We start from the raw sequence: 144,179 nt of genomic DNA, 5'->3' as shown, positions 1-144,179 counted from the left end.
GTGTGAGCACAAGGCATGCAGCCAAATTTACACAAACCAGAACATTCACCTCCCCCCATCTCCCTGCGCGTGCATACACACATGCCCTTACCAGTATAAAATGAATACATTGGCCTCATAATTTATATCAGCATCCTTTTTGACCCTTTCTGGGTACACATCAACATTATCAAAAAGTTTTCATCTCCAACAGCCTTTAAAGGATGAGACAAGTATTTTGCTTTTCCTTTCAAACAAGTCCTAATTACCATAGTTGTTGTTCTTAGCACACAGAAATAAGAGATAAGAGATATGAATATGAGAGATCTGTTGTGACACCCCAGCAGCACAGAGTGTCTCCAGCAAATTACTTTGCTCATTGTCATCTCTCATTCAAGTACTCTCCAAGCAGGAGCTCCATCATTTTTTTTAAGACTATCTCTATAGTCTTCCTAGTTGGGAAACACCCTTGTTTTTCTCCTCAAGGTTCCCCAGTCAAGTTTTGCCCCCTTGTCCCACCCTGCAGTGTACTCCCAGTTCTGTTATCATATCATCGCATCTTCCAAACCACCTCATCCAATTCTGTAATTCAGGTGTAAGCATGGGTGACCTACCAACACGTCTCAATCTTACCTCAGTCTCTTTCGTTGCTCTCCCCTGGTGCCTTTCAATATGCAGCATGTTTGTTCAACGGGAGTCCTAGAAATGTACGCAATAGATCAGAGTGCGGTTCCAAGAAGAGTACGAGATGTCCCCATGTATGAAATAGGAGACTGGCTTTCACATGAGCTGACTTTGCTGTCTGACTGTGCTGGAAGTGCCGTTTTAATTAGTTCATTCTCAAGCTTTTTTCAGCCAGCATGCATCTATCTCGGGAGCTAAGGCAGCCCTCCCCACCTCCTTTTCAGCTTCTCCTTTAGCACTACCTAGAACAGCACCCATGCCAGGGCTCTTAGGACCAGCCATGTTCCTGGCAACCCCCTTACCCATGGCCACATCCATCCCTGTCTAGCATTAACACTTTCCAGGTTTCTCCCTTTCCAGATGATGTTCTTTTAAAGCAAAGCACTGTAAATATTTTTGAATTCTTTCATGAATATTTTGAAAGCTGTCTCTCCTAACCCAGGCAATTCTGAACTAATTTTGAGGCAAGGTTTTATAAAACCCTACATCAAATGCTTGAGTATTTATTATTTGTTATTTATTTTGCCAAATGTCTCAAATGCATCTATAGGCGACAGGCCAGTGCTCTGATGTATAAGCCAAATACCATAAAGCTGTCTCCATGCAATTTAGAGAACTCTTTGATTATGCATGCTTTGGCTACATTTTTTACTAAATAATGAACTGGGTAGTTAAATTGCTCTAAAAGGTTCAGTATTTGTTGGTTTTAAGTACCTCAAGAGTCAATCCAGTAATGTTTCATGCTTACTTCTCTAGGCTCAGTGATCTGTAAGTGATGGTTACTGATTTCTTTCTCTTTCTCCTGTCATCTGTCTCCCTCAAAGACTCTTCTTTGTCTTGATTTTCATAAAAACACACTTGTATAAAGCCAAGTGGAAGAGTTGAGAGCTTTAACAATTTTTTATCTTCTCAAAAGAACAGACTTCATGCCTTTCTGTATTCGTATTTGTGCATATGATGTATGTGTCTACATACATTTATGTGTACTTACGAATAGCAGAGCTATAGTTCTGACTAAGGCCTCTGGGTCTTACAACAAAACCAGTAAAACAAGAATTTATAATAACATGGATATCATCAATAATTCTGACAAATAATGCCCGATTTTGGTTTCTTCCACATTTTGACTGACTTTTGTTGAACTTTCTCTAGTCCTTTTATGTGAGTTTAGAGTTTACAAAGGAATATAGGAGAAATTATTTTAAATTAATTAAAAGACTAAATTTAAGGTAGTTTAATTAAAGCACATTAATCACTGCCTGTAAAATAGGTTAATATTGCTCTAAATTTTTTAGTTGGAATAACTTTCTGATGCACAAGGTCACCTTATTTCCCATAATATCTTATCAGCAGGGATGTGTTTTCATGTCACACAAATGGTAAGCAGCAGCAGGATTGTCCCCACATCAATAGCAGCTTCTCCATCAGCTGCAATAGCAGCCTGAGAAAGAGGACAGAATTGATCAGCAACTTGTGAGCAACTTGTCCCTGTGACTAGCTCTGTTCAGTGCAGTGCAGTTCTTGGTGAGTGGGATAAAATTTGAGGGAGGACTACAGTAAGGTAGCCTTGCAGGAGATGCAGGTGTATCACACCCATGGGGTCGGGCTAGGGCAGCTGCTGGGGCTGGAGCGAGTACACCTGATACCTCCTGCAAAAAACATCATTTGTCCAGGACAGGTAATCATCTCAAGCTAAAACTGGCACTGTATAGGTAGCTCCTGCCTAATCATTACTGCAGTAATGAATGGACTTTCTCGGCTTCTCTATCAGATTTTCCAGGATCCAGTAAAGATGTGACAGCCATCTCTCTTACATTTTGGACTTCAAGAAAAGCAATGAGTGGTTATTGTTCACTTCCCACAGCATCAAGGAAAAAAATATGTTATTTTTACACTTCGAGATGATAATCTTTAAGCCTCCTTCTGGTACCTGTGAGACCTTGGAGGTAACTGATGGGTTTTTGGTCAGGCTGGACTTGCTGTCCCAGTGTATGTCACAGAGTCATTCTTTGGTGGGTAGGATTTTCAGACAGCTTTGAGAGTGGGTGGCTACCAAGGAGTTTAATATTGGCAGATGGATAGTAGATTCAAAGATCACAAAGAGACATAGAAAGTACTTGAGTTTACAAAGGCAAAGAAAGCCCAGGAAGAGAAGCAGTATTGTTATTTGTCAGTATTGCTGGCCATGAAGGGTCAAGGTCTGGAAGGACTTAAGTCACTCTCTTGAAGACAGGCATACGTTTCCTCCATTATCTTGTTAGAATTTTCATCCAGTATTTTCTGTAGCTTGAACTCCATTTTATCACTCAGGCAGACATGCAGTTTTCTTTAAAACAGCTTTGCAACAAGTATTGTTCCATAGGCTCACAAGCAAAGTGTTCATTTGACTCCATTACACCTTGATGTAGTCTCACAATTACACAAGCTTGTTCTACATAACTCTTCCCAGAGGAGTTTATTGAGAAAGTGACATCTATCTCCTGCAATATCACGATAGAGCATACTCTGCAGCATTCCATTTTATGCCATTTTACGGCCATGTACTGGACATGCTCATAAACGGTGGTAGAGGGGATGAACACAGTAAAGTTCCTACTTCACATCCATACAAAATTTATACAACCCACAGAACAGAACAATGTCAGCTGTTTCCTTGGATATTTAACATTACTTACAAATAAAAAGATTACATTTAATAGATCAGGGGATAATTTAACAGAGGGATAATTACCGGCTTCTCCCAAGAATTGCCAGTCTAGCAGCCTCATGGGCTGTGCTGCTGTGCTGCTGCACTGGAAGTAGACCCTGGCTTTCAGGAAAGAGCCCACAGTGACCTCCCATGGGATGTACAGACATGGTCTTTATCAGAGACCAATTGAAGACCATTCACACCATCTTAGCTCTCGTGCTCATCTTCAGCAATATTTGTGCAACTGACTAAGAACACTGGGAGGAGCTTTCAGCCATACTGTCCTGGTTTTGGCAGGGATGGAGTTAATTTTCCTCTCAGTAGTCAGTGTGTTTTGTATTTGGGATGTGAAGAATGTTGATAAACACCCTGATGAGACCAAGGACACACTCTCCTAAGACAGCACCAAGGAACTTGGATGCCACCCTCCTCCTGGGAGCACATATCCAGCATTGCCCCAGTATGTCAGCATGTATCCCACAGTGCATCCATATTTCCCCTCAAAGTGTGATGCCAGTGTGTCTGTGTGCCCAGAGAGCTGCCCTGTCCTCTCACCCCACAAGCCAGCACACTGATGGGGCACAGACCTCCTGCCAGGCAGCCAAACACCACATCAGACTCTCACAGAAGAAATAGTACACAAACAGCCACAGTCAGGAAATATTTAGAATCATAGAATCAAGGAATCATAGAATTGTTAGGGTTGGAAGGGACCTTTAAAGGTCATCTAGTCCAACCCCCCTGCAAGAAGCAGGGACATCTCCAACCAGATCAGGTTGCTCAGAGCTTCATCCAACCTGGCCTTGAATGTTTCCAGGGATGGGGCATCCACCACCTCTCTGGGCAACCTGTTCCAGTGTTCCACTACCCTCATTGTAAAAAAAAAAAAAAAATTATTTATATCAAGTCTGAATCTGCCTCCCTCTATTTTAAAACCATTACTCCTCTCATTTGAATGCAAGACTGCTATTACCTACACAAACACCTTCTGCTTTTCTGATCCCATGTTATTTCATGGAAAATATTCCTTATTTGGTCTGTTGACTTATGTAGGTAAATAAGACTACCATTTGTGGTGAAACAAAGAGTTATCAACTTTTAACATTTGTTATGGATTCTTTCAAAAGGCTAACGTAACCTTTTCTTGGCCAGATCCATGTTTAGTAGTTGGCCATCTGCATAATTTTCTTGCCATTGCCATTGAGTTTGCAGTCTATGTGAGAGAACAAATATGTTTAATTTTGATGGTTTTCATTTTCTGTTCCAAGCAGTACTTCCCTCTGAGTTTAACCTTTTTTTTTTTCATGTTTTCTGCCACTCCTACTTAAATATGGATCTGTGGCCCGTGTCTTGCACTCTTCAGGATAGCTGTTTGATTTTCCTGGCAAAATCAAAAAACTGTAATTGTTTGGGTTTTTTTTTTTCCCTGGATTATTGATTCATGAGGATATGCCCCTTATTCTGCAGTTTCCAGCCAGAATTCTTTCATTATCTTTTAAATTTCCAGTAAGCCTCTCCTTATTCCTTTTTTATTTTTGCCCATCTGTTATAGATGCCATTGCTAGCCCACTGAGCTTTCATGGTCCTTTTTGAATCAATGTTAAATGGTCTTAAATACATTTCCTGTCTCTACTTTCTACAGCACCTTTTTTTTTTCCTGCTACATTGCTTTATCATTCCACTTTTTTTTTTTTTGCCCCTGTCCTCCTTGTTTCTGAGTTTCCTGCCATTTGCATCCTTTGCCTTTCCTAGTGGTTTTTGGTGGCCTTTCAAACCCTAACAATGTTTCTTCAAAAAAACAAAACACTTTCCAATTCTTTTGCATATGGGGCCCTGGTAAGGTTCTTCCTCTGTCAAGCCTGTCACACATGGTTTGTACCCATTGACATGAGAAGTTTTGACTAGCAGGATAGCTTCTCACTTACTGGAAGTGTTTGGCCACTGAGATATCTTGACAAGGTCACAGCCCATTATTATTTCCTATTCCCCCTTCCCTGGGACCTGACCCATCCTCTTTGCTGACTCTACTACAGTTAGGGATGGACAGGACCCAGGTTTCTACAAAGCAATAATTGATATGAACTTATTACTGCCATTCAGAGAAGTCCTACAGCTGTCCCAAGGTAACCCTTGACTGTCTGAGACCTGACTGATCAGTGCCATGCAATTTCTGCAGGCCACTAGTTCTCCTGAGTCCCCTACAGCCTCTGATTTGGTCTATAATTTTTAAATTTCTCTGTTGCATGTAGTAAAGTTAAAAGACTTAATAAATCTTCTGACAGCTCCTAAAAACACCAGCTTAGGCTCTGAACGTTGAGGTATTTCATTTACTCATAAGTTTTCTGGCTCCTTTTCCATGCTTTCTTCTACATCCTTGTTAAACTAAGTTCTTTTAAAATGCCTCAGCTAGAGAAATTCTTGCCTCTCCAGGCTCATACACAGTTTTACATTGGTTGGGATAATTGGCAAGAGTTTTAACACATTCCTTATTTATAACTGCTAACAGTTTGTTAGGACAAATACCTAAAGCCTTTTTAAAAATCATTGATCCTTTAAATTTTTTTTTTATAAAGAATAATATCCTGCCAACAGAAGAGCATATTTCAGGCTTAAGAAATATCTGCCCCCAGTATACTCTTCTCTTAGTAATGTTTTCACTATACCGTGGTGGTGTTTTGAAGAGCATTATCTACCATAACCAATACAGGACTGCAACTATTTCTGCCGGTGGGGCTCCTCCATTTTCTTGTTCATTGCTCTCCCAGTGACTTTTGCATACATGGGCCAGTTTGCTCTGGCAAATGGGTAAAATAAAAGACATGACCACTTTGCTCCTTTCACAGTTCTGGGCAAGGCAGGGAGCCTGTTGCCCCATACCCTAGTGCACGGTACAGGTTGGGGGTGAGGCAGGGACATTGCTCTGTGGGTGCTGGGGACACAAGGAGGAGTTGTGGTCAGGGACAGCGGGAAGAACTGGAAGCACTGCCAGGGGTGGGGGCATGGGCACGTAGGGGAGGATTTACCAGAGTTACAGGAGGACACCTCTGGGTTATAGGGGACTGCTGAAAATATAGCAGTGGACATCAGCGAGAGGAATAGGAACATAAGGGTAGCTGTTAATACTGCAGAAAGAGTATTAGAGAGTGTTAGACACAATATATAGGAAACCAGGCTTCATTATTTCTGCTCTTGCAGAACAACTTTTTAAACTAAACCAGAAAGGAACACAATAATGGGGTTAGCAAAAGTGAAATCAATAAAAACATGGGTGACTATGGCCTTGGAATCACCAGTTACATCAGAGAGTTATGACTTTCTCCAGAGTTTTTCCTTTATTTTTTTAAAGCTTTCCAAACCAGTCATGTCTTTTGAAAGCCTAATCAGTTCAGTCTTGGAGCTGCCTGGGGGGCAAAGCTCACATCTGAATACAAGGCTCATACTTTTCTCAAATTAGTGAGTATTTGGATTCAGTCAAGAATGAGATTGAGCCCATCTCTAGAAAATACATCAAACAGCCTGTGGAAAACAGCTCACACACCTCATATTTTTTAAATGCTCTATCATCTGAGACTATTAGGTTTGTTCCCTGTTACACTCTTACACCATATCACTGAGTAGCAGATGCACAGAAAACACCTAGCCATTAATGCTAGCTAAAGCACGAGCATACCATTTCAGTTGCGCTTCACATACTTATTGGAGTTTGAAAATCTTATTTATCATGATAGTATCAAAACAAGAAGCAATTTAGGCTCAGTAGGTGAGACTTACCCTATCTAGTATCAAGGAGAAATAACTAAGTGTAAGGCTGCTTCAGAAACCAGTACAGGAAGAAAAGACAGGTCTAGGGACAAAACTATCTTAGACCCTCGAGACCAAACACTCCTTGGAGCCACCTCTTCTCTCAGCAGGTAACAAAGGGAGCCTAAATTAAACTTAAACAACAGACCTTTAGAGATCTGAAGTTTGAAGAGATGAAGCCCTTTTGTTTTAATAAGATTTAAGAAACTATGAAAGGAGTTGGTAGCTCACCACAAAGGTGTAAGTGAAGGAAACGGTTGAGGAGAGTGAATATATATTTTAAACAACACAACAATTTGTTGACCTCAAAGCATACAGACGTCTGGCGAGTACATGCAGCCATTTTATCATGTCTCCGTACAGTCAGTTATATGAAAAAATTCACCATGAGTTGAAAGGCAAAACCAGCAAAGCTGTATGCATTCTCTGGGAATTACTGTTTTTCTCTTCCCTCGCCTCTTTCTCTTTTCCCTTTCCCTTTTCCTTTTCCTCTTTTTTACTTCTTTCCTTTTTTTTTCTTTTTTTCTTTTTCCTGTTTTTCTTTTTTTCTTTTTTTTTTTGTCTTTTACCAGAACTGAAAGGAGCAACAAATGCACATTCCTCTTAGCATTTCAATGTATTCTGTGGGGGATGAATAGCAAGCGTGTACATAACCACACACATATGTATGTATAAATTTACAAGCTACAATATCCAGACATCATGAGGCTCTGCTAATAATTTTCTCAACCTTGCCCAGACTGTAGCTACATTTATGATCTGAAGATTTATTGATTTCAGTTATTTTATCCCTCCCATAATAGGAAACTACCCTCTGGACCATTGACCTATTCTTGTTATAAATATACTTAAGCTTGCTCTCATCATAACACTATCCCAGGCATCTAAGGTGTTGTTAAGAGGTGGTGGTGTTATAAGGAAGGTAACCACAACACAGTTTTGAAGTAAATAATTTAACTTTTCCAAATGAATTTTCTTCTGCACCCATTAGCTATTGGCACAGTTTGTTCTGCCAAGTGCATGAGGGCCCTGGTCCATCACAAGAGCTTCTAGGCATTTTGGTAGCACAAACAATGCATAACAATAATTAAAGTTGCAATATATAGCAACAAGACAAACAGTACTAGCCTGAACTATGTGCAAACACGTGGTGTCACTCAGTGGCTCGCATTTGAGAGGCTTTGCTAAGGCTGCTGTCCCTAGGATCTCCAGTTTCCAATGGCTTCCACAAACAAGGAATTTGGAGCCCATCCTTTGCTATGGCTAAATTCCTCCATGGTCTGAGCCTCTGGAGGTGACCAGTGCTCTTACTCTTGGTTTGGTTAACTGCAGAGCCATGGAGAGCATGTATCAGTTCTTTCCATCTTTGAGCAGCAGCACCTAAAATACTTGCTGGTTTTTAGGTACAGATAGTACATGAAGATTACAAGTTATTCTGTATCCTGTACCACGCTAAGTCAAATAATGAAGCTTAAATACCATCCTGCTCACAGTCTTGAGGAGTGACAAGTAGGTGTCTGTGAGAAGCATGGCAACTGTGGGTGGTCAAGAATACTGAGGGTCCAGCAGTCACTTAGACAGTTGTCCACATACAACTCTGAAGTTCAGTTTTAGAGCATAGCCAATTATAAATACCAAGTAATTTTCTGACTAGCCTATGTAAGAGGTGACTTTGGAAGTCTGTTCTTTGCTGGATATGCTGAGAAGTTGACTGAACCCAATGTTATTGAAGGGAGAAATTTAGCCTTTAGGCCAGTTGCGTTTTAGTAACTGAAGCCAAAGGCCACAACTAGGACGGCCAGTGTGACCAGGTCAACACCAGACATGATTCACAATCCAGCATGGAGCTTTTGACACAGCTGCTGCTGCTCAAGCATCAGCACCATTCACCTACAGGCTACTCAAGATAAAGTAATGAGCTAGACACTGCCATTCTCATTATACACTGACGTTATGGCCACTATTTAAAGTATTTTCCTCTTCCCATAACCTGCACCCCAGTTTTACACAAGTTTTAAGCATCAGCTTTTCAGCCCTGTTATGAGAACACTCACTATTGATACATAATTAAGCAGTGAATATACATTTATTGTGCTAATGCCTTGTTGCTTTGTCTTTCCACATCTCTTTTGATTCCCCTTAGTGAGGAACCTGGCCCCACTCATACATGTTGTATTTGTAGTCTCATGCTAGTGCAACTGCTTCTTCGTTGCAATGGCACTGCATGTCAGCAATGCATTGTGACAGCAAACATGCCAACAATCTACACCAAGCAAGAATTTTTATTAAATTAGCAAACTTCTTTTCTCAGAAGAATAGCAAAGGAGTTTAATTTGCGTCTAACACTGCCTCTTCTGAACGTGCACATCCCACAGACACAAAGAACATGGTATTCCTCATTTCTCCTCCTTCCTAATATTTAGTCTATGTGAACAGGTATATGAGCTGGCTTGGTCAGGCTACATCAGCATAATAGATTACTATTTGTTGGCTGAGCCCGAGCAGTAATTTGTCACCCAGTACAAACTCATTGTGGCCAAGCCTATGCCGCTATCCTGTGGGTCTCTGGAGTAACAGCTCAAGATTAAACTTCTGTGCCATCAAATTCCAGACTAGAACAACATCCAGAAGTGCTGGGAATGGGAGGATTCCTGATTTTTCTTCTTAGTTTCCCCCCCACAATGTTCAAAGACACAAGAAATAAGGTATTCCTAGCAGTCACAGTTTGAACGTTTAAATACAGAAGAGTATAAGGACCGAAAGAAAATACCTGGATGGGTTGCAGGTAGTGTTCTAGAAGTGTATTGACCCAGATTCTAGTCTTGGCTGTCAATGTAAATGTGCAGTTGAGGGCTTAATTTGATTTCTGCTGTTTGTAGCAGTCTGACAGTTTGGAAGTGTAAATAACCTAACCCTTTGAATTTACTGCAATTTCTGCTATATTTTCATTATGTTCAGTGGTATTTATATATTTTCAGAAGTAACTTTAAATCTACCCAGCATCCTGCTGAGCACAAAGCATGGAAAGCCCACTCATCCGCCACCAACCAGACTCAAGCCCTGCTGAGGCACTGCATCACTGCTTCCAAGATGCTTATGAAAAAGTTCTGTAATCATTTAATTTATTTTAGGAGGTGTCAGAACAGCAAAGGTAAAACAAATATTATCCTTGGCAGGTACACAGAATAGGGCATTATCATCTCCCATGGATGGTAACATTCTTGTATTGATTCAATATATTTATAGTTTAAAAGTCTAATGAATAAGTCTAGGCTGAATTACCTAGTGTAGTGATATTTGCAGGAAAAGAAAAAAAAAAAAAAGCTTTGTTTCAGCAGAAGATAACATCAAGGAACTCAGAGGAGCATTAGAGCAGATTTTGTCATGTTCTTAACTGCAAAAAGCTGGGGTATAAATACAGTTATCCATACGTGGAACAAATGACTGCACTTCCTCCTTGTAAGGTTAGATATAATAATATTGTGGAATTATTTTAGCTTGAATAGTGGAAGATTTAGTCAAAAATGGAAGTTAAGAAAACAAATCACTTCGTTAGTTCTTGCCTTAAAAATTTGTCTATACTTGGTGGTACTATTGTTACTTCCAAATTGAGATCTTTGGAATTTCTGTAATGTTATTAGAACATATCTGAATCTTGAAAGATTGACATTTCAGAATTATTTCATCATCCTTTGGGTCTTGTTTGTATTACTTTGGGAAATAACTTTTGATTGAGCCAATTACAGTATGCTGAATGGTTAAATATATTAAGAGCAGTAACTGAAATCTAACATTCCACTGTTTGCACTCTTCCAAAAATACATGAGCCATTTTGACTTGAAAAGAGCAAAGAGGGTTTGAGAACACGCTTTAAAAGAATACTGTCCATTTACATCTGGCCTAAAACAAGCCTATACAAGATATAATCTGAAAATAAATGTTTCTGTGGGCCTAAAGGTTCCCCTCCTTCTTTCTAAGATATGCAAAGAAAAAAAAAAAAAGAAATATGAAAAAAATTTAGAATAACATATTGGTCCCTTGAATAAAACTTTTCACTAAGTATGTGAAAAAACCTCCATAATGCACTAAGCAGAAGAGAAAAAGCATCCATTAATGTCTGAAATGTGAATAGGGAATGGCTGGTGTCTCCCAATGGGTACACTGAGGAATGAAGATGCTGAGCTGCATGCAAGCTTAATGCAAGAACATTAAGAGCTGTGCCTTGGTATGGTGGCACCAGAGTGAGAGGGAATTGAGTTCTTGGTGGTCATAGCGTGTGTACCTGGACATGCTGTGTGGTGTCCCCCAAGTGCTGCCTGCTCAACTTCCCTGACCGCACTCCCCTAGCTATGTGTAGGCCTTTATTAAATGAAGGACGAGCCTTCCTGTCCTTTCCTCGACCCTCATTTTAATAGTCTTTTGGAAATCCTGCCCAAATTTAACCTCTTGGATGCAATACTGAAATACTTTGTTGCCTTGATAAAGGCAAAATCAACAGCGCCCATGTTTCTGAAGGTCCTCAGCAATATGTAGAATAGAGGAAAAACCATAAAGCTTTTTTTTTCTTCCTCTCTTTTTTACCCTTTCTCACTAGGACTCAGCAGAGTTGTACTTAATGGGTACAGAAAAATCAGCAGTCACCATGCTACGGTGAGCCTCCTAAGAGTGTCTGTGGAGCCTCTCATTATTCAAATCTCAGCTAGCTTTCTAAAAAAAGCAACGATTCCAGCTCTTGTGGTTGCAAGAAAAAGCCTGAAAACATTGATTCCTATTTTGGATGCATATGCAAGAGCTTCTTAGTTATTATCGCTTTCCAGCCCCATAATTTTTCTTAATCAAATGGTTTGGGGTATTTGATTGGAAGTTGGATGTTTTTTTAAACATTAGAGTTGGCAAAATTATTTTATATTTAAGCATATGTTCACAGCCTCCCTATAGATGAGACAAAGTATGTTGTTCATTCTAGAATCTCCTGAATTCAGCAATTAATTTGAAGTTCAATAGCAAATCAGGAAAGCATCGAAATATCATGCAATTTCCTTGTGTAAGGTACCAACTTATCAGCTTTTCTTGCAAGACTTCTCCCGTCCTGAGCCCATCTGATTGCATCTGAAAACAGTTACCGTTTAGCTAAAGAGCCTCAGGAAAACCAAGGGAAGCCGTACAGCTCGGATTTGGTTTGGCACATGTATCTGCTCTCACAGAGCATCTATTAAAGTTTGACTCTCACTGTAATAATGGACCACGAGTGGCTTTGGATTCAGATCTGAACTGCAGCTCAATGATACATGGCCTCTACATTATTTAATAAAAACCACTGAAAGGTAAAAGATAGAAAATAAATCATTAACATGTTTCTACTCCATTTTGTGCACGTTTCAAGCCAAGCTGTAGTTTTCACATGTGCTTTTGTTAACGCAGCAGTTTTCAGGCTGTTTTCCCTGCATTGGACCATCCTTTGCTACAATTCAATGCCACTAAAAACAGAATAGATGAATAAACAAGTTGTAATTCAAAACTAGGTCACTAGGTGGTATATAACTGGAGATGCAGGGACTTTAGGATAGGCAAATGGTGATTAGCACAATGTAATAATCTACGCAAGAGCTCCCTTTCATTAAAGATGTGTTAGAGCACACATCCATGGCCATCTGTTTCTATTTTGCCAGCCCACTTGATTGGCCATCACAACCATTCCCATGTGTGCCGAAGCATTGTTGAGCAGAACATCTGGCAAGAACCAACACTGGCCCTTAAAAAAACATGATAACAACAGAGGCATTAAAGCAAATATATGTACAATAATTTCATTGTTGAAACTTCTACCAAGGCAGGTCCGTTGTCCAACAAAGTGAACATTGAAAATGCTCTTTTCCTAACTTTTTACTTTACTGAGCATGCCAACACTTCAGTAGGAAGACTTGGTCCTGGCTTTTGACATTGCTCGGAAGGCAATCAAAAAAAATTAAAGCATTTACAAGGGAATGAAAAGCATTAAAGCTAGACTGAACTTTTGACTAATTTTCCTGTATTAAATAGAAAAGAACATATTCATGCCATATGTTGTCAGAACATAGAACAACTGCATTCTAGAAACAGAATTGAAAAATCAAAACATCTGAAACTTCGTCTTGGCAAAATAAAGAATAAGTGTTAAAGGAACCTGATGATCTTTTGGGAGTGAGAAAAGTTGCTCTCACTGAAAAGGGATGGAATCCCTCCAGATCTACACTGATGTAACTCCAAGCAGAATTTGACCAAAGTTTAGTCAGCAAGTAAATAAATTAATATACTTAAAGCTGCTTTTTACTGTAGATTTAAACTTAGCAAACAAGCCACTGTTTTTCCCATTTACATTTTTGAGGATAACTTTTAATGAATTACGAGGAACCTCAAGCTGAAAAAAAAAGCACACAACTTAGAAAAAGCAGGATGTTCTCAACGTCCTCAGAGCTCCTGTCTTTCCTGATTCCTGTGTCCCTGTATTTTCTTTAGCTTCTCATAGTTTAAGCCCTTCTAGACTAGCCAAGCATCTACAAGAAGACAGAATAAAAGATGGACAAGAGAGATCTGTCTGTCCTTAGAAACTGAGCTATGCTTAACATCCTTAAGCAAACACAGCTGACACACTTGCAGTTTGTCTGTTTATGCATTTCAGCATCCACTGCAGAAACCAAGCTCATGTACATTGACCTCATTTCTTACATCGCAGTGTGTAACAAAAAGCTAAAAAGCAAGATGTGTGTGTGCACAGTCCTGACATCTCAAAGCCCATGGCACAGGAGCAAAGTAAATAATGGAAAAAAAAAAAAAAAAAAAAAAAAAAGTGGGTTTTGATAAGACCACCACAGTAGCTTTCAACTAGTTACTTAAAAGTGTAAATCCTGAGACTGCAGAGGTAAGGACCTGCCTCTACATGCTGACCAGCTTCATTGAACCCATGTTTTACACAAAATTCCTGTTATACAGAACTCAAGGAGAAAGACATTTTCTGCTTTACATATTGCTAAGAAGAAGGAAATGCAAGGTTTCTACCCTCTTTCTTCAGGAGAGCACAAGAATAGCTTGCGTACTGTCTTTTCCTGCCCTCAGCACCCAAGGATGGTCCATTTAATTTGCTAATATCGTAGTTTAGGAGGACACTATCCACTGGCAGCCAACCGTGAGGAGGGCTTAGGGGAAGGAGAAAGGACAAGAACCAAGATTTTTTGCTTATTAACTCTCAGCGCTGGAAGATAGGGAACAGAGTTCCCTTGTATTTGCTGGCAGGGACCTTTACATTAATCACACACATACACTGCTGATGGTCCTCTCCTCTTCTAGCAAAATCCTTTCATTCCACACCAGACCGGTGGAGAGGTCAGACTTTTCACAGGTGCCAGGTTATGTTACTCCCTGTTCTCTGATAAGCTGGTTGAGATGGCTGGCTGATTTTTAGAGGATATGTCCAAGCTGTTTTGGGGATCCCTGCCAGATCTCCCCCAGTATAGACTGGCTCAGATCCTCACTGCCACAGTGCGGGGAGAGGACCTTGGCACAAGTCATCTGTATTTTGGCTGCTTCTTGGAGGAGATGGTTTGTTTTGTTCCACAATCGAGCCCCAGGGCAAGCTACCAGTTACACAGAGGCCCCAGAGTTAAAACAGAGTAGGAATAAAGCTGATGTAGCCATTGCACCCGCTTCAGACTACCCCAGCTGCTTGGACCTAGCCCCTGTTACTACTTTACAACCTCTGGCAGGAGGATTAGGCAGAGTTGTTTTTACTGGCAAGAACGAGATATGGTTGTAAGAAAACATTACTGACGCACAAGGAAGAATGAAGATGGACGGTTGCACTAAAAATACAGTGGTCACAACATAGCTGTTAATAACCTCAGTGAATGTGATCACATTTCCCCTACAACCGCCTCCACTGCCTGAGCATCCAAATCCCTCGTCTCCTCCCCTGGTGCTGGAGGTACAAGTTGCTGGGATCAACATCCTGAGATCATTTGCTGAGAACTGTGGTGCACATGTCTGCCCAGCTGATTACAGGTTGGATCCACCATTGGAGAAGCCAGGAATATTTGCTTCAGAAACATTAATTTGCTACTGGAGTAAATGGTTTGCCAAGGTATTTATTCCCGGATCAAACTCACACCAGTTGGAAGTGTTGGGCTCTTTGACCTTTGCTCTGACTGTGATGTCCCTCCAGCTCTCCAGCAAAGGCGCAAGCAGAGGTAAACAGATGCCCTCCTTCTCCCGCTTTGACTCCTCTGCGTGGCTGAGGTTCCCACATCATTTCTAGTATTGAGTTCCCACATCTTTTTTAGTGCTGAGTTTTGGATCAAGGCCCCTAGTCTTCCTGCAGCTGTAACAACAGCAGCAATTTAGTGGTAAATTCTGTCAGGAGGATTATGAAATTCATTGACAAATGTTCCTGTATAGTGTGTCAGATTTGAAGCATAACTGAATGGGAAAAATAGTCTTACTCCAAAAAGAGTTTTTAAAAAATGTGCAGTATGTTGCACAACTATTTGCTCTTTTTTTTTTTTTTTGCTGCCCAAGGAACCAGTTTTGGTTATAGTCACATTTCTTTTGCCACTGGTGTGTTGGACTGGGTCTGGTGGTGGCTCATGGATCTGTTTTCATGACATTGCCAAGGGAGTCCATAGGTGTGAGGTAGGAATTCTGGCACTGTTGTCTAATAGAAAGGGAAAAAAATGCATTCAAAAAGTAAATGTAGAAGGCCTAATAAGGGTTTGAGAGATGCAATGGCGGTAATTTCTTTTTTCTTCCCCCTAAGTAACTCCTGTTTATCATGGCCCTTAAGATGGCAAAGAGCCCTAGCCAATGATTGCACCTTTTCTCTTTTGTGATTAAGACTTTGGTGCTTGGCTGTATTTGTGACAAACAATGGTCGATTTAAAAAAAAAAAAAAAAGCAAAACCAAAAGAATTTATTTGCTAATAAGTGGAATCTGGCTGTGCCTGCCACTAAAGTGGGAAGAAGGGTTAGAGTGTGTTTATCTATAAGAAGTAAGAACAGTAGCTTTCCTGATATGCTGCCAGGGTAGAAGGACCTACAGAAACTCTCAAGTTCCACAGCACATTCAAGGAACTATTTATTTTTGTCTATCCATTTTTAGGATTTTTTTTAAAGTGCTTGGATTTGGCTTAACTCTGATCCCACTGACTTCAAAAAGAACAGGAATAATCCACTGCTGAGTTCTTCTGTAAACCTCACTCTTAATTGTCATGCAAGAAGGAAAAAAGTTGAAATGGAAGATCTCTAGGCTCCTAGTTTTTCATTTAGAAATTACTCAGATGCAATGGTGAGTCAGAGACATCATAGCAGCAGAGCCTGGTATCATGTACGCATTATAGATGCCAACTAATTCTCCGCCAGGGTAAACTGGGAATAGCTAAGATTTCTTATTTGGGAAAGAGAGATCAAGGACTCAGGAGCAAGTCATATTTCACAGAATGGAAATACACACTTCTGGGAGCAGGCTGCCTTTTTCTTACTGCAGGCAGCTAAATAAAAAGGCTGAAAAAGGAACAGGAGTGGCCAACCTATGACTCTTGAAGCACGTGCATCTCACAAGCCGCGCAGGAATTGTTTCCTAAGCTGGGACTGCTCCACATGAGGAGCAGCAGCAATGTTTTGGTGGATAACTGGCATGTTCAGGGACAGGAAGAAGGGGCACATCAGAGGCTACAGCAGCTGATGGTCACCAAGTCTGCCAGGATCCTTGTTGCTTCCTTCCCAGTGGAACGCTTGGACGCCTGTAGAGTATCTGCCATCTTGCAGTGTTCTTTCTCCCCTTGACTTTTTGAGGTATGTGGTCCATACACTGGGCTTTTTTACTAGGTAAAGAGCTTGATATACTTATAGTGGGGCATCAGGGAAGGTTGGCGACTCCCTTTGTGGGAGCAGTAGACAGAATAACACTCATTTGGCCAATCACTCACTGTACTGAAGGCAGTAGTTCCTGCCCTACTCACTGTCCACTGATACAGATGCCTTTTTGGGGGGCAATACTTATGGCAATATAGGATTCTCACACAGAGTAAATCTTTCATAACAGACTAGCAGATCTAACCCCAGCAGGTACATATTCTCCAATGCTTAGAAGAGAGGTCTCCTACAGTAGGGTACCTCATCTGGTCTTCAACTGCAAGACAGACAGAGAAGCTTGTGGAAGTGCTTGGAAGAAGCTAAGTATAGGTCTTCTCCTATTCCATCATACACGTTAGATAAATTGACCATAACATCCTGCCTCCCACCCCTAGTTGTTTACTTCTCAAACAAGTGGGATCCAGATGAATAAAGTTTGGAACAGGTATTTGGACCAATATGGAATGGCACAGTCAAGCATACTGTCCCACTCCTTGACACATTGATGTATAATTTACATTTATAATGATCTTGGGATGCTTTTACCAAACTATGTAGTTGCTGTCAGTAAACTTAACAAGTGAAAACTGTGAAAATTTAGAAAGAAAAGAATCAAAATGTCCTTCAGAAAGATACTTTTTTAAGGCTGTGTTGTTACCTTGCCTTTGTGAATTGTCATTGAAATCAATGGGGATTTTGGTGGGATGAAGAGGCACACACTACAAATTACGCAAGCTGATCCAATACATTAGAGAACAGAATTTGATCCTGTCCTCAGCATGCCAGCTGTACCTGGGGGCATTACTTGGGATGTCCCCTGGCTCAGCTGCTTCAAAGTGTTCTCCGCAGGTCCAGGGAGTCTTGCTGTTTGCTGGTGATATTGTTTCCACCTAGGAGGGGCATCAGAGATGGTGTGAGATTCCATTACAATTCACTTATCCATGAGTTGTTTGGACTGAATTCCTTTTACTGTACCCTTGCTGCTTCACTTAGGAAGCCCCTGAAAGAGAAATTAGAAGCACTGTGTCACCTCCTCCAGGAAGCATATTCCCACCCCATCTCAGTAGACTGCTGCTGACTCCTACCCCCATGTACAATGGGTGCTTTTTGTGAATGTTACCCAAGCTGTCTTTTGATAGCTACAGCACTGCTTTGTGTACTGTGAATGCTTAAGTAAATATATTAACCTCAGATCTGTAGCTTCACAAAGCCTCATTATAGCTTGTATGCTTCACTGAAACCTTAACCTGTAGTACTTAGCATCTGTGATTCAGGGTGTCAAAGTGTTAATCATCTGGCATGATCAAGATTAAACAAGTAGATTATTTTGATATTCTTCAGTAATATATTAAAAGTGAAACATGATCCGTTGGCCCGTGAGGTTCAAGTCTCAGCACATGCAATTATACAAGGAGCTCCCTGTAAAAGTGATCTGGGGAGCTGAAAAAAGCGAGTCCTTCCCAGATGTGGTCTTAGCAGTGGTCCCTAATACACGACATCAATGAGTTAAACTAAGGAAACTAGTGAAGGCCAACATCTAGGTTTTAAGTTTCAGATGAGGTTTTTGCTTATGCCCACCTCAGGAAATGAATATTGCATTCATAAATTGTTTTTCTTATCCAGGAGATGAACCTTAACATTTTCATTCAGCCCCAGAGTATTAGATTTCTTTAACACTTTGCCACATTAGAATATGTTTTCCATCTGACTCTGATGATGCAATATCTGAAGAAAGAGCTGGCTGAGTGGCATTCCATAACAAGCAATAAAAGTTTATGATGCACAGAGCATGATAATTGGCATGATATGAATTGAATGCTTCCTTATGGATAATATTTGATAAGATATAGCATGTGTAGCTATCATAACATTTCAATCAACCTACGATTGCTACTTTAAAGTGTATTTATTTTATTGTCTCCATAATGGATTTTACAGTGCCAAAAATTGGTCTGACTTCACTAGAAAGATGAAAAATCAGTGTGCTGTTTTCCCTGGTGCATTTATTTCCCACTGAAATCCTTCTCTCTTATTTTCTTCTCATCTTCTCGGTTTTTTTCAACCCACCTCCTTGCCATGAGCTGTTGACATATGATTTGTTGAAAGTCAAAGCTAGTGGACACCAGTGTTTTATTTTTTCCCCTCATCGTGGCATTATTTTTGCATAGCGGCTTTTACAAGGTTAATTAAACTATAATGGGGAAATCATTCGCGGACAATGTCCTTTCCCAGTTTCCAGATTTTATAAACCTCACACCTGTTTTTCTTAGGTTTTTGTCCTACATCAGCCTATAAATCCTCCTATATTTCCCAATGTAGTTTCTTATGAAATAAAACTTTTTTCCCTCCATTTGCTCAACTGTTTTCAATACTTGCAGTCAAGCCTGAAGTTGTCAATCAAGGAACAGCTTATCAGTCTGAGCTTTTCCTTTTCAAGCTTATACTCAGTGACTTTTGAGACCTGTCAACACCCAGTTGATTTTAGCCTTAACAATAAAGTCACACTCTATCTCCCACCTAGTAGCTTTAGATTAAATTCTGATGTCATATACGTCATATTTACATAGTTAAAACTCATAACAAAGCAACCCACAGGCAATAGGATGTAATAACCATGCAACAGAGCCATTTCCTGTCCCCTTTTTTCTCTCACACTATGTTTCGTGTAGTTTATTGGATGTGAATGTTTTGAAAATGAAAATCGTCTGGGAGAAAACTGCTAGCCAGGCGTGAGGTTTAGAAGAATTCAACTAAAAGAATATATAGAGTTGTAAATGCTTGGCCACCTCTGGTATTGTAAAATAGAAACTCTTTCAATATTCCTTTCATTTCCACAAGAAGAATAGATGGGAGGCCACAATTATGTGTTCCAACAGTCGATTTTTAATATCTTTAATTCTGCTCATATTAAAGGAAAACAATTAACTTGGAGTCAGAAAGCCTTAAACACCAAAAGTTTTACAGTTTTCATTTTAAAGCACAAAGGACCTACTTCAAATACAATACAACGGGAACTTTAACCACGGGCTATGTTTAAAAGACAAATCCACCATGGTACTTTAAACAATCAATTAAGGCAAGTTTAACAATTTTTTTTCAGCCTCACAAAATAGCCCCATTAAAAGTAAGAAAATAAAAACCGCTGTGTGCTTCTCTCTCTCCCCCCACCACACACACACACACAGAGTACTCTTTAACCATAGTCATATCAAGAGATTGTGTTTTATCTGAAAATAAAGAAAAAAGTAAGCCTTAACCAGCAAACTTTATGTAAAGCATTGCAGTACCTTCTGCAAACTAGCTTTTCAAACTGAGAACAACTGAAATGCTCCCATTGATTTGGGTGTTGCTAGGACTCTGAGTGAAAAGTAAAAGGTCACTTAAAACTATTTATTGAGGATGATTTTTTTTTCACTAGTATTAATTTATTTTTAAATTTGACCCTAATTCATAAATAAGAGAACACAAAGAGAGAAGGAAGCTTTTGCCGGAATGCCAAAGAGGAGCCTTCTGGTGGGCAGACCCTGTGACACTTCCCTTCTACCCTAGCCATGCCCTTCTCCATGATGTTCCAGCATGGAAATAAATGGTCCTTTAGTGCCAAAGGGGAGCACTCCAGGGGATCCTTCAATTGCTAAAAGCTTAAATGCACGTGTTTGTTTGCATTGAGTAGGGCTTGCACCACAGGTTGTGTGCAGTGGACTTGCCCACATGTATGGCCGGCATCCAGTTGCTGCAAAACTCGCCACTTCTGTTTTCCTTGCTGTATGGCTGCTACTATTGTTCCAGCAGCTTTCTTTGCTATGACGGCCTGACCAGCGAAGGTTAAATTAAACTGGCCTTGGGGCCAGACAGCTCTCTGTGGACTTGTGAGAACACTTTTATTTGTGCCGAGTTCTCCGATTCTTGCTCGGCAAATAATGATCTGTTTCAAAATGAACCATGTGCCAAAACACTGGCTTTCTAGTTTGTCCTGAGAGCACTTTAATCCTCAGCAATCAGCAGCCTAAATTCCTCAGGAGGGACAGTCTGTTACACAGCAGTTCCCATGGATAATGGACCCTGTGGGTGATCCTGGCTTAGACATCACATCTGAGCAACTGGTGCTCGGAACTGCAGAAAACGTGAATGCTGGGGGTATAAACAGGAGTGACACTTGTGAGACATCCTTTGGCTTGCTTGGAGGACTTCTGCTGAACTACTAAGTCTGGTCTTGGATGCGACACTTCAAAATCATGTGAAGGGAGGATCTCAAGAGAAAGACAATAAGAACAAGCAGAGATTGAGGAAACATGGAGAGAAAGGAAATTTTATACTGCTTAGCCTAGAAAAAAAAAGAAAACTGAGATGCAAAATGGCAATAGGCCTTGAATGCTTTAATGATAGCTGCCAAAGGGGAAGGACGTATTCTCACTCTCTTCACCTCCCTTGAGATGTGACAAGAAGCAACATGCTTAAATTGGAGCAGGGACGAATGAGGTCAAGCGTTAGGAAAATCTTCCAGCCATAAGGATCCTTCAGCAGTGGAAGGTGCTTCTGAGAGAGGTTGCACAATTTCTCACACTGGTGGCCTTTGTAAGAAGAAACACATCTGTCAGAAACAGTTTTGGCACAGCAGATCCTGTCTTGAGTCAAGGAGTTGGGTAATGACTTCCCACGGCTCCTCACACCCTTGTTATCTCTAAGTCTATACTCGGCCTTTGTCTCTCTTCCTGACTAACTCCATATCGACACCTGTCCCTCCTCCTAAGCCATCCTGCTCAACCCCGCAGCCCCTCCTAAAGTGAAGTTAATCGTCAGCAGGCAGTAGCGCTCACTGGAAATAGCTACCTCTATTCCCCCAGCTCCCGGAGGTGTTTCCTGACAGCAGCTTACAACTGCGGGGAACTGATGACCAACAGCAGTAGCAAAGAAGGAAAGTCAGCCAAGGTCAAGCTACTGGTCAGCAGCTCAACAGTCATCTTGGGCCTCCTGCGCCCCTAGACTTGTGAATCCAGTGGATCACGTTATGTCTGTCAGTCAGTTGGCCTTCAGTGCCAGGGTTTGTCTATCTCTACAGAAGGAAAAAATATATGGGTATAGTTAACATGTGTAACTCTAATGCATAACACATGTAGCCATGTATGTAGCCAGAAGGTGTTCATTGTGCTTGCTGGAGTGATGATTGCCTCAGCTTGCACCACACTTTTTGTGCCACTGCTGCATTTCCCCCACCAATTGCCTGTTTGACCACAGAGCATGAGTGCTTTTTTCTTCCCATGTAGTGAAACAACCAGTCTCGTGCCAACATGAAACCCACTGCAGACCTCCCTGTACCACAGGAGACTTCAGGATGTCACACAGCCAGTCTGACATTCAGAGTTGCTGAGCTCTTGCTGAGCTTTTGCACCGTGTGCTGAAGTCAGCAAGAACAACACATGTTCAGCAACTTTGTAAATCAAGCCAAGAGCCTTTGCTGGGTTTGGTCTGATGGCAGAAGGACCCTATTCTGTGTATATGATACAAAGCCCAAGGTATTGGGGTATCCTTGCTCCTCAGATGGATATGTCACATACAGTGAAATTGCACTCTAAGTCATCTGCCTGTTTCATGTTGTGGCAAGGATGTTCATATGAAGCCTTCAGAGGAAATATGAAGCCTACACAGTGGAAGACTTGAATGAATGGACATAGACTGCTTAGGCCTGCAGCAGTCAAATTTTTCAGAGATGAGGCAGCCTTTGTTTTTCTTTCTACAGATTGTATGTCCCTGTAGAAACACATGAGATGCTGCTCATTAGAGAAGCATGATGCCACTGAGCAGCATGTCTCTGGACTCCTCCTGGCCTGAGATTAGTGAAGGCAGGATGCAGGAGCTGGTGCCCCTCACAGACACCTCTTTTATGATATGTGATTCCCACCTTCAGGCCTTGCAGTCCTGCTGCACACCAGATACAACATGCTGAGTGCCAGCCTTGGCACTGGAGTGCAGGTTGTTGACCACCTGGTGTAAGTGACCTACAGGTTTCCACCTAGTTGCTTTAAGGACTCAGTGGGAGAGCTCTTCAGCTGAGCTGAAGTAGCACATGTATATAGGTGAGAAATAGCTTCTGCCCTTCCGTTTTTCAATCAATGCATAAGGAAGTGAATCCTGAAGAAAGAGCTAAGCAAGAGCCCATGTTTCTGTATTTCAGTCCAAAATGGCAATTGGTCCCTTCTCAGCTTTGCACACAGAATGATGCTGAGGTATGAGATCTCTGCTACCCTCACCACTCAGTGACCTGGATCTGCAAGGGCTTGTCTCCAGCAGCTGGGACACTGGCCACATCTCTGCAGCCCTGACTTTCAGCTCTCAAAGGCCTTTCGTACTGCCTTCTCTTCTTACTGGCAAAGCTTTGTCACAACTTTTCAGAGCAAGTTTATGTTTCTTCTTCACTTCCCTTACCTTTTAGTTTATTTCATCAGAACGTTTCTTCTTCTCATTTACCAAGATTTTAATCTGTTGAGGATAGAGGCACTTTCTTTTAATCTCTTGCTCATTTCTACAGTGGCTGAGACAACACTGCTCTGAACCACTCCTATTCTATAAATAGTAATTGTAGTGGTGATTATAAGAATAATAAACTCTTAAAGCTTTATATCTCAGGGGAACATGAATTGGAAGCCCCATGCTTGCAGGAAATTTTGGGAAAAGGAAGCTAGAGGTGACTTGCTTAGTAAACACAGCCATACATTTTCTTTTGCAAGTGTTGCATCATACATCAGCATTTCTGATTCCTTGGTGGATGAAGCATAGTGTGTATAATACGGAAAGAAGACATTGCACATGAGAAGTTTATGACGATTACAAAGGCAGAAGCCAGGGCTGTAGTGTGAGTTTCCTTCCACTAGTCTTCTACCAGACAGTCTAATAGGGAGGAAATACAGGGGTAACAAAGCAAGTAACAGAGAGGAGTAACTGAATTAGCAGGAGGAATGAAGCAGACTGACATTCAGCTTGTCCAGCTTGTCACTATTAGATGTGCAAGTGATAAAATAATCAGATGAACAAAATGGCCTCAGATACTGCAAACTGTTACACAAGTCAACTCTGTGTGTCACATTAATGAATATTTATGAAAATTAATATGAAACAATGGAAAAGTTCAGTCGTTAAAATATGACCTGCCAACTGCTTCTACCATTGTTTTCACTGCACCCCATGAAACAAAGAACATTTGGAGTCCAGGCCTCTGCTTCTTTTTCAGCTTGTCCCAAGCTTGTGATTTGTTGTTGCAATTTTGTCAAGATGCGAGAAAACAGTGGCTGGTTCCATCACCAGCATCTTCCAGCGGGCTCTACAAGGACTTTGCTACACAGCAACTGCCACACTGAAATGAACTGTCTCTTCTCAAACCCTGCATTGCATTTTCTTTTGTGGAGCTAAGGGCATTCTCCCATCCTTAGTTATGCAGGACAAATCCTGGGTTTTTTTTCCACTGGGAGCTGGACCCGCAGGGCTGGGTCAGACACTCGTGTTATGAAATGGCAGAACAGACAGTTGTAAGCCAAAATCAGGGCAAAAGCACTACCTCTTTCCTCAAGTCGATCAGACCTAAGGACTTCACTAGGTATCATCGGCAAATCATCATGGATCTAGAATTCACACACAAGCATATCTGAGATTAATATGTTTTTTTTCATTACACTTTGGCTAAAAGATATCTGTGGTCACAGTGAGGTAATGACTGGCAGACGCTGATTTTCCAGTGACCTCTAAGGATGCTTGCTCTTGATCTCAATTCAGCACTCCTGCTGGTATGTTTTCTTACCCTTTTTTAACTTACAATCTTGGACTGGCTCCCACATATCCAGGCTTAGTTCTCTCAAGCTACATGTAGCAAATGTTGTCCCCTTTCTGCAAGAGCCCTTTTCCTAAATTACTTTCTAGTCTTCAATGTGTTTTATTCCCTTTTTTGTTCACTTCCTTTCTCCCCTCCGTAAATTATCTTTCCCCGCTGAACTGACGGGTCTCAACTTTCCATTCAGCCTTCACTTCCACCTTGGGCTTTCTGCACTCGTTATGCTCTGCCACCCCTTGTCTTTGGCTCGGGGGCTCCTCTCGCCTGTTCAGGGCCATGGGAGGCAATCTCTGAGCAGTGCCGATTCCTCCACACCAGCTCTCTTTTTGTTTCAAACCCCACCCCTCCTCCTTTCCGGAGCAAAGGATGGAAAAACAAAGCAGCAAATCATTTTCTTGACTTGGGGGTTTATGCATGGATCCCTCTTTGGTCCTGGCACCTTCCATTCTCGTTTAATCTTATTCATACCTCCTTTTTATGCTATTTCAGAAGTGAAATAAAATATGTAGCATATAATGCATCTTTCCCTTGCTTCCTGCTTTCATCATCTTCCTTGCTCTCAAAATTTGAAGTGCTAGTGCTCTCTTTTAATGCCTGAATCTCATTTTTCTTGATTCCACTCTTGGCTTCAAAATTTTTGGGTGTGCTCTGTCCTCTTTGCCTATGTGATATATCTTATAGACACTGCTCACCCCTGCAAATTAAAACCATTAGTGTAAATACAGAACAAACAACTGAGATGAATGAATACCTGGGCAACCACGATCAAGAGAGAAAACTGATCATTTGAGAAAAATAATACCACACAATTTTAAGAATATTTGGGGGAAAAAAAAATGCTTTGCTTTTTACATAGCTTTTCCTTCCAAACACAGCTGCAAAGAAAGAGGGGTTTTTTTGTTTGTTTCCCTGGCTTAAATGGTAGGTTCATGTGGTAACTCGAAAAAAAAAGTTCATCTTGGCTTTAGATACATTCAGTTGTCCCCTACTGTTACATCCACAGATAAACTCAAACTGGTAATGCAAGCACAGCTCTGAACACAGGTGGAGTCTGAACATAAATCAGACTGTGCCCAACAGCCCCAACGCCATCACTCCCCCATCTTGAGGTCCCATTGGCATCCCCAACGCAGGCAATGCATGTAGTTTAAACAAAACCAGGAGGGTTGGAGCCAGCCCTGGATATTTCAAGTACCTTTTGTTATTGCCTTGTCCAAGCTCATTGTCTTTCATAATTGCCATCATATGTTACTATGTGCAATGTGACTGAAAGATAACTTTATATCTGTTTCACTGTTTGCTTATACTGCATCACAGTAGATACAGCAGGAATCTCTCACAGCTGTACAAAAGTTAAGACCAAAGTGTCCATAAACAAGCACAATCAGAAGCCTAGACTAATTCTCACTAGCAACAATTTTTTAGTTGTGTGTTTTGTGATGGAAAGTAGCTAAAATAAACTCTCTACTTCTACAGATACTAAATGCAGATAGTATTTTCCCTGCTGTAATTGTATGTCTTCCCTAAACTGTAATTTCATTTAAGCAAAAGTAGACCATATAACATTTAAAAATAACACTTCTTTATTTTTTTCCGAAAGGTAGAAATAATAGTCACTTAATATGGCAGAAAAAAAATAATACATTATTTAATTCTTTAAAAGTTTAACATGAAATTCAATTTATGTACATAATTTGTCTCAGATTGTTTCACAGTTTACTGCCAAGACTGCTTTCCTTTTTTTCACGTGTTTGTCCATTTTGTTTTTAACACTCCCTAATCCCAAAATTGCCATGAGGAAGATTTCACAATTCTGTATACTCAAGGAGATTTGACAATGGTACTTCACCAAAGACATTTCTGTTTGGAAGCTAAAATGAAACCATTCTGAAAGGATGGCAGGACTAAGTTATAAAATGAAAGACAGTGCTGCAAGTTAACAGCACCATTATAAATCAGGATTTTTCATTCTCTAAGTCACGTGATCACCATGGTGAATATTCATCAAACTGCACATTTTTCTGTTGATAGGGAGGATTGTCTACAAGCTCAGTAAATACATATCGAAAGACAGAAATGCAGTAATATCATGAAGATCCTGTACATAGCTAGAGGTTAAAAGTATCCTACATAGTTTCATAATTTCACACAGTATCACCCAGACAAAAGAAAATCATTGTCTGAAATCAAAGGACTTGAACTTAGACAGCATCACTTGGAGAAGAATAGTTCGTTCAGCTGAGGGATTGGGGACTTGGGATGCCATCAAAATGTTCATAATGCCTATGACCATGTGCATGGCTAATTATTGATAGAGTGCTCCATTAGACAGAGATTTTAATGAGTTAAACAATTCCAGGCAAGCATGTCTATGCAGATCTCCATCTGCCTTTCTTGGTCACCACCTTCTAGATTTCAGCAGAACTGTGTTTTCTTTCTGCATCAAACCACGAAAGGAGGCCAAATACAGTCAGGGAACCCATTAGAAACCTCAAACCTTGGTCCAACCTGCTAAATATTTGTTGAATTTGGAAAAAATGTGAGACAAATTTAGACTGAACTTGGGCTGATTTATTGTGTTTGGCAAAACATGGTTGTTTCGTATGATTATGACTCTCAAACTAGACAGAGCCAAGTGGTTTCATTTGAATGAAACTAAAGCTTAAATCAAAGCTGGAGAGACATTACTGGAACAAAAGTTGTTCGGGTTTTTTCCTTTTTTTTTTTTTACAGGAACAAAATTTATTTTGGTTTGGTTCTTTATTCATCTTGAGCCAAACTGCATAAAATATTTTATCTGCGCCGTTAGTCAGCCTGCACATATACAAGTGGAAAATCATGCTGATTTTCTGTACAAGTTTTTTCCTGATCATTATTTACCTATCTTCACCAGAATGTAAGAAGTTCTCACAGTTTGCTTGAGGTTGATTTCTTCACAAGAAATAGATTTTTCCAATTCGGAGAACTCTTTTTGCATAAAATATGCAAAGGCTTACAACCAAAAAGAGAGAGAAACTCTCATGGTTTTATTGGAGAGCTTAAAACAAATTACTATTCCACATGTTAAATTACAGGGAATAGGCAAGTGAAAGCAACAATAAAATAGCAACAGAAAGATGCAAAAAAAGAGGCTAATTTTGCTATTTTGGAATTCCCATGCATTGCAAAATTTATAGCACTTCCTTACATCATCATCATCATTGTTATTATCTGGAATCATGAAGTGGAGTGTTGTTTTCCAGACACCAGTTGTGGAGAGGTAAGTTGCAAACATGTTCTCACTGCTTCATTGATATTTTTACATAGGCTTAATTTTTACCTAATTAAATAATTAATTTGAAAATAAAATACATTCTTATCTTGAACCTAATGCAGATACATAGTCAACTCCTCACAAAACCAGATATTAAATAACAAAATTTAAAGAACTTGGGCAGGTAACACTACATTTTTTTTCCTCATATGTTTATACAAAATAATTTCCTTTCAGGTTTGAATTATAAAATTCACCAAAGCAAACACATTTTTTTTGCTTTGAATTGCAGATGTTTTCCTTGCCAGAAGAATGCATTTAATTTAATTTGCAATGCAGTTGATGCTGGAGTAAAGATAGCAGCTGCTGTACTGCAATTTGTCTTAAGATGGAATTAAAATATATTGAATATTTTCATCACTGGAGGGTAAAGGAGAACATATTGGTACCACTGTGGCCACGTCAAGCAGAATATGATGTAGTAACAAGGTCATTTAAATACATACTCTGGCAACTGAAGGTTGAATAAGGGTCTTTTGAGTGTCATTCAAGAAAATCCAAAGATTATGTTTAAAGCTGAGCAAAAGGCAAAAGGAGGGGACAGAGTACCTTAGCACAGGACACAAACAAAGGTGAGAAAATAAGGTTTAAAAATAAATAGGGTTTTTCTATAGATAAGACAACTATCTAGAAATGCAATAGGTAATGCTTAGGAAAGAGATGGTGAGAAATAGGTACCTTGGAGCTTCATCCTGGGACAGTTTATCCCTCTCACACCCCGTAACCAGAGTATGCCCTCGTGGGCTCAGATCCTCGCGTACAAGCTGGCTGTGCTGCCCAAGCCTTCCTGTGCTCCCCTCCAAGACAGACAGGGAGCACTGACAAGGCACACCACAGGGGCAGGGGCAATAGCAGCTGCTCAGTACAAGCAAATTAAAGACAACAGTATAGTAGTAGGGCTACCCAAAGGCCAACGTAAAGAAAAATCCTGTGAAATTTCAGTACGGCAGATGCGACAACTGTGTCTGCTCTGCAGGCAGCTGCTGGCTAACACCTAGCACAGCCAGGGTCTCCCCCTCACCCTCCCCGCTCCCTTGTGCAATGCCGTGCTGCTCAGCCTGGCCTTTTACAGGGTTGCCCCAAATTAAGTGTTTGCAGAATAACACCCCAGAAAAGTGAAGCGAGGCCATTTTATATTCCGCCACAAGCACGTCTAATATAATACCCACTCCCACTGAGGAGGGAGAAAAAGGCGAGCTGTAATTAAGCTGCCGAAGTACAGCGCTTTCATTCATTAAAAACGATTCTTTGATTTAGCGCACAACACAAAACACCCACAGACCACAGGAAATCTCTGGGCTAATTCTCCTGCCCTTTCACCTCTCACACATTCAAGCTTTCTGCTTTCTTCCTCCTGTCCATCTGCTTTAATCATTAGCAAAAGCCTTGTGCAACAGCTCTACCAAGTAAAGTCAGCTGTCATCAGAGCATATTTAAACTCTGACTGTTAGTTTCCACTAAATCAGCTCTATGCCCACAGGCCTCATTAAGCACGGAGAAGGGCAGTGCTGCAGGTCCCAAAAAGCTACAGGGAGAACCAGCCTTTCCCAGATGAAATTGTGGTCCACGCGGTCCTCAGACCAGGTTTATCCTTTCCTGAGTTTTCCAATAGCTTTGAAGTGGAAATGGGATCGGCGCAGAAAACAGTCGCTGCATGACCGATGCATGGAGGCTAGATCTGACGATGGCGGGTTTGCATTGTAGGCATTCGAGTGCCAAAATATACTATCATTAGGAGGGAAAAATAAGTACAGCTCTTGACCGTGGTCTAATACCGTAAGTTCAGAGAGGACTGGAGTACAAGACCTGGACAAGGTTTGATTTTGCTTAGGAAATGAGCTCCCCTTTCATAACATGCTTGCCTTCCCACAGAGCAATGGCTGAAGGAAGAGAATTAAGGCAACGGCAGGGGAAGCTCTTGATGTCCAAGCAGGAGAGGCTCATAGGCAAAGATGTTTGAAAAAGTCACAGTGCCTGCCCTTGAGAGCAGCAACAGTATTCATAATGAAGGCAATAAAGTGAAGATGTAGACCTGTGTTGTGAAAATGTTTATATGCTTGGATTACCTCTGCTGGAGAACTTATGAAATTCAGAGACGCAATTGAAACTACCAAGTTAGGCCAGAAAAACAATTGGCAAAGGGTAATAAGGAAAGCTGAAGGGATATCGGAACACTTTACTTTCCATTGTCTTAGAAGAAGCTTTGGGGTTTTGGCCTGTGCTCTTAAGTGTATATACTCTATCTGCTTTGTATTTATGCTATCCACTAGAGTGTTAAATCAACCATTAAATAGACCTAGAGGCAAACACATCAAAGGAATAAAGTCAAGTAAAAAAATTGAGGCATTGGTTCTGCATATCATTTTAAATGTATGGGTAAGTACACATCTTTGGACCAGATCCTCAACTGATGTGAATCTGTGCACTAGAATTAGAGAAAATACAAAGACAGACAACTAGGACACAGGACAATCACACATTGAATCACAGAATCATAGAATGGTTTGAGTAGGAAGGAAACTTTAAAAGCCATCTAGTCCAACTCCCCTGCAAGGAGCAGGGATATCTCCAACCAGATCATGTTGCTCAGAGCCCCGTCCAACCTGGCCTTGAATATTTCCAGGGATGGGCTATCAACCACCTCTCTGGGTAACTCATTCCAGTGTTTAACCACCCTCATCCTAAAAAATTTATTTCTCATACCTAGTCTGGATCTACCCTCTTTTAGTTTAAAACCATTACCCCTTGTCCTATTGCAACAGGCCCTACTAAAAAGTTTCTCCCTGTCTTTCTTATAAGCCCCCTTTAGGAACTGGAAGAGCGCTATAAGGTCTTCTCGGAGCCTTCTCTTCAGGCTGAACAGTCCCAACTCTCTCAGCCTGTCTTTATATGAGAGGTGCTCCAGACCTCTGACCATTTTCACGGCCCTCCTCTGGACTCGCTCCAACAGGTCCATGTCTTTTCTGTGCTGAGGGATCCAGAGCTGGATACACTGCTCCAAGTGGGGTCTCACCAGAGCAGAGTAGAGGCTCAGAATCACCTCCCTCGACCTGCTGGCCACACTTCTTCTGATGCATCCCAGGATGTGGTTGACATTCAGGGCTGCAAGCACGCATTGCCGGCTCATGTCCAGCTTTTCATCCACCAGTACCTCTAAGTCTTTCTCGACAGGGCTGCACTCAACCCTTTAATCTCCCAGCCTATATTGATACCAGGGGTTGCCCCAACCCAGGTGCAGGACCTTGCACTTGGTCTCAAGGTCCACATAAGCCCACTTCTCAAGCTCGTCCAGGTCCCTCTGAATGGCATCCCATCCCTTAGATGTGTTGACCACACTACTCAGCTTACACAGCACCTGCCATTCAAGAGAATATTTAGGCTGAACGTCCTCAGTTTTGAAAAGTGACAGCAGAAAAGTGACATTACAGAGTGATCAACAATATTGTAAGTGGCATGGCAAAGACAAATAAGAAATAATTATTTACTGTTTGGAGCTAGACACACTGTCTTTGGACCTACCCTTTGCCCTGTGCAACCGGTGAAATTTTCGGATGCTTAAAATGCCTGTACAGAAGTAGTTTTTAACACTGCATGCAGTTAAGTTATGGAAGCCAAAAAGAATCAGAGAGATTTATGGGAGGTAGGTCTATCTAAGGTTATTAATCATAGTGGGTGTCAGTGTAGGGTATCACTAAGCCACTGATTTCTGGAGTCTGGGAAGATGGGTGAAGCTCTACATGCCTTGCATTAGTATTCTCTCACTTCATGCCTGCTGCCAACCACTGTTAGAAACAAGATACTGGCTCTGAGTGATCTTCAGCTTTCCACAATGACAAGAACATGCTTATGTTCTCCAGAGAGCTTAACAACTCATAGAATCTCTTGCCAGCTATTGAATTCAAACATTAAAGTTACAGACTGAAACACTACAAAGCAAACAAATGAATAAGCAGTGAAAACTCATGTTCCCATCACAGAATTGCCAAATTATCACCTGGTATCTTGAATCGTGTTTTTAATCTCCAGCATACTTTACTTATTAGCTGGCGGAAGGGTGGCCAGTCTACAGAGGAAATTACCCTGAGCTTCAGAAAATGAGGTATGTTCCCCTTAGGGTTGCAATAGATTCAGGTTACCCTGACTGTATACTCTATAAATGGCTATATTTAATGAAATAAGTTTCAATGTTTCAACAAAGTTGAATCACTAGCATTAATATAAGCGTAATTAAAGTTATATCAGCACCTTTGTTCTGAAATTGTATCTCAGCAGGTGAGTTTCAAAAGTGTGTTTTGGACACAAGTTTCATCAAGTAAAAAAACCAAAAAACAAAACTGTGCTGAGGACGGTGCCAGAGAGGCAGCTCCAGAGGGTGCAGCTACACCCAGAGGTCCTGATTTCAGGCTCTAGGCTCCTGCTTTCCACCTCTCTCCGAAGGAGCCCAGAGCTTTTGGTGGTTAGAGAGCGAGGGAGTGCCTTGGACCAGCCTCCCAAGCAAGGCACCCTTCCACATGTCTGCTGAAATGAATCTGGCTGTTTTCCGCCTTCTTACACCTCTCTAAACGGCCACATTTTAAAATATACACATACACAGTGCACACAAGAACATTTCACATTTGGTTTTTGCAATGTAATGGTTTTGCTTGCTTTGTTATGGTTTCTTGCTCCAGATGTAGGAATGCTGAGACATATGGAAAAGAAAATCAGCTGCAGCAAGAACGAGCTACCAGTCGTTGTTGCAGGTTCCTCAGAAATAGGTGAATAAGATTAAAGACAACGCCAACTGACTGCCAGAATGATTCAGGGAACCATTAGCATTTCCTTCTTCCTTATCAACTCCCTCAGCCCAAAACAGTGTAATGCTGGGCCATGCTTGCTTGGTTCTTCAAAGGAAGCAATTCCAGAAAAAAAAATCCTATGATAGTCAGTACATAAAGATCCTGTTGTGGCTGTTGCAAGGTTATAGCAATGTGTTGGTTTTTTTAGTGAAGGGAGGGCTACAGTGGCAGCTTCTGCAAGAAGGTGCTAGAAGTTTCCCCTTTGTCCAGTGGACTTGGCTGGGCCTAGAGCAGACCCGCTGCTGACCAGGGTGGAGCCAATTGGTAGCAGAATGTTCCCTGATAACACCTCTGTGATAATGTATTTAAGAAGGGGAAAAATAATTTTAAAAAGAAAGTAGACATGTGAAGAAGCAGTAGCGAGGGCGGAGAGGGGGAGGCGTGAGCATTGTGGGCCTTCTTAAAAAGAAATTTAAGCCTCTTCACAGCCTGGTTTTTGTCTCTTCACCAAACACTTAGGGAGGTTAAACTGACCTCTTACATGCAGTCCAAACTTAGAGATGTTACACATGACAAACATCACAGAACAAAGTTTTAAAATCTCTCCACACTATGGGAAAACTTGGACACAGGATGAAAAGGCCAGTGAGGATCTGCTTACTCCTGGTTTACAACCTAGCACAGTGCCCTCCACTCCACCCCAGCCTTACTAAATGTCATCAGTTCTTCACTTCCATCTGCCTGGGAGCCTCCGCAGAGACAACATGGACACACCTGAACTAGCTTTAATCTCACCAGTCTGTGGACCTGTGGCTAGGAACCGGCACAGGCACAGTAACGGCTGCAGAGAGCTGCATGGGGTGCAGAAAACACCCACAGCTCTGACATCTGCCCTGCTCGGCTGCTGCCGTCCCTGACGTGAAGACGCGTGGGACAATGCCTCTTGCTGAGACAGCTGGCCAGAGCCTTTCCGTAGTGCAGCTCTGTTCCTCCTCCTCCTCCTCCTCCTCTTCCTCCCTGCGGTGGAAGCACCGACTTGCCCTGCTGAGAAGCTTGGAGCTGGCACAACCGTGCGCAAGAGGCCGTGGCGGTGCGAAGAGCAAGGTGGCTGCCTGCCCACGGGCTTAGCCAGCCTCTCAGTTGGGTTTCGCAGCCCTGGCCGCTGGCTTCCTCCCAGTACTTCAGCCACCTGATTTAAAACTTGTTTGAGTATTTCTGCACCGCACCGCACTTCCAGCTGCACTTGCCATGCCAACCACACCACAGGCAATCTTGGCTCCGGAGATAACACATTGCCTGCGTGGTCATGCACAGAAAACTCTGGTTTTCAAAAGTGTTGACTCAGTCCTTCAAGCAGGCATTAGGATCACTTACAGAAGCATACAGAATACTTTGTTTCGGCACTTAATGGTCTGTTTGTGTATTTACCAACTGGAGGGGGTTGTAGTGAGCAATTTTGCCAAGGCAGAAAGGTGTTCCAAGAAGAGCAGCAGCAGCTGTAAGCAGGCTCTGGGAATTAAATAAAGGCATTTTATAAAACTTCACAAATTGAGCCAATAAGTGTGCAATAAGTCAGTTTTGAAATTACTGTCTTATATCAAGTTTCTCTAATAAAAGTCAAATTTGTGCTTAGAAAAGCTTAAAGCCCATATGTAGGAAAACTTTATAAGTCTAATGGGAGCCATGATAGAGCAGCATGTTAGTAAATACATGTGTAAGCAGCACAGTACAAAGAGAAAAGTAGCAATATGTTAATTATCTCCCTCCTGTATTATTTTTGGTTGTCACTGTGGATGCAACTGCAGCGAAACACATGCACGCTCCTGACAGCTGCTCTGTTCCACAAGGAATAAAACTGCAGGAAGACTGGCAATGAGAAAGAGAGAAAATAGAGGCTTTTCTTCTATAAAAATTCATTACATGTCCATCCAGAGATAGAAATAACCTCAGTGACTGATTCAGAGGCAACTTTTTTAAAGGAGATATATAGCTTGGAAAAGAAAGCTGTCTGATGCTGGAGAACTAGTCTGTAGGGACAGGCTCCTTATGAACAGCCATAGGTTCTCACTTAGCTTGGAAGTGTTGCAAACAGCCGTGCCAGCACTGAGAAAGAGGTAGTCTCTTGTATCCCAAAGACCTGTACGGCCTCTGGCAGGCTCACCCAGTGAGCGTGGAGCCAGCCTGGGATCCAGTTCTGTACCAGACGAAAGGTGAGCAAGGCTGTTGCTGCTTTGCAGGTGTGAGACTTGGACGCTGTGGCAAAGACACGTCCCGCCACTGGAGAGGTTCCAGCCATGCCGTGCAGAGCACCACTGAATAATGGCAACTCAACCAGTGGCTAACTGCATTTGCCAAATGGGCAAAATTTCCGTTGCCCTAAATAAGAGTGGGCAAACTATTTTTGCTTGCATTTTTCCTTAGCCACAGTACAAAGCAACACCACTCTGTCCTGGCCAAATGAGGTAACCACTGCTCTATTGCTTGGGGTATAATAATAAAGGCTCCACTGAAATGAGCCAGGCAAGACCTTCAAGGACAGATATTGGTTGTCTCGTTTGAGCTTTTTGTGGAAAAAAAAAAAAAAAAAAAAAGAGCATCTAATAGAGCACCAAGATAAAGAACACTGTAGGCCTTTTTCCACTGGCATATCCTTACATATGAAAGGTGGAAAGACAGAGGACTGAGCAGCTTGACAAGGTGGTTTCACATGCTAAGTAAATCATGGGATAAAAAGAGGACATGCAGTCATCCCTGCACCCTACAAATTCTCACCAATCCACCACACCACAGAAGAACCTCACCTAGAAGACATTAACCTTAATAGGACAAATAGAAATGTTTATGTTTCCATAGTTATAAAAAACTACTTTGGCCAATCCACAAAAGTCTGGATAACTAAACCGGAGATGTTGCATAAAAAAGGTGACAAAGTACCTAAGTCCAAAAGGACATTTAAGGCTAGAAGTCTCAATGAGTCCAGAATTAATAACCTAAGTCCCACAGTAGGATAAGTCTTTAAGACAAACCTCTCTTTTCACCATTTCTTAGTTTATATAACTCCAGTTCAGTCTTCTGGATTTTGTGGTTTCCATTCTTAGGCACTTGACCCATGCACTGCACTGCATAAGCACCAGTCCTAATATCTTTATTAGACAATATCTAAAACTTAAGCATTACAATGCCTACTTCTTTTTAGTAAGCTATACTTGGGCTGAATGTAGTAGACAAGATCACTTGTGTTTTAATTTTTTTTTCAAATAATTTTGAGTTTTTAGACAAGGCCACTTCAAAGATTTCCTTTGCCTTTGAGAAAGAAAATGTAGCTTCTATAGCCTTTCCTTATCACCAGGTCTCCTCAAGACCTCCTGTTCTTCAGATTACTGCATGCTGTGCTTTTAGAAACAGACAAATTATATCCTCTTCCTGTGATATGGTGACTAAAACTGTATAAACAAGTGTTTCAGATAGCAGTGTGTAAACAACGCACCAGGTCATCCCAGTGTGCAAATAGAAGAGGAATGCAAAATTTCCTGGGCCACAGTGAGGATGTGAGCAAAGTAACTCCCCAGGAAAAAGCCAGAAAAATTGCTTTACCTGTTGTATTTCACATAACTTTGGTCATCACAAGAGCATGCAAGCACATAAATCTCTTTCCTTAGCGTGGTACCTGTTAGATATGGCTGATTGTCTGGACAAGACTCACGTATATCACAGTAGTTTGTTTTGCTTGAGCTTTTCCTTTTTTGCATTGCTTTTCGGGTACACAGAGAGGATGGGTGTGTTGGAGAGGACAGGTCATGGATGCCCACCCTGCCTGTCGGTCAGGTACAGACAGTCCTCCTTTCTCATATCAGGTTATTCCATGGATACGGATGGTCCCTGTTGCTGCCAGGGCCTTCAAAGGGAAGCCAGCAAGCGAGCCACAATCTTCCCTACCAGAGTGCATAGCCAGTCCTTTGGAAAATCTGAGCTTAGGTGCTGGCTTGTTTTGCAAACAAGCATCAACACCTTGAACTTGACTTATAAGTCACAGGGAAAACAGTTTTCTCACACAGCCTTAAGAGGGAAGAGCTGCTTAGAGAATCATGGTCCAGACTTTGGGCAACCTAATTCCACATAAATCTCTGTGCTTAGGGTTTCCTATGGCTGGCTCTAGACCTTCAGGCATGCCTAGGCAACAAAAAACACTAAAAAAGGAGTTTCAGAGGTAAGAGGACTGATTGAACCTAGGCCCGTAGGTTTTCAATCCTACAGGTGTTCCCCCCACCCCCCCCATTTTATTCTACAACATGACTAAGACAGGCAGGAAGCATCCTGGTTGAGAGCAAATTACATGACAACCTGCTGCAAGTAGCTTGAGCTAAAGTTGAGCTAAAACACCTGACTCCCAACAGGGCTTTCAATTCTAGCACTCTGAATCCAGTTGCTGGTCTCTTAATTTTGGCCGCAACACTGGCTGCAGCCTCCATTGAGTACAATAAGAGGAGCATTCAGAGATATTTTTGTCAGATGTTCTGAGAAGGGCTGAGGTAAATAAACAAAGTCTCAAAATCCAATAACTGAAATAGTAACTCTTGCCTGGACGTTCACTGCGTTTTACCTCTGACCTTGCAGATTTTTCACTCATCCTCTTGATTTTTATTGTGTATGCATGTATATTATGGAAAGGAAGAAGGTTCTGGAGCAAATAATACAGTTTGGTTTCGCATAATGCAAATCCATAAAGCTATAGTAGAATTTAAGTTGCACTCTGTTAGTACAATAAATATACAGTGTTTTCAAAAATATTTGTATTTTCCCATGGAAAGATTACAATCTATCCCTAGCTTTTGAAGCTCTTTTGCCTTTGAGATGATAAGGCTCCACAAATGTGTAACCAAGAGGTTTGGCCATTGTTTTTTCCTAGAATGTCACAACATGCTCTGCTCCTAAACTGCAAAATATCACTGTCTCCATATTTCATTATACTCTGGGGAATATGTAGTGAGATCTTTTATGGACTAGGACAGAGGGGCATTGGAACAGCATGTGCAGGAAGTCACAGTGCGACCACTGGGGATACGGTGAGATGCAAAAACCTCACATTTTTACTTACAGTGTTATCTGGGAAGCAATTTCCCAATAATGTAAGAAGATATATGGATAGTCTGACCTATTTTTTTGTAGAGACTCACTGCAGCTGAGTATTTCCTGTACTGACCTGGATCCAATATCATAGAACCTAATAAATCAGTTAATATTTCAGGTAACTAAAATATTAAAAGATGCCTTAAAGATTTAACATTTTTCCACACATCATACTCCAGCTTAACAAAAAAAAAGGTAATGTGAAACATGTAAAAATTCCTCTCCTTTATTAATTTTTCATTCTTTTTTTTTTCTTTTTACTTGAAAGCTATCCAACTAAGCAAGGGGAAGCCATGACCTTAGAAAGTGCTTTTCTCTTTACTAGAGTGTTCAGAGACAATGTGTGTGGCACATTTAAGTGATACATAATCTCCAGTTCTTCCCCTCACTCTCTAAGGAATAAAGACAGAATCTCTTGTTGTGGTAAGAACTATTCGCCAGAACACAGATTGCATCTATTCAGTGCATCTAATGCTGTTCAGTTATTAAACATCCGGTTTAGTTCTGTTCTGTCCCCAAATACAGGATTTTCTTCTGTGATTTGACTCAAGAATCCAAATCTTTGTTTGTGTCACATGGGCTCCATGGTGACCCCTCAGTTCTTCAATGTATGGAGACTCCATATAATCACCCCAGGAATAAATATACTTGGAATAGACCCAACTCCCTTCACTTTATTGGGCTTTGCTGACCATGATGTAACTGCACAGGCATCATGCTGCTTAGCCCAGGAGAATCTATCCATTAAAAATAAAAAAAAAAATTTAAAAAAAAAAGAAGAAGAAAAAGGAAGCCTTCTTATTGTTTTCCTAAAGCAAAAGGATCTTAGTTTCATAAAGCCAGGGCTTTGTGAATTAGAGAATCTGTTCTCTGTATTAATCAGAGAATCTGATGATCTTTGCCAGCCACTACATTTCTTGGAAGTTCAAGGAGCTGAAACAGTTAACTCAATATTATCTCTTAGAAAGAGCCTAGTAGCAGAAAAGGGTTGGCTGAAGGCATTTTCCTGTACTCAGGGTTTTAGTTAATTTTATACACAACAACTGGGATGACAGGCTATTATGGAAAAGGTCATAATTCATTCCAGTCCATTTGCAAGCCAGGAATTCTAGGATTTGTATAAGTCTTTTGTAAAATGGCCAATTTCATGTAGAGCATGCAAACACTCAGAATTGCAACTGTCAGGAGACAAAATTCACCAACATCCGAATGGAATTAAACTCAAAAACTTTTCAGTTACTCTCTTCTATACTAGATAAGCACAAAATGAAATTTTACAGAAAATGGTTGTGATACCAAAATAATATTTTGCCATTAATCCATAGGTATGAATTCAATCCAAAATCCATAAAACACAAGGCTTTGGTTTTTCATGAACCTCTGATCAGGCTTCTATGCTTTTCAAGTTCTCCTGCCTCTCCCAGCCCTGCAGAGAAACATGCAAACAAAAGTCCTTGGTGTAGTCATAGCTAACAGCCTAATTCCTGATTTTAGTTTTTTTGGGTTTTTTTTTCTATTTGCAAATATTCTATAAACAAACTGTAATTAGACTGCTTATTTCTTTAATATAAAGTAATTTTATTTTCAGGTTACAGCCTGGACACACAGTATTCACTGCAAGTATCAAGCAAAATCCATCTAAGATTTGAGCAAAGATTTCAAGTCATCACTGATAAAGTAGTAGACAAAAATTTAACTTTGTATTTCCATGCTGGAATTTAACTACATAATGTCACTACGTTTACATGTATACCTAATGCTAGAAGTAGTTAAGCTTGCAACTGCATCAAGGGACTTGTCACAGGAGGAACATCAAAATGCTCTTTGGCATTGTTTTTACTTTAGAATAAAGAATAAAAGGAGTTTTTATTTCATTTAGTCGGCTGATTCTCTTTTTTTTTTTTGCATAAATGTGCACCTGACAACAACAGCATCGTTTATGAAGACATTTTGCTTTTAACAAGTTGCTTATAGTCTGGGAAAGGTTTAAAAAAACCCGAATGCTAACTGTACATAGCAACATTTTATCGTGAATATTTCTCTTTTTCCTAATTAAAATAGGAGTCTTCATTCCAAAATATCCTTCCATTTTGTTGGGGTTTTTTTTTAAGTAAAAAAAGTCCACAGACCTATAGATGTCCCTGGTTTAGGATTTTAAGTGTACTATCCATGAAAATGTCTGTTTTAGGCTTAAGCTAACTTGATTTTTCCTCCCCCTGAACTGCAAACGAATCAGCCATCCTGGAAGAGCTCAACAGGAAAACAAAACAGTCACAAACTTCAATCTGAAATTAGACCAAATTTCAGTCTCCCTCAATGCCGTAAGCAGGGTGGGAGCTGCCCGTGGGCTGGTGGTGGTACCTTCCCGCGGGGAGGCAGCCCCCTCGGCCGGCTGGCGCATATGTCAGGGGACAGGAGCCCCTTCAGCCACTCGATATTAATCCACTGCTGCCTGTGAGTCAGAGCCCAAAGACTCCCCGAGGGCAGAATCACCATTTCATAGCAATCTTTCTCAGTACGTTCTAAATTTGGCCAAGTCAAGCAGCTGCAATCCTACATTAGTCATTTGGCAGGCAGGTTGATCCTACAATTTGTTGAGCACACATAGTAGTCCTTTAATGTACTCCATTAAACAAACCTTGACACATGTGAGCAGTCCTCAGATCCAGTGGGAATACTGCAGCAATTGAGAAGTTCTGGTTTCAAGAGTCTCATCCTGGCCAGTATGTGGGAATTTTGCCATTGAATTCCACTGGTGTGGGGGGAGGAACTCTGGGATCAGGTCGACTCTGTAACAACGTGGAGAAAAAAACACTTTTAAGTGTCATGTGTGGTTTAGCCTGCCATCCTTGTTCTGCTACAGAAAAGTTTTCTGCATGTAAAATCTTCATTTTCACTTTGTAATGTTACAGTCGTTGCAAGTGTCTGCTTGGATCTGCTATGAAAGTGGGGGTAAAACCGAAATGACTTGGGTTGAAGGTGTTGCATGTTTGCAAAGGCTTAACATGCCTTTTTCTCCTAACTCCACACAACACACATCCTCCTGGCTAATCCCATGAATCCAGGGAACAAAAAGCCACTTCACACAGTCTGGCTCATTTGGATAATGAAATATCCAGAGGAATTAGGTCTGTGGAAATGCTCTGATTTGCAGTTGTTTGAAGGCAGGACAAGTTAATAGTGTCAGTGATGAAGATAATCCAAGGAATTTCAGAGATAAACAGGGGCTGAAATATCCCTGGTTTAACGCACAGCTGATGTTACACCTTATTATTTTTTTTAAAAAAGCTTGCACTTAAAAAGACCATCAACAGCAATGGATATAGCAGACTTGAGCCTCCCCATATCCACTAGACAGTCCTGTTCTTACCCAGTTATCCTATAGTGTTCAACTTGCAGCTGCTTTTTTTTCAATGTATGCTGCTACACATCCGTGCTGACCGACCTCAATTTTGGTGCATGTGGCTTTTGCTGTTCCCAGAGCACGGATAGCTGGCTGGAGGCTCTACCGTGGCAGAGAAGAAAAGGTCACCACTGAAACAGCTTTCCAACTCCAGGCCCTGTCTGCAGGGGCAGATGCATCTTCTCACACACACTCTGCATCCCCCTCAAGTCAGGGGGCTCCAGGAGGAGCAGACAGGTCTACCGGTATGGAGAAACAAAGACAAGGTGCAGGTACATCCCTGATAGGAGAGATGAGTCAAAAGAAGAGGAAATAAAACTGCCCTGGAATAAGCCTTGCTCATTAAAAGGGTCTGGAAACTGGTTTGGGTGATTCTTTTCCTCTGACTTGTAAATGTCTCTTTGAAAAGAAGACGTATAAGCTATTTAGGAAAACTGTAATTTAAGGAAGTGGTTAAAAGAAAAGAACACGAAGGCAGAGCCAGCCAGTCACTCCAGGCAAAAGAGACTTACATTTATCAAAGTTGCTTTAATAGCAGAAAAAAAAAAAAGTAACTATGTTGGTCAAGTAATTTCTTCCTGCTGAAGACGGCAAAAATATTAATTGAACAACTTACTTGACAAAAAACTCTGGCTATTATTTAGTCAGCTGTAGTTAGAGCCTAATTTATGTTTCCCTCCTCACTGTTATGAGAGTATCCCTCAGGAGCTAACAGTGTGAGATAGTACAAAAATGCTTTTATTTTATTTTATTTTATTTCCTACACCCAAATGCTTGATAATTGTACAAGGTTTTCTCAACATGACAAGAAGAGGACATGCTGAGTGAGAATTTTAAGGCACAAAAAATTATTTAAGACACAAAAAATCTTGTTTCCCTCTTGTTTCCCAACCTGCTGGACACCAGCAAATAACTAAGTAGAAAAATGTCATTAAGAAAGAAGCATTTGCAACCCAGCCAGCACATTAACTGGCTTTAACGAGACAACAAAGTACCTAGAATCCAGTTGTCAACAGCGAATCTTCCAGGTCATCAAGGTGGGGGTACTTCCAAGTCATCAAACCAGTCAAGTATCCATATGGCAGGCTCTGAGACCCCCATCGCAAAGCATCCCTACAACCTCCTCTTTGCACATACACACAAGGCACACTCGTAGTTTTTTAAACGCTGGGAAAAGCAATCACAGTACAAAATGAAAAATGTGGCAAAGCAACAGGTGTTTGGGAACACTGGAGTATTTCCTCCCTTTATTCTTTTGCTTTTGCCTTCTGCTTTATCCTCCCTCTCCTCCCCTCCCATTGGCAGCCCTTTCTGTGCTCAACCCTGAGCTGTAATATCTCTCCTCCCACTCCACGCATCCCCACGCATCCCCATCCATCCCCATACATCCTGCAGCGACCAGCAGTGCCAGCAAATACTCAGAGGCTGGCCGTGGCCTGCCCGCCCAAAAGGAGAGGGAGTGACTCAAATATTCCCTCCAGGATTTCCCTTCAGCATTGCCATCAGGAAGCTTGCTGCTTACAAAGGCACTGTTGCTGGCCCAAGGAATCAAACACTAGCCCGAAGAGCAGGGGCTCTTGCCGTAGCCCAAACATAACATTGTAATCCCTTGCTGCCCTTCTTGGGTTACAAGACACTTTGAAGATCTCACCTTCTCCCATTACTTGTCTTTTACATAAAACGTCCACAGATGTGGGTCTGCTAGCATGTCAGAGGACTGCGGTTAATAATTTATAAACCAATACTTCCTACTGGGCATATTAAGGCTGGGGTGCGTGGCAGTGGGAGCGGGCTGCCTTGCTGCAGGAGCACCCTCTGCTGACTCCCACACCAGCTGGCAGCCCTGAGGCGGGATGATGGTCACCCTGGGGGGGGCCTGCTGCCGGCAAGCCCCTGGTTGCAGGGACCTCACGTCTCAGCTTCTCCAGGGTGGTGGGGACAGTTAAATCCCTTGCTCCGCAGCAAATGGCTAGGCCTGATGTCCCAGCAAAGCACATATGAAGGGGACTCCAGTGGAAATACTCTGATTCATAACTCTCAGGAACTCCATGCAATGCACCTCCAACTTGCAAAGTGTTGCTTTCAGAAAGCCCAGTGTTTTTCCTGTGTGTGTGCTCCAGCAATCATGCTGAAAAGGCTCCTCTTGAGCCAAAGCCACAAGGAAATGGTCTAGACAGCTACACCTAAAAACAGGTCGTTGTGTGTGATAGCGCTTGCTCCGTACTCCTATTTCACCCCAGGTCTGAATGGAGCACAGGAGAGGATATGGGCAGATATATTTGCCGTGTCAAAGATAACTCTTTGCAGGTGGGACTGATGCTCTGCACCGACAGTTGCAGCCTGAGAAGGAGGGTCCTCCCTAGGAGTGTGCACTGGGTGGATCTTCTTCAACTCCCTTACCATCTGTGACAGCTCTGGAGCTGGAAATGCCAGTAACAATGGTGAGAATAGGCGAACAGCATCTTCCTGCAGGGATGTGTGGACTAGATCATCATAAATAAACAATGCGGCATAGCTGGTAATGGCTGCTCAATAAAGAACCATTGTGTAGCTCAAGAGTGCTGGTGGCAAGTGCTTGTCCTTCCTACTCTTACCACATCTATCTCTATGAACAGTAAGTCTATTTACTATTTCACTTAAAAAAAAGTTAAAGTTTCTAAACCCTTCTTAAGTATTTGCTAATTGGTGAGCTAATGGTTCTTCACATCATCAGGAATCCTTGAGAGATTTTTAAATGATGATTAATTTCAGATTACCAACATGCAGTAAGTGGTATAAATGCTACTGAAAAGCTTTCCAGGGCACTGTGCAATTTCAGCTTGCTTTCAATTTTGCTTACATCTTAGGACATTTTTTTTACCGGAAACGTGATTACAAAACCAAAATGTTCATGGCTCTCTAGGCGTACCTTTACTGACCTGAGGAAGAGTTTGTCTGCTGAAAGTTTGTCTGCTTTTTCAGACGAGTGTAATAAAATATATTGCTTCCCCTTACCTCGTTGACTGATGAAAATATTGCAAATGTTATTTCCAGTGGTGCTTTATTATTCAGATTAGAAGGGCAGGTTTAAAAAATTAGAGTAGAGGCATGTCCTCATTTAGCTAGAAACCAAACTGACATACTCCTGCCTGAAACTTTTGGCTGCTTATCTCCAGTCTGTGGTACAAGATCCCATTTTTGCACCAGTGGGAAACACAAACAGCCATTGGAGGCTCTGCGCTGGACACCCTAATATCTGATGGGATGGAGGCCAAGACTTCAGTGTCCTCTCGCCGTGCACCAAAGGTCCCAGCTGGGCTATTCCTTCCTCTGCACTGCTGCTTCTGAGCCCCAGACTGCCCTTTCCCACTGTCCTCATGCCAAGGGCACTACTGGTTAATGTATAGCGGGAGGCGTCACCGGGCAGCCTGGACAAGTGGTGGAACACATGGAAGACGCTGTGTTGATACACAGAGGAGTGTCATGACTCCTTCACATGCACAGCACGGGTCCTCACCTGACTGCCTGTCTTCATGGGCTGTTGCATGTCCAGGAACACCTTTGGGGACTGCTGTTACCAAATTTCATTATGCCCTGCTTTCCTGGATTATCGCACGGCATAGAATTTTTCTTGCTCATCTGCTGTTAATGGGACAGAGATACAGGTAGAGGAGATTTTGTGGTAAAAGCTGAATTCTTTCCCATTCACTCACCCAGGGGGAGCCAACACCTTCACAGAGGGCAGACCTGAACCGTTGCAAGGACAGACAGTAAAGCAAGACCAAACATTATCAGAAATACTGTGCGTGTTATACTATCACGGAAAGGCAATTTATTGAGCCTTGTTTCTGTGTATCAAGACATTTTATATTTTTAAAGGAGGTGGTAACATACAGACAGCCTCCTTCTGCCAAAATGTACCTGGTAAGAGGTCTTGGGCTCTATTTAATTGGAAAAAGTTCTGATTAAACTGGCTTTTGGATTTTACTTCCAATGCTGTTAGAGTTAGTGCATCAATAACACATGTACCATTTCTCTTCCACAGTTATGTAACCATCTCAATTTCCTCTCAGTGACCTCTTTTTGGCACTTCTCCTTTTCATATCTATATTCTTCCCTTCCATTCAACAGCGAGCAGGAGTTTCCTTCAGAAAGTCATTAATGATGTGGACTAAAGCTTGGCTCTGCAAAGTACCAGCCTTAAGCTGGTGGCTGTAACATCACAAGGTGGACCATGTTCCTATGAAAAGGATGAGCCTTTAGGGTTTCCATGTGACAACAACAGAGAAAAGATCATCAGTAGCAATCATAGAATCATAGAATCATAGAATGGTTAGGGTTGGAAGGGACCTTCAAAGATCATCTAGTCCAACCCCCCTGCAAGAAGCAGGGACACAGTCCTGGGCATCTTGAACAGCACTCAGTTGCAGATGTTTGCACACAGTAACTTCCAGCCTGTTCTTTCACTTGGCTGCTTTTAACACAGCTTTGGTCCAAGACAATCCTTGAGTAACATCAGTGGGAGTCCTTTTCACTGGAAACCAGGTGTTTCTTCCTGAGTTCAGTTTTTCCTTCTAGGTGCCCTCTATTTCAGAGGCTCATCCTCTGCATTTTTACCAGCAACATTTTGCTTTTCTGTGTGTGCTTGATATTCGTGCTCATTGTGGATAGTCAGTCATCAAGTGTGGATAAAGGGCGGTTTTAACCATGTGCTGCTTCACTAGTCCTTGTTACAAAGCAGCATCTAACAAACTCCCTGGCTCGCTCAACCCAGCATCCACAGAGGATAAGGCGCATGCTGTCTGACAGAGCAACCCCCTTCCAATAGCAATAAGAGGATTTGTACTGAAGGTCTTTTATTTAGGAAGAGGAGCAAAATGTTAAGAAGTGCCAAGATTTTTCTTTTGTGTATAAATCCCCCTCACTTTTTATTTCTAGGGTCATGCACCGCTGAGGTATGTGGTAAGGAAATAGCATCTTGAACTTGCCTTATACTGAAAAATGAAACAGATCTTCAATATTCCATGGAGAAGAGGGGTGTGCATCGTTTCTTGAGAATAAGCCCTTTGTGTCTCTATTATTTTTACAATGCACTTTAATGACCTGAAAGCATATGTGTGCCTTCTTAAATCATCACATACAAACCTACATTTTGACTGTAAAATATATTAAGAATCTTATAGAGGAAGTTATGCCATGTGTGGGTTTTTTTCTCTATTTTCAAAGATAGGATGAGTTTTGCCCATATTACAAGGCCAAGCTCCAAAAATGAAAAAAAAAAAATAAAATAAGGTGGAAAGGCTTTTTTTTTTTTAAAAAAAAAAAAAGAATAAATCCTAGCCCTAGACACCAGTGTTAGAAAAGTCACCTCTACCAGATGGCTAATACAGACAAAGGAAAATAGCCAACTTGATTTCAAATGTGTGAGTGATTTTTAAAATGAATGATAGAAACTACTTCAGATTCATTATTTTAAGCAGGGAAACTCATGTGTTTAGCTTATGGGTCTGGTTTGAATAAAAGTTTGTCTTTCTTGAATAGAAATCATATGTGATTCCAGGCAGTGGCCTGGACCATTTGCTAATACTAATTGTTGCTGGTTGAAAGTAGGGTAGAAGATTGTTAAAGTCTTCCCTGGCAGTAACTTGATCTGTGGAAATGTACTTTACAGGAACTGTGATGAGGTTTACAGCTGGCAGAAGCTTGTGATAGGATGGCCACATGACTTTACATCTCCCTTTTAATAACAGAATAAAAGCTTGCATGACACAGTTCTGGTAGGTAGGGATGGCAGGGGTTGTATAAACTGAAACAGGGATATGTATTTTTATAAACATTTCACATTTTGAAAGATACTCGATGATGTGGCTATTTTGAAATAATATTATCACAATACGTTGAAGTAAATCTGACAAGTCAGAAAACCACCAACTGAGGCCAGATGGGCTGTTGAAGTTCTCACATGAAGCACCAGTGATGGAAAAAAAAAAAAGTGTCAGATTATAATCGCATCAGTTTGCCCTCACCCAGTCTCAGCAGAAACCTGGTCCACCGGTAAATACTTCACTTGCTGATAAGGAAGCTCTCTAACCTTCATTAAATAGATAAAATGTGATTATTCTGCATAATTTACATGTTAGCGCCAGTATCCTGGTAAATTCCAGAGTGAAACCTTATCTCCTGTTTCTGAAATGCCAGGGTTACACTATTTTCAATCTTTTGCCATAACCCATAGCGTAGCATTGCTATTCACACTCACATCCATGCTGGCTGCATTTTACTGCTGTGTGAAACACCTAGGGCATGATTCAGCTCCGCAAAAATAGGTCTCAGTGCCCTTCAAAATGCCCTGACACGTCTGAGACATCCTCGATGGGCTGGCAGATGTGATGCACAACCCACTGCACCCCATGTCCCTGCATCCCCTTCCCAAGTGGCAGCCAGCTGCCTCGGGGAGACACCCTGCGGCATCGCAAGCAGCGCCAGACACCAAAGGTTGAAGCATTGAATGGAGTCCTCTATGTCTGCAGTGTAAACCTGCTAAGCTTCCTCAGGATCAGGCTCTGTAGGGACCCATAACAAAGCTGTGGCTGGGGACCAGAAAGGAGCTGTGGTTTGGATGCCCAGGCGGGACACTGTGGCTCCTTCTCCACGGCGAGCATGCCAGAGTTGTAAGAAAAGCTCTTCCTCAGTCAAAGGGATGAATGGCATTTGGTCAGTGTTCATATCGATGAGAAGTCACTCACAAGCTCATCCAGAAGAATTTCAGCCTTCAGTTACAGTCAGAGAATCACACACTTGTTTTCATTGCACATCAACATGTTTTCTGAAGCTTTGTCATGCTCAGGAAGACAGAAAGTATTCTTTTCACTAATATTTGTATTGTTTCACATCTGGTTCATAATAATTCTCATGTTATTGTCAGTGGAATTGCTCTGACATTTCCTTTCATGATGTGCTTGATGGTTGCTCTGGAAAACAGTTTATTTACAGGTTCAAGAAGATGCCGTTGGGTGTATTTTCCATTTGGCAAACTACAAAAGTAACATTTACAGTTATAAACACCTGCACAGACTAACATATATGTTGTATAACTTTCTTCAGAGAGAGGTATACAGCATAAATATAATGTAAACAGCTTTCCACAAGTCAAAATGAATGCATACAAAAAAAAAAAAAAGAGACTCTTAGGGAAATAAAAAATAGAGAAGTACAACTTTTTTTAAAACTTTTTACTTCCATCCCTTCCCATACTTCACATTTTCTCCAGTGACTCTCTTTTGGACATAGTGATTATTTTGTTCTCATTTTATCTTTTATTGAAAAATTCAAAACCTTCACAATCACCGATTCTTCTTATTCATTACTTTATTTCCCTACCCATTTGTAGAGGCGCAGCTGGCTGTGAAAATGCTCTGAGTTGTGTCCTGTTCTGTGTGGTCCTATAAGAAATTTCAGTGTGCTCTTCTTTGGGGAAAGCTGAGCTCCTTAAATGAGTCACGTCCACGGCCAAGGCTGGCATTAAGTCCTTTCACCTTTTGCTGGTTCTCACCTGAGCATCCTCTGGCATATTTAGGCAGTACAATGTCCTTGTCCTAAACACAGCTAATCAGTTTTCAGACCCCTTACTCAGCTGGAGAGCAGATATATAAATTTTAGAATTAATATTCTTGACATTCTGGGCTAACTCTTGCTTTTCCTTGATGGTTTGTTTGGGAATTCTTGGCAACCGCTTGTGACAATGATGATAACCTTACAGGTATAACTTTAAAAGTAGATTCTTCTAATTTTCTTCAGAGTTGTCAGGTAGAAATAAAGGCAGTAGGGTGGGTTCTACAAGAAAATCAACATTTCCATTGTTCTGATGTGGTTTGAGCAGTATGTCACAGCATCAGGTACGTCTTTCATGGACAAGTACACAACACTACCCATGTAAATACTATGTTTGGATATGTAATGGCCACTTGCGTATAAAGACTGCGGCTTCCCCAGCTGTGGAGTTTCCAGAAGATTATAACAAACTCACAGCTGCCCACAGTAAAAATACCTGGGAGAAACTTCAGCACTTACACTTGTAAACCTGATACTACCAACTGAAACCTGCCTCTTGTCTGCATATCTCTCAAGAGGAACAGAGATAGCTGTGGGACAGACCTTCTGTTCCCTGATTCAAAGACCAATGCAACATCTCACTTATTTTCCTGGCCCTTACATTCCTGAGGAAAAGCACTTTTTTTTTCTCCTTGCCCACTGAGTCCTCTTTCAGTGGAGGACAGGAGGGAAACAGGCACAAAAGGTGCAACAAAACTCATTTCACTGCCTGTGGGTGAGTGGACCCTTACCCCGTAGTCCTCTCCTGCCTGTGCTCCTGCTCGCTTCTAGGAGGTGCAAAGCAGCTCCAATGGTGTGAAGAAACAAATCAAAGGACCAGCAATTCATAGCTGTCTGCTACAGACAAAGCTGCCGCATGGACCCCTGTGCAGGTTCTTGGAAAGGGCTGATTTAACTTAACAGGGTCTCCAAAACTGCCAAGATTACGCAGAAGACATCGGAGGCCAAGGAGGACAAGATAGACTGAAGCCACCTGAGATCCACACCTTCTAAGCCATGCCTCTGGGAGTTTCTGTAAGTGTCAACCTTTCACAGGCAGTGCAGGGCAAACGCTGAGCAAATGTTGGCCTGTGCCAGGAATATGCTTTAGAGAACAGTGTGGACAGAGGCTAAGAAAAGCTTTCACAAGAAGCATAGAAAACAGGAATTAAATTAAGGGAATCCCTTCCCCAGCTGTAATTCATGCATGTTTTAAATACTATTAACACAGACAAAAACAAATTCTCAGTTTCTATAACAGCAAAAGCAGTTGCTATTATAACAGGTTATGATTCAATGTTTCATTTTCTTTTATGTATTATAACTTACCTCCAGCCATCTTTTAGCTGGCTCTGTCACCAAGTCCTGACTCCCTGTTAAGCCTCAGTCTCTGGCACTCATAACTAAAGCAATGAGACCAAGTGCTTAAACTTATCCACCGAATGTGTTGGCTCTGAGAGCTTTTTCCAGAATTATGTCAACCCTCCACTTACCACTTATCTTCCTACCTCCTGCAAGCGCCCCTATTCACAGCACTTTGTACGTAGCCTGGGACTTTCAGAGACCATCATGCAACATATTAAAACCACTCTAATCTGCTGCTTCACACATAACCCGTCAATCACAGCTTATACTGATTCCAACCATCAGGCTCATAATGTTTGTAGCACATTGGCCAAAAACAAACAAAAAAAAAATCCATTTTCATTCTATCTTATCCATAACATGTGCAAATATTACCTCATCCATCCTTGAGCTGGCTCCAGAGATTAACCCAAAGCTGACATGATAGATGTCTAATTTAAAAAATAGTCTTTTTCCTGGCAGTTGATTTTATTGTCGGTTTTGTTTTAAACTTCAACTTTGGGTGTGACATTGCTACCAGAATTTCATATTTTTAAACACTATTTCACTTCCAAAGGCTGAAGCCAAATATGATGTCATGTGTGCTAGTAGCTTAGCATGTATGTGAAGTAGGAGCTTGAAGATTAAAAAGAACATTTTCCTTGCAAAAACAAGAGCAGGACACGTAGGAAAAAAAGATTTCTGTAGGAAAGCGACGTGACATTATTTAACCTTCTGATTAGGTAAAGCATTACATGAGTCTTTTTAACGGAGGGAACGTCACTGAAGCCATGTACTAGGCAGGAAGTGGCCGCTGATGCCTGTGGAAAGCCGTCTGCGTGAGGTTTGATGCAACACCCTTTGAAGTGGATGGAAAGAGTTTTACTGAGCTCAGCGGAGGTACTCCACGTTTGTACTAATGCAGTTCCGAGTACAATTTGACCCATGGGGATGAAGGGCACTGGCTAAATGAAAAAATAGCATGAATCCTTTGTTTATGTTACAGAAAAGCTCATATTTTATGCAATATTACTAAGAAATAAAATACCCTTTGCAGTGAAACAGTTTGTTCTTCCTAATCCAGTATTATTGTTACGCATGTGTTAAATCATAGGATACACATGGTTGTAAAAGCTGATTTATTAACTAACTAAAAATCAGAGGCATCCACCCAAGCGCCACCCAGCATCTGCTGGGACTAACGTCCCTCAAAAACGTTCCATATGTCAAAGGAGGGTATAGGCTCAGAAAAACACTAATCCCAGCTGGTCAAAAGGAGCAAAAGAAAAACAGGTTGTGCTTTATAGACTACAGTATTTTGTTTGTTTTCATTAAACACTCTTACTGATTTTAAACATCTGTATTTGTTAACTTGTTTAGTTCTTTCAAACTTAAGAGTACAAACAGTGCCATATGTGCTGACTGCTGGCATTTCTGTTCCCGATGCTAACATTTGCCTCCAGAGCCCAGCTTATCTCTGGCAACTCCGTAAACACGGCTCACAATGAAATGTGAAATATGTGAGGCACTTTGCTGCCTAGAGAAAGCAGAAGGGGCATGCGGAAACCTCTCTCTTAAAACCTGTGACACCCCCTGCGGGAATGTCGGCTCAGCCGGAGCAAAGCTGACATATGGGCAGACTGCTTGTGGCCAGCTCTGCTGTCTCTGGTCGTTAGCTCTCTCACCGTTTGCGTTTGCTGGCTGGAGTCCACGCAAGCAGGTAAGGGTGAGGAAGGGTGAACTCCAGTGAGTTGTACATCCTGCTGTTCCATTATCAGAGAGGCTGGTTTAAAATGAAATTAGTATCTTCCCGTGGTTGTGCGAAGCAAGTCTACTTCCCTCAAGTCACAACTGGTGAAGAAAAAGATTAAGAAGTGGTTTGGCTTCAATGTATTAGTACTTTCACAGAGACGAAATACAGTGCACTCCAGGGCTCTTTCATCTCGCAGAGGATGGTCTCACAAGTGGAAGGCTCAAGCCAAACACATTTAAGTGATGAATTAGATGGGTTTTTAACAAAAGGAGTAATCATTATTACTGACTGGAACCAGTTACTAGGGGAAGTAACGTCCTCATGGCTGCTTTCCTAGAAGGCAGGTCACAGTCAAACAAGTTACCGGTCCCAGTGCCACAATACTTCCGATGGACAGGAGATCAGACTACACAATATGTAGTCACCTTCACCCTGTATACTCCAGGAATCCATCAACCTGTGGATACATCACTTATACTCCCCAAAAGCATAGGGAAATGACAGTCACACTTCTTCTTCCACTATGGGATCAGCTGAGAAAAAAACCTCCTTCAATTCTGCTAATTTTTGTCAATTTGCATGCTCAGACAAAAAAAAACAGACTCATTGAAGCCATTTCCCATAGAGTGGCCTCATTTTGAATATTCACACCACATTTTCCAACCATTAATTTAATTTCAGACTGATCCCTTTTTCAGGATATTTTTACTTCAACTAATTTTCCTCGTATGATTGACTTGTCACGTCTAATTCCAATTTCTAATACACACCTCCTTGGTAAACCTATAATCTTGGAACCTGGACTGGAATTATCCAACCTAATGTTTGGCACCTATGTTTCCTGCAGAATAGTTAATAAAAAGGGGCACCTCGTAAGCAATGATTCTTAGCTTCTTTTTCTTAGTAGTTTGCCCCTTCACACTGAGACCGTAGATACTGACATTAAACATTTGTCTATATTTAGAATTACAGAAGCAGGTATCTCATTTTTTCCTCAACCCCTGTCCCCTTTGCATTCAAGACCTGTATTTCATACTCGCTCCTTTTTAAGGCTTTGCATCCAGCCTGTGCTCCATGTCACTGAGGTACAAGCCCGTGCTCACCTCTCTTGGTTCGTTCTCCATGAGCCAGGCAACCATTCACTCCTTGAGACAAGGGCGTACCTATACACAAGCGCATGTGCGTGCACATGTGTGTTCACGCACATGTGTGCACTTTTTGAAGATGTGCAGCATCTCTGCCTGCCTCTCTTCAGCAGATAACATGGGAAATACTGATACTCTATAAAGGCTGGGGGAGCGGAGACAGGGAGAGGGGGTGGAAGGTACATGTGTACATACATTTCTTCAAAGGAGAAGAGGAATGGTTAGTGGAACATATATATGTGTTTAAACGGGAAATGAGGCAAAGCAAAGGAATGGCAGAGCTTATTTGTCAAAGGCTACAGAAGGCAGAGGACACAGACATATTGAGTTTGTGGATACAGGAGAACTGGGGACAGCTTCTGCTCTTCATGTGCAAGTGTGTATACATGTTGGGGTGAGGGAGAACCATGCTGTGAATAGAGGAAAACTTCTTGTGATCCTGTCTGGACACATCCCATGTGAGCTGGATGAGGCGACTAACAGAAGATGAGGTTGGGCACAGTCTTCGTTCATTGAACACTTCCCGAAGGCAGGAATCCAGTGCTGGGATAGGTGCCTTAGAATCCTCCAGAAGTCTAGAAATAAATGTGAGCCACTCTACTCCTAGAGAATTTCTAAAGCCTCTCTCAACATCTCACTAACACAAGGGTGTGAAATTTTCTCTTCTGCCCTTGTCCACATCCCTAGAGGAGGCACCAGCAATATGAGCTGCTCAGAGAATGCATAGGTTTCTAAACACGCAGTTTAGACCTTTTTCTTGTTTCTCTTTTTTCTACAACATTCCTTTCACTCCACTTCATTCTTTAATATGTATCTTTTTTGGATTACTAATATTGGCATCCAGGATAGCTAACTCTTGTCACGTCGGTAAGAATGTGTATGTTAATCTGATTAGACTCAAAAAAGCATCTGAGGGGATTATCAAAACCTTCTAGGCAATGAAATATCTCAAGAAATCTGGCTTTACTCTCCTGGGTGTGGACTGTTGTATACATTTCTGAAATCAGGGGCAGGTGTCTGGGAATGCTACTGCAAAGAAAATACGCAGGGGGGTCTAATTCACATCACTTCACATCCTCTTCTGAATTTGCACCTCTTTCCAGGTCCAACTATTGGGTGTTTTTAATCGCTTATTACATTTTGAACTCCACACTGTGAAGATCAAATAAGCAGCCAGTCATCAATTAACTTTCCAAAGCAAATACTTCAAAATTCACAACACATATGCGTTGCAGGCATAAATGTTGGGCGGGTGGGGGTGTTGCTGTGTGTGTGCACATGTAGAAGGAATTGGGGGAATGGGCCGATCAGTTAATACACAGGTTTCTAAACATGTGGATTATACACTCTTCTTGTACCTCTTCTCCCCACAATATCTTTTTCACTCCAAATGCAGGCAGATACACATACACACACATGCTCACCTTTGATATAAAACTGGGCCTGACTCTTGCTGTGAATGTAATTTTCTTCTGCTCAATGGCTCTCTTATGCTCTTCTGTAAGGGGTCCGAGGGGGCCACCACCGGGTAAGGAGAATTTTGGCCCACCATGTTTTAAACCTCATCACACAATAGGGCCAGAAGCAGCAATAGCTTCTCATTGTAAATTGTGCCTGTTATTGTAATTTATCGGGATCAAACAGTTGCTGGCAGCCCTTTCCATAAGATCCGGTTGCAGTGTCTATATCAGCATCAAGCAAAATCAAACATGGCTTGCGAACAGAGGTTTAGCGATAAATAAATCACTCAGGGAGCTTTAGAGAAACAAGTCTTCACACACACCAATGTTATGGTACTTGTCTTTATTTCTCTTCCAGCTTTCTTTTCTTTTCTTTTCTTTTTTTTTTAAATTTGATTCACAGTGTTCGTATGACATGTGTTTTGCCTTATTCAGCCATTTGGAGTACAGGTGCATGACTGTGTTTTTGATGGAGTGTTGCTATTCTGGAGTGCTCCATCCAAAACACAATCCCACACATGTAATCCAAACTGCCAAAGATGAGTCGACCATCTTGCCGTTGCCATGATAATTAGACATTTTTTTTTTTTCATTCAAAGTTGCATAGTCTTTATTATTAGTTGCAGATGCCATGCTTAAACAATATTGTTGAATCTTAAAAGGCTTTCGCACTGGGCTATTTTATCCCTCAGTGTGGAGGAAATTAACAAAAAGCCCAGGCTTATCCAAACTTAAATTAAATCAAAACAAATATTATTACACTGCAGGAAAACACCGACACTTAAATATCCTTAGTATACATGTAAAAATCGTAGCTTAATATTCTATTAAGTAAATATAGCAGCTCGTCAGGGAAGGCTTGTTGTAATGAAGGGATTCATGGAACAGCAGCTTCCAGTCGTACTAATCCACGCAGGCCACACATCTGAGTGTCTTTTCTTTGAAAACGTTTCAGTTTCTTATCACATTAAGAAAATGACCACTTCCCAGAAGCCTGAAACAACAAAGAACCTCACTAGGTTTTAAATCCTTAAAGCTAGGTATTATTTTCCAGACAAATGCTTGGAAAAGGCAGTTTTCACAGGTCTCAGTATAACCTGTCTGAACCTTGGGACTGCTGGTGTTTATTTCTGGGACCTTAGGAGCTAATAAGTGATTAGTGGGGTAGATACGGAGAGAAAGAGAAGACACGGGAAAGCAGGTGTCATAGTCCTACGAGGCTAAGCTTTAAGGGCTATTTTAGTCCTTCGACAAGCCAATTTCTTGGTGGCATTTTTAGGTGGGTGGCAGACAGACACCAAATGTTCAGCTGCTGGAAATCTCTAAGTAATGACAGGTCACATCCCTACCTAAAACACTGTTTACAAAAAAAAAACAACAAACCAACTGTCCTGCCTGTTGGCATTTGGGAGTTTCAGAGCGGTGAGTTTTCCTTTCCATAGTATCTATCTGGCTGGCTTTTGTTTTCTGTACACAGAACATCAGTTTAGATTGTCTTTATTTCCAGGTATGAAAAAAATAAACCAAAAAGGAGGACATGTGCTGAGTCCAGAAAGGTTGCTTTGCCTGGTGCAGAATGAGGCCTCCTTGTCAAGCACCGTCAGCACAGGGCAACAAAGGTGGCGTGCTATAGATACGTTGTAGGTGAGGGGTCTGCACCTAGCCAAAATGGCCCCAGGTAGCAATGGGGATGTGGCAGTAGAGAAGGAGACCTCAGATATCTCGGACTTCCCCATCCCCTGGCTCTGTACTAACAGCATCTGTACAAACAGCATGGGACTGGGGCCTGCATCTCCACGAGCGAGGGTGAGGAGTGAGACAGCTACATTAAATGGACAAACACATGAACTTGCTTTGCACAGAGAACAGGCTTGTAACAGTCACCCTGTCCCCTGCACCGATACCCGTCAAAACGTCCCAGGGTTTTTGTTATTAAGTGTGAACACCTAGTTCTGTGGGGGTTATTCCTTCACTGGCCAAAGATAAAAAAGGGTACCCATATGCACCCATCTACCTTTTTTCCATTTATTGGGAAACAGAAACATGTTCACCTGGGCAGTCCATGGATCAGCTGGGGGAGCACAACTTGTACGGACAACGATTCCTGGCAAGGATCTGATTTTGCCCCCTTAGTTTTTAAGACCTATGCTCAATTCCCTGTGCAGGAATGTTAAGACTGAACTTCACAGCGCAGTTTCAAAGAAAATTAAAAATATGGAGCCGATTAACTTAGGATGAGATTATAATGAGAAAAAAAGCTTGAGGAAAAAGGTAATTTTGATAAATTTCACACTCCAGCTCTCCTGTCCAAACGTACACTGTAACTACCTTTAGCCTGCTGAAAATGCCACAGAAATACCACTAACAAGCCACTTGGTTCACAGGGATATTGTTTATAGCAGACATGAAGTCAGGAAAACTGTGGAATACATTATTGGTTAAAAAGTTAAACCAAACTGCTGGCAAATAAATTAATGGTCATTCCAAATTTTCTTTCTAAAAATGTAGGCTAGTATATAGCAAAGCAAGTGATCCATTAACAAAATAATGATCTTTCAAGCCAGAAGACAATCTCATCCAGTAAGTAACTGCTTAATGAAATTATTACCTCAGCAGCATAATTACAACAAGCCTTTTGCCAGAAGCTGCGGAGTCGAGCAGACCCTACCCATCAAGCTTGAACTCAGGTGCTTACAGCTCCACTGCTCTGTTTCGATGCAAAGAGCCATGCAAGAGTGCTGAACGCCCTCAGCCCAGCACGGGGGCTGAACCACTGGAGCAATGCAAACTGGTATCGGATTAGCATTAGTTATCATACATGCATGCACCTGCCGCTATGCCCCACGTCTATCCCAGGGAAGACAGACCTCGAGTAACCGGAGAAATGCTAGCAGTTACACGCAGGTGAAGAACAGGTTGGAGGCACTGTTCTCATATGCCTCTGTATGAGGAAGGAGCATCACATCACGTTCCTTGGCTGCAGCCATCACTGGTGCGGGGCACACTTAGCGGCGGACTTCAAACAGGTAACGCTCCTGGCCTCTAACAGAGACAAATCTCAACATTGTTGATACATAGCAACTTTGAAAACATTTTGACAGATTTTCCTGAGAGGGCGCACAAATCTTTCTACCTCTTCACTTCAGCAGAGACTCCAACCCAAAACAAGCATCCTGCACTGAAAGTAGGGAAGCATGATCCTTGGCCCAGTGGGTGTTCCAGGTTCCCACCACTCCAATAACAGGTCGTTTTTAAATCAACCCCCAAAAAGACTGAAGACCTCCCAGTTGCACTAAACACAATTTGATCCTTTTTCAGCCAGTAGGATAAAATGTGATGTTATGACTAGCTGTATTTTAGGGAGAAATCTCCTGTGGCAATCCTAAGGCTACCCTACTTTCAGAGGAAAAGGTTGAAAATTGCAAGTCTATCACTTAAGATCTTACAATCTTTCTGTACTAACAACTGTAATCACAGTTGCCATACTGAGCTTTTTCGGATACTTATCTGCAGAGAAGTGATGTTCCCCTAAACTAGCTTTTTAAGATAAACACATATGCATGTGCTGTTTATTGTACTTTAAAAATAATAATAAAAAAAAAGTTGAGCACAGAGAAAATTCTTCAAACTGCATTTGGAGAGTGACCCAAGATGTGGGAAAGTTGTCTATTGCTTATGTTATTTTTTTCACCCACTTTTGAGTGCTTTGAGGCTACATTTCCCCTGAGTTATGACAGATATTGCCACCCACCTTAGTTCTTCCTGCCTCTGCCCTAACAGAACCTCTTTGTTGTTTTATCTAATCAGATTCAGAGGCCCTGCTAGAGTTGGCTCACTCAGACTGTTCAAAGCGGTTATATTTCTTATTTCCCAGGCTTCAGAAGACCTAAAAATAACCAAGTGAAAATCTGAAATGCAAAGCTAATATTCTTGCCAGTGTTAAGCAGATATGTTGTTAGGATTAACGAGAGATTTTACAGATGTGAAAAATTTGAATAAATCAGAACACTTAATTTTTCTTTGCTGAGTTTTCTGAGTTTAATCTTTCCTAAGCCACTAAGAATTTTTAATAAAAATATTTACCTTAATTTTTTCTGAACCGAAGATATGTGATGTGTCTTCATGGAAAGAGAAAAAATTATTATAAAACTTTATATATACAAAGGAGAATATTCACGGCAGATGAGGGTTTGCAGTTCAAATTACTTAGGGGTGAAAGTGACCCAAGCTGTTTCTTCAGTCCCCGTGTAGAGCAGGATTTGTAGGTGTCTTGCCTGATGCCAAGCACTGAGAATTTTCACTGGCAAAGAAGGACCTGCAGTAGGCACAGGGCAGGATCGTTTGGCTAGTTCACATGTGCTACGGTCAGTCAAACCAGCTATGTCTGTATCTATCTTTGCACAATAATTTTCCCAGAATTCGTCAAATGTGAAAGCTTGTAACAGGAGGGATCTTGCCCCACTGCCCGGATTACGCAGTATAGCAATGTTTCCCAATAAGTTTATAGAGAATCTGGAAACGGAAGAAAAAGGAGTGTTGAATGTTGGCAAATGCACTTCTTTTAAGGCGAGAGAGTGAGAAGCAGCTATAATTATTGACTGCAAACATTCACCCTCTGAAGGAACTTTTAACTGCTTACATTTGCTGGCAATAGCACTGTTTTCTCTACAAAGGGGAAGGGTTTATTCCTGCAGACAGTAATTACAGCAACTTTGCACTCCCCCTCTTCCAGAGGAAATGAAAAGTTGGCAGCACAGGGCACAACATAAAGGCAATTATGCATTTACACAAATGAGCCAAAGGGAGGATCCTTTTTCAAAAAGTCGGAGAAACGGTGCATGTCTGCTAACTTCCAGAAACCGGGAAGTAGCCAGCAACGCGACAGCCCAGCTTCCAAACTTGCAGATCTGTTCAAGGGACGCAAGCTTGAAGGATAAATAAGATTAGCGACTGGTCTAAGCCTCTGGAATAATTTGAAACACGACACAGAATTTAGTTCTCAGTCCGTGGAGAAACTGCATTGATGGAAAAGACCCAGCGGATGGGATGCTAAGCTGAGCTCAGGCTAGCTACCGTAATGCAGTCGACCATAAATCTGACCCTCGGGATCTGAAGGACTATGGTGGCGGAACAAACTAAGACCTGCAGTGAAACAAAAGTGAAAGTATTAAAAATGATCTTTTAAACTGAAATTATAGTTAGGTGAACTATTTCATAACTAATCCTAATTTCACAATGTCAGACTACTGTTTTCTCTCACATGAAATACAGTTCCATGTAATTTTTCGATTTCCTGTGCAACTTGTACTTTTATGGAAGGCTTTTCCTTTTTCTGATGCATATACTGGAAAGGGTTTTTATTGCACAGTCATGTAAGGAAGAATTATCACAGTGGGCGTGCACAGAGAATGTAGTTTTAATGTCTTAATTCACCACTGTTTGTTTGCTTTTCATTCAATATGAAACTGTTAACCTTTAAAAAAACATAACCAAGAATATGGCTAAATATTTATTATCATAATCTCATATGTCACATATTTGCAAGTTCAGTACTGAAATACTATCTAATGCAATGCCTCAGCCAAAGTGGATGTGGCAGACGTTTTGTTTCTTTTTTATTCTATGTCTTTTTCCCCATTGACATTTATGGATACAAATCTGAAATTAGACATGCAAAAACAAAAGTAGGGATATTTTATCCTTTTTAATTTTACCATTAATTGTCTGAAATTATTAAACTAATATGTGAAGCCCTATATTTTAGCAATCTGGAGGAAAAAAAAAAGAGTGTTAAGTGTACACATGCCACACATTTAAATGAGAAGCCAATGACTACAGCGGCAAAATCTGGCTTCACAGAAATCAACAAAGACTTCCCACCCATGTCAGCGGAGCCAAAATTTTACCTTATAATTTGGGGCTCTGTCCAGTAGGATCTATTTCAGAATCTGTGACCACCCTTCTGCTTTATTAGCACTGCCGCCCAAATTGCCACGTTCCTGGCTGAAATTCATGGCTAGCCCTGCTCTCCGTTTTTTAAGCTCTGCTGCTAAGAGCTCTTGAGAAAACTGCTCCAACTGGTTGGCATTAGAAGGAAATGAAAATCTTTTAAGTGGCTATTGTGCATGTTATTTGAAAGCACTGGATGACATTTCAACACCAGGCAATGCCTTCTCTCCACCACAGCCATCAAGAGTGGTTTGGGTTTTTTTCCTTCCCATATGGGCACTGAGGTTTCCAACAGCATTGATCCCTCTGCACATTTTTCTATACTTCGTACAAGACTCTTTGAACATATTTCCACAAACAGAAAGGCTTCAATGTGCAGCAGTTTTTTAGCAGCTTGCAGGACTGAGCCCTTAACGTGATTATTTGATTATATATGAAGTAACTTTCATGATCAATGAATGATATCATGGCTATCACTTTGAAGTTAACAGCAAAATTTGCATTGGCTTAAATTTCAGCAGGATCAAGGCATGCAGCATCAGACTGACATCCCTTAATTTATTTCCATATTTCTCTTTAAATGCTCAGGCCTCACTGCCTGCTTTTTCATTAGATGAGAGAAAAGAGCAAACGCTGGAAACTGATGTTTTCACCGGCAGCAGGCTGTCACGCCTAACAAATTGTTCTAGTATATTAGTTTATGTGGGCGTCCTGTCCTTGATCAGCTCCCACATTTCCAATAGACAGCCACAGGAGTTGCACACAAAGATGAAATAAATGACCCATATTTTGCAAATGGAAATACAATACTCCACCTGCAGATAAAAGGCCTGATTGAATGAAGTGCTGCAGCACCTTCAGCAAAGTAATTCCTATAGACTTGGGTGGAAAATGCAGACCCCGTATTTCTTTGCTTCTTTTAATTTAAACTGTAATTTACACTTGCATTCAAAAATCTGGGATATATAAAGGCCATATTGGAGCATGGTCTTTATCTCTCAAGCTAACAGGAAATGAGAGACAGTAAGAGGATTTTAACTAGTTTCTCACTTGCGATGAGTATCCAACACTCGCCGAAGAAAACATCCTTTCAAAATCTTTTCACACCAAGTCTGCTCAACAAAGAATCAGAATGTGCGTGTATGCGCAAAAAATGTTCATTTGTATTCTTAAGCGAGCTTGTTTTACTTTGCCATTTACTAAATGCTGGCGTAAAAATTCCTGAAGCAACGTGACTCTCACAACAAACACGACTGACAGACCCTTGCTGGAAAGCACACGCAAGCACAGACTGCAATTGTTCTGTGGTTATTTGAGAGACAGTGGTCAGGGAAACAGGGGTCATTAATTTCTCCGCATATTTTTAAACATTTCCAGAGATGCGCTAAAATGTATTAAAAGCATAACAGCTGACATCTAAGGCTGAAACTTTAGAAAAGCTTTAGAAGGGGATTTCTGGGTAAGAGCAAGAAGGGATGGTTTGGTTTTGACCCTTGCATTAGGGAAAGCAACAGGCTTTTAACTCTTCCCATCTTGCTTTTGCAAAAGAGCAGCTGGGGGACCTGGGGAGCAGCGCACCCTTCAGAAAGCAGATGAAGAAATGCTGGCTGCAGCTGGCACCAGCCTCGCCCCCGCAGGCTCCGTGAACGGGAACAAGCGTGGTCCTCTACCCGGGCCTGGCACCGCCACCGAACGGGGAAATAAACTGAAATTTAGTTTTAATTCCCCTGCTTAACCCAGGGGCTCCTGCGCAGGCCCTAGAAGGCCGAACATGGAAACAGCTCAGGAAAACTGACACCACGGAGCAGCCCCCGCGGCCGGTACCGGCCTCCCTTCGCCCAAACTCCCTCTCGCCGGCAGCCGCCGCTGGCCGGAGACAGGTGCGCGGGCCCGGCGGGCGGCGGCTGCTGCCTTACCCGGCCCTGACCGCTCACGGCGGGACCGGGGAGCGGCGGCGGCGGCGGCGGCGACAGCGGCGCTGCCCCCCCGCCGCCCAGCAGGCGGCGCCGCTCCCGCACGCCCGGCGCGCGCCGCCGCCTCACGTGACCGCGCGGCGACTTCCGCCTCCAGCCGCTCGGGCCTGGCCGAGCCGAGCCGAACCGAACCAAACCGAACCGAACCAAGGCGGCGTTTGACACGGTAGTAATGGCCGCTGGAGACCGTTCTCTCCCGTCACGTGTCTTCCACGCGCGCCGGCGGCGGAGGAAGGGAAAGCCGGCGGATGGGGCGGATCACGTGACACGCCACCCCGCGGTCAGTTTTGGCGGGCGGTACGGTGGCCGGGAGGGTTTCCTAGGCAACCGCGGCGCCATCGAGGGAGGCAGCTGTGGCCGAGCGGGGCCGGACGCGGCGCAGGTACGCTCCCGGCGCCCCGAAGCAGGGCTGCGCTCGGCTCCGAGCCGCTCCGTCCCCATCCCTTTTCCCCTCCCCCCTGGCCCCTCTGACGGGGCACGGCCAGGCCGAACCCCCTCGGGACTGCTCTTCTCCCGCCCGGCCCAAGCCCCCGCGCCGCCGGGGGCCGTTGCCCGCTTTCGCCAGCACTCGTTAGGCCCAGGCCGGGAGAGGACGGGGCTGGAGGAGGGCCGCGGAGTCACGGCTGGAGGAGCAGGGCCCGCCGGCCCCAGGGCTGCTTCCCGCCCGCCGCCGTAGGCCACATTTGCGTGGGATGTAGGGGAAGCTGGAGGAGGATCAAGTGACGGCTGCTCCTGGCCCTGGGATGATTAAAAGATTACATGAAATGTGCTAGGCTGTATAAGCTTTCCTTCGTCCCTGTGGCTTAGCCATACCTTCCCAAAACTTCTGCTTTCTGCACTGTTACAACATATATCCCAGGCAGTGACTTTATTTTATGTACAACGTCATTTGTGAGCCTCTAATTCTAAAAGTATGGCTGTAAAGTATATTTGATAAGGATAATGTTTGTCTGCAATCTACTGTTATGGAAATTGTCTGACATATTTGTTGTCCTTTTGAAAAATAAAGTTTTATATTGTTAGTTTTTATAAAAGCTGTAATTATAAGGTAGACAGAAGTATGGGTAATGTCAGAAGAATCAGTTTGTTTTTCTGGCAAGGCTGTAATTAAGTATTTTCCACTTGCTTAAACAGTTGGCACAGCTAACTGTTACAGCATCTAGTGTTCTTTGATGTAAAAGTATAAAAGGATACTGGATTATGTGTGTCATGAGAGGTAACATTCTTAATCTTCTTACCGTGTTTTCAGAGATATTGTCCAAGAGCTTACATAAGGATATCTTATTCAATTCAAAGTCTGAGCCGTCTGCTATAACTTTTTTTTTTTTTTAACTGCGAAAGCCAAAGTGTCAGGTGGTCTATGGATGAATAAGGAGTGAAAGCAGGAAGCAATTGTCACAACTCGCCTGGCAAAATCAATTTACTAGGTAGGTAACAGTCCTATGTATTGAGAGTGCTCCATATTGGGAGAAGTTTTGTTTAATGGTAAAAGCATTTCTGCAAATGTTTATAGCCCTTTTACGTTTAAATAGCGCTTCTCAACCTGGAAGATGCTCGGGTAGTTTAATGCTGCTATACATATACAGTTTTGAGGGTAGCCATGTGTGTTGAGCAGTGTCATGTGCAAAAGTTCTGTAGTATTTTGAGTATGGGGCATATTTTGTACCTGAGAAGCCAACCCAGACTTTTAGGAATGGGAGGGGGGCGAGTACCATTGCCTTTCTGTGTCAGGGCAGATCAAACCAAATGTCATCCTCGAATCTTAGAAACTTTCATGCATTTATTTTTTACTGAGTAGAGATGATGAAACAAAAATAATGATGCCAGATGTCTCCAGTTTTGGACACGAAACATGAAAAGGAATTAAAAGCCCTTAAAATGGATGGGCAGTATTAATGCAGTGGATTCTTGTTTGATTATTAACAAAATGAATTGTGGGTAGCTAAGAGAGCTGTCTTTTGAGGAAAAATGTGGAGATGGTGAAAAGAGTCATATTTGTATTTATCTCTTAAAGTTTAAATGCTGAAACTGGTGTTTTGGAAATTGGTATTTTCATTATAAGAAATTTGGGTAATGCAGGTATGTTTGCATTGATTGTCTTGTTCAGAAAATAATTTAGGTTGGGGATGGGAGGAATGAAATTGGGCATCTGGAGATTTTTTTTTTTTTTTTGCTTATAGCTCTCTGAAAGCAGCAAATCACTAGGCTGCCTCTAATTTCATAATGCTTTTAATTAACTTTATTTTTATTTTAAATCTTAGATTTAAAACTCATTTATTTGGTAGGTAACACCAAGTTGTGGATTATGGCTCATCGATTTTCAAAAGAAGAATTAGATGAGCAGTTTGAAGAGTTTCTGAAAGAGGTATGTTTTGGCACAAGGTCACATCCCTTTTGTCTATTAAAATACAGGGGAAAACTGAGTATGGATGAATATGAAATGGAAGATTTAGCTGTGCTTTTATCACATAATTTTCATAGCTGTGTTATGTGTGAGTCTTTGCAAGGTCTTAACTTCATTGCCAAACTTAATTCTTAAAACTTAATTTTGCTGTATTGAAATCAAGAGAACAGTTTTGTGATTAAATAAATATTTTATTACTGCTAGATTGTATCTTCAGAAAGAGCCCTTGCTGCTTGTTTTTTGTTTCAGTTTAATGGTATGTTATTTAGTAGCAGAAGCTTCAAATTGATACATAATTGAAAATGACAGGAAAAAGCTTTTCCTGTAGGTAGGCACAAGCTACATTTTAGGAATGTCTTTATTTTTCTGTGCAATATCTAATTTCGCTGGAGTCTATTTAAAAATTCTTGTATTAATCCTAACAAAATGAAGTATGTTGTAGTGATTAGAAAAAATTAATTTAATATGTTTTATTCCTTATGGTGCTTGATGATTTTAAGTGCAGGCAAAATCATGCAAGTCTGTGGGTTACGACATACGCTTAGAGTTATCAGACATGGTCAAAATGCCTTAACTCTGTATGGGTTTTTTTCACTCTATATAGACCTGTAATTTCAGAATTTGCCTTCTGGACTATCAGACACACAATGTGCTAATCCTAAGATATAAATGCTGCGTACACAAGACCTTTACTAGATTCTATTGCTGTCTATAAGTGTAGCTAATGATGACAGAGAATATTCTTGGGGTCTTTGCTATGCGTAATGTATACTTTTAAGTTTTATTGATGTAGAGGTTTTGCTACAATGTAATTACTTGTGAAAAAAAGTAGGTGTTAGATTCTATAAAAATTAAACTTTGTACTGTGTAGTGAAGATCTGTAGCAATGAGAGACTTCTTTTTCAAGAAGATTTTAGCTTTGCCAGGTAGGTCTGTAACTGTGCTTTGACCATGCAGCTTGTGAGGTGTTTTTACAGATCCCGAATAAATGTAACTTCACTGAGCAGAACTGAATTGAGAGAATAGAAAACCAAAATCCCATCTGAAAATTAAGATTCACAAATAACTTAAAGGTAGATTTTGGCTTTTAATTTGATGATGTTTAATTTGTTGAATTCACTGAGATTATTAATGTTAGTAAAATTACAAAAGTACTCTCTGCATTTTTGTTAAAAGTTCTTTAGTTACTGTTATTGTGAAGGGAGTTGCTCAGGGGAAAAGAAAGGAGATTTATTCTTTTATTTATTTTGTGCTTCTGAAAAAACTCTGCATATGATTGCTTCCAATATTTTGTTCCTCATTTGACATGCTGCTCTTGCTTCTCAGCTATTGCACATATTGAGAATGCTCAAGTTAAAAAAAAAAAAAATCAAAATAGTTGTATTGAATTATTCTAAGTGGTATTTGGCATGTTCCAGAGAATGTGACTTTTAATGACTCATTTCTTAGTTTTTTATATTGTTTCAAACTGAAACTGTTTGTAAGGTGTTTAAGCTTGCTTAAACAGATACACTATCAGTCCAATCATTAAAAATATGTATTATTTTATATTTTGCTAGCTAAATGCAGACCCAAATAGCAACAACATTATCTGCTCTCTTTTACTTTATGTGCATGCATCTTCTGTTATGTCCCTCCCTTTGCTTTTGTTTTATTTATAAGAAGTGCGCAGCCTTTTAGTATTAGAAAGATGAGAAACTGGTGTGCTCCACTGCTTGATAGGATGTTTGTGTTGAGAGTATAATGGCAGGGGAAGGAATAGCAAAAACAGTTTCTTAGTAGTTTGCGGAAGAGTTAATATTGTTTAAGCAAATCTTTCTGAGAAGAAATGGAGCAAGATGGTTTTTCCTTTTTGAATAACCCATAGTTAGTGAAACTGCCTTTGTTTGAGGGGAGGATTGTATGTATGTTTGTGATTAAAACATACAAAGTTACAAAAAAGATTGTAGATACAGTTGGATGATGCAGGTCTAATACAAGGATTAAAATAAAGTCACTTGGCATATGGACTGAACTTTGAAAGGTGTCGGTGAAGAGGATTTTCTAGGCTTTTATCATTATACAGAAGGAAACACAAATGTGTAATAACAATTACTGCATGTAGGATAGATCTTTTAATAATTCCTCTGCCCGGTCACAGTTATTCCCAACACCTTGCCAGAACAGGCTATTTTAATCCATAATTCTTCTTTTCCTCCTCCGTTGTCTGTGATCCTTCCACTCCCCACCACCAGTATCTTCCCCTATTGTCACTTTAATTTATACGTCATGTGTCGTATTGGTATAGCTCCTGAGTTTTCTGAGTGATGGCTGTGAAGTTCCCTTGGGACCCGCAGCGTGAGGAGCTCTTCCTAATACACAGTGCTTGAATTAATTCCTTTTTTTGATGGCACTTCAAGCAAAGCAAAGTTAGGAAAAAGGCATTGTCTTGTTCTAGTCTTTGAAGTTGACTTTTGTTCTACTTGATGTTTATGTATAGTTGAGAAGGAAGACTTTCAAAAGAAAAGGCTATACTATCTTAATTAGAAAAGCTATAGAGTAGTAACACTACTCATTAAACCATGTTTGGAAAATATTTTTAATTTTTATTAAAAGATCAAGTATATTAAAATATTTTATACTAAAAAGATAGTTTGGAGTAGACTTGTTTTATTGAAAAAGACTTATTTCATGAAATAATTAGGACAACTGGTCATGAAAAGTCTGAGTGTTTTCGATCCAATCCTATATTACGTATCTACTTTCTCAAGTTCCTTCATATATATATAGGAGGTGGTAAGCTGTTTCACTGCCCCCCACTACCCCCCACCTCCCCCCGCCAAGTGGTGTTTCTGTGCTCCTGAAAGCTGACAGGCTGTTTTATAGAGCAGAGGAAGGAAGAAATCAGTGCCACTTACTGTCACCGAACAGCTGTTACTGGTTCAAAAAGTTGAATAATTTATTTATTTACTTTTTTTTCAAAGGAAAAAAAAATTAAGTTTCACTTTTGAGACAACTGACATGTTGGGAAAAAGGCACTAGTATTTTTGTGTCGGTATTTCTTTCCCAGCTGCTTCAACTTTACAGTTGACAAGATGGCTGGACACAGAAAGTTTCCAGAATTTGAGAACAACCTGTGGGAGTTTCAGTTTCTTTAGTTACAACACTCTAAGGAGTATGAGCATCATTGAAGTTCTGCTTGCAGAGTAGAGGATACTGTTAGTCATAAAAAAACCAGCAAGCGATAACAGAGCTTGCATCAAGCACCTGTCAGTATTTCTAGCTAGCAGGAGGCAGTTGATCTTTGGGGACAGTGGCACTAGTACTTGTGTTATGACTAGTGTAAAGAAGTTGTTCTTTATAGAACGTTTATTAAGAATGTGAAGCTGTTTTGTTCTATGTCACTGAGCCAGCTTAAAGAAATTGCAATACATCCTGTTGTCTAGCAGTTTCATAATTTATTAAAATTGTTTTTTGAACAATTGCCTAAAGTGCAAGGCTCAGACCACTTAGATTTTCTTTCTGAGGCTGTATGTCAGACATTTAGTTTTCTCAAGTGAAATTGTAAGCTCTAAAGATGTTATTGGTCAGAGATAGTCATAATAATATTATTTTCTTATAATTTTTCTTAAATGGTAGTTTTGGATAATTGGCATTTAATTTATGGATGTTCTTGTTAGGCCTGTATAAATTGAAGCATTAGCTACATAGTAAGGGTGGGCTTTTATGATAGTGCTTTTAATGTGGTAGGAATCAGGCAATGGACTGCGGAGGCTTGTTTTAATAAAACATCCTCTTGTGTTTTACATATTAATTACCCACAATCCTGTTGCCTCTACTATTGTGTTTATACTGTCACATTTTCTTATTTGTGACTATTGCAAAAGTGAAGCTTTTGAAATTTTCCCATATTTGTGATTCACAATTTCGTATGTGAATTCTTTGTCTTACCCTTTACGGCTTTTGCTAATTCTATTCATTGTGTTCTTTAGGACACTTGAGGACAATTAGTTCTTAGAATTACGGCTAAAAAAGTAGGTACAAATAAAAAGTATGCCACTTTCCTTAGTCTCATGTTTCCTAAGTTTAAGCATAAGGAATACGTAGCACATAGGTTGCAGTGCAAGGTTGCAGTTTAATTAAAATATTTCCTTGTTCAATGTCTGGACAGCTAACTGGCTCTCTGTAAGCCACAAAGAGCTTTACTGAAGGAAAGGAGCAGAGATTAGGTTTTTTTTGTTTAAAAAAAAAAAAAAAGTTTCATCACTTCAAAAAAGTGCTATTGTCTTATGAAGTATCTGTTACTCTTCAGTAACTTAAATTCATAGGATGTTCATACTCACAGACTTCTTTCTGTATTATTTAAGCCATCAATCAAAATCGGCATGGATGACTAACACTTATGAAAGCTTAATACATAGAGTTCAGTAGGAATGGCTCTGGCGTTTCTATTCATTTCCATAAACACAAAGTATAAAATTAATTTCTGAAATCTGATTTACTGGAAGTTAGAATGATGCTTGTGAAGGTTTATTTTTAGAATATTAATATTGTTGTTCATGTACAAAACAAGGGCAAGGCAAAACTGTCTCTGCTCTACTTCATTATCTTCAGGGCTGTAGTCAGGATTTTGATTCTTAGATGTTGTAAGTAATTGAAAAAAGAGCTGATTATGTTGTTCATTTGAACATATACTCTACTAAGCAGTTAACTTCTAACGTGTCAAAATTCTGGCAGTGAGGTTATTATAATCTGCAGTATTATGCCACATGAATATAGTTATTGTCTCTTACTCGACTTTGGCATGCATATACAAAAAAGGCAGGCAGTGGGGAGTAAAGACAGACATCTGAACTCAGAAGTCCAGAATTGAGCATCTGAAAGGCAATTAAACAATGTGAAAATGTAAAAACTGTCTTTAATCTTCTATGCAATTCACTCAGTCTTTTTCAGATGATTCACTTGGAAATTCAAAGAAAAAATCCAGTGTTCTTGAGACTCTGGGACAGCCCAGGAAAAAAGAAACAAAGAAAAAGGATTCTGTGCCGTGGTGGATGTCTGAGGAAGATTTTGATGATGGTGGTAAATAATCTAGTTTTGCAATTTTTTTTGGCCACAGGGGGTCAGACTAGTTCTTTCTCATACTTCATATAGGCCTGGATTAAGCTGCTGCCGCGAGTCCTTTAAAACATTACAGTGCAAGTCTGTAAAGAATAAAACTCAAATATAACTATTTTTTAAAGGAATTGTATTCTAGCTGTAAGCAAGCTTTCTGCTATTTTTTCCTCTAGCTTTCAAGTTATTACAAGTTTTAGGGAATAATGCTTGTATGAGTTAAGTACAACACAAAGCAGAATCAGAAGTAGTAATGTGATTGTATCAAGTTGTTCTGATCCAAACCAATTCCACCACTTTTATTTTTAAAATTAAGGATATCTTATCAACTGTGTAGTTTAACTAGAGGTAAAGCTATTAGAACTGAAACATGCTTGATCTGCAGTTTATTGATGTATAAAATAAAAATATTGTTTTGGTAAACTTTTTAAGGTCCATCTCAAAAAAAGGTTGTCCTTTAACAGGAAAAGATTCAGAAGATTACCCCATCCAGTTTTGCCAGTAGGGAATCCATTTACTTGCAAAAGAAGCTAGCCTGTTCATATTCATACTCTTGATGAGGGGCTGATTTTTTTGGAAGGAGTTGGAAGTAATCTGTCTGTAATGCTTTTTGAATCAAAGGTGCAACATTCTTGGCAGTTGGACATAATAAAACTGAGAATACAAAAATGTGGGGCAGATATGCTAGATCTGTGCACTGAATTCTTCCCTGAGCACCATTTTGCCAGCTAGATTGTTAGTTTTATTTCAGTTACACTTCTGTCACCACCCAGAATTCTGCACTTGTGGGACATATGCAGTAAGCCACATCCCACCTGCACTTTAATATTACCAAGCAGGGAGATGTTTAAGTTTTACTAGAGGGCTTTCCAAGTTCAGTCTTGTCAAGAAGGGGGCAGCTTTGTGGCATGAAGCAGAGCTCCTGGTTGTATCATTCCATGGTGAAGGGGCTATATTTGTCATACTGGATGCTCGCAAATCATAACAGTTGTGTTAGCATATTCTGTGATAGATTAGGAACTGCATCTGTACTGTGATGAATGCCGTTCTGCTAACTGAAGTCTAGTTGTAGGGCAATTAACTTGAGAGTCAAGAGAGCCATTTGCAGATGCCAGCTTGGCCACCTTCAGTATAAACTGAGTTTTCCTCTGCAGTTGCAAAAGTAGATAACTTTTTTTGTGGCTATAACTGAGAATGATGAATCCCACAATAAAGGGGGATTTGTACATGTGCATACACACTACAAACTATGCTGTGATTTAGTTCATGTAGATATACTTGCAGTGTTTTAAAATGACAGGTCAGGTGACTGTAAGGAATTCAGTGTGGATAGGCTTCTAGAACTGCTCCTTTATTCCTCCCCATGTCTCTCTGCTTGTCTTGCATGCTTCCAAGTACTTTGTCAAATACAATTTTTCCGTATCTAATATTCTTCAGCAAGCGAATGTTGTGTAGTACGTTGCTCAGATGTATTAATGATGGGTGAAGGCACAGCAGTTACTGCACGGGATGACTGAGAAGATGATTTAGATTTGTAGCTTTTTGTGAGGTTATTAAATATGCCTTAAATAGTAACATAATTGTCCTGCAGAAGAAAAAAAAATTAATATTACTGTGATTATAACAAATATGGAAATAAGTTGAATTTAATTTCTGGAAAGTGTAATGTTGTCATGCTTTGAAATTCTGTGGAGATTATTGAGTATTCTTTTAGGCTTGAACCTCCACGTTGTTGCAGATAGGACTTTATTAGCAGGCTGTCAGCTAATAGAATTATTATTTTTAAAGTGTTTTGTCATCATGTATCAAACTTACATAAATGTATAAGTCTTACCTTCATCCAGAGCACAGCACTGCATTACAAATACATGTTCCATATGTATAAGATGATGTGTTTGAGTGGCACTGTACAGACATATTGTTGTATTAACAAAATACAGCCTGGCTAATTTCCTTAAGGAATGCACCAGGCTGGTAAGTTGTTTCCAGTTTGAGGTTTTCATTTTGAGTTACTTCAGTATCTATGTCATGCTTTGTTGAAAGACACAAAGAGAGATGACTGGAAGACTAAATATATGCTATACATTTTTTGTTGTGTGATTGTTTTTTCCAAGGCATCTTGTTACAGACCTGCCAGGAAATAGGTACAGTTTTAAACTAATAGCCTGTTTTCACTTGGTTTTGTAGATTAATGGCAAACAGCGTAGACTATTTCAGTTCATTTGGCTAAGAAGTATAAAGTACATTTTAAAATAACTCAACTTGTTATTCTAGGCATGTTTGAACTCTTTGTTCTTCAGCTTTAAGCTGAAATGTGCAAATCATGATTCAAGATAGTGTCTTCCGTATTTGTCAGGTTAAAGACCTACCTCTAACTAATGTTCATTCTACTTGCTTTGGTCATTTAAATGATAAAAAATAATTGGATAATAAGAATTCCTGTCCTGTCTTGCTTGCCTGTCTGTTCTTGCTGTTTGTCTTACTTTTCAAGATTCTCAAACAAGATTTGTTAAACTGAGGAAAGAGAAGAATCTGATGGAAAGTCATGCTGAAGTAGTGGAAAATAGTGAACAAAAGAGTCCCCATTCAGATTCCCCATCTGGTATTTTATTAAATATGTTTTGTTGTATTTATTCAGTGTCAGCCTTGTATTACTAGTGTGTTTCCTACAGAAAATCCTTTGCAAATCGTCTGTTTGACCATAGTGTTCTCAATGAAAGCAAGCTGCCACTTACTTCATTTGTCATTTCCAGAAGAAGCTAGTAACTATGAACTTTTGCTCAGTTGTTGTTACATCACACATCACTACCTGTAGTGATGTAGTAGGACAGACAGTATTGTATGTGAGCCAGTGGTAGGGTGGAGAATAACCTTGAAAATCTAAACAAAAAACAGTATGTTTTGTAAACAGAAAATCTCTTACACTTTCTGTATTTCATACTCAAGAAATATTACTATTTGCTGTTTTACTTGTTTGATTTCAAAGACTGCAGTCAAATAAGTATTCTACTTATTTTCTATTGATGTGATTCTCTTCCCTCTGCTGACCAGTAGGCTGCTCTGTGCATGCTGCCCCGGGAATGGAAGCAGTACAGTTGGTATAATAATGACAAACTAAATTGTTTAATCTGCAGAATTATATTAGTCAATATAACTTTAGATTCAAGCTTTTATGCAAAGTAACTTTTAATGCTATCTGAAGAGAAACTCCAAAGAATAATGAAGAGTTATAAATATTGATCCGTGAAATACTTTTGTGTAAATGACAATAGCAATTAATGTGTATGTAGTAGTTTAAACATGGCTTTGGTGTTACAAACAGATCAATAAGATTTTGGACAGCCATGACAAAGAGATATTTGGCACTTGTTCTTTAGATCACGTTGGTGATTTACTATGTAGCCTGTAGAACATTTCCCTGTGTTAGCTTTCTAGAGTGTATATGCTGCCCTGTTTTCATAAGCCTCATTTGCATTGAATAGCTGTAAAGCATCTCGGTCTGGGAAATAAATGCTAAAGCTGAATCTGTTTCTTGAATTAGGTTTAATATTTCAAATATGAGCAATAGGAGGACTTTGGTAGTTATTTCAAATTACTGTTTTTAAAAGACATCAGGTATTTGCATTATTTACAGTGGAAGGCATGCTGTCAACACTTTTAGTTTCCTCATAAATGTGGGAGAATATGCATCCAGAGAAGTGATGCCTCACCAGTGGACTTGGACATCAGCTGAGAGAATAAAGGACCCATGCATTGTATCAGGAGGGATTTCATACCATTTCTCTTTTTGCACTGCACCTATCATATGCTCACCACCTTCCTTTAGTCATCTTGGATGTTTCCGAGTTGTTTTAGCTTCTGGTCACATATCCCCATAGTCCTGTTTCTAGATAGCAGAAGTATTGGACCTGATCCTCTAGACTAGTCTTGCTCTTTTTTTTGTGTCAAGATAAATTCAAAAGGCCTGTTACTATGAGTTTTTTCTGAATTAGCCAATTTAGAAGCCCCTTTCAGCCTATCAATTTGAACAAGGGGAAGTCTCATACAGTACATCAGTCTAGCCTAAGGTATATAAAGTATGTGGTGTGGCTATCATCTGAGTATCATGAGAAAGCAGTTTTTAGCACAGGTACTGTTCTCTAAAACTTAATTCTACTGGTGTGAATGGAAGGTGTTTGGTTGTATTTGCTGCTAAGCAAGTCCTCACAAGGGTTTGAGCAAAGAACATGCAGCTTTTGTACCTAACTGTGATAAAGACAGTAGTAATTAATGTTTATGTACCTTTTTTCCACTTTTCTTTGAACCGATCTAGATGCTTTCTTTCAAAGCTTGTAGTACAAAACTTCATTTATTGTTGAAGTAGTTTTACTAGTTTTCTTTCTTTTCAGGTAATATATTGAGCTCCTAGAACAGCTTATTTGAGTGCAAGGTATATGTGGAGCAAGAAGGAATCTGTCTTTTTTAAAAATTAAAAAAAAAAGAGGGGGAAAAAAAGTTTTATTCTCAGAATGTATAAGTGTTAACTTTAATTTTTAGTTACAGCTAGAAAATTATAAGTAATTGAATCTACAAGAAACTGAACATTATTAATTTTTCAGAAGTGTCAATTTGAACTCTCACATCTTATTTTTCTCTTTATTCCCTGTCCCTTATGCATACTTACAAATGTTTGTGTACACTTAGAAGTAGTTCCCCCTAAACCTTCTTCCAGTGCATCTCGTAGCAAGGCTTTATCTAAATTCAAAATGCTGGAAAAATTCCATAAGGACAAGAAATATTCATACTTAAACGAAGAAGAACGAAGCCTCACTTCTGACAGTTTAGAGAATTCTGAGGGTAACAAATTTACTGTATTTTATATCATATTGAAAAGGTTAAGTGACTCAATTCTGACAGTCCTAGTCAGATTAAGGAGAAAATGTTACCTTTTAAACAGATGTTTGTAATTTGCTATAGGTTTGAGTCCTTTGTATTTATGTTTTGTAACTTTTCTCTAAGTGTGGTGGTTAGAAATATTTTTCTAAGTGAAACTCAAGTTCTTATTTTAATTAATTTTAAGTGGCTAGACTTTAAAAAAGAATACTATATATGATTAGCCTTACAAAATATGTCATGTGAAGATATGGGTAGTGAAATCTTTGGAGTTCAAGAAAACTGCTGCTCCAAGAAGTTTTTAGAAGTAACAAATACCCCCCTTCTAAAATAAACCACTCTTGCAAGCCTCACAGAAGTCAGTAGGACTCTTCAAACAGCCAAAAAATACAGTGAAAAGAGACTTTGAAATCCATCCAAGTTGATATTTTTTCCAACTTTGTTAGGTTTCTCAGAGTTCAGATTGTGTAGAGTGAATATAAAAGATGTTCTTACCTTCATTAGCAACGGTAGTATCCCCTGATATCTGGGGTGTGTGTCTCGGGGAATTGTAAGTGGCTGAGCTGCAAAACTCAATGGCTGTGAAACAGTATTTGATTTTCAGATTATTACAGGGGGTACTTTTTTTTTTTTTTTAAAAAAAAAAAATATCTGATCTGCTTTGAACTGGCACAATACTTAAAAAAATATTAGATAGTTTACATAAATCCCATGAAGCCTTCAAGATCAATGTAAGTCTGTTCAGAAAGTTCATGGAATTTGGAATGATTTAAATAAAACAACTCAGGAAATTTTTTTCTTTAAGATTTTGTGCTGTTAAACATTCTAATTGTCTTTTTACTGAAGTATATTCCCATCTCCTTTCTTGTAAATCTTATGTAGGAAGGCAGTGACAAGTTATGATTCTGCTAACATACTCTCATTGAAAAAATAGGATGTTGGAGATCTGATGAGATTATGACTAATCTAAAGCTCTGCAAAAAACTTGTGACCTAGCTGCAAACAGACTCCCGTTTGCTGTCTGATAACTAGACTAGGGTGCTATCTGGGTAAATTACTTTAAATTCCTGCATTTAGCTACCAGAGAAATAGACTATTCATACTTTTTCACTTCTCTTCAGCACTTTGAGCTGAAGCTGAAGTTAAATATAGGAACGTGGGAATCAATTCCAAGATGCAGAATCTTATGCAGTCAGCCTCCCAATAAAACGTGCAAGGGGTCTTTGTCACTGAAATCAAGAAAAAAACCCCAAACTTTTCTGCCTTTTAAAAGGGAGGCTCTTATAATCAGAATGCACGTGCTAAGGGCTGCCCAGTAGGGAAGGAAAACATTTTCAGAGTCTTGCTTTCCCCACCCTGCCTCACCCTGAGTACATGTTCCGTACTGAAGGGAGAAGATTCTCAATTGTCATGATACAGGCAAGTATGGCATTTCTTAAAAGGGACTTGGTTAGACCTGTATAGAGGACAGAGTAACAGCCTAGAGTTGAAGTACTTGATTAGCACATGGAAGAACGGTTTACTGTTCTTGATCTTGATCTGAAGGTTATTAATGTATGCATCTCCTGCAGTCTCCTACCAGCAGGAAATAAGCTGTTTTCAGTGTCTTCACCCATCCTGGTATGTTCAGTAAGTCCAAGGACACAGCTACAGTCTAAACATCATTTGGCCAGACAGAACAAAAACTTCTGAGTTTGTTTTACCACGTGGAGATTCATGTTGGAAAAGACAGCCATGGTTTCTGTTCCCTTCTGTGAGAACTGTTAAATCATTTCATATGTCATTGGATAAAATACATAAGCAGCTTTTCTCCTAGCCTTTCTCCTAAGAGAACCTCTAAAGAATCTGGGTATAAATATGTGTTTTAGGGGCAGGCAGAAGGGACTTGGTACTGCTTTTTAACTAGCAATGTACTGCAATATTTAGCTTTTCATTTTCCGTAAGGAAGTAGATAAGGCAGTGTTCTGTCTGAGAGCAGAATGCACACATAAAGTTGGTAAGGTGATGTTGAACCCTCACAACAATGAAACTATAGTAAGAAGAGCAACTGTGTATTGTAGTTGCATAAACATACAGAATGAAAGAACTGGGTGTTCATCAGTGACCTTTAGGTAACTTTCGTTACTGTTTTTTTCCTTTAAGCATTTTATTTGCAATAGATGAAACGTAACTGCTAAGCTACGGGCTACAATTTTCAAAAATCTGTGGTATTTTTTCTGGGGTAGTAGATTAAACAAAATTAACAAGGCTTTTAACAAAGAAACGTTAATTTCTGTATAGGGTTTGTGTGTGTGATTGTCTTCTATGAGTAACGTGACAATAAGTCAATTTTTACAGCTGTTATATTTGCCCCATGCTGAACTTTAGTTTGTGTGCAAATACGAAATACAAAAAGACAATGTATAGAACAGTCTAATTAACTCTAATTAAAAAAGATTTACATATCACATAATAGAAATGGAACTTAGATGAATGTGACTTGTGAGACTGTGTATCTTTGCAATTGCAACATGAGATTAAAAGTGGTGGTTCTGGAAGGTGACTAAAAGACTGAAGTATCATAGAAATAGCTTTTAGATGATAGTCAAGAATATTGCAACTTTTTTCCTAGGAGTACTTGGAGCCAATGGAAGCTTTGTCAAGATAAAGAACGCTCCACAGCCTGTGGGAGAAAGTTTTGAGAATATGCACGTGGAAAAGATGCAGCTTCAGAAAAGTAATGGGGTTGCTGTCTCCTTAAGTAGAGACAGCCTGGAGACAAATGGTGAGAACTGAGAGCACAACTGTTTTATGAAGTTATCTAGATCTAAATGAATTTGTATTACAAGCAGCTTACCTTAATTAATTGCAAGGTGGGATTCTTCACTTCTGTCAGCTGCATCTCGTGAACTAGGCTCCTAGCACTAGTTTGTGATGATTTGATACTGTTAATATTTTATGAGTCTGTCTATAGTTGTTATTGTTAACTATTATGTCTATTCTATGTGGACATACAGCACAGACAGTTAGTTTATTCTTTGTTTTGAAATTTAGATTCAGTTTTGGCTTCTGGGCCTAATCAAAGTATCGTGGGAGTTGGATTGGATACCTTAGAAGAACAAGAAGAAAAAGAGATCTTCTTTGCCAAACTTGAACGAGAAGCTTCCTCTACTATAGATTATTCAAGATTAAATAAAGAGCTGGATTCCAATGATTCTGTCATACTAGCGCCATTTGTACGGTAATTTAGAGGGAAGAAAAGTTGTGGACTCTATTACTGGGCACATGTGACTTGGGTATGACTACTGAGATATTATGGGACAACGTTCTCTATGTCCATCAGTTTTTTGTTTATTTGTTGTGGTTTGATTTTGGGTTGTTTGTTGTTTTTTGTTTTGTTTTGGTTGTGTTTTTTTTTTTTTTTTAGGACAAGGACAGAAATAAGCTTAATAAATAAAAGGAGTAAGATGAGAGCATGTCTTGTGCATAACTCAATAGTAACTAGTTGATTTAACATTCTTAATTACAAGGTAATTAATTAAATGAAGCTTTAACAACTGATAATAAAAAAGAAGTAAATTAGGAAAGATTCTGTGTCCCCTTAGACATGATGCTACAAATGAATCTAGAGGAAAGATACAAAATCTTCATAGACTGGGGCAATCCATGTCCACTTATAATCAGTTATGTGAAAATAAGTTCAAACATATGTGAGATAAATGGATAAAGGCTGCTGTTGCTCAAAACACTGAGTGCAAAGGCAACTTCCAATATGAAAGCAGTTGGAGGGTCAGAATTCTGAAGATTTTTAGGTAAGGACAAAACTTTAACTTCACAGAAAAGGGGAAAGAAAGGAGAGTTGTTTTGTTTGTTGTTTTTTTTTTAATTAATGAAGAACGAGACAGTCAGAACAGGAAGTAAACCTGATGAAAAATGTTTCTTTAGGAAGCTAATGTAGATGTTGTAGGGAATGCAGAAAGGGGAGTGATTTTTTCAGAGTTAGACTGAGAATTTTAACTATGGACAGCTGTAGAAGCTTAAACATTTATTTTAATAATTGCTGACATTTATCTGCCTTCCTTACCTATGATTTGATATGATGGATAAGTTCAGGTTTTTAATTTATTGCTAATTGTAGGAAGTATCAAACTTTGGAGTTAGGGAAAAAAAAAAAGTATATTTATTTGCTGACCAAGAGGAGAGTAAAATGTTCATTTTGTTTCTCAGAAGTGAAAAAACTGAAAAAGGAGAGGAGGAATCAGCACATGAAGAAAAACCTGGTAATACCATCTTTCTGAGTGGTTCATTTGAAAATTCTTACCTTTTTTTTGGTTTGGTTTTTTTTTTTTTCTCATTACTGTATGTACACTAAGAATTGTGAGACCCTCATTAAACAGAGTAACAGAAATGAGAGCTGTGGATTAGTGCTCCAGTTCAAATGCACAGTCTTCAGAAAACATCATAGCAGGGTGTCAGCAGATAGAATTTTTGTGTTTGTAGTATGATGTAATTTAAAGGTCTGGAAAGAGGAAACTACTACAGCCTCATCGCTTGTTCTGTGCTCTGTGTTGCCTTTGGAGCTAGTCAGAAAACCTGACTCTTCCTAGGCTTCAGATTTAGAAGACAGTCCAGCATGCTCACTGAACTACTTTTTTGTTCTGGGTAATATGTTAAACCAATTCTGTTCCCCTATCACCCTGACCGTTGTGGGTAAATCTTTTATTTATCTGAACACTAATGTAATTTTCATCTTAATGATGTTCATTTATCTGTAGTTCTTACATCACCCTTTTAGGCAGCCTTTGCATTATGACTGTACAGCTGTTATTCAGACAGAGGGTTTTAGGGGTTTGGTTTTGTGCCTTTTTCAAAAAAAAAAAAAAAAAGGGTTTTAAAATCTATTGTGACCTAGAAGACAAGCAGAAAAGAAAAGAAAAAAAAAAAACAAACCTAACGATCAGTCAAAAAAATCAAGAAAAAATTGCCCCAATGTTGAAGTATGTCTTAATGTTTGAGTTACTCCAGTGTCTTTTAACTGTCATCTGTATTTTTGTACCATCTTTTCATCCCTGAGTTTAATCTCTGTAACTTGCAGTATTACTCTTACCTGATTTTTCTTCCTAAATTTCTATGCTACACTACTTCCATCTTGCTTTCACTTGTCATTCCTCTTTATTTCACTCTTCATTGCTAGCATATGATAAGGAGCGTATTCCTGTAATTCAGTCAACAGATTGTATTTTCAAATTTATATATTTAGCTGAACTTTTGAGAGCTCCTGTTGTCAGTCTTGAATTTCTGAAACTTTATGCTGTCTTTGTAAACCTTAGCCACAGGAGATCTTGTTTCCTTGAAAGCTTGATTACTCTGTAGACTGCAACAGATCACAATAGTTGTAGCAGAAATGCTACAACAATTTTGTAACCTTTTTCCTAACAAAATGGTTGAAATTACCTGATTGTTACTGTTGGTTTTATGAAATTGACACTTCTGATTTTCAGGAAAGCAGTTTCTGTGGAATACCTGGAATGACCAATCTGTGTGGTAGTTTGGTTTAGTCTTTGTCAAACTGCTATTTCATGAAATAGCAAATGAAATAGTGGATAATATGTTTGCAGGAATAGTATAAGCACTGTGTAGGTCGTAAGTCAGTATTTTCAGCTGATCAAACTTCTCATGGTCCAAAACTAAAAAGAAGGCTGAAATAGTGACCTTTTCATAGAGTAGTTTTTACATATAAGTTAGACAGTGTGTCAGTTGTATTGGTGACAAAACACAGAAAGAATACCTTATAAACCAGTGTTTTGCAATGCTTCTAGGTTTAACTATTACAGATTAGGTAGACACTGAAGCCTGTAATCACAGGAGCAGTGTGGAGGAGATACGGCAACAGGGAATCAGAACTTGTGGCTGAAGGAAAAGCATTTCACTTGCTTGTAAAATTCATTCTCTGACACACTTGTGTTTTTAAATAATGCTTCCTCTTGAGAATGGCTGTTGGGCCACCAATGAAGCAGATTAGAGGAAGCAGAATTACAGATTCTGAGCCTAAAAACTGCTGAAGTTGTCAAGCTGGGTGTACAGAGTACTTTGTGTACTGAGAGGGAATTGCATCATTTCACACCTAAGTGAGAGAAAGTGATTGAATAAAAGGAGTCAATTCAAGTACACCTTGAGGAGACAGAGGTAAACTATATCTGATCTTCTGACAAACTTCATTTGAATTTAGAGATGTTATGTGTGACTTTTACTGTAGTTGTAGTACCACACCCAGTCTCGAAACCTTTCTGTTGCCTTTGTGAAAGAAATAATAGTGGCAGTAGCTGTTCTTAGACATGAGATTGGGGAAGAGGAAATAGCTTTCCCTTACTGCTTTATCTTTCTTGAATATTCATTCCATTTGTTTATTTTACTCTTCAGGCAGCTACAGTGAAGATTTTGAGGAAGAAGATGCTAATCCTGCCTTTAAAACTGAGGAAAATCAGGTGAATCAAAACATGTCAGGAGTTGATTTAAGTCCTCAAGAACAGGTACAATTTACCAAATGTTTATATTACTTGCATGAATTGTAAAAGCTCTGCAATATATAACTGTAAACGTAGTAAACCTTTATCTAATGCACAGTATCTGAAAGAAAATAATACAGTGGTCCTGAGACTATGTTGTTCTATTAAGGATATAGACTTTCCTGTGATAAATTAGTTAAAGGATTAAGTTCTTCCCAGGGTTTACTGCTCACTCGTCCTTTGAATTAAGAACTGTGGATGAGAGTGCACAAATTACAAGTTCAGGGTGGAGCCTCAGCCTCAGAATGGGTAGTGGTTAATCACTCTCTTGGAGCTATTAAGGTGATGTCTACACCAGCAAGTGACACAGATTGAGTTCTGTACAGAGTAGCAGTTTGGACAGAGGACTGAAATCTATACTGTATGAGCTTTGGGGGTATTACTGTCAACTAGCTTAGTCAGGGTTTTTGATGCAGAGCACATGTGCATTCCTGGAGCACACGTTCTGATTTTTTTTTTTACAAAGGGAGTCTATAAAGCACCACATGTTCATCTATAATAGATAACTGCGTTTTTAAAATTATTTTAAAATTCGTTTATTAGAGTAGTATTTCTAATAAATGTCTGAAAAGAGCAAATAGAATGGTAGTATAATGTACTTACTGCTACAATATTTTCTTTTCTCAGATTAAAATATAAGAGAACCAGGAAGGTGCAAAAATATTCCATTTATCTGGAGTACCATTTAGTTCCTGGTCACTTGTGAGAGGGCTTATAGTGTACACGATGTTGAGGACCTTTTGGCATCCTAAGGAGAGTTTTAGAGAAGTGCATATTCTTGAAGCGCAAAGAACTTCTTAGTTCTAAGAACTGTTAGGTTTTGGAGCAACTTTTAAAGTTTGTCCAGATTTTTTTTTTCCCCTGAACTTCAAAATATTTTTTTTTCTTTATTTTTGTTAGGAAGAAGCAAACACTGGCATGCTGGCTAAAGGTAAAACATAAATTTTGATCAGTAGGACAATACTAAATGTAACTGTTTGAAACTTTCTTGCCTGATTTTTAATATTTAGATTTTTTTTTTTTACCCTATTTTATTATGTTCTACTCAAAGTCTGTTGGACTGAAATGGTTAAAATTAATCTGCATGTTAGCCCTTCGAAGAGATCATCAATGTAATATTTTATTTTACTACATCTAGTCAGTACTCAGATTTTGATACTTGCAATCAGAGTTAATCAGTTTACTATTAATGGCATTAGAATTTAGAAAAAAGTTAGAAAAAAATGCTATATAGCATTTTGCATAAGCTTTGCATACTTCTAATTCCAGTGTAGACAGAGTATAAATAAGAGAATTGTATTTTCTTTAACATTTATCTTCTTGGTTTTAGTTATACTACTTGATTCACAAGATTCAGCTACAGAACTCCAGAAGGCTGTTGAAACATCAGATGTAGCTCTAGGTGAACAGTATCTGCCTGAAGAAGTCAGTGGAATTGAAATGAATGAAGCAGGTAAGGGTTGATTTAAAAAAAAAAAAAAAAAAAAAAAACCACACAACAAAACCCAAACTCCAAATCTTACTTTAGTAGAATAGGTGGGTCTGATATCTTCATTTGTTCTTAAGTTATCAGTGAACATGAAGCCCTTGGCTTTTAGTAACAAATCTTGAAAGGAGGAGGAAATATTTCAGGAAAAAAGTCATGTTTCTGCTAAGAAGACACATTTTTACATTTGGTTATTGCAAAGTTGCTTTTGACATTGCAGTTTGATTTTAAATACCATCTCTTTGGTTATTCATCGTAGCTAAAATTTTTGTTTGTCAACACTGAACACTTTGTCTTATCAAACTTTGTACAACAGTGTAGGGCCCTTATATCCAGTATGGTTCTGACAGCATCAGTTAAAATATTTACATTGCATATGCTGTTAGTTTTAGTACTGATGAAATATTGAGGTGGGGGAAGAGGGTGGAGAGGCATGCAAACTGTAGATGAGACCATTTAGTATGTACTCGTTAACTTGGCAACTGTGTATTTTTACAGTAAAACTGAGATTTTAAAAATATTTTTTTCATAACTGAAATCACTGTTCTCACTATGTAATAGACCAAGCTAGTAACTGAAACACAGACTCCGGCAGGATGTTTCCCAAAACAGAAAATCTTGTAGGGTCTCTTATGAGCTGCATTTTTCACAGGCATTTCCCATGGACAAACCACCAGCGACATCGAAGCGTTACACCAAGCATACCATCAAATTGATCAGTCTTTGGGAGACACTGATGAGCAAAAACTGCACGATTCTGCAATGGCAGTCTTAGAATGCTTAGTGCAAGATGTTTCACAAAATAATGGGATCTATTCAAAAAACATGTCAACTATTGAATCAGGTAAATACCTCAAAGGAAGGCACGTGTTGTACAAGCACGTAAAATGAGTGAACTAGTAATATCTTGGATACTCCACTTATGAAACATTTTAAAATGTTGTCCTTTTTTCAAATATTTTTTCTAAGTTGGGTTTTTAAAAAATTGTTTATTTATTTGTTTATTTTGTACTGATTAGATTTACCTACCATGGAAGAATTGATGAAACCAATTAAAGGATATTCACGTAATATCAGAAATTTTGATGTGGAGCCTGAAAGGTATTTATTTCAGAATGCATTTTAAGAATTGTAATAACTTAAGTCTGTTAACTATTTGTAGAAAAACGGCTTACTAAATAACTCATCTCTCTTTTTCCCTAATTAAATACTGAATTTTCATTATGTCTTCATGAAATGTCACTGGCATTATGGCATTTGCAGTGAATTGTAAAATGAATATACAGGGTTAATTGCTTTAGACCAGGGATTCCCAATCTTTGCTTGAGTGACAAGCAGCAATGTCTGCCAAATCATTTGGAGGAATATTCCTATAACAGCTATGACAGCTAGGATCTCTGCTTTCCCAGTCTTCTGCTCTTTCCCCTCCACCCTACATGAATTTCAGCCCACATCCTATCTCAGCTCTCCAACCTCCCTAATCTAAGATCAAATCCTTTTATTCTGCTTACTTTTATCATTCTTACTAACCTGTGCTCCATACCTCCTTCTGGTTTGCTCCAGCAGAAAATTGTGTCTAGAGCAGAAAGCACAGGCCCTAACTGTCAGAAATAGGTTGTACTTAGCAAATGAGTTTTGGGAGCTTTATCGTGTAGCTGCACCCAGCAGAAATTACCATTCATTGTTTTATTAGCATTAATTGCATGCTTGCAGGTGTTCATCTCGTGGCTGAGTTTGGTATCTCCACAGAAACAGTCACTGCTGGGAACTGGGTCTTGTTCCACAGCATGGGAGTGAATCTGTATAACTAAGTCTGCATGGTTGTTCTTAAAAGAAGCCTAGTGGCTCTTTTAAATTCAAGCAGTCTTTATAGCTGATACCTAAAGGAAAAATGGCCCGCTTCTTCCAGACCGATATAAAAGCAAAGGGTAGAAGTCTTATTATATATTACTCTATTCCTTTCTCTTGTAGTCCTGTGAAACTGGTAGGCAGCACAGCAAATGACCTCATCAGCCACTTGCCCTTTAAAGAGCACCAGAATAATACGGCTTGGGAGACAAACTTACTTGAAAAACTTAACAGAGAAGAGAGCGTGTTTCGGCAGACGTGTGTAGATGACGATAACTTTCAGAGGGTGGCTGAGAAAGAAATTCAGACCAGTGAAATACAGCCTGATGTACTAAGAGAAAAAATACTACAAGACTCTCTGCTTTCAGAAGGCAGCAAAACTAAACAAGTAAGTAATATCAACCAGTTTTTTTATTATATGGACATATATTAAAAATTTGTATATTTTTAGTCTGCCTGTCATTTAATTATGATCTGATGTTTAGAAATTGAGAAACTGTTGCTGTTTTTTCTTGAAAGTCCATGTTATCTTTGCTGTTCTTAGAGGTAGCCAAATCCAGTGGACTTTGGGACCAACAGGATTCTTCCTGTCCCAGCCCAATATGGGCAAAGCACCTGCAGTTCCATGTCCCCAGCTCAAGTTAGTAGCGAGTCTGAGCACAAGTTCCCATTGCGGGGACATATATAAACACACACAGGCTCAAAAAAGAGAGCATACCTACAAAGAGGAAAGCTAGAAATATAGTTCCATAAGAATGTAGGAGAGACTGCAATGGTCAACGTAGGGTTTAGTCAGACCACGTGTACCAACCAGCAACCCGGTCATGTCACCAGCTTATTTAATCTTATTTTCCCTGTATTTTTCACACTTATTCCTACTTGATCCACCTTAATCTCTCCGTTTACCTAGTTTTTGTCCTTTCCCTAAACATTCTGTAAGTTTTGTACATTCTCACAATCCTCTCAAATGTTCCATAACAAGATTCACACAATCCCGAATCTTCTCACTACGTCCCCAAATTATCTTCTCCTTGCATCATCTAAATTAGCCCAGCACTCCTGTAGGCAATCATCTCTTCAGGCTGCAAGGCATTGCAGGGAGATAAGTTGTTTGCCTGATTAATCCTGGTGGATTTCCTGCCAGGGCCAACAGGCTAAGCTTTCTCATTCGCTGGTCTTCAGAGTTGTGTGCTCTGTTTTTAATGATCAAGCCTGCCACTGTTCCTCTCTTCATTGTATGATGTGTTCTCTGTAATTAGCTATTAGTCATGAGCTACCTGCTTTGGTAAGCTAAAGATCGTGTAATGTAATAAAACTTCCCAGAACTATTAAATGGAGCCAACACAAAATACTTGCACTATGCATACTTCTGAAGTAGTAAAATTCTGCAAAATGACATACTGTTAATTTGGTTAAAAATAATGCCTTGTGCCAGCCTGACTCTTACAGCTGTGTAATTCTGGTAACTGGTTCTATGTTCTAGTACTAGTGAAAACTACCTTCAGATTACACTAGAGCCTAAAGCTTGTTTTAAACAAATGTGCTCTATCACAGGCTCTTCAATCTTATTCCTTGAAGAATGAAAGATCAGAATCAATGACAACTAAACCAATGTTATACAAGAATATCAGAAATCAAGCACCTTTACATAAAAAGAAATCTTCATATGGTCCTCATGGGGTGGTTAGAAGTTCTGGGTATGGGAAACCCACTTCACTCTCCAAACAGTCTTTTCCAGTTAATGAAAAGAAGACACCAAAAGAAACTTCTAAAAAGACTGGTGTGAAAGTCAAAAGTCCTGCAGATAGAGCAAGATCTAAAGGTAATTCTATCGTAAGAAGTCTGAGTTTTAAAAGTCAGAGAACTTTGCTGTTCATGCTTCACATAAAAAAATAACAAAACAAAACAAACAAACAAACAAAAACAAAAACAAAAAAAACCCACAAACCATTTCAAAATGTTGTAGAAGTAAACCCAATGTTGTTTTTGTAAACCCAAATGCAATTAAGTACTGAATTTTTTTTGTATCAGCATGAAGTTGCTGGAAGAAAGCCTTCTAAATAAAGCTCTTAACTAGTCTTTTTTGCTCACATATACCACCACTATGTTTAAGACTTACCTGTTGTTCACTAGTAGGACCAAATCAATAGGAAAAGCTGGTGTTCGAAAATAAATATCTACAAGTTACATTTTTCATTACAGTAAATGCAAAGACTTGCTAACACACTAACTTTTGTGTGTGATGCCAAATTTCTATTCTCAGCTACTTTATTTTTATCTTTGCTTTCCTAGAGTACAAAGAAAGCAGTAATAAGAAAGACCTATTTTCTATTCATGTCTCTTGTAAGACTAAGGAAGGGAGACTACCAATGTCATCCTGTGAAAGCTGAGTTGCAAGTAAAGGACTGAACTTTTTTTTATTTTGGAGTGAAGCCTGGAGAGTTTCATGAGATAATTCAGCTTAGTGTCTTTGCAGATGATGTTTGCTATCTTGGAGGCAGGTCAAAATAACTTTACAGCTGTAAAGCTTTTAGCAGGGTTTAGCATATTTCTAGCATGCAATGCTTTTAAAAACCCTGCAAGTAGTGTTAGGAAAAGCAGTTTAGGATGATGTTGCCCATCTTAGGGAGATGCTTCAGTGGCAGCTGTCAAACTAAGGGACCTGAGTTCCTTGGTGAATTGCTTCTCCCTGGAGAAGAGAAGGGTGTACAGCCTTATGGAGGTGTTGAACAGAATGCATAGCTCTGATAAAAATGAGGCCACTAGCCTCTTTCGAACATGTTCTTCCCTCTCTAGCTATAACCATTCTCCGTAGCAATTTCAGGTTACTTCATCCCAGTGGGATTAACTTGTGCATTCTGCAGGGACCTCTAAAGCTAGGAAGAGAATGGCATTGAATCAAACAATCCCCTAATCATCCGTGCTAAGGGAACAGCTTTGTGAAGGGATAGTGTGAGAAATGTAAAAAGTATTCCACTTGGAAAATGATCATTGCCTATTTGTTTTCAGGTATAACATTCCTAAGCAGGAGCTCTTAGCTTGAATTGCTATAGGCAGAAATGAAATGGCAGTTGTAGTTACTATCTGTATTTCAGAAGACTGAGATGTGAATAGTTCTATGTATATTAGTTACTCTCTAGGGGGAGCTTCCCTGGTTTCTAGTTTCCAGTCAAGTTGCTATTTGATGCAACAAATAAATGTTGCATGTCTTTGTATGCTATCTGCACTCCGAAGTCCATTTTGAAAATTGCTGTGTCTTATCTTCACCATAGCTTAATATATGGTGTATTTCTGTGTACTTATATAACTGGCCACTTCTTGAGTAGAGGAATGAGGTTGACTTTGTTTCGTGAAGGATTTATTATCCAGCTACTTCTTTCGTTTCTTCCCATAGGTTTTGTTTTATCTTGTCATCAGTTACTTAATTTAAAAACCCTACCCTTTCCATAATGTCTCATTGCTCTCAAGTTACTATATTTAATTAAAATTCAAGTTGTAGAATACTTAATTGGTATTTCTAAGGGGTGGATCACATGAGTAGTTTTTTTAAAAGGACATTGAATTCTGAATTTAATTTTGTTCTATTTCACTTTCTGCCTAAATGAAGAAGCCTTATTTGCTACTAGAATAATAAGATCTGCAACCAATGAACCAACTTCGAAGGGAAGTATTAACAGAGTTATATCTGGCCAATCAGTTGTTAATAATCTTGGACACCAGGCTGTGGATGATTGCAGGCAATATCAGCATGTAAGTAATAATCAGTGAAACCTCTAATTATAGCATGTACAACTTGGTTTGCAAGCCTATTTTGTCAAGAGTTTTAATGATTATCACAAGATTGGCAAATGCTGAAATATTGAATGGACTTTCCTTTAGTGAAATACTAATTCTTGCTTTTAAAATATGCAAGTATAATCATACTGCTTTTCAGTTGCTTGGATGATTCTATTGCTTGGGTGGTTCTATATACTTAAATTTGGAATGCTTATTAATTCGTAAAAATTACTATTTTGTTATAGAAAATGGGAAAATTTTAAATAAAACTTTTACGTAAAAGTATTCTGTTAGGAATCATAGAATGGTTTGGGTTGGAAGGGACCTTTAAATGTCATCGAGTCCAACCCCCCTGCAAGGAGCAGGGACATCTCCAACCAGATCAGGTTGCTCAGAGCCTCATCCAACCTGGCCTTGAATGTTTCCAGGGATGGGCCATCTACCACCTCTCTGGGCAACCTGTTCCAGCGTTTCACCACCCTCATTGTAAAAAAAAAATTAATTGTATCAGGTCTGAATCTACCTCCCTCTGTTTTAAAATCATTACCCCTCATCCTATCACAAGAGGCCCTGCTAAAGAGTTTCTCCCCAGAATGTTAAATAGTATTACTGTTTGGATTTTTTTTTCAGTTTGCATTGCATCGAATACTTAATAGTGTTTTCTGACTTCTCTAAGATGACTGAATTTGTGGTACCATGATGGATTTTCCTTCTTCCTTATCAACTGTGTAAAAAAATTATGCATTGAATACCTAAATCATTACTACTTTTTTAAAAGTAAGATACATAATAGAATAATTCTGGTAGCTGTGTAGTGGGTCTCATATAAGAGGTGTTTGTTTCTTGTTGATTTTTTGGCTTATTTTCCTCATACTTATTTCAGAAATGAGAAAGTAGCTCATTAAAGTAAATGCAGGATGTTTTGGTATTAGAAAGTTGGGTTTGGGTTTTTTTGTTTTTTTTAAAGTGCCTTATGTGGTTACTGAGAGCCAGACAAGCCAGTTAAATAAAACTGATGAGTAGAATTTTTGGTAAACAATCAGCTCAGTGTAATGTTTCCCTGAATTTTTCCTTCACTAGGATTTGTCATTTTCTCCTATCAAAAGTTGTGATAGAGAACTATATTTGCTAAAACGAGTTCAAGTTGCAGAGGAGGACCTGAACACAGCTCGTGGTTTGATTCAACAGCTAACCAGCACGGTTTCACAAAAAGAGAAAGAAGTAGAGACAAAGATAGTAGAATTGAAAACGCAGCATGAGAAAGAGCTGTCTCAGTTGGGTCAGGAAAACTATGTTCTTCAGAGTAAGGTACTTTACCATCTTGTATCCCATTACTACAGAACAGAGTAAACACTGCTTCTGAAAATCAAATTAATGTTATTTTACATGTGTTATTAATGAGCAGAAAATCCATATTTACACACACTGCTAGCTTGAAAATGCATACGCACTGTTACATTTATTGCCCATAAGACATTGTCTTTTTTTTTTTTTCTACAGAGATAAACTATGTTATCCTGAGTTCCATTAGTTTGCTATTTTGACAGCTTTGCAGCAGGTTTTTTTTTGTTTTTCTTTTTTTTTGCAAAGATTCAACTCAGTCTTATGTAAAAAAAATAATAAAAGATATTAATAGATTCCATTTGTTATAGATTAGTACTGTGTGTTGAGATATTGTTTATTTTTTGAACCATTTTTCAATATTGTGTTTTGTCTATATGGCATATTTCCAGGGTTATTCCACTATACCCTCCTGTCTAGATACATAAGAGCAGAAGAGAGAGGGTAAAACTGTTAGCTTTTCCCAAACTTTATATACTTTGTTCCTGTTCCATAATGCTTCTGTAAAACTCCAGTAATAAGATTGGCTTATTGGTCTGCTTTCGTATCTTAATGAAAAGATTGACCTATTTATGTCATAAAAGTGTAATCTTGTAGAGAATTCCATATTGCTAACAAAACTTTCCTTATTAATTGTGTGTCTTTTTCTTTCTGAAAGTTAAGAGGTATGGAAGAGCTGACTCAAGAAAAGAGATGGACCCGTCATACAGCAACAATTCCTGTCACTGAAGAAAAACTGGCACAAATACAAAAAGAAATTGAAGATCAAGAGGTCATTATTCAAGGTTATCAACAGGTATACCACACAGCATATTGAGCTGTGCTCTGGCCGGTTTCAGAAACAAAATTGTCTAATGGTTATTACATTTCTGTTGAAAACAGTTATCTTGCTGTCTAAAAAGTGGGTGGAATTTAGGTCTGAAGGGCAAACACGTATTGCACGTTTAAAAAGTATTTCACATGTGTCTGGTTTGGGCAAAGTCTTTCCACAATTCCATGTAACTTTTCTAAATTGTAAAAATACGCTGACTTGTCAGTTGAGAACTGGGGAAATACTTTATGGGCAATAAAGAACCACAAACTGTTTGCTACAAATGTAGTAGAAAACTAGTATTTTTAAGCAAGATTAGAAATCTTGAGGGTTCTGTATTTAAGATATTTTTCACAGGATCTGAGCAGCTGATTTCAAGGAAACCTTATTAGTGTGCATGACTTCTATTATTTAGTCAAGTGTAGAAATAGATAATCCTTTTGAATACTTGCAGATGTAAAATCAAATAGGTTCGTCTAACCAGCTTCCCCCTGGTGCTCAGCAGCATTTCTTGTACAGACATGTTTTGCAAGTATAGCTGTGAGTGTCCCGAATCGGTGATGGCTTGTGTCTGTGGGACTGGAGCATGGGCAGGCTGAGCTCTGATCTGTCAACACCCATCCATCTACGTGCTTTTAGAATATAGTTGGGATAGCTTTGCAGAGGAACTGGCCTGAGTTCTCCCGTATAAGCCGACATTTGGCCAAGATTTTAGAGATCAGTGTACGCTACTTTAGCATGAAGATAACGAAGGTAGATATCCGTTTTAGAAACTTGGTAATAAAACATTCCACTGTTTCAGTAGGCAAACTATGTGAGTCATAGATGATTGGTTTTGAACTGGATAAAACAGTAATTTATGAACATTCTTTATCTGTCTCATCTTAGGAAAATGAGAGATTATACAAACAAATGAAAGAGCTACAAATCCAAAACAAAAAAAATGAGGAACAAATGTTTAAGGAGAATCAGTGTTTAATGTCTGAATTAAGAGCCTTAAGGTAGGCTTATTTAAGCATCTGATCTAAAATCTGTGGGGTGTCAGCTGTGTTTCTTATTTTATTTATGAAGAATCACCGCAGAATCTGTCAGGTGCATGTTTTCCAGTGTTCCTTGGGTTTGTGGTTTTGTTTTTTGGTTTGAGGATTGATTTATGTTGATTATGGGTACCTAATTTTTAGTCTTTTTGCTGATGTTGCAGACCTATGGGAAGACTAGTGTCTTCCATTTGGGGAATATTTCAATGCTGAAATTTAAATACTGTTATTCATGTCAGAATGTGTAATACATATACTGCACTTGTTCTGGTATTAACAGCTCTGCTCACGAGTCAAAGTGTTTTGAGACTGTTGTAAGATGCGTAGTAGATCAGGTGCCACAAGAGATCCTGGTAGTGGAGGAACCATTAGATTCACTGCACTGTAGGTCCTGTAAGATTTGCATCCTGTGCTAGTAATGAGGAAAAAAAACCTAGCAATTGTGTGTACTCCTAATTTACAAATCTTTGCTTAGAAGAGGCCCATAGATGAGTTCCACCAATGCCGAGTAGGTTTTGTTTACCTCCCTTAGTAGTCCCAACAAACATGTTTGTGTGAAGTAAGAAGATATCACCTTACAGGTGCAAAGCTTTGGTGGAAAGATGTACTGCATAGTTGCTTTTTTCTTTGTTTTAAGCCTGCACGGGTTGACTTTGTGGTACCATGTGGGGAGTGGGGGAAGCTGTGTTTGTTTTTAGTAAGCTATTGTTGGTATACTAAGTCACCACATAAATAACTGTTTTTGCTGTTGCCATTTAGAGAAAAGCTAGAGAAGACTAATATCCCGTCACGAATCATGCAGGATTCTGAACCAGCCAGAAATCAGAGTTTCACAGAATTGATTTCAGAACTTCGAGCAGCACGGGTAGGAATACACTAAGCCTGTTGTTCAGGTGTTCTTATGGAAAACCCATAACCATCCATCTTGTAGACTAAGAATATAAACTACGTAGTAGAGCATGCTACTTTTCTACAGTGTTAATTGTTTGCCACACTTGTATATCACAAATGTCTTATCAAGTGCACTTTCACAAGTAGTCCCCTAAGATACAGATTGACTGAAAGAAGTGCAGTGTTGCCATGTTTACTGGCAATTCTGAAATATCTTCTGAGAGCTTCCTGAAAGTAGTGTGATACCTCTGTATCTTTCCCACATAAGACAAATCCAGAAGAATGTTTATCCCTGCTCTGTACCAAGTAAATTCTGGAAAAGAACATCAGAGTGAAAAGAATCTTTTGTTATTCACTCATGTAACTTCTTTTTTGTAGTCCTACAGGTGCTTGTGGTTTTGAGGGAGGATGTTTAGTAAGCTTCATTTTAAAATTAAAGGTTTTCAGGAACTTTTGTTGCTCTGTTTACTGCAAGTGGGGGGACTGTTCTGGTACATACTTCCTCTGGTAGTTAGACTAGAAATTAAAAGCTGCTGCCTCAGTTTTGGGGTTTTTTAAAAAAACAAACAAAAAACAATAGGTTAGGTAGGTGATAAGAGGATCTGCATCCAGTGAGCTTCAGGACCAACGGGGATGTTCCTGGTCTGACAGAGCTGACTTTGAGCTCTAAAGACTCCAGGGGCTCCCCTAGTTCCAATCTTATAGGTGCTGCTGCTACACTTCCCTGTCCTTAGGTCCAGCCTGTAATGAGACTGAACACAAGATCCAAAGATGGAGAGAGACACGTGGACAACAATAACATGGCCAGGCACACAGATAACACAGAGAGCAGTGCCTTTGCTCACACCACAGAAATACAAACAATACTGTTAGAAATGCCAGGAGCACATATGGCTTGATCCTGTTCAGCAGATCAGGATAGGAGTTCGCTAGCATTAACACACATACTTGCACATGCTGGCCCTTGCTGGCCCTAGACACTTGGTCTGTTTACTGGCTGGCCCCAAAATCTCAGTCCTCCTGTTGCTACTTCCTGTACCTATGGATCGCCAGGACCAAAGGGCTCCGTCTCTAGAGGTGGCACTGGCACTGAGACCTTTCGTCCTACTTAGTCTTGAAATTTGCTAGAGATCACACGTAAACAGAACAGAGAGTGCATGCAGAAAATGGTGAGAAATAGAACATAGTAAGATGAACAGCTGGACAGGACATCTGTCCATTTAAGTCACAGTCTGAAGTCTTAGAAATAAGTAAAACCATTTTCTTTACTGACCCTCTCAAAAGGCAGATGTTTTCTACTTCTAAGACAGTTATGTAAGACTTACATAAAAAAAAACTTTTCTTTTTTTTTAATGTAGCTTAACTTTTCCCATGTTCTACTATAGCAAGAAAATCTCATTGCTGCTGTGGTTTGATGCAACTGTTGTGACTTATTCATTTTATGGTGAAAAAGCATGTTCAAGTTTTTTGTATGACAATTTGTGTTTAGTTTTTATTGTCTTACTGTTTTCTCTAAAACTCAGAAGGAAGAAACTAAATTACAAGAAGAGATCAGACTTCTCAAACAAGATAAGCAAGCTCTTGAGGTAGACTTGGGACAAGCAAAGAAAGAGAGAGATTTAGCAAAAATCCAAATTGCATCCACATCAGGTAAAGCACCTTCATTTTGTTGAATAATTTTGCCTAGTCTGTGCTTCACTAAAAAAATACATATCTAAAACTTGTTTCTTACTAAAACATTACTTAGTCAAATGCATCTAGACTATTTTCAAATGTTGTCTAAAGTTCTAATAAAAGCATACAGTGAAGGACATGCTACAGTACCTTTGGCACTGTTAGAAAGCCTTTTCTTGTATCCAGCCAAAATCTTTGTTGTTGCCTATTGAATTTGATTTCTTGCCCATCTTCCACTGGGCATGGAAACCAGACGATTCCATTTCTATGACAACTCTGTTCATAAGAAAAGATTTACTGTGTTGCATCTTAGTCTCCTATTTAGATCTTGCCCATGTTTTACCTCTAACTTACGCCTTGTGACTTTTTTTTTTCAACATTCTTACGAGAACCCTTTCCGGTTTGACTTTAGCTTTCTTAATGAGAGGGGGCCAGAAACTGGACTCTTTCACTTCCAATATCAGGCATCACAAATGCTAAGAGCTGTAATATTTACCTCCGTGTCTTTTCTCAAAATGCTTGATCCCTGAAAGGGAGCAGTATGATCAGTACACACCTAAGCATATACTCTATGTTGTCATCCATGTTGTTACTGAAAGTTTGTTTACTAGAACGAGATCAAGAATAGATCTCCCAGGGTTCAGTTTTAAATACTTCCCATGGTAAACTGTGAACCATTGAGTACCACTGTGTATGAGAGAAAAAATGGGTTTTTTTTCACACTGTGGCATTTAAAATCCTAATTGGGGTCTAGTTAAAACTTTACTGCAGTAACAGGATTGTCAGGAGTAAATGTATGAAATGTACTGAGAAGATAGAGTTGACTAATTACTTCTTCAATACATAATTATTAATGAAACAATACTAAGATTTTTTTATTGTAGGTGAGAAGTCCTATGAATTTAAAATTATGGAAGAATCATATAAACAGGAAATTACTAATTTAAAAAGAAGACTTCAGTGGTATGCAGAAAATCAAGACCTTCTGGATAAGGATGCAGCCCGTCTTAAAGATGCAAGAGAGGAAATTGAGAAGCTAAAAATAGAGGTGATGATGTCTAGCTTTATCTAAGTAGTTGGAACTTCAAATTATTTCTTTTCTAGTGATGAGTATAATGTAATTCTGTTCTTCATAATAATCCCATTTTTTCAAGAAAAAAACATGTAAAATACTTACACCTTTAAATCAAATACAGAGTCTTTATATGCAAAATTGATATTGCAAGTGTAGAATGCATAAAACCTAGTTCTGCTTCTATTGGACATCTTGGTGATGCTTCTGGAAACAAAAGTAATGTGTTTCTTTCTTTCTTTCTTAACTAAGCAAAGGAAGTACATTGTTACATTGACAACTTGGAAGATCCCTCTTGTCATTTTCTTTTCCTCTTTTTTTACTCCATGGAAGCATAGGCAACACTTATTTTGTTCTCTTAAGTACCAATTCTAAATTATTTCTTAGAAAAACACTGTGGTTGCTGTAGTAGGGAGGAAAAAGCTAAAACACTCGAAATAATATTAAGCAAGCAAAACTAATACATGAATCTTGAATAGTTCTGAGGTTTGCATTGCCTGCTTGTCAGTAGATTTGACTTAGTATTCACAGAAATAAAGAATTTTACCAGTGATAAAATATAATTGATCTTGAAATTTTTTTTATGATGTTTTATTAGAGAGATCACAGATGAAAGGAGGTGCCTCTGAAGGAGCAGCCAGGAAAGGAGATCCCTTTAACACCACCATATCAAACTTTGATCAGTATATCATTGCTGTGAAAGAAAATATTTTTGTTTGCATTTTCTCCAGGATGGACTGGTGTTTAAAAACAATGAAGAGTTTCGACTTCATAGAAAAAATCAAATTAGTCAAACTATGCTGGCATGAAAGCATTGCTTATGCTAACATTGCCAATGTGAGAGAGAAATCAAGACAGGAATACTTCCAGCTATACAAGGTGTAATATCCCTGTATAGTGATGGTAGCGGCTGATAAACATAGGAAATTATTAAAGCTTTCAGTCTTTGTGGCCAGACTTCATGGAAGCACAGGAGAGTTAGCTATTCAGTTCCTTACCCTGCTCTCGAGAGTCAGCATTTATTTAGGCACAACATAATGTTGCTTTTTGGCTGCTTCTGTATCTCATCACGGAGCATAGCCTTGCAAATCACAAACTATTTTCTTAACTCACCCTTATTTCATGTAATGTACTGTAGTACTGTATATTATAGCTTATTAACCAAGTCTGCATACTGGAAGTATGGGAGAAAGAAGCAGATTTACAGGTCTGAAGACAAGAATGTCCTAGAGTTGATGTTCTCTTCTGGATTGCCATAGCTAGTTTCTGCTCCTTTGATTTTAAGTGGCTTGAAGAAGCTGTAATTTGGTTTAAGAACCTGAAGAATCAGTTAGTACAGAACCAGTTTTTAAGTTGCAGAATAGTTCCATTATATTGTGTGTGTTTGAAGTGCTTACTTTTGTACTACAGGACAATGTCTCTTAATATATATTTCAGTTTATTTTCTCATAAATTGGATAGGTTGAGAAGCTCAGAGCTGAAGCTGGAGATCAGTGTGTGCAAAAGAAGAAACGTTTGCAAGACAGAGCAGCAGATGCTAAGAGAATTCAGGATCTTGAGCGACAAGTATGCAATAATAGAACTGTGTTTTGTTCAACCTTTATTTCAGATAGGGTCTCTTACAACACTTACCAGCTTTTTCTTAACAATAAAGCATTGAATGGAGCTCTGTGATGAAGTAACTGGTGCTATGGAACACTCAACGCAAAAAGCTGCAATTATTTACTTCTTATAAAGGGCTCTTCTGCTACTATGTTCTAATAAGCTATTTGCTGATATCCCTTTTAAAATCCTTTAACGTTAAAATACTGTTTAGAGTTTCTGGGAAAGGGGCAAAAGGCCAAAAGCACACACAAGCTTGCTGTTTATCTTCAAAGACTCCTTTTGTCTATGTTCAGTAACCCCTTAACATTATGACCAATTTCAACTAAGTTGATTCAAGAGTAGGAGTTTAAATTTTATTAGATTCCTACAAGATTCATGAAAATTGTGGGAGTGGAGACCTTAAAATCAATGTTTCTACTGAGGAAAAATCAGGTGGAAGTGGGCCTTTCTGAATTCTAGGAGATGGCAGCTGCATTTAGTAGGGATGTGGGACAAATAGCAAAGAGCCTCTGCAGTATTCTAATGCAAATAATGTCTTAACCATAGATAAAAGAGGGGCTTGTTATTAGTCTTGTATGCAAGGTGTTAGTTTTATTTTATTGCAGACTCCAAAATAAAAGGCATATAATCTATTGTTGGCAATATAATTTCAATACTGTTATGAAATATCTCTGTAACAGTTGGAAAAGTAGAATGTGAATGTAAGTCTAGGAAAAAAAAGCAAATACTTTAACAGCATTAAGAGCCATATACAACCTAAGTGCTAAGTAGTAAATAAAAGGTCATTTGATGTAAGACAGTCTGAAGACCAGAGCATTATTTTGTTCCACATGATGTGTAAGTCAATCAGTAAGAGATTATGAGTCTTTCTTTTCTGTAAACAATAACATAAGTGTAGACAATGTAAACAACTCAACATATGCATCTCTAGTTTTCATTCTTCACCCAGCTTAAGTGGATTACATTTGTTAACATTCTGTGATTTGTTTCAGTTCACTTTTCATCAGAACTTTACTGTTTTTTACTTTTGACTTAATATTCTTTTTGATAGATCAGAGAAATGGAAGGAATTCTAAAAAGAAGGTATCCAAACTCCTTGCCTGCTTTGATTTATGCTGCTGCTGCTGCTGAGAAAACGAATGATCTTTCAGCTAAAACAAACACAGTTGATTTTTTGGAGAGAAGAATAAAAAAGTTAGAAACAGAACTTGAAGGTAAAGATGATGAAGCTAAAAAAAGTCTCCGTGCCATGGAACAACAGTTTCAAAAAATAAAGGTAAAAGCTGGAGGCTTGTCAAGTGGTCTGCTCCACAAGTAACAGTCATGAGGTTACTGAGGTCTAACAGAATAGTGGTGAAAACTGAAGGCAAAGGCCACATTCAAGGGAAAAAATATTAAAATAATTTATAACGAGAATGTCAGTAGCTTCAGCACCTAAGATAAAAAGATCATTGAAATTGTTAAGAGTAGTATTGAAACTGAGAGGACAAGTTCTTGAAGCATAATAATTTCATTCTTACAATTAGGATAAGTGAGTTTCATCCTGTGGGTCACAGTGGCTGCTTACCTAGTTCCTTACTTGGAAGGAAGCGGCTGAGGGAACTGGGATTGTTTAGTCTAGAGAAGAGGAGGTTGAGGGGAGACCTCATTGCTCTCTACAACTACCTGAAAGGAGGTTGTAGGGAGGTGGGTGTTGGTCTCTTCTCCCAAATAATAAGTGATAGGATGAGAGGAAATGGCCTCAAGTTGCAGCAGGGGTTGTTTAGGTTGGCTGTTAGGAAATGCTTCTTTACTGAAAGTGTGGTCAGTCACTGGAACAGGCTGCCCAAGGAAGTGCTGGAGTCACCATCCCTGGAGGTGTTAAAAAAACATGTAGATGTGACACTTCACGACGTGGTTTAGTAGGCATGGTGGTGTTAGGTTGACGGTTGTACTTGACGATCTTGGAGGTCTTTTCCAACTCTGATGATTCTATGATTCCTGTACCAAAGGCTGTGGTTTCAAAGGGCTGCTGACTGGGCATTTGTGCAGAGAACATCTGGGAACACTAAACATTCTATCCAAAAATTACATGATAGCGAGTCTTAAGACATGTTAGGAAGCATGGAAGTCTGGCATTTTACTTCAAGGAAAAGGTGAACTGCGTAGGTGCTTAACAAGCAGGAGAGGAAAGTATTGGCCAGTTCTTCCTCCTTTTCTCTATATGAATAACTCATCGTGCTTTCCTCAGAGGCTATCCAGGTTGTTAAGAAAGGTTAGGTTTTCCTCAGCTCATTAGGAGGAAAGATTCGTACTTCTATATTTAAGAAAACAAAGAAATACAAATCTGTCCTGTTAAAATTTAAAATGTTTTTAGAAATATGAAGTACAATTTTGAGGTGTGCGCCAGTAAGGTTTGCAAACTGACACAAGGCAAATGTTAGAAAAGTAAAGACTTCTTGCTATATTAAAATAAGATGTTACTTTGCCTGTCCAAGTTAATAACATCTGAAGAGAACTCAATTATATAAAAATGAAATAGATTCTTGTCAATTTAATTTTCTTTCCCCTAGTTACTGCATTCCTTGTGAGTATGGGATTCCTTTGTAGTGAACGTTTTGAGTAATTCTGTTTTACAGCCGACTTGAGTTCGCTTCACATAATTTTTTCATTCACCCTAATTTCTGAACTGATTGAGTAGCGTTGTTGGTAATACTGATGTTTATCCTGTCCTGTGACATCTCAGATGTGCAGTACCTTTAAAGAATAATGGGAAGAGCTAATAATAAAAGAACATTTGAGGAAACTGCTTTTTCTTCCCTCCTCCCACTCCCCTCCCTTAGATACAGTATGAGCAAAGACTTGTAGAGCTTGAACAACTACTTGCCTACAAATTTATCAGTGAATCACCAAAACTGAATGGTAATAAAGCCAGTTCTACAGAACTTGAACAGGAGCTTCAGAATCTAAAGAAGACCCATGAGATCACCATTAAAAACCTCCAGACAGAAATTGAAAACCTTAGAAGTCAAAATTCCCAATTAAAACTCAGAAGTAAAAAGGATAATAAAGAATTTGAGTCCACAGACTCTCAAAAGAAGCAAGGTAACACGAAAGACAGACTGTTAAAACTAAATGAAGAACTGGTCACCAAAAATAGAGAAATACAAGACCTTACAAAAACTGTAGAGAAACTTCAAAAAGAAAGGATGGTGATGTTGTCTGATAATAAGTGGAGAAATAAGACTGATAACAAGGAAAACTCTGCAAAGATCTTGAAAAAGAATATCTCAGCAACAGATAAAAAGAATTTCAGCAACAGTGAACCCTTTCTAAGCATTTTCAACGATGACAAAATATACCAACCGCATACCTTCTCTGATTCTAATCTCTCGGAAGTTCTGCAAGAAAATGCACAGCTGAAAGAGGAGCTAGAAAGATTGTCTCTGGAAATGAACCAGCAGCGGGTGAAATCTCAAGCAACACTGGCTTATTCTGAAAATAACATACGAAGGTAAATGCTCAAACGTGTTCCTTTAAAAACCTTGTTAAAATGTTGGCCGGTGCAGGATTGTAGTGACACATTAGCGTGTCAGCCACGTGTGAAGCTAGCTTACCCTTGGCCGATGTTTTCTGTAAATTTCATTTTTACTGTTTGGTTTGGGGGTTTGCGTGGGGCGAGGCTGATGTTTCTTCAGAGTGGTGCACTGTCATGATTCTTTCTAGAGGCAAACCTATATTAATGCTTCTTATTAGCGCTGCAGTTCATCATGATTTTGAGTATGATTTCAGTATAAATTGTTGCATCTTAGATGCTTTGTATTTGTGTTGTATACCATTAAAACTTGGTGCACATCGTTTCCTTCAAACTGAAATACGCTTTCAGTGGGATTTACTTGATTGACTGCGGAAACTTTACACTTCACCTTGTCTTCCTCAGATCCCTTCATAGTCAAAGCAGAGGAAATTGACATATTTAGATTGCAACATATTCTGTTCTAAAATAGATACCTGAAATAGGACAGCTGAATTATGATTTTAAAGCAGCTATTTTCTCTCCTTTTTTCAGTAAGAGGAGACAAAAAACCATGATTGGCTGAGTTTTCTGTATTCTGGCTGCTGCTAGTTAAATGAGGCACATACCCAACATTGTAGACTTCACACCCTGTCATCCTTCAAGCAGTAGAAGTGATGGTGGCAGTATCTTGCGAGGTTTTGTTATGAAATTTCAAAGACATATCACCTTCATATTTTATATGTTCAAGGGAGGAATTTTTTTGTCACATTTTTGAAGAAGTAGCTGAAGAAGTTTGTAGCTGCTTTACTGCATCTTACTTTCCTCTCACTCTCTTCAGGATACAGGAAGACACAGCAGAATACATTGCATCTCTGAAAGCTTCCCATCAGAGAGAATTGGAGAAGATTCTTTGCCAGCATGCAAAGGAGCATTCTGCTTCTAAAGTAGCTGAACTAAACAGCAGAATTTCAACACAAGAGGTAAGGTACAGTAGATACATTCATTATATATAAATACCTGTTAAAGATATTTTTTTCTAGATTACTATCAACTTCTTTGAATTGGATCTATTGTTTTAAAAATGGGCCTGAGCCACTATCTATATTCACAGAATTACAGAATGACTGAGGTTGGAAGGCACCTCTGGAGGTCATCTTGTCCAACATACCTGCTCAAGCAGGGTCATCTAGAGCCAGTTGCTCAGGACCATGTCCAGGTGGTTTTTGAATATCCCCAAGGAGTGACATTTGCCCTCAGCACACACGGTTGCATCCCATCAGGGCTGTATGTTCAGTTTGCATAAGTATTCCTTGACCAGATCCTCTTCCACCAAGAGTGTATCTTCCTCATTCCAGACTTGCCCTCTAGTCTCTGGGGCCTTGAATTGCTGGAGACCAGCCTTGCTAGTAAAGATGGAGGTGAAGAAGGCATTCAGTACCTCAGCCTTTTCCATGTCCTGGGTCACTAGGGCCTCTGCCCCATTCATAAGCAGACTCACATTTTCTCTAGTCTTCTCTTTGCAACTTAGGTGCTTACAGAAGCCCTTCTTGTTGCCTTTGCCAGTCTCACCAGATTTAGTTCCAGGTGGGCTTGGGCTTTCCTAACCACATCTGCATGTGCTCAGATAGTGTCTCTGTGTTCCTCACAGATTACCTGTCTGTGTTCCCACCATCTGTAGGCTCCTTTTTGTGTTTGAGTTTTTGCCATTTCCTTGTTCATCCATGCAGATCTTCTGGCATTTTTGCTTGACTTTCTGCTTGTTGGGATGAACTGCTCTTGAGCTTTGAGGAGGTGATCCTTGAATGTCAACCAGCTTTCCTGGGCCCCTCTTCCTCCCCAGGGCCCCCTCTCATCTTTCAAGCAGATCTTTGAAGAGGCCAAAGTCTGCTCTCCTGAAGTCCAGAGTTGTGATCATGCTTTTTAGCTTCCTCCCTCCTCTCAGGATCCTGAACTCCACCATCTCATGGTCACTGTAGCCAAGGTTGCCTTTAAAGTTCACATCCCTAACAAATCTTTTCTTTGTGAGTTTAAAGCCCAGAAGAGCGCCTCTCCTCACTGGCTCCTCTGTCACTTAGGTCAGGAAGTTGTCATCAGTGCTCTCCAGGAACCTCCTGGATTGCTTATGCCATGCTGTGGTGTTCTTCCAGCAGGTATCAGGGTGGTTGAAGTGCCCTGTGATTCTATATGTGCATTACAATTGTGGGAGGTGTTTTACACATGTTGTGAAGGCAGAAAGAGCTATTGCATTCAGATTATTTCAGAACTGAGGCAAGTAACTTGAAGATTGAGACTCTTGCATGTACTTTATATGTATATGTGTCAGAGGTCTTATTGTGAATATACAATATATTGTAAATATAAATATACCTGCATTACTACAATCCTGATTGTATTTTTGGCATATTTTTCCTATATAGGTTTTCACATGTTGTCATGGGTATTTATATTATAACAACTATTTTTAATCTTTAGATATTAATAAAACATCTTCAAGAACAAATCGGTGAACAACAGAGACATCAGGAAGCTCTTCTAGTTTCACAGATGCGAGAGGAACTCCTACAAAAAGAGGTATATTTTAATTTGGATTGGGCATACCTTATTGTAATAAAAAGAATTTTCACTTTCATCCTTGTAAAATCTCAAATAACATCTAGTAAAATAAAGAGTCCTCTGCCTAATGGTGTTACCTCAGGAAAGGCAAACAAGACAGCTTTGTATTTAACATAGTTCTGTTGCTGGCAAAATACATGGAGCCTGTTTTCTCCTGGGGCTTTTTTCCCCTCATAACATAATTCCTGCATGAATTTTCCTTCTATTTAATTATGTACTTCAGATAATGCATCAGCCCTTCCCTTCAGTGGGGCAACTTAGCAGACAAGCAGCAGACACTCATTTGCACAGACCTTAGGAAACAAAGACTTCTGCTCCTCTGACAAATGTGACTGAAATAGGTCCACAGGTTCAGAGCTACTGGAGTAACGGACAGGCAAAAATCTACTAACATAGGCCTTGTTACTTTAGAAAACCATGTTAAAAAATGGAAATAATAGTAAGCCATCTTGAAGGCACTTCTCAGTAAGAGTGACAGCACCTTAGGAAGTACACAACACTTCAGCAGCAGAGCGCCAAGGATGGCTGAGTGCTTGAAGAGGGTTACCAGTACACAGACACTGGGTAAGCGGAGCTAAGGTTATAATAAAGGATACAGACTTCAAAGATTTTACTTCAGTTTACTTATACACAGTAAGAAAGTGACCAAAAAAGACTTAGGATGTTAAATGAAGAAATATCAAGTTGCTTGAAATAGGCAAAGAATGAAAATAAACCAGTAGAGTTTTATAAGAAAACTTACCTGAATGTCTGAAGGTTTAGGAAATCAGTTGTAAGTCACTGGTGGAGTTGATTTGACCTGACAAATATTAGACTAAAGGGGGGTTGTAATCATGTCTGTTAGCAGCGTGTCTTCTCTTGATTTATTTCTTAGAAATACACTGGTACATTTTATATTTGATCTTTATCCAGAGTGTGAGAAGAGATTGTTTAAGAACATCTAATCATAATATTCTCTATCCATTTTTTAGTATGTTTAGAAGTATAAAAATTGACGGTGAATAATCACTTCATTGTATATTATGAACAGGATTGGATTTATCAAAAAGGACTAGATTTTCATATCCTCAGGCCACTTCTTACAAATGAAAGATCCTAATCTAAGTCTCTGAGCCCCTGTTTAATCTTTTGAATAAAGACGAGTTGTCTTTCATGTCTTCCTTTCTGCAGTTCTTGAATCGAATGATTAAACAACACAAGTACTCTTTGAAAGGAATCTGTTTTATACACTGCTTAACACAATGATAACATTTTTCATCAATTCTCTCAAACTGTAGGTGACAAAATTGTTGGAAGAACTGAGAGAGGCTAAGGAGAGCCAGAGTCCTGAAATGAAACATTTCTTGTGCTTGGAAAAGAAAATCAAGCATATAGAGACCAGACATGCAGAAAGAGAGCAAGAAATTCAAAAGGTACACCACAGTATATCTGCATTTACTTCTGAAGAGCAGTTTATTGGTTGAACTGTAATTTTATGGTATTTGCACAGGCTCGATTGCCTCGCGCTGCAGGGGTTTGATACAGCCATGGTTTTATCTTTGGTGCTTCCTGATGCAAGTGAATGTAGATGCAGTCCTGGTCAGGATGTCCTTGCTGTGGTAATTAAGATTACTTGTGCATGACTCGCATATCAGGTGTGTAACTTCCTCGCGGCCTCACCTAAGGAGGCCCTGCTTTGGCAGAGGGTTGTACCACCTGAGCTCTGCAAGTCCCGTGTATCGTTGGTTATTTCATATTTCAGTTACACTATTGAAAACTTGATGAGAGTTTGCAATGGTAGTGCAGCTGGTTAAGCTATGATGTAGTCCTCAGCTGAACTGTAATTCTGTTTTATAGTCCTAGGAGTCCTATTCAGAAAAGCTGCATTAAAATTATAGAAGCATCTTGTAGCAGTCTACCATACGCTGGTTTTGATACCCGACACAACAACAACAAAAAAGCGTTTATTCTCCACAAACTAAAAAATTGGGATTTTGAAGGTTAGATCTTTGTGATATAGCTTCTTATATCTGACATTGCTATCCCCTGAATGGGTAAAACAATTCTGCATTTATTTTTTTATTCTTATTTTACATCATGGCTTCCATCCTGATTTTTCTTCTATCTGAGGAGTTCCTATCATCTGGAAAAAGTTTTCCGGTTCATACAGATTTCTTTCTCAACACTTTCATCAATGAAATATGACTGTCTTCTGTTAGTGCTTTAACTTGGGTTTTACTTAAATATATGAAGTTAAAGAAGGGCAGTTGGACTGAAATACCATCAAACCTGGAGTAGTTCTTAGTTTGTGGAGTTTGTTCTACAGTTTTGAAACCACATCTCAAGGAATACACTTTTATGTACAGAATTGTTCGTGGTAGATGGTTTTATTCTCATTCATTACTACACCAGATATTTAATTTTCTTTCCCAAGAGAGCTGTGGATAAAACAAGTCACTGGATTAAGAACAAACCCTGCGGCCACCAATGATTTTATTATTTTTGTTCACATTTTGTCCGGCTAAAGGCAATACAGTTACTTCTTTATGCTATTAATTTGCTTTTGTAGAATGTGAGAATTTCACCATTTCTGTAAAGTGTCTGCTGCTGCCTGGTCTGTGATCTATCTCCACTGAATTAATTACCTGATCTATACTATTTACTAACGTGTTTTCTAATGTATTCTTAAAAAATAGCAACAATAGTATATGCAACACTCACTACTAAGTAATTTCATCTTTCCTAGTGCTACTAGCCTTGTTATGTATTAAGCTTTAGGTTTTGTTTGTCCTAGTTTTGCACCTTTAATCATCAGCAGTGGGGCACCAAACAGTGCCCCAAATAAACAATAATGAAATTAACAATGTAGAAAAACTAATTGCTGAACAAGGAAGTAACAGGCTACCCTTAGTATCAAACTACAGATACAATAATTATGGCCTTTAAGTGACAGAGCTTTCCTTAAGTTCTTTTGCAATTAATAGTTGTGTGGAGATGTTCATATCTTGTGACACTTTATTTTGGGTAATTTAATAGGATTATGCCATGGATTCCTGTCAAAATTATTTAAAACTCTTATCTGTAGCAGCTTCAGACCTTTATGACTACAGGGTATTTTCTGATAATTCTTAGAACTCCTCGTGAGTTTTAAAAATACAGTGGTAGCCCAGAACATGTCAATCACATTTAATTTGTTTCTCTTGCAGAGCGTTCTTTACTTAGCACATTTAAATGGCAATTCAAAGGTTCATTTTGATTATTGCTGCTTTGGAGAGGATAAGTTAAATTCTCCTGAGGCTCATTAGTCAGTAATGGATTCTACCCTTCTGTCATTAATGCAACCATTTAAAGGAATTCATTGCTATCAGCATGATTTTTGTAATATTCAGAACAAATTGCTTCCACTTAACATGAGCACTGGGCTTTGAGACTGAGAATCAAATATAATGAAGTGCCATATTTTCGCAAAGGGGCAGCGTTGGCAGAGTATTTGACTAGGAAGTCACAATGCTGCCTTGCTTCTAATTTGCAGGCAACCCAGCGAACACAACATGTTACTGAAGCAAGGCAAATCCATGAGGTTGAGAAGTGGCGCAGGCTGGCACAACGGAAGAATCAAGAACTGGAGAAATTTCGAGTGGAATTGGATTCAATATTAGATGTTTTACGTGAACTGCAGAAACAAGGGGTTGTCATTCCTGCACCTAATTCCAGTGGATTCAGCGTGACAGACAGCTGTTGGAAGACATGATTACGTAGAAGTTGATTAGAGAAGCCGGATTTTAATATTCAAAGTTACGTACAGATAATATTATTCAAAATCATTAATGTAGGTCATATTGTATGTCTTAATATTTTGTTAGTAATAAAGTTACGTGCAATTTAAAAAAAAAAATAGGAATACTGAGGTTACTCCATAAATACAATTACCGTTGAAAAATTCCATTTGGTGCTTTTTCAGATAAAGTAGAACATGCCTGAATATTTTAAACTTTTGTTTATGACTTGTGTCACAGTGATTCCTTTGTGAACAATTTCAGTAATATGCTGTTTGGCTTCTATTTTTAGTGTATAGAATTATTACATTTCATTCAGTAGGGCAAGAAAATCCTCTTTTTCTAACATTTTGCTTCTCCCTCAATTCATAAAACATTCCTTCCCTTAAGATTCGTTTCAACTTTGTGAAAGATTGGAGGGCTGGAGCAGAGCAGGCATTCTCTGGTGATGCTCAGATTCAAACTATTCTTTGTTTACTTTGCAGGTATTTCCAACTGTGCTGGTAAGAATGATGGCAGGGTGGTCTAACTGAATTGTTATGGGGCAGATATGAAAAAAGCCTGTAAAATACAGTGTGGTGGTAGTTTTTGGTATCCCTTTTAAAAGGGAAGGCTGTATTCAGTAAGATTTTTACAAAGGGCTGTTCAGGATCTGCCAGAGTACCATCTTCAAAGATGATCTTTATAGAATAAAGAGGCCAATCAAATGTGAAGACAATGTACTAAAGCTCAACAGCAGGGCTGTGTTGGTGAGCAAATTTAGAGTTAAAATACTGAGCAAATTGGAAAAGAGGAGGGGGGATTTATAATCTTCAGGAGTGACAAAGGAGAAAAGTATAATCTACCACCCAAATACAGAATGTGGCTACAACTTTCTGCTGAACTGACAGGCACCATAGCAGGTAGCAAGCTGAATGTTCAAGAGACCATTGCCTTCTCCCTCTCCTCTCATGCCCCGCTGGAGTTACACACCTAAGTGCAGAGCCTGCACCATACTAGATAGCACAGGAGCAAGTCCTACTGCATCACTAATGTGTAAGGAAAGCTTTTGGTCCCTTGTTTCAAAAAAAAAAAAAAGATGAAGCAACAGGAGAGAAAAGAACAACTGGCAGTCTAAAAAATGTAGCCTTAGGAAACTCAACCCACAGGGGCTGCCCTGCTCCAGAGAGGAAACTGGGGAGGGGGGGTGAGGGTGGTATATGTAAAGGACAGAAAAAAGAGAAGCAGTAAGTCACATAAAAGAAAATTCAAGATAAATAGCACTCTGATGGCTGGAAGGATGGGTTTTCAAACAAATCAGTAACCTACTAGTTAGAAGTCTCAGCACCGCAAGTCCTCAAGAATTCCCTAGCACTTATACTGAGGTGGTAGCTCAATCTATCAACTGTACTTACTTAGGGCAAAGAGAAGACAAAAGTTAGAATGTCCTCTTCAGGCTCCTGCTTCTTGTGCTTTTGTACAATCAACACTGTATTTCGTAGTATTGGTTGAAGCTAGCATAGAAGTCAAATATGAAATACTCAGGTCAGTGTATATGTATTTATGGATCATGTTTTCTCAGGGACCAGCAGTAAACATGCATTTTGGCTTATACAAGAATGAGACTGAGCATGCATAAAGAACAGAACAGTGTAACAAATTATACCCTATAGGCACAGGTAGTAATCAACAGTGCAAGGATACGTTTCTTTTCTTTTTTTTTTTTTTTTTTAGCATACACAGACAAACATAAAGTGAGAGTGTATACACATATAGAGATATATTAAAAAAAAAAAAGACAGACAGTTGACCATTAACATATTAACATAGTAATCTTGGTTGTTTCATTTTCAGGTATTTTCAGTATGGATGTTTTGTCCCCAGTAATGAAGTATTAGTCCATAGTAATAAAATGTGTAAATACAGTAATACTTTATTTAAAATATCAGCTCTGTGTAAATGCACTGTTTTCTTGATTTGGGACTGTTTTGCAAATGAAAAGGCTAAAACTGCATCATTTCAACTTACTATTTATTTTCGGTACAATTTGCTATACGTGTAACATGGTATTTAAAGTATTTAAACTGTCTTTTTTTTTTTTTTTTTTAAATTACAGCAACCTTTGTGTTCCTAGGTATGGATGTAGGTATGCTAGGACACTGCCTAGGACAGGAACACCTAGGGGAGGCATTTTTAGTTGTGTGCTCTCTCTTTCACTTAAATGTATAATCCTTAGATTATCAAGAGGGGGTTGCCTTGGTGTTCCTGCAGTTCAGTCAGACACCTTCTAAAATTCTTTCTTACATTCAGTTCTCAGCAAATGATGGTATCTTACATAGTTTGAATTAAATTTCAAATTAAATGCTCCGAGTCTATTTTACTGAGCAGAGACGGTATTATTGACGATTACTGTTGGCTATAATAGGGTTTGTACTCTGTTCCCAAATGTATTTAGGCAGTTGTACATTCACTGAAGCGTGGTCTTTAGTTGTTAGGCATTTACCGTGCGGTAGGCCCTCTACTCAGTAACAGATTCTCTGGTCCTGAATGGCTGTAGTAACAGTGTTTTGGTTTGGTTTGGTTTTTTTGTTTTTTGGTGGTTTTTTTGTTTTTTTTAACTTCTTTGATAAAGTTATTAGCTCTTGCCTCTCCAGCAGTCTTACCCGTACAGAAAGGGGAAAAGACCCTGAAATGGAGCAAAGGCTAACATGAGCTCTTACTGTAGTCCACTGAGGATATCAGTGGGATCTGTCAGAGAGTAACAAAATTGTACACTACTCTTGTATGTTTTTCCTTTTCTTATGCCATATTATTTCATCGTGCATTTCCAGGAGGCATTATAATGAATGGATTAAAAGAATCTTTAAACATAATGATGTCTTTGAATCATTGCCTTACTTTTAGTTGGAATTATTTATAGCAAAGCAGCTGCAGTATAATAGTTGAATTGTCACGTTTGAAGCTTTTAGAAAATCAAATGAGCAGCTGCCTGTGTGACTCAGTGACCTGGATTACAGAGAAGATGTTTGCTTCATGCAAGGAAAACAGAATGTGCAGAAGAATATCAGGTCTCGTCATGGCACTTGTGGCAGAGACATAGGCGGTGTGTTCTACTTCAAGGTTTCTGAAATACCTGTCAAAATTATTCATGTAACAAATTAAACAGGTTATCATGGATAAAGACTTTATTTGATAGTATATAATACATTTTTAAGTCTGTCACTATATCTGGTATTTAACCTATTAATTATTAAAAGAAAGCAAACATCTGTATACTAGCACTAACTGTGCAAGTCTAGTGCTGCAGGAAAGGGGGACCATGCATCAAGTGCTGCCCTGACTCTTGAACAGAAAGTCCTCTGATAACTGTGAATCACCCTGTTTAGCCTGTCATACTGCTAACTGCGTATTTTGTCCAAAACCAAGAAAGCACAGGCCTTCACTGCTGCTCTTGTTGGAGAACATGTGGTAAAAGGCTCTGGCTGGCTGTGGTACCTGGCAATACCTCAGGCTACTGAGTAAATTCAATCCAGCTCTGCTGTAGCTCCAGTTGATTTAATTAGCTTGGCCATCTTTCACTGCCAGGAGGATAAGGCAGAGTAGAAGACGAAAAGCACACTTGCGTTCCTCCTTTGCCCACAGCTTGTGAAGGGTTTTGTGGGGTTCTTTTACTTAGAGTGGCAAAAAGCATCAGTATTCACATAGTCCAAGATCTACAGCTCAGGTGCATAAATATTAAATTGCATTCCCTTTACCTTTTAGCCTCAGAGACTGTACATCACTGGAGTGTAGTAGATAAATTCATGGTTTTACCTTTCCTTTTCTTTTCTCTATGAGCAGGCATTTTCCCACTTTACAGTGCAGGGTCTGGGTTGGTTTTTCTTCTTTGTTTTTTTTTTTGTTGTTGTTTTTTTTTTTTAAAAAAAACACAACATACACAGCAAAAACTTTTTTACACAGAAGAAAGTTTCAGATATTCACCTTTGAAAACTCAAATACATAACTTGACCTCATAAGTTCTTACAGAATACAATACATGTTTATGCAAAGAAACATATATAGTTAGGGGAACTCTCCATGAAGTTAAATCTACCACAAGTAACGTGTTTACAGTGAGTTTTAAGAAGAGGCTTTGAAACAGACAGCCCAAGTAGTAAGAAAACTTGCAATAATTCCATTTTCAAACACCATTACATTCTGAATATTCATTCTGAAGGATTACTATGAAGTATTTTGATCAGGGCAAACCAACTCATGTTGCTCTTCTGGGAAAAGATGAATTTTTTTAAAAGTGTTATACAAAGCTGGTTATTATACCCATCCCCTTTCCCCTAAGGCAAAACATCGAGTCTGGTAGTTCTTAAAAAGGAAAAAAAAAAAAAAAAAAAGAACAAATAGCTTTAAAATAACTGCTTTTGAGGACTGCAGAAAGTGTCTGCATTTGCCTTTGACTCTGCTCTAACACAGAGCCAGAGCACAAATCTGAATCAGTCTGTATTGTTGCCACAGTGCTGCTGAAGTCATGTGGGAACCGTGCAGTAGGAACTATCAAGTTATTCTTCTGTAAAAAGCAGCGTGAAAGACTTTAAAGATAGAAGGAATAGGAGATGGAAAGAGTAGAACCATCAGGGAAGAACAGAAGCAGGAACCAAACACTTAAATACCTTTACATACAAGGATTAATACATGCTTCAGAAGGACACTAAGAATACAACTCGAATATGTTGTAAGTAAAGTTGGTGTTATCCCTTGATCATCTTATTAAAGACTTTTCACCATTAAAGAGGGGTTAAGTGTTACCAGCCTCCATACACATAAATACTTCTCCCTTCTTCCCAAAGTAGCAGTTATGCACTCAAAGAAAAGTCACAAAGATTTAATGTAAAGAAAGAAAAGCTTAGGTTAGCCCAAAGGGGAATAGCAAGCTTTTCTTTTTCTAAAGCCAGACTTGCATTACTTTGAAACCTACTTTTAAATGCTTTAAAAACAAGCTGCATTTCTCGATTGCAGGGGAGATGGATTCTACCCAGATTTTCCCCTCACTTAAGCAGCACTGGTGTTTTGAAGCACGGCAAAGGAAAAAAATAAAAAAAAGAATAGATCAAACATTGCTGAAGGCAGCTCAATCATCCAGAAATAGGCTGTAAAAGCCACATTTAGTAGAAGTCCCAGAGCTTGTAAGCAAGAACAATACTGAGCTTCAGTTCAGAAAAAGCTTAACCATCAGATAACCAACATCTCTTTTGAGATGCCTCAGCGGGAAGCAGTTGCACATTCAGAAGGCAGATCTCACAAATTTCTTAATTTGGGAAGAGAAAAAGAAGGTCCACAGCAACAGCCTTCATGCTTGTGGTTAAGTATTTGCTGTAAAAGGAGGCCTTCTCTGCACTCGAAGCAGAGACCTCCATACTGGAGACTTCCATTGCAACCCATGCAGCTGTGCTCTTTTATGACAGGGTTCACTTCGGTCTTCTCTTGGGAACTACTTTCAAGAATAATCTGCTAGTTTTAAACAGTCTCTGCTTTGCTTTAAGTATAATCCCATTACTTTAAACACCAGTGCATTTGAAAACAGGAAATCTAGGTACAAGTGGTTTATAATAAGGGGACAGGAGATGAAGCCAAGAGGTGTCCCCCACCCCTTGTACTCCTTAAATGCACAACCCATTCACTATTTTTTCTGTTTGTCAGGTGAGGGAAGAATGAATTCATCAGCATTTCAGTGTTTGAAGAATGTATCAGCAGGCCATTGCTACATTTCACAAACATGCATACAAAGCAGGTTAGTTCCAAGAAAACCCAGTCAGGCACAGGATCTCCAGCCTACTGGTTTAATTTCAGTTAAGAACTTCCTGCAGAGCACTCTTACTCCAAATCCAGCAAAGGATTTGAACCTGGTTCCTCTGCGTCCAATGTGCTTATTCTAAAACCATTTGGTGATTAGTTACCCATCCCTTGAAGAAATCTGAAACATAATTTAAGTACTGGCTAAGGTTCACAACCTTATTCCTTAAAGGTTAAAATTACACCTATTCAGTTCCTTAATAAACCTTTTCCTGGGAGAACAGCTGTGGTTGCAACACCACCTCAATCAACTACAAACAGAAGATGGAGCAAGCGCAGCTCAGCCATGCTTTTGGAGCTGGTTCTCTCAACTCAGAGCCTGCTAGCTGTGTGCTGGCCCACTGGTCAAGGAAAGGCCCTTTACAGAGCCAAACAGCATAGGAAGGGGTCAGCCCATAAGCAAAGCATAACACCAGCTTAATGCACCACCACTATTTGCATATATTGAGTCTACTGGCAAAAGAAGAATAGTTTTTAATCTGATTTCCTATGATTTAGCTACTGAATCCTGCACTTACCAAACCAGAAGTTCACATAAGCAATTAAAAAAAACCCAACAAATTACTGTTTGCATGTAGAATACTAATTCCAGGTCATTACTGGGCAGCTGTCAGAATATCACTCTGAAGTATCTAATTACAGGCTTTTGCTCAGCAGCAGGTGGTGGCAGCATTTTGTAAACACTGTAACCAAACAGTTTAACATGCAAGGTATTCCCTCCGGAAGCTGTGTAAGCTGGGTTTAACCTGCACCGGAAAGCAGTGAGGAATCAGAAGCTGAAGTTCATGCCAAGCAGATAGCCATTGTGCTGCTCTGTCTCGGGTGTCCTTTTTGAGAGTGAGGGAAGCTCTGCAGGGGCAGACTGTTTATTTCTTGCTTCAGCCTTAGATGTTTACGCTTTTCTTGGCCCAGGAGTTTTCATACACCTCCCAATGCCAGGCTCCAGCCTTCACAGTCCCCACAAATTATTATGGTATCCTTCAGAAGCTGGACAAGCAGTCATTTAAAAACAAAGAACAAAACAAAAACAGGAAGCAAAAATAATGCTGGGCAAAAAGGTTTAGACCACAGAAAGCATCAGAATAAAGCACTCGGCATTTTACTTGTCTAAACTGAGCCACAGCTGCCAGCACAGCCAGTCTTATATACGATAAAAACCACAGGTCTGAAACACCTTCCATCAAAATACCAGAAGGCCAAGAAAGGCTTCAAACTGGACAGTAACAGGAATGTTTACTTAAAAGTAAAAACACTTTTCAGTCAAGGATCCGATGGGAAGATTGCATGACCGATTTACTTTCTAAAATGATTGGTGGCTCTGAGATGAGGAGATCATCCTCATCTGGTGAGGAGTTCTGCTCAGTGTTCACAAAGTTAGGAATGTTAAATTTTGTAAGACAATTTAGGTCCTCCTCAAATATTCCACTGCTCCTGGGAACTTCCTGGAAGCAGATATTACTCTCCAGACCTGGACCTTTCTGACTTTGTTTTGCGTTGTCCAAATGTTCTACTTCATTAATACAGAAGTGGAAAAGTGATCGAGATTCTTCAGCTATTTGACGAGAAAAGACCCTCTCCGACTCTAGAGGTCTTCCAAAATCTGCCACAAAGCTATTCATGCGAAGTCTTTTTTCAGAAGGTTCTGCATTGCTAGGGAGGAAAAAGAAAAATACAGTAAGCACAAAAGTAGAGCTATTTGAATTCTTAATATCCAATGGGGTTTCAGCAACCATTACCATGAGGAAGAAAGGAAACCTTACAGTTTACCTACAACAGACTTTAAAAGCCAGCACTATTTCTTATTTTCTGCTGAAGCTGTTTTCAGTCTTGATTTGTTGTAATAATTTTCCATGGGAATAAGTTATCCATGCCAGCACTCTTAATCAGCACTTCTAGTAATCAATATACTTTAATAATCAGCTCACTGAATGAGCTTAGAGATACTCTTCAGTATTTCCTCTTGCTATCAAGTAGTAACAAGTTTTTTTAAAATGGCTTATAGAACACTTAGAGAAAAATCTTTGACAGAGAAAATCTGAGATATAGGCAGCACTTGCTGTCACCAAAGGCATAATTTGATTGCTTGGTTGTCCAGACATCAAAGCATCTTTTCCACTGACTTCAGTCAATGACATTCCGATTTCCAAATCAGAAGAGCTGGAACTAAAGACTGCTATAAAGACTGGCAGTTCAGTTCAGAGACATAGCCCACGAAGGACATCTTAACATCTTTCTTGGAGTTTTCTAGAAGTGTTAGCTTCAATCTGCCTGGAATGGTGCAGGAGCCATAAACAGCTCGGGGTGAGAAAAGCTCAAGCTAGATGAAAGTTTTACAGATAACCATATATTCTTTGTCAGGCTGAATTTATATGCTGTCATCACAAAATGCAAGTTACTTGCATCTGAAAGGCAGCGGAGGCATTCAGAGGATGAGAAGTAAAAAATCCAAACATATTCTCAGAATGTAAGTTTTGTTAAGCAAGAATTAATAAATCATACTGCTTACATGTGAACATGTAGCAAATGACACTGGCGCCAGATAGTTGGACTCCTAAAGGTGCAACACTTAAAAGGTTTTTCAGAGAAACGTTACAATTTAATTCCCTGGAGCGTGCAGTAGGAGGTAAGTGCCTACATGCTTCCAAAAGCCTCAGGTGGCACCTTCAGAAATCTACCCCTAAAACCTTCAAGTTCAGAGGATACCTACCCACTAGTCTCTCAGTCACAGTTAATCTTAAAAGATCCCTGCTTCTCAAACGTCAGTTTACTTCCATTACATGACAAGAGTTACATTAGCCTTCAAAACAAAGCAGTTCTCTAGTTTATCAAGACTACATTGGCTCATTCTGCATTTTGAATGGAAGCACGTAGAAGCGTAATATTCAAACTGACGCAAGACAGACCAATAACGAAGTAATGATCTACTGTATACACACCAAGAGGCAAACGGACTGGAACAAAACTGTGGTAGCCTTCTGAACTGATGACCGACATTTATGTATCTATAAGGCAACAGAAATCACCACGCTGAATTTAAGCTGTGTATATAGATTTGCAAATCTGTCACCAAGAGCTTCTATCTAATATTGTGGCACAGTGGAGGTGGCAAGTAAGCACAGAAAGGACAAGCGTTACAAGCCTAGGAAGAAGTGACTTTGGAAGAAAGCTTAAAGTGCATCCATTAGGGAAGTAAAACTTGTTCACAGGTGTGAAAGTGCTTTATAATCCAGTGAGCTATGAAGGAGCAAAAGCTGACTCTACAGAGGGGCACACAAGACTGGTAATGGCAACCTAATCTAAATGGAAGAATTGAAGATGCAAAGAAATTTTATAATGACCCAGGATGTTGAGGACATGCAATAGAGAATAATCCTGTGCTCATGAGTAGGGAACACATGATCTAATACACAGTCATATTTTCAGATCCTAAAATTCACAAACACTATCCTTCTGTATTTTGGGGAGGAATTTTTTTTTTTAACTAGACTAGAAACTTGCACAGCCTTGCTTATTATAGTATGCAAGTATACCTCAGTGTGTATAGTATGTATTTTTTTCAGAACACCCAAAATAAGAAAAGCAGTCCCAGAAATTCCAGTTTTACAGTGGAAGGGAGCACAACCACCTGGACAGTCAAATCCCTTTTGCGATATTTGGGCCAGAAGCTGCCAACAAGAGAGCAGGAAGGTGAGTGTCAGACACCTTGAGCACCACACATACTGAAAACCACCCAAAACAAACAGCTGCCAATTAATTAACTCAAGCTTCCTTTCCTGGGAATCTTCTAGTCTATGATATTGGGTTCTGGTCTGCTGGATTCAGTATTAAGCTCTGGACTCTGCCTACTGGCCTTGAGTGCTCTGTCAGGGTACAGACCATTTTGCCCAGCATACCCTTCTAACAGGGGCATACCGGTTTGGGTCTGACACTTGACATTCCTCTATAGCTTAAAACCCCTTCTCTCAGCACTCCCTGAAGTGACCTGGGGTAGCTGGCAAACCAGAGAAAGGACCAAGTAGCCAATCCTCCAAAAGAGCAGGGTTTGGCATCCCAAAGGGAACTTGGGGGATCTAAACAGATCCTTAGTACCAGTCCAGAAGTGCTACCCTGAACCTGACAGACCTTCCTGAATAAATTTTCAGCAAACATACATGCATCTGTAGGTTGTGTTTTTTTTTGTTTCAGTGGATCTGCATTTCTTTACTGCAACTAATTGTACAACCTGCCTCAACAGCTGCATGAAGATTTGAGATTACGTCAGCCAGTAGTCGTACAGATAGGTTACATGAACAGATGCATGAATCTGTTGCACAAATGTGGTTTTAAGGATGTTTTTAAATGCAGAAAAAAAAAAAAAACCAAAACATAGGATACTATCTTCTCCTGAGTAATGAACAAGAGTCAATTAAATTTTTTGTCAGATAAGCTGATATTCTACACATACTAATATGCAAGCAAACAAAAGAAAAGTGCAATGGGCATCATTTTAATTTTTTCATTAATTAGATTTCCACCTCTCTCCATCCATATCTTGACCTTTTTCTTCTGGTCTGAGCACATGCCCAATTCTGAACATCTTGTACAATTTTGAAAAGTACATGCTATCATACCACTTTATACTGAGCCAAGAAAAGCATACTACTAGAAAAATCACAGTGTTCTTCTTTGGATCCATCCTTCTAAATCCAGTTACACTTATATTTCACGTTAATGGTACTTTAAAAGACAGCTAAATTGACTTACTGAAGTCAGAGACACGTCCATCAACCAGGCTGGCTTTCTCCCAAAGACCCAGGAACCCCATTAACATCTATTTCCAAAAGAGGGCTGCAAGACAGCCCACTAATGAAACAGTAAGTCATAAAGAATCCAGTCAGGTATAAAGACAGAAGATACAGGTAAACTAAAACCATAGTCTGCATTGGTTTTACAGGTAGGTGCTTATGTTTTTATATACATGTACAAAAAATTAAAAGGAAATAACATTATTCAATGTCCTTAGCATATTCCTGGGTGATCCATTTCCAGTACCATACACATTTGGTTATCAAATCTCTCAAAAACCAGTGCTCAAATTTGTCAAAGGTGCTAACTCAGCATACACAGCAACTGTGTAAGCATTCATGCACACAGCTCCCAAAGCTGCAAAGAAAGTTTAAAACAAATACAGAAAGGACTAACTGGGCTCTCTTCAGCAACTGAAAAAAAAAATGTATTAAGATTTAGATTGGAAGGGATTTCTGGTGCTCTCTAGCCTAATGCCCTGATAAAGGCAAGGCCAACTCTGAATTCAAATCAGGTAATCTGGATGTAGAAGTTGACCAAAGATGGAGGTTTCACAAATTCTCTAGGCAGCCTGTTCCGAGAAAACAGATCAAGAAAGCAGAAAAACAGTGGGAGATTCCAAGCAGCCCTGTGCTGCCCGAAAGTACATTTTTACAAGTATACAAGCTTTTGACAAATACACATATTAAATTCTCTTTGTTGTACATTTGACTTGATCACTTCTTCCCCTCTCATATTATTCACAGGGGATGCAGACTTAGACACTGAGCTAAGAAACAAGATCTCCAGGGAAAAGAGGCAGCACACTACCACTTACAAGGACTTTAAATATATTTGGGAGCAGGATCTGGCGACTTTATGACAGTCTGTAAGGGAGGCAAAAATACCAACCATGAAATTCAGCAAGTCAGTTCTGGGAAGCTGAATTACTATGCCTCTATTTCCTTCTCCCAGAAGAAAAAACTTCAGAGCACAGAAGAGGCTCAGAATATACAAATGTCCTCCCTAACACAGCCCTGCCTCTGGAGATCGGCTACTACATGAAGTTTCAGAGTCAGTCTACATATAACTAAATAGCAAAGTGCCCTCAATAGACGGAGATAGGCAGGCTGCTTCAGGAAGTGATAAGCACTAAAAATTGCCTTTCACAATCAGCTTCTCATCATTGCTACCTGCCTGCAAGCAATCTCACTCTCCAGAGAGGCTTTTTGATTTCTACTTCATGGCATGCAAGCCTGAAAGGAGATGTAAGTTCAAACTTTCTCAGAGCAAGGGACACTGACAGCCTGCATGCTGTGCAAATGCAGATAACTGGTTGAGGCAAGGCACGGTCTGCACACACTTAGCAGCTGGAAAGAATGAGAAAAAAAGATTAGTTTGCGAGTTTCAGGGGACTCTGGTGTTAAACACATGGGGGCTGATCTGTACTTCAGCATCTACTGGAATTTCTCAGCAGAAACTAAGGCACTCTGACACTAGGGGTGCTACAGGGTTATGGGAAGATTTTGTAAATACTACCAATACCTACCCTAGAGACTTGAATACACAAACATGGGGAAACCCTCTAGATTTCAACTTCCTTAATTTAACATCTGCACTGCATTTTATTTGTATATACTCTGTCAATAATCACATTTCTTTGTTCCACTCCATCATAGTGTGAGCCTACCTAGAATGACCCCATTTATTTGCAGAACAGTAATCTAAAGCCATCTGTTTGGTAGCCTACCCACCAACTGCATTTTAGCATGAAAATGCATACATGCAGCTATTCCCTTCTCTTAATGCATGCCCACTGACTATTTGCTAAATAGGGAACACATCAGTAACAATTCTACGGAATTGGTCTCCTAGAAGTGCTTGGAACAAAGATTGTTTGAAACAAAGACAGATGGCACCCTTTAATAAGAACAGAGTAGAACAAGATGGTGCTGAACCAGTGCAATGTCAGCACTGTCACTGCTTGTTTGGGGGTTGCAAAAGAACAAGCGCGCCATTTAGCAGGCTGGATTTGTTATTCCAGTTTTCAGACTCACTCTTGATGTGGTGCTCCTGTCTTCGTCAGCAGGGTCAGGACAAAAAACATGAAGATGACAAAAACCGCAAGACCAACCCAAAATCCAATCACAATGGAATCTGGTGAAAAGAAAGAAAACAAGATGATTGATATTTCACCTGGACTTGCAGAATCTTCCCTTCCACATGTAGCATGACTGCAAAACCCAAAAGACTTTGCATCTTATTCCTGGATGGCAAAAAAGAAGTACAATCAGATTTACCTTAATCTAATTCAAACTGAAAGCCGCCACTGAAGCTCTCATTTCTAGCCTGAATTTTACTGATGTCTGGACAAACTGAACACAAGCTGAAAGAGGGAAGACACCAAGTTCTCCTGGTTAGTGAAATAGGAGCAGCTCCCTTTGTGATGCCTGGCCCATGTCAAAGCATTGCTTTGGAAACAACTTCATTGCTAGAACTCAGAATAGAGGATTATTTGATTTTAAGCAAAAACTTATATCCCTGTAGAACTGAATTCCTGCCATTTTAAATTATTTCTCCCTGACACCATTAGGTTTCTGGGTTTTGATGGACTTCTTTGACACTAAAGGTTTAGGAAAATCTAGCTTCCTTTCAGTAAGATAAAGGGTTCCGAAACACACGTTATCACTGATAAAACTATTTGCTACCTTAACAAATAACAATAACGAACATTTTTGAGTAATTTTTAATTTGGGCTTCCAACTTGCATACAGAAAACTGCAATACAATGTCAGAGGAGCCAAATGGATTTGGACAACAAAATTAAACCACCATTTAATTACAAGGAAAACATCAATGCAATAGCCAAATATAGAAGCAATAGGGAAGACTGTGGCTTTTGCCTATGTGCATAAGATGTACCTACTGTTCTCATTTATAGCAAATGGACCTGTAGATAAATTGTCGGTCCTACTTAAAATAAATCTATGCCCACTTCTGACTTCAAAATTGATCCACAATTGCTGCTGAAGGAATGAAGTTCCTGGAAGCTTTGAGTTTGAGAGAGGTACAAATGGGACAAACCTATTGCCAGACAACGATCAATTGGCAAGCACAGTCCAAAGCTACAGAGCACCAACACAAAATATGACCCGGTCCAGCACCCACAGTATACAGGTGCTTCTCCACTTGTTATTTCAGTTACTTATTTTTTGTTTACGCAAATACTCAAAACTTCCACTGTAAAATTTAAAAAAATTAACAAATAAACATGGAAGAGGGAAGTCTTGGTCAGGACAGGTATCCGATCTACCCTCAACCTCTCATTACACAGCTACTGCTGAGCCTCAGAGAACCTTGCTGGCTGTAAAGCTGTGTGATGACCTGGTGCAGCAGGCACAGCGCAGAACTTTAGCCAGCATACTGAATCTCCTACAGGACTAAAGACATCAGAAAACAAGGAACCAGCTATCCTGCCTGGTGCTTAACCCCAACAGTTAGTCACACTCCCACTGTGAAATATCTTCCACATTAAGAGGCAGATCTGGAAACAAAAAATCAATTCAAACCATTTGCTCTTTCCCTGTGAAGTCAAAGTGCCTGCTGCAACTTAAGATTTTCTCCGTGTGAAAATACTTTATCACAATCAAGTCACTCCTTAATGCCCTTTTCTGGTACAATAAGAAGGCTAAGTTTCAAGTCACTCACTGTGAGGTTTATTCCATCTCTCCTCTGCCACATCTTCCCCTCTCAACACCCTTTGTAAAATAACTAGAGAGCGGTTTGAGAATAGGTTTCCACGAAGATGGGGGAGCAGGGAGAATTTCTAACACTCCTTTTTGTTTAAAGTGCACTAGTATGAGTTTATTTCTGTAACACATTATGAGCCCTAAATTATTTTCAGTATCATTCTCTAAGTATAACCTGTATTCAGCGGTTCAAGATGCATCTTGTGTTTGGCCTTACTAACACACAATAGCTCTGATTATCTACCATCCTACCAGACTTTGTACTACCTGAAAATTTCATCTAAAAAGAAACACTCCCATTAAAAAAAATCCACCACTAAATCATTTACAGCTACTATTACCTACCAATTAGTCAGACATGCTTCAATGATATGCAACTGCATTGATAGCTAGAATGTAAAGTCTGATCAAGTAAGATGTCTTCAAAATATGCACACAAATTATATTGATCGAGCTGCAAAACTTAACTCATCAAGGAAAAAAATTAAAGAAAAAAATAAATCAAAAGATTCTGATAAATTATTACTCCCCACAAAACAGCATACCTGCCAGCATTGTGTGATCCTGCAATTCATGAATAACAAACCAGTCTTGCCGTTTGTTTGGTGTTCTCCCTACAACAGAATTCCTGAGTTTACTGAGCCTAAAGCTATATGTTCCCTGCTTTGTTGTGGCTCCTGACACACTTCCAACCCTCCTCTGTATCAACTATACTCTTTGGATTTGTTTAAAATTAAAGCAGATGGCCCGAGTTCTCTTCTGTGCTTCATTTAGGTCTCACTGACTTAACCACAAATTATTCAAATCTACTAACTTCTAAACATTTATTCAAAATAAACAGTACCTAACAACATTTATTTTTAAAACTACAGTATGTAGGACTACATTTATAATACTGTTCCAAGTTACAAATAGATTGGGAAAGTATCCCATGACTTTCCCCAAGTTGCAGTATCACCCTTCCTTTCTTTCCTAACACAGACTCATAACATCCTGGCAACAGTTCTGACCTCCCTGGTCATTCCTACTTATTTTACCTCTCTCCAATGTTACTACAGCTTCTTCTGATCTACAGGCACAAAAAGAAAACCCCAAAACCAACCAAACAAAAAAAACCCCAAAACTGATTTTGTTTGTATCTCCTGGCTATCTTTGTCTATTCACTTTCTAAATTTTAATTTACAAAACATCTGGTGCTTACTTTTCTGAATTTTCTGATTTCTTCCTGCCTTCATTTCTCCTCAGGCAGAACATACTTTTTATACTTTTTGCTTGTAAAACAGCTTGCTTTTTTTTTTGCAGTCATATTTGAAAAGTCACAGTGGCATTTGAGCACCTCATCTTCCCTCCATCTCCACTTTCTTTTTTTTTTCCTTTTTTTTTTTTTTTAAGAGACGTATTTTTGTATATTATATAATTTTGTGAATATTTTTTCTTCACAGGTCACTTTGCATGAATTTTTCTCTGCTTTCAGAAAAAAAACAGGCTTCTGAATTCCTTTGAATGTACATTAAATTATTAGGAACTTCCACTTGCCTACAATTAATTAAACCAACATTAATCCGAAAGCAGCCTCCAACTTTCTCTTGCGGGATTCATCTTACCATATGGTTCAAAACAGTGCCCTCTCTCGTTGGGTGAAATATCTTGCGTACCAGAAATAAATTGAAAAAAAAAAAAAAAAAAAAGAAGAAAAAAAACCCCCATATATCTCTAATTTTAAGCAGGGCCAGTGATGTTTTACAGCTGGCCAACTGTTACTGCCAGCTTGCATCACCAAAACTAGAATCCACTTTCCTTTAAGTTCTCCAACATAAGTTACAGGCATTCATCAACACCCCGTCTCCAGTTTTGCTGTTGTCTTTTCTTTTAGACTCTTTTCTGGACTTTGGTAGCATCCACATTAACATATCCAACAGCATGCAGAGACTGTCTGACCATAAAGGTGGTTCCTGCTCTCAGAGCAGTGCAGTAAGAAGTGCCCTACTCAGTCACTTCCAATTTTCAATACTCAGTACTCAATACAGCTCGGAGTAGAACTGCACAATACACAGCTGAGCTAACAGCACCATTTTCACTTTACACTGTAAGCCAGATCACTGAAGCAGCCTTTCTCAGGGCTCTCACCTCAGTTTATATTACTGACTTGAATTCCACCATTACCACAAAAGTTACAATAGCACACTCGGAGGAGACAGTATTTCCAAATGGTAATATGTCTGCAAGGTCCCAAACTCACCAGTCATGACACCTGCCTCTACAAAATTTATCTTTGTTAGCAGAGGCTGAATCTAAACCTACTTGAGCTGTGCCAAAGGTTATGAGAGTTAAGATTTCTCACATGGCCAAAAAAGCGCCAATAAAATAAATGAGGATTTATCAATATTCAAAGTTTCCCTCCTAATATAATCCCACTGTAACCTCTCCTCCTTCCTCCTCGAGTTAGGATTTCAGTGAAGTTAAACGTCTCACCACATTGCTTCCACATTCCTCAACAGTTTCAACTCAGCTGGAAATAACTAGCAGAAGAAACATATCAAGACCATACCACATCAAGAAATAACATGACATACACAAAGACTGTTCCTTTACAAGATTAAATTTAGCCCTCTGAGAATGCACACAGTAACATCAGAATAAACAGAGCCAACCCCAGTCTATCAGTTCCAGAATGGACTTCCTAAGTTACTGACTCAATACCATTATTAACCTCTCTCTTCCATAAATAGACCAAGCTCCAGCTAAAAAACAGTTGTTTCTTCTGTCCCATTCTCTAATAAGGTTGTCCAGAACCCTCCTGCTCTATGAAAAGCAGAGCTAGACAGGGAAGCTGAGCTGCCATACTTAGCGTGGTGATCACTTGATGGCAATCCAAGATCCATTTTGCTGCTATACCTTCTGCAATGCAGAGATAACCATCATTTACTTTTTTTCCTCCTGTCACTCTTTGAGATACTGAGCTAAAAAGAAGGCATGTACATAACACTGCAGCTGATCTTTGTAATCATAATCTTTGTAATCAGGTTCGGCCTCTGATTAAGTGGAAGAATGGAATATGAATTAGAAACATGATAAAAGCTAACCTACATTTTTCAAGTATCTAACATTTGTGAAAATACACAGTAATCAGCAGACTTTGGGAAAAAAATGGTAAAGTACAATTCAAGCTAAAAAGCAGCTTCTGCTCTAGTTCTTTTAAAAGTTATTAAAAACTTGGACAAGTTTCTTCTGACCCTTATAGAGTCTCCCCAGAACCTCCTGACCATGCAGAGCAAAGGGAGACCAGCCTTTCTGGGTTACTGATTGCCACTGCAAGCGCTTGTCTTTCCCAATCTGAATCCTTACCATGACAAATGAGGCATAAAGTACTAATCCCACCCTGGACCAGTGCTCCAGCACTGGATGGAGACTCTTCCCCAAGACTTTGAAGACTGGTGCTCAAACCCTTATTTGCTTCTCTTTACCAAAGTCCTCCCAAAACACATCCAGCAATTCTGAGTTAGTCTCTGTTACTTTTTTTTTTAAATCACCCCATCTCCTCCACTCCTTCTCCAAAAAAAAGGAAGTTCCATAAAAGTCAAAGACATTGCCTAGACTTTAGATAAATATTAGTCCAGCTGTACTAGTTTGTCCTAGTTAAATTTCCTCTCCGTTCCTACCTATAGTTTTCATCTCTGGTCCCTGTCCTCCACTTGTTACTTCTACTGTAAAACAGCTCCAGTATTAGCAGAATGCTGAATTTAGCACACTCCTCCTATATAGTCCAAATGATAAATGTTTCTTCAGAAGGATAAATGTCTTCTTTTGTTTTAAATCTTTCATAGCTTTAAATTTATTTTCTCTGAACAACAAACAAAAGCAGTAAGGCTACCCCCCACCGCCCTTTTAGCATTAACAGGAGCAAGAACAGAGCAATATGGACCATACCAAGTAGTCAGCAGAAGCAGCAGTGGCTGTAATTGTTGTAATAAACTGTTCCTGATCCTCTGACATTCCTCAGTATTGTCAAATTTCTACCACAGCCAAGAAATCCATGTTTCTCTCATGCACAAGAAAAGCAGTCAATAAAAAGAGATAAAATAATTTAAAAAAACATAATAAAGATAGTAGTAACTCTAATTGCTGAGAGTTCAAAAAATTAGGAGAGAGAGATTTCTGTACAATAATCAGTTACAAATGAAGAGTAGGAACATTAAGATAGGCAAGCTCAGCTGCAATAGTCTCTACTGAACTTACATTTATGAGCCTTCAGGCCTTCAAACGACACTGGTCCATACTCATAGTACTCGTACTCCCAGGTGTAATCAGAGTTAGACAAGGCCTGCTGGGAGGTTCTGTTAGAAACCAGCCTCAGTGCAGACATCTTGCACCTCAATAAATATAGACCTGTGGATATGAAATGTGTTTAATAGAGACTACATACTTCTAGTGCATCTTTTGATTTTATATAGAATCCTTTCTTATTTATGGGATCTTCTCCTCACCACTGTTCCCAAGAGCAGTCACTCGCTTACAAAGGCTCTCTCTCCCACTTGCTCCTTTAAAATCCAGTATCACTGCCCCATCACTCAATGACATCACATTCCCTCCCATTCCTTCCGCAGTCTTTGCTGGCCAACCACTGGTCAATACAGAGCTTCTCTTCAATGGAAAGAAGAGAATCTATACTCACTTACACACAGATGCCTGTAAGTATACAAAAGCATCAAACCCAGGCTCCTCAGATTGAATATAGCTTTTACAGCTCAAAAATAGTAAATACCAAAGTCCACCAGCCTCAGCAGCTTAGGGTGAACACTGCCATGAAAACCTGGATGGAGAAATAGAGAGACCACCACGCTCAAAGGTGGTTACTATTCTGGTTTTGTTTAGGGGCAGGGGGCGGGGCTAAGGTGGTAGCTTCTGTAGGAAACTGCTAAAAGTCGCTCCCCTTTGTTCAGTGGATTCAGACGGGGCCTAGGGTGGACCCGCTGCTGGCCAAGGCCGAGCCAATTGGTAGCAGAATGTCCCATGATAATGCCTCTGCGATAACGTATTTAAGAAGGGGAAAACAGAAAAAAAAAAAAAAAGAGAAGATGTGAAGCAGCTGAGCGGGGGCAGAGAGGGGGAGGCGTGAGCCTCATGGGCCTTGCAGGCCTCACCCTCTGGCCTCCTGCCGGGCAGCCGACTGGGCCCAACTCGGCCCAGCCTGGCTGCAAGAAGTGGAGGAGATGAGAAGTGAATGAGATGTAAACAGATCCTGAGAGGCATCTGCCAGCCTGTTGTGAAGAATTTTTCTCATGAGAAGAACAGCTGCAGATGCCAAGGTCAGTGAAGAAGGAGGGGGAGGAGTAATGTTGCTTCTGGCTAGAATTCCCCTGCAGCCTGTGGTGATAACCATGGTGGAGCAGGTTGTCCCCCTGCAGCCCATGGAGGTCCACGGAGGGGCAGAGATCCACCTGCAGCCCGTGGAAGACCCCACATCAGGGCAGGCGGATGCCTGAAGGAGGCTGTGGCCTGTGGAGGGCCCGCTGGGGCGGCCGTTCTAGAGGGACTGCACCCTGTGGAAGAGATGACCCACGCCAGAGCAGTTTCACGAAGGACTGTGGCCCATGGGAGGGACCCCACGATGGGGAATGTGAGGAGTTCTTCCCCCAGCAACAAAGCAGCGGCGTAAAACAACGCGTGATGAACTGACCGCAACCCCCATTCCCTCTTCCCCCCTGTGCCACTTGGAGAGGGAAGGTAGTAGAGATAATGTTAACCTCCTCCCACCCCTCTCTCTTCCTGGGCTTATCTTGTTCTCTGTCTCATTCTCCTGCTAGTTTTAGAAATAAATGAATACTTTTCCCCAAGTCGAGTCTGTTTTGCCTGTAACGGTAACTAAGGATTTCTCCCCGTCCTTATCTCAAACCTCGAGCCATTTTTCTTATATTATCTCCCCCTATTCTCTCGGAGGGTGGGGGGAGCGAGAGAGAGACTGCGTAGCCTGGTCCCAATCGGGGCTGAACTCATCAGTACAAAGTCCAGCTGACAGCTGGTTACCAGCAGTACTCCTCACACTGATACAGGCTAACAGCATTTGACATGTTCCTCAAAGAGCTGGGCAATGAAATGGAGTGCATTTGTAGCAAGTTCACAGATTACAAGGGGACAGTCAAGAGGCTGGAAGGCAGACCGCTCCTCAGAGGGACTAAGACAAGCTGGAGAAAGGGACTGACAAGAACCTCATGAGTCTCATCAATGCACATGCAAAGTTCTGCATCCAGAAGGGAATAATCCCATGCAGTAGTACAGGCTGGGGGTTGACTGCTGGAGAGCAGCTCTGCAGAGAAGAACCTGTGATGGACAACAAGCTGAACAGGAGTCAGCAATATGCCTGTGGCAACAGCGGCCAAGCGTGTACCAGGCTGAATTAACAAGCGCATAGCCAGCAGGTCAAGAGATGTGTTTATTCTTCTCTACTCATCACTGGTAAGACTGTATCTGGGGTACTGTATCTGGTTTTGGTATCCCCAAATAACAGCAAGACATGGACATGCTGGGGCAAGTCCAGTGGAAGGCCACCAAGACAGTCAGGGAACTGAGGCTCAGGATGCACAAAAGCCTAAGGCAACTGGGTTTTTCTAGCCCAGAGAAGAGAAGGCTCCCAGGAGACTGTAGGGCTATCTACAATAACAATTACAGTCAGAGGGTGCAAAGACGATGCAGCCAGACTCTTGTCAGAGGTGCAGAGTAAGAGGACAAGAAGCAATGGACACAAATTGGGAAATGGGAAATTTAAATTAGATACAAGGAAAGATTTACCTGGTCTAGTTGAACATGCTTTGAGCAGGAGATTGGATCAGATGACCACCAGAGGTCCCCTCCAACCTAAATTTCTCTGTGCTAATAAACAGCTTCAATACGCCACTATGGAAGGAGAACAAAGCAGGAGTGATTTTCCCCACAGATAACAAAAACTGCAATGCAACATTAAGCATCATTAAACTGTCTTGATAGATGTTTCTGTCATTACAACACTGCGCTAGAGATTTGCATTTTGCAGGGTAATTTTTTCAAAATATTAAGACAGTTTTATGCATATCAAAAGAGAGCACAACTCTGCGCAAACATCTGCTGCAGCAGCTGGAGTCAGGAGATCCAACTTGAAACATATCACAAAATACTTTTTGAAAAAGCAAATTGAGCTTTGGCTAATTTTGCATTCAATTAAAACCTAGCGGGGTGAAGACTTCATGCAGTTCACAAAACCATGGCAATTAGTTGTTCTGTAGACAATGAAACTTGTCAGAGCACAATGTCAAATCCAGATAAAGTTTATTGAAAAGAAGGGTCCTAAATAGCCATGTCACTCAAAATAAATGAACCTTCAGTCATTCCTAAGGATAGTTAGATTGACTAAGATTATACAAGTAAAGCACATTGTTCAAGTGCTAGGAGGGCCATACACAAAGAACAGGAACCAGGCACAAAATGAAGAACATAAATTCACCCAGGGAACATGAACAGCATTACAAATATTTCTGAAAAGTTCTTTCTGCAACTATTTTACCATAAGTAAAAGATGGCAGGAATGTCTCAAAACAACTTTAAAAAAGAAAAGTGAAATATGCCTGAAAAATTAAACTTCATACTTACTTAGAATGTTTAGAACCTTAAACACATACCAAATCTTGACTAGCAAGTGATAAATCCTTTAAAATAAGAAACGAATATATTTCCCAGCTCCAACTCAGTTTTCACAATAAGCAATTTGCCAACAGGAGGGATGTAGAGGGTAGCAGGGAAAGAAGTTACCAACCCCATTCGCTTGGGTCAGGATAGGTAGCTCACATTACCCTCACTCTCCTTTAGCCACTGAGAAGGCTCCCAGTGAAAATAAACAGCCTGAAGCATAGAGGAGGAAGAAAAGAAAAAAAGATGGCTATAATGGACAGCCCAGTTTATGGCTGAGGATGTTTCCCATCCTCTACTTCCAGTCCTCAAAGAACATGACAGAAAGAGGCAAGCGTAACTTTAAGTGACTGTGTCAGTCAAGTTCCTCCTTTGCTTTCTCAGACTAGAAAACCTTCTTATTTCCTGGAATCAAAGGAGAATGTCTAATTAAGCTTTAGGCAGAGTTTTTCTTGTTTTTAATCAACTAAGGTAACGGCTGCCTCCTGGGAGAAGCAAACAGTAGAGAGAAGAATCTAAGATTCTTGTTCTAGTTTGCTCCCATCTCAGTTCTGTCAGTTGTCTCTCACAAAACTTTGTGTTTCATTTTGTGACTGAGTCCTAAGAGACTACACGGTGCTGCACAGAGTTCTCACCATCTTTTCCCCTTTCTCCTCAGTGTTTTGATGATGATGTCTCTCTTGCCAAATGTTACTAGCACATTCTTGTTTGAGGACTGCTTTTCTCTTTTATAGCCTTCTGGAAAAGTCTTACGTTTAAATATTTATCATATGGCATCAGCAGTGTTGATTGTCACCTCCTTGCTTTTGGGTATTATAAAAAGAGCTGAACAGTAATCTCTAGGCAGAAAACTTCAGAATAGGAGATATGAACAGTCCGAAAAATGTTTCTTCTTCCACCTCCAGCGCAGGCAGATAGGATTAACGTGGTGACATGCAGATCTCTCTCCCAGTCCAGTCACTAGTGTCCATTTATGATTTATGGGGAAAATAACCACTTCTAGGACACAAAGATTCTGTCCTGTTCTAGTCTTAGTTAGGACTAGAAGGCTCCAGTGTTTCACCACTGACTACAAGCATTTCTAGACTTACTTCCATTGTAGACAAACCACTGACAGAGCAAGAGGTGCTAACTGAAACCTGGGTCACCAGCTCCCAAGCTAAACCTTTGCCTCAGGATTTGTGCAAAACATAAATGTCTCTAAATGATCCAGTACAGCTATGCATGAACATTATCCCAGACTAGCTTGCAGCTCACTTGTAAGCTTTGTCTGTCCAAATGCCTCCAGAACCTCAGCCTGAAACATGTTAAAGAAAATCTTTCCTATTAAAATGTCAGCCTAGTATGGTGGAACAAGGACCGGCACAGTGAAAGCAGAGAACATTAAGACCTTGCATCTCCCGAAGAAGAGCAAAGCAGGGTGAGCTGGCACGCCAGCAGCCTGTTACGTGCATCTGCCAGGCTGCAGCAGGTCACAAAAGGATTGCGGGTGACAGATCAGGACTTCTGGGAAGGAATTCCCCCAGGAGATGCACTCAAGCGCTCTTTCTGCCAGGAGTGGACAGCAGTGATTCATCCCACACCTCCGAGGCATGAAGAGGAGCTCCTCTAATTGACCTTGGTGAGAATTTTTTTGCGGGGGCACAGGAGCTGTTTAAGGCAAACATGAAAGTTTGTTGACTTTGATGTCCATGGATGCAGACAGCCTTTCCTCACCCTGGTTCAGTTCTTTCAGGAGCAAGTAAATGAGCAACAAAAAGCTTCACTGATTACTCAAGAAACCTTAAAGCAGGGCTGTGCTTGCCTAAATCTCCTATGCAGCCAGACAGGAGATTTAGGCAAGTCAGTCTCCTGGAAACTAAAAAGGGTAAGTGCTCACGGCTTTCTTCTGAGCACTGAGTTGGTCTCTGCAGATAAAAGCTGTCAACAGGTACCCAGACACTCCCCATGGAGACCGCAACTCCTGGAGTTGAATTATACCTTCCCAAGAACTCGTTTGTATCCTGTGTGAAAATCTGTAAGGTCACAGTTTGCCTGACAGTGGTAACAGAGCAAGCCAGTTTAACCATTGGCTACATTTGCACAAGATCCACCTCTTTTAGCTGCAGCAACTGCAAGTCAAATGCTGCTGCAGCTGGACTATTTGCTTCAATCTGGACATCATCGGCACATTGCACAATGCTCATAGCCACTTACCTTTCAAATTGAGTCACTGTAAAGGTAGAACGGGACACACACCATATCTGAAGCACAACTTCATGGCTTACACCACCACTGGGGCCACCAAGGCAGATCTGGTTTTGTGTACATCTGGAACAAGTCTTGTGTGTAAACAGCAACAACCACCTCCAAACCTGACCTGCATGCACAAGAATAAATCCACATGGACTGGTCAGTGTACTGTTCATTTCTGGAGCAAGAGAAACTACCAATATGATAAACACAAGCAACTTGGTAAATTTTCAATCAAAAACTACATTTGTTTTCCACATACTTCCATTCTGCTTACTGCCATAGAGTCTAAGCACTTTACAGTCTTCATAGACTAAATGAACTAACTGGTAGCCCCTTGCAAACTGAAGATCTCAAAAGCTAGGCAGGAACAAACAAACAAACAAAGTTTAAAAAAAATTAAAAAGTAGCAACATTTCAAGCTGTGAGAAGTCCTAATCTGAGAAAGCTCAGCACTACACCCTGATGCATCAGCTCGGCAGTACCATTACCCCAGAAGTTGTTGGCTATGAGAAGTTCACAATTCAGGGTGTTCCTATACCCGGTAAGCCCCCATACTAGCAACAATATTCTGCGTGGGGAAAGAAGTGAATCACCCACCACCACCACATTCCTTTTTACTCCATCCCAAGGACTAAAAGGTGAGGTTAGAGGGAAAGAAGTCAACAAGGAAAGCAAGCTACTGCTTCAAACAAGCTGTGCTGCTCCCAACCACTGATGAGAAAGCAGTCTGCAGGAAATACTTAACCAAATGGCCCTTGCTTCCTGCTAATTCTCAAGATTGTAGATGTGCAGGCTCTGAGATCAAACCTGTAGTCTTTTCAGGGGAATACCCAATCTTCCTCCTGCAATAAAAGAGAGGAAAGCAAGCTATATTAAACAAGTGAAATTTAGCAATTTTTCTTGGAGAGAAAAGAAAGTACCACTGTTAATGCTGGTTATGTTTGTGATTAATGCTCACCAACAGGATCATACGCATGAGCTATTGCACTAAAATAGCAAGAAAAGTATTGGATTCATCACAAAAGGACTTTAGAATAATGGTAAGAAAAAATGCTGGTTTAGTCACCACTGCTTATCCTGGCATGAGACATGACAAAGTTACAGACACCTGTGCCTCACACCACTCTATTACACATCATATAACATACATTTTATTATCCTTATAACTGTGCAACGTAGACTGCAACAATAAGCTGTTTATACATCATGCATATAAATTCTCATGAAAGTGTCTTATTTTCCATGTAGTAATGCTTAATGTCTTGCACTGTATCTGCTGCAGTGTAAAAGGAGGTCTCCACACCATTATACACAGTTTGCCTGCTAATTGTATAGCTACTGTTTGTACTTAATTTAAAAGCCTTTAAAGTAAAATTTAACAAATAAAAGATCAAAACAGTTTGCCAAGTATTTCCTAAGAGATAATAATGATACATGCAAGCACTAATGCCCACTTCGTAGTTCAACTCAGTAGGAGGCCACATGGAAGTTAAGCAGAAACTCATATGAAACCATACTGAGAGTTCACAGACAACTATATGGATCTGAAATAGATAAACACTCACTTACAAGCCTGTCAGAGAAGACAGCTGAATTATACCTAACGCAGCACCACACAAGCTATGTATTCCTTCTGCTCTTAAAAAGTTTCAGTCCTGCACTGGCTGACAGTAAAGAAACTGTCAGTGTAGAGCTACTGGAACTTACTCTCAAAACACATTGAAGCAAAGAGCTTAGCTTAACTCCAATACCTTAAAAATTACAGCCAGAATATACAGTCTTAAGAGACAATGTTATTTACAAATAATACAGAGATGTTAGCCATAATTCTGTTTATTTCCTGCAGCTAGTGCAGAATTACACAGTCAATCCATCATCTGGTTCCAATGCACTATTGAGCTTCAGCTGAACTCAGAAACATTTCATTTTGACATTCAAGATGGCAAAAATCAATATACTACCAGCATTCACCCTTCCACTCAAACAATACATCTTTACACAAAAAAAAAAATCCCACCACACAACTTGACAGTTATTATAGTCACAGCAGAAAACCTTCTTTTTAAGCAAAGAAAAGCATATTTTTCTAAAGAGAAAATAAATAGAGAAAAACACATTCGAGTAACAGGATTCAATTTCTGAGCACTTTTTAAACAGTGAAGATTATCCTCTCAACAGTCTTTTCCCAGACATGCCCCAGCTGAACCGCCACTGAACCAGCTTCTGGAGAGCAGCAGGCTCACTGACATGGCTGCAGACACAGCAAGGCTGCAGTGAGAAGAGAGCTCATGGTATTGCTGAGCCCATCTTCCTCTTCCCACTAAAAGTCAACCTCCTCTCAGATGTGCACACACGGCAGCTTTGAAACCCAAGTTCCCTCAAGACCAACCAAACCCGAAGCCCCCTCAGCAGGCACTAAAGTATTGAGACCTTTTCAGTTCTATAATGTTACAAATGCTGACATCAATGGTATATGTAAGTACATTCAACACTTTCCAAAAGGAAGGCTACCTTTCCCTCAGCTGTTTATAATACTGCCAATTTTAACCTTTCACACTACAAATTTTTTAACCTTTAACCTTTCAGTAAATATCAGATAGAGGTTCCAGGCGGATTTGTAACAGAAAACCCTCAAGAGAAATTTTTTTGTTTCCTCAAGAACCAACAAAATAAAGTTTAAAAAAAAGTTTTTCTTGAAAAACACTTGAATGACAAATATTTTCTTTTGTAGTTAGCCTACCACATAATGCAGAAATTTTGCCTTAATCAGTTTAGTGAGACTTTCAAACAGTCACTGAACAGGAGCTGTTTATTAAAAGTCAAACTCGTTTGGAATTTTTCCAAACAAAAACTGGCTTTTTTCCTGTCTTCAGATCTATTTTTTCCCTCCAGTACTGCTGAAGAAACAATTAATTTATTGTAGTGCCTCAAATACTAATTTCTTTTCAGGTAAATCAGACAGCAGTATACGACTCACAAATACACATCTGAATTCTCCCACTGTTAATCACTGTCATGTTGCTGTGCTACACCAGGCTATAAAAAAGTAACTAGAGACCAAGGAAACATTAAAACAGTACAACCAAGACCCATGGCAGCAAGTATGCAGAACAAAGCATTCATTTTTTTTTTGTAGTAAAATTTGTACTAAAATTTTGCCAGTAATAGCTCGTATTACTGGTTCAAAGACTGGAAATTTGATTTAAACTGTTGAACAAGCTGCAAGAGTATCATCTGCGCTTCACCTTAAAACCTCTTCGACTGTAAAGTGCACGCGGACAATCGGCAAAAGGACAGGCAATAAATGACTTTGTCCAGCTCAATATTCTGGACTATTTTTTCGGGGGGGTTGGGGGCGGGAGGAGGAGGAAGTATTCTCTTGCAATAGCTTGATTTATTTTATACATTTTTGCTTGCAATTGATACACCCTGATTGTCTTATTAGTTTCACCAAGAACAGAGCCAGACCGCCCTCAATTTATGGAGAGTTGCCATTACCCTGGCACCTTTCCAGGTGTTTATTCCTGTCGTAAAAAAAATTATCTTGACTCTCTGATTAGGAACCTGAATAGGAAACCACAAACAGACACGAAAAACAAACAAAAAAAAAAAACACAAGCAGCATTTGAGAGACTATTACCTGATTATCTCCAAGCAGAAACCAAAACATCTGTTTATTTCCACAACGGTTAAGTAAATCTGCATCCCTGTGTATACAGCCTCCGGGGTGCTCAAATGAGAGTAATAGACAGGAACAGACAGAATGTCTCCAAAAGAGAGCAGCAGGATGGGAAACACACCTGGAAATAGAAGTGTCTCAATGTTCTTGCAAACAGACCCTGACCAGCATTGCCACTGCTGTCCCATCCCTCTACCAACTATACCTGTCACAGGAGAAGTAGCAAACTAATAGTGTGCCTACGCTTCCCGTCACCGCCCAGCATTAAGCACTGGACAAGGCTGATATGGCAGGACGAGTAAAGCAAATGTCAGGGAACTGACACTGTTCAGAGGGAAGTTTTGGCAGCTTGTCATTGAGGTGAACATCTCCAGCAAAAAGATGGGGCAGACAGCTCAGGACAGGGACCTGATCTGCCTACCATAACACTCACTATCAAGAGGCTGCTCGCCAGAGGAGGAGACTGTTAAGGGAGAGGGAAGAGGATGGGGAAAAAGATGATGAGAATCAGCAGAAGACTAGCAAAGAGCCCATGGCGAAAGGGAAGAATAAGAGAAAGTAATTTAAGGCTGCATGGGAGATTCCTCCCTTCAGTCTGAATGCACAAAGGGATAAGTCACCTGAATTAAAAAAAAAAAAAAAAAGGGGGGGAAAAAAACCCAAACCACAAAACCAAAACCCACCACAACAAACGCTTCTGCAAACGCTTTATGTTAAATTTTTAAGTACATTCAAGTGCTCAACAGTCAGAGAAGACTATAACATGCGGTTTGGGGGGACTGAGAAAGGGTTTCCATGCACGATAAGCCTCTATGTGCTTTTTCAGAAGGGCGAGTTGTTTTGCTTTTGAACGCACCAACTCCGTAACGCCAGAAGTTATCACGCCGCTACAAATCCAGAAACGCAACACAAGCTTTCTGCAGGCGGCATTTTCCACGACACCCAAATGAAAAGTGCCATCTCAAGCCTCTTTTTTTTTTTTTTTTAAACGCGAATAAAATAAAGATTAGAGGAGTACTTCAGACCTCAAGGCTCGCAAAAGTCGACAGGTCTCGGTTTGAAAACCACCGCCGCCCGTTAACGCAGCCGGCAGGCACCCGGGGCACCGGCACCGCACGGCCGGGAGCGCCCACGCACGCACCCACCCGTGGACCGCCAGCCGCGGCGGTGCGCGCTACTGCGGGGCGGGGCAGTGCAGGGCCGGGGCGCTCCGCTCCCTCACCCCTCACCCCCCACCGCAGCGCCGTCCCCTCACCGCGCTTACCCGCACCGATTACGTCCGGCCGCGCCCCCAGCCGCCCTGCAAACCCCCGCAACGCCGCTTCGTCGCGGGCGAAAGGCGCAGAGGGAGCCGGGTGGGAAGGAGCCGTTGTGGGGGTGACGCCCGCCCCCGCCCTCCTACCTGCCTGCCTAGGCGGCAGCAACGGCGGCGCTCCGCCACAGCCAATGAATCAGCAGCAGCCGCGGCGCCCCGGGCGGTGTGGCACGGCCACGTGACCTGCCCGGGCCAATGGGCAGCGCGGGCGGGAGCGGCCCGGAGGGGCGGCCGCAGGTGCGGGCAGTGGTCGTCGGCGTGAGGCGGCGTGGCCGTGGCGTCCCGTCCTAGGGCCAGTGCCCGCGGGGGTCGAGGGGAGGGGAAGGGCGGGGAGCTGCACGGCCTCTGACAGGGGCGAGGCGTGGGTTGGCAGTAACCCCCGCGTGTCGCTTGCCTCGCGGGAGCACACGCCTCTCAAGGGGGAACGTGAATTTTGGAGGGTGAGGAGAGCCGAGAAGGATGGCCTGGCCCCGCGGGAAGTGGAGGGGCCTGCGCGTTTGCGCGTGGGTAGGCCCAAGGCCCACCACGGAAAGCCATTGTGAGTGGGGCCCTTGGCTGGCAGGAGGCCTGGTCCTGGTGAGGGGGAGGTGAGGGCCATGAGAGGTGCTGGCTCAGCTGCCAGGAGGGAAAGGGCGCTGTTTTAAAACTATGGGGATTGTGTGGCCTCTTGCACCATTTCCATCCCTGTGAACTGCAGCTTCTTAAAACTAAGAGACCTTTAAGACTGTGTGAAATCAGTACCTCACTCTGCTGCTTGCAGTTATCAAAGCACAGGACACAACAGAATCGTTGAGGGTTGGTAGGACATCTGGAGATCACCTAGGCTTGCTGAAGGAGGGTCAGGTAGAGCACGTTGCTCAGGACATGGTTGGGTCTTCACTATCTCCAAAGATGGAGATTCCACAACCTCTTTCGGCAACCTGTCCTGCTGTTTGATCACCCTCCCTGCAAAAAAACGTAGAAGATCCTGTTGTGGCAATTTGTGCCCGTTGCCTCTTGTCCTGTCACTGGACGCCACTGAGAAGAATCTCACTCCACCTTCCTTGCTCCTGCCATCAGTTATCACCCTGAGCCTTCTCTAGGCTAAAAGTGACAGCCCCTTTGGTCTCTTCTCATGCGTTACATGCCCCAGTCCCTTCACCATCTTTCTGGCTTTTAATCCTCTTTGTGGCAATCAAGTGCTGTAGTGAATGGCATCACTTAATTTTTCAATCCAGTACTAGCAAACGAGTCTCACACACCTGTCCATCAAAGCCACCGGCCTGCTGCAATACCCACCCTCAAAGGTTATCACAGATCCTTGCTAGTGCTCTGGCACTTACTCTTTAGCACAAGACTCTCTGTGTGGTTCATATCCATTTGTCTTCTTGCACTCAGATGCAGGTCATGTGCAAGTAAGGGCACCTGTGAAACCACTGTTTTTCATTTATTTCTTTCCCAGGCAGGACTGTGATCTTGGACAGTGCTGTCTCTCTCCATCAATGGTCATAAAAGCTGTCAGTGCTATCATCTTCATCTCAAAAAATACAGAACTGACACTTATGCATCATCGTGATTATGATCAGAAAAGTGAATAAGCACAACAGCAAGTTGGAAACCTCTCATCTTCTGCTAATTCCACTGCTGTTGAAAAGGCAGAATGACTCAGGCTTTTGTTCAGTTCTCTTAGGCTTAAAAGAAAAGAAATTAGCATTCAAATTCACTCTTAAGAGGAAGAAGCCTCATGTAGCCAATACCCCACCTCCACCACATTTCCTATGCTTTGTCCTTTAGGGAAAGATTTTAGAGCTTTTATACCAAATGCAAAGAGGCCAAACGAAAACAAACCACAGCTAGACTAATGAAACAGAACTGTAGCATTTTTCTCAAGATTCTTAATTTCGTTTGTAGCACTTATTAGTGAAAATGCAGAATTAATGACTATTCAGTAATAGCAATGTGGCTGAGATTGCAGCAGAAGAAATGTAGTGTTCTTTCCTAATGAGATGTGGAACTGCAGGTGCACAAACTCCAAGTGTAGATAAGGATGCTGCACAATCTTTTTTCCATTCCGCCTGTCATTTTGTTTTCTGTCTCTTCATGCACATCATTAGTGTCTCTTCCTCCCAATAGAGACAGCAGTGGGAATTTTTAAAAGGCAAAGGAAATCAAATGAGGGAAGAGGAGAGGCAGCGTAGGCATTCACGTTGTGGCTGACCAGAATGAGGATGGAGCTTCATCTGCAGCAGCTGCCCTCTTACGGTCAGCAGCTGGAGTATCAGCCCAGGGTTTAGTGACACACAGGTACAGATCATATTTACAATTAAAGCACAAATTCTGCAAAAATTCATTCTATAAGTCCTACTCACTTGACAAATTTTTAGATGCATGTATAGTTAGTAGCTGCCTGGGGTTTAGCAGCCATCTGGAAAGCAATAGCAAAGAAAAAAAAAAAAAAACCAAACCCTCTTCACCATAGCTTAGTTAGATTTGACCAAAAAAAAGAGCAGTCTTGAAAAGGAACATTATTACAGAGTTAAGAGCTTTGCACTTCTTCCAGATTTGTGGTGGTTTAAATGGAAGGCAACAGAGGGACTTTGCTGCACCACTTACGTGTTATGAGAAAAAAAGTTATTTGGTTGCATTTGTATGTTAATAAAAATGGTACAAAGAAACAATCTTCAGCATATTTGTCATTTTTCTGTACTACACTCTCAAAAGAAACTTCTCAAGGCTCTATGAACATATCTGTGAACAGGCTGCCCTCATCAGCTTCCCAGTGCTGTTGGTAGACAAATGTACTTAAAAATTCAGGGTTCAAAGTTGACAAGAAATGATTTTGATTTTCTCTAAAACTGTGTTGATTGCCTCTGTTTGTTAGGTTTTGAAAAAAAAACAGTTTTATAGGGGAAAGTGTATTAATGTACCTTACAACATGAAACTAAATTAAAAGCTAAAACTAAACTGTTCAAGGGTGGAGAGTGAAGTTTTTACAGAAGCCGCTCGTGCAGGTTAGATGCAAGCCTACAGTTATACATAACAGTAGTAGAAAGTGGGTGAACTACATTTGTATCTTGTAGCCATATCATTTTCACAAGTGGTAATTTTTAGGATGAAATTCATATTAAGTTGGGGTTGCAGAAAAACTCTGGGGAAACTCCATGTTGTGCAAGTAGAATAGCTTCTGGGAGACCCTCCGTGCCCACAGCAACAGTAGGAGATTCCACCTTACTCCGTTGGAGCAGCTGTCAGTGCTCTTATGTTCAACTACTGAAAATGCCCTCTTGTTTCCAGTGGCAGTTTGATGCTCTTAGTACCATTTCTGTGTTAAAAAGCAAGTTGTTTCCTGGTATATATTCATAATAATCGTGTAATAATAATATTATTATTATAATAATAGTTATTATTTGCATAAGGTTCCCAGTCTAGATTACTCCATTCCTTAGAATGACTTTTTTTTTTCTTTCAGTAACCCTTTTCAAATTTTCAATAAATGTAGATCAGAACTGAGGCATTATTCCAGCATCAGCCACAGGAGAGGTAAATATCGCCTCTCCAGTGATCCGGAGTATTCCCCTTTTAAGTAAGGCATAGAGCTGACGTAACTCCTTCGTAACAGCAGGTATATCCTTACTGACAATTTTGTCCTTTAAAGCTTCTTCAGAATCACAAATTTCTAGCATTCATTCCTTTTTTTTTTATGCGTGACCTTCGGTCTGTGTTCCTCTCTCTACAAAATGCAAGTAGTTTTTTGAAGTATATTTTCATAGTAATTAAAAAACCAAGTAGGCTCATGCCTGTGCCATCTTGCCACTGATAGCTGTTTAAAACCCGAACCAGCTCTGACCCTATCTAATATCTGCTTATTGGCATTTTAATGTGATTAATTTTCTTATTTGAACACAGTGCAGATATTATATGTAATTTGTGGTTATTTTTATTAGCCAAACATGTAATCTAATTTAAAAACTGATTTCTAATTCTTAGATATACCCTAATTCCCTTAAAAGTACTAAGTGATATTAGGCCTCGAATAAACCCATGCCTCTTTTTACTGTCAGGAATTTTAAAACAAACAGCTCGCTCTGACAGCCAGCAAATATCAGTAATCAGATTCCTGGACAATTGTCCCATCCCCCAGCACTTGCAGTTAACTCTCAGTCAATTTTAACTTCTGAAAAGAAAGAATAAATTGCCCACAATACTTCTAGTCCCTGCTTTAATTTATTAGATTAATCCTGTGCCAGTCTTTATGCTCCTTTGCCCACCTGTGGCAAGCTGTCTGGGCTGTGCCTATACAAATCCTCTCGTCTAGTCCTTTTGTTAATGCATTAGCACAGCATCCCTTTTTCTTGGTATTTTGATCACAGAATAAAAATCTTTTCGGCTAGCATGTTTCACTCTAATTTGTGGAGCATCTTTTCTTTTTCCTGGAACAGCTCCTGCTTCTAGGAGGAGTAGAGTGGAAAAAAAACCCTCAAAGGTTTCCAGTTCATTCTTGTATGCAAAGCAAAAAGAGAGGGACGGGCAGACTTCATTCCAATAAATTCCAGGTATTGTTTTCTAAATATTGTGTGGGATATGAAGCAGCTTTATTCCAGCAAAACTACTCATGAGTAACAGGCATTACATCCTAGTTTATTTTACAGATTTTGATTCTGTCATACTGTAGCAAAATAATCTGCAGCGCCTGCCGAGCCCAGCATCAGTAAGGAGCAACACAGAAATGTTCTCCGTGTCACTGAAATTTGATAAGCTACAGCATGTAGTTCAAAGCCTTATCAGAACGCCGTGTTCACCTTCTGTATTCAATAAACCACAGCAACTGGTGGAAATCATGAGTACGCCTGGCAGCCCTAAGCAACAGCTCTTCCAGGTTACATGTACTTTATTTTACAGGCTGAGAAACAGGTGAACCTGATGTGCTTTTACTGCACGGGTTCCGCTGTGCTGTGCAGAGCAGCAGTTCTGCAGTGGAAGGCGAGGCAGTTGTGTCTTTCCAGGGACTCTACGGAAAGGGAAGGAGGAACCCTAAGTTCAGACATCAGGCTCACAAGTGCTCACAGACCCTTGCACTGAAATTCAAGTGTCCATGAAGTGGTTTGTAAGGAACTGGCTGCTCTGAAGCTAGAGGAAAGGAAATCTTACCACTGGAAGTGCCTAAACATCCTAGCACGGGCAGCTCTCTCTCTCTGCAGCTCTTCTGTTCTCCTTTCACAGATCCATATTGTTCCCTAGGCAGGGATGACCTGCCTAGCATATTAATATTGGCATGCCTTGCAAGGGTTGACACAGAAGTTTAGATTGTCATAGGTTTTACTTTACTCACTGCCCTGCTCAGTCCATGTTCTCCCTCTTGTAGCTCAAGTCATAGCTCAGGTGGGCCTGAGAGTGGTGCATTCTCTCCTGGGGGGATAAATGGGCATGTGCTCAGACAGGTGGACCACTGCAGAGGCAGGACGTGAAAATCCTTCCTTGTTCCCTTAGACATGAGAGAGATGATGTTCAGATATTCATTCTCTAGTCCTACACAAAGGCTGTCATCTTATGCTCACCTCTTACTCCGAGCAGGCTGTGAAGCTTCGGTTTAGTAGTTTTTTGCCGTATTTAATTTCTTGCTGGCTCCTCCTTAGAGCAGAGCACCTAACCTACAGTAGCTATCACTCTCAACCAGAAATGCACTTGGAAGATTCACAACAACATGTTCACTGCTGTTATCAACCAGGGCTGCACCTCTTGAAAAATAGCATCATTGAACCACCACGCAACTGACCATTCAAAAATTTTACAATAATTTCTGCAAGGCATCATTTTCTGCGAGAGACAATTTCTTTTGTTAGATAAACCAATGTAATCACACAGGCAAACTAACGTGCACACAGCCCTTCTTCTGGTCTGAAGAAGAAGCTACATCCTCAGAGCTAAGCACAATTTGAATGAGATTGTAACTTGATTTATGCTAATCTATGAAATGGTTTGAATGAAAAGGTGAGTAAGGCTGTAAGGTTGATCGCTCCAAAAAAAAAGAGAGTGAAGTAATTTGCTCCTTACAGGGTAGATCTGTAAGTGGTAAACCAAGGATGGGAAGTAGGTAGGCAGAAGCAGCGTACACCACAAAACCATCTTTATTTTCAGTCTGTGATTTTCAGTATAGAGTATGGTTATGAACTTTAACTTGCCAAACTCTTCTGGTTAAGGTAAATACCTTGAGGGTCGTGAGAGAGGTGAAAGGAGCACTTATCTGAAAATGTTGACAGTATGACAGTAAGGAGGGGTTTTTTTCTGTGCTGACTGCACAGCAGCAATTTGCTTCCTTCAGATTTCGTAGACCAACACACCCACTTCTACAAGAACAGCAACTGTCCAACATAACCAGTACAAATACTGAACAGTCACTATAATGGCAACATTCGTTTAAGAGGGATGTTCCTCTAGGGTAATATATCATGGTTTTGGGGAGCCTCTTAAATACAGCTCACTATATTACAAAACCAAACCTTGTAGATGATATGTTCGCAGTTGTCACATAGCACCAATACTGGTGGGTGTATGGGAGAAATATGCAATCAAAAGTGAATCACCATCTATAATAAAAGAAAAGATCCTTAGTGAGAAGGAATTGCCTCCTTCCCTCGAGGTGATCGATAGACACTCATAAAATTTTAACAATTTCCATTTCTGTTAGGCACTTAAAATACAGAACATAACTTTAGAACTCATCTCTCATTTAACCTCCAATGAAAATTCCCCTCTTTAACAGGTTTGCTGTTTTAAAAAATTCATTTTCGATCCTCAGTTGCTCTAAACTCACAGCTCACCAAAGTCTGCATGTAACATACTGGCTTTTAGCCACCTTCGGCTTTTGAAAAGTTTTGTTTGATAAAACTACATATACTTCCACTACAATCGGGGTTTTTTTTTTGCCTCTTATCTTTGTGAGTCATGTTTCTTCAAAGAAATAATCTTTCTGTTTGGACTAGGATAGGGATCAGAAACAGCTATTAATATTTAAGTAAGCGCTATTTGAATAGCAAAGTACCTTTCATCTGGAGTCCTCAGACATTTGGCCAGCTTCAAATCTGACTCTTGGGTTCAACAGAGTACGTTTAAGCTTCCTACTGTGTCAGAGAGAAGACCACACACTGTGTTATCTTCGGCATGATGAGAACTGACGTGCCCCAGAGGCCGAACAATCTCAGCAGATGGAGAGCATGGAGAATAAGGATAATCGATATAGGAATCCTGCTGACCAGCACAAGGACGGGACATCAGAACTTTCTACCAGCAACTAAGTGAGGAGTATTCATTCCTGCTGCTTTGAAGGAGGCTGCCCGCATCATCATAGAGGGCTTGCTAGTAAATGGACAAGACTGAACTTACTCACCTGCAGGCCTTTCTTCACTGAGGGTCTGGCACTTGGGCCATCCAGCAGTTCAAAGATTATTTCACAGTATGGAAAAGTTCTGCTGTGCAGTATTGAAAACCTCAATTGGTAGCATGCAGCCTTACTTCAGTGAAAGTTTTTTGTGTCAGAGGCTATATAAGTATGGAATTTATAAGTCTGTGCTCAATAAGGAGATTTTGTATCCACCCAAGGTCTTTCTTTGGTAGGAAAAAAACCCCTCTTTTTAGCTCACTTTTAGATCAAAAATTTGGTCCATTGACTCTGCCAAACCTAATACAAGCAACACTGTGCTTCCCAGTCAGCACTGTCCCTGAGATCCTCATTGACAACTTGTTTTCAAATGGAACTTAATGGGACAGCAGAGCGAGGGACAGAGGTGGGTGCCACCAGGTTCGAGCACCATTCTGCCCTCTGTATACTCCAGACAAACACATGATGACAGTTCCCAAGAAAGAATAAAAGAAAAATCACTGCCACAAGATCATAGTACAGCCAAGCATATGGTTTAGAAAGCTAAGCTAGAAGTTGAATACTGGGCACATTTAAACTGTCAAATATTAAATGACCCTCTAGTGACAGTAGGCCTAA

At 40.0% G+C, this 144,179-nt stretch overlaps 2 protein-coding genes across 7 annotated transcripts; one reads left to right on the top strand and one right to left on the bottom strand.

Annotated features, from left to right (window-relative positions):
* Positions 1 to 62,791: 62,791 nt before the first annotated feature.
* On the top strand, positions 62,792 to 107,037 carry CEP162 (centrosomal protein 162). 5 transcript variants are annotated; one of them, XM_086744317.1, is made up of 29 exons: positions 62,910 to 63,047; positions 64,007 to 64,092; positions 64,951 to 65,030; positions 69,992 to 70,130; positions 72,655 to 72,765; positions 77,647 to 77,799; positions 78,069 to 78,255; positions 79,242 to 79,294; positions 81,435 to 81,544; positions 82,481 to 82,511; positions 82,911 to 83,033; positions 83,719 to 83,910; positions 84,086 to 84,167; positions 85,038 to 85,302; positions 86,469 to 86,736; positions 88,522 to 88,664; positions 89,772 to 89,999; positions 90,691 to 90,828; positions 91,732 to 91,844; positions 92,640 to 92,745; positions 94,295 to 94,421; positions 95,330 to 95,493; positions 96,979 to 97,083; positions 98,174 to 98,398; positions 99,945 to 100,615; positions 101,457 to 101,598; positions 103,091 to 103,189; positions 104,509 to 104,643; positions 106,743 to 107,037. In XM_086744317.1, exons 3-29 carry the CDS (start codon positions 64,971 to 64,973, stop codon positions 106,959 to 106,961), a joined length of 4,389 nt encoding a protein of 1,462 aa, XP_086600443.1. In that variant the 5' UTR covers positions 62,910 to 63,047; positions 64,007 to 64,092; positions 64,951 to 64,970; the 3' UTR covers positions 106,962 to 107,037. The 5 variants fall into 5 exon arrangements, with proteins under 5 accessions (XP_086600439.1, XP_086600443.1, XP_086600440.1 ...); XM_086744314.1 differs by lacking the exon at positions 72,655 to 72,765; XM_086744315.1 differs by lacking the exon at positions 72,655 to 72,765 and having other exon boundaries at positions 64,927 to 65,030.
* A 6,973-nt stretch (positions 107,038 to 114,010) lies between these two features.
* MRAP2 (melanocortin 2 receptor accessory protein 2) lies at positions 114,011 to 125,685 on the bottom strand. 2 transcript variants are annotated; one of them, XM_010120774.2, is made up of 3 exons: positions 125,559 to 125,685; positions 119,631 to 119,730; positions 114,011 to 114,459 (listed from the first exon to the last, which is right to left on the bottom strand). In XM_010120774.2, exons 1-3 carry the CDS (start codon positions 125,683 to 125,685, stop codon positions 114,066 to 114,068), a joined length of 621 nt encoding a protein of 206 aa, XP_010119076.1. In that variant the 3' UTR covers positions 114,011 to 114,065. The 2 variants fall into 2 exon arrangements, with proteins under 2 accessions (XP_010119076.1, XP_086601427.1); XM_086745301.1 differs by lacking the exons at positions 119,631 to 119,730; positions 125,559 to 125,685 and adding an exon at positions 115,746 to 115,780.
* Positions 125,686 to 144,179: the final 18,494 nt, after the last annotated feature.

Source organism: Chlamydotis macqueenii, chromosome 3 (assembly GCF_036417535.1).
Source record: "Chlamydotis macqueenii isolate bChlMac1 chromosome 3, bChlMac1.mat, whole genome shotgun sequence".
NCBI classification, from domain to species: domain Eukaryota; kingdom Metazoa; phylum Chordata; class Aves; order Otidiformes; family Otididae; genus Chlamydotis; species Chlamydotis macqueenii.
The sequence above is the reverse complement of the archived record's forward strand: the minus strand, read 5'-3'. Positions and strand labels throughout refer to the sequence as shown.

Excerpts from the sequence above, each read along its gene's own strand:
- CEP162 (XM_086744313.1), top strand. The coding sequence starts at position 62,838 with ATGGCCGCTGGAGACCGTTCTCTCCCGTCACGTGTCTTCCACGCGCGC. Across the intron at positions 63,048-69,991 it reads CGGGGCCGGACGCGGCGCAG|TCTTTTTCAGATGATTCACT; the intron begins GTACGCTCCCGG and ends CAATTCACTCAG. Across the intron at positions 94,422-95,329 it reads CCAAATTGCATCCACATCAG|GTGAGAAGTCCTATGAATTT; the intron begins GTAAAGCACCTT and ends TTTTTATTGTAG.
- MRAP2 (XM_010120774.2), bottom strand. The coding sequence starts at position 125,685 with ATGTCTGCACTGAGGCTGGTTTCTAACAGAACCTCCCAGCAGGCCTTG. Across the intron at positions 119,731-125,558 it reads AGGCCTGAAGGCTCATAAAT|ATTCCATTGTGATTGGATTT; the intron begins GTAAGTTCAGTA and ends TCTTTTCACCAG. Across the intron at positions 114,460-119,630 it reads ACAGGAGCACCACATCAAGA|CAATGCAGAACCTTCTGAAA; the intron begins GTGAGTCTGAAA and ends TTTCCTCCCTAG.